The sequence below is a fragment of the Pyrgilauda ruficollis genome, unplaced genomic scaffold (assembly GCF_017590135.1).
Source record: "Pyrgilauda ruficollis isolate IOZ18807 unplaced genomic scaffold, ASM1759013v1 scaffold15, whole genome shotgun sequence".
In the NCBI taxonomy this organism is placed as follows: domain Eukaryota; kingdom Metazoa; phylum Chordata; class Aves; order Passeriformes; family Passeridae; genus Pyrgilauda; species Pyrgilauda ruficollis.
In genome coordinates this window covers 14,842,951-14,985,311 of record NW_024513654.1, presented here as the reverse complement: position 1 = coordinate 14,985,311, position 142,361 = coordinate 14,842,951, and the positions used below count along the sequence as shown (strand labels likewise).

Genomic DNA, 142,361 nt, shown 5'->3' with positions numbered 1-142,361 from the left:
TTGGTCCTGAAAAGTCAGTTTTTACTGCAGAAACTATTTATAGGTATATTGAGGCCCAACATTTGAATTGTATATTTGTGAGATTTGAAGTTGGGCTGACTGTTCTCTAGTTTGCTCTCCTCCTTCCCCCATGACGTTCAAGGGGAGATATTTGCCCTGTAGATAGATGAGATATAAAAACCCAGTTCCAGAGTCTTGAGTTTCCTTTGTGACTGAAGTGGATTTTAAAAATTATTTTGATAAGTCATTTAAGGAGTTTTTCAGAGGCCAAGGAGAGCTACACCTGCCTAAGAACTTCATGGATCTCTTTGCCTCTCTTGTTATTTTTTGCCACAGTGTTTTTCCTTCATCCTTGTTTCTGTGAGAGCATTCAGTGTTGTAGTAGGGAGACATAATATATCACAGGACATAATATATACATGTTTGTCCAAAAGTTATGAAAATCTTCATGTTATGAAATGGTCACCTGGGTTTTTTCCATGTCTATTGTTCTAGTTTTAGTATGTGGCATTTGTTGGGGTCACAAAAGACTGAGAGCCAAAGGAGCCTCAAATAGAAAAAAAATAAAAACAAACCTCAGATCCCCAAAAACTTGCTGAGAATGGTAAGTACCATTGCTACACCAAGGCTATACACTGGTTTGAAACCTGTCACCTTTAAATCATTTCCACTAGATACAATTTGCTGCATAAATATGCCCTTTTTCTTTATTTCAGTAATTCTTTAATCCCTTTCTGGGACACGTAGTTTCAACTGAATTTTAATTATTGCCAAATGATGGGGAATTTTGTTTGCATGTTTTGTCACAGAGGCTGGATACATGACATAAACCCCATTGTCTCAAGGACAATTGCTCTTTGTGTTATCACTCAACCTTCTGAAATCTTTTGATATGGATTTTCATTGTTAGTTTGACCTTCTTTTTTGATCTTGCAATAGATTCAGCTGTTAGAGAGCTTCCCTACAATGAACCGTGCGTTAAAAATGTACTTATTCTCATAGGCATTTGTTTGTAGCCTGGATTTTGCACCTAGTTTTCTTTATCTTTTTAAAAATTCATGTTTTTAACTAGTATAATGAAATATAACAGTAATAAAACCACAACCTGCTACAAAAGTGACATTGTTCATTGGAAATTCTCTTTGATTTTTTTTGAAGGCTGGAATTGATGCTGTAGTGCTTGGTTGTGATATCCTTTGCCAGTACTCGGTATTCTTTGCTGTTTAACTGAGACATTTTTTTATTATTATTCTTTTGAACACATTGGTAAAACTTGCTGTCTGTTCCTCTAAATTCATGTGCTGCCTTGTATAGTTTGCACTTAGACTTTATATAGTTTCTTTATAAAACCTTTCCTTTGAAATTCATCTGTGTTGACTCTTCTGATAAAATATGGAAAAATGTGCATGAACAGCTTTCCATCTGGCAACGTTTTTATGCAGTGAAGCCTAGTGAGTAAATTTAAAAACAGAAAATCAGTATTATTTCAGTGTCTTGCCTTATTTAAATGAAATTCCTAGGCAACTTAAATTTGAAATGCTGTGGCTGATGCTTGTATTAATTTTTAAAAAAAATATTCTCTGGTGGATTTTGTTAGTATAATGAATTCTTCTTTAACTACTATTGATCTTTTTGAGGCTTGAGCATTGATATATGTAGAAAGTATTTTACCATGCCCATGACTCTTGCTATGAAATAAATGGAAAAATGTCAAAGTAATACCTCAGCTCTCAGTGGGCATCACTGCATGGTATTTTACAGTGGAAGATCTCAGCAAAGTTGACCCTGTTGGTGCATTTATATTGTATATACAGTGCCATGGTATGCTATGGTACTGCATTGCAGTGTGTCTGTGATTCTGACATGCAGGTTTCCTTCGAAAAGTTGTACCAGGTGAATTCTCAAAGGTCAGTACTTCAGTTCTCCTACTTATTTAGAACAACTGAGATACAAGTGGAAAGGATAAATAACAGGATGGGGGGAACAGGGCACTGCAAAATCCAGGACCTTTCTGTAGGACAGAAGGACGTCTGAGGGAAACTGGCTAAATGTTACAGAAAGGAGGGAGAGTCTGAGAACAGAATCTGCAATATAAAGTTGTTTGGGCAAGGTATTTATTGCTTATTGTCACAAAGACAGCATGTGGAAGGAAGGAAGGAAAGGAGCAAGAGGTGATTGTTTTGGGAGGACCAAAGGGTTCAGGGAAGCATGCTATTCACTATTCAAGAGGGACGGGGTGGAGCGTCCGTGTCAGCTGGCCAGCATCCAGATATTGTTTGGATCAAAAAAAAAAAAGCAAACCTCCTCTCTACTTCCAGTCAGCAGATCCCTGGAAATGAAGTTGGGAAGATGAAATTCTGAGCCTGTTAAATAAAGGCAGACAAAAGAGGGAATTCCAAAGAGGAGGGGAGCTTGAAGATAGATTGAGAAATAGAAGATAGAGAAATTGAAGAGATTGACAAAGGGAGAGGGTTTTAGAAGTGGAATGGTATAAAAAGTAAAGAAAAGGAGAGAGGAGACAAGCTGTATAAATAGAGAATGCTTCTCAAGGTTTTTGGATTCATAAACAGGGCTTTTACATCTCTTATGTCCTTAGCCTGCTGACACAGATAAAATTTAATGAGCAGAGTTTATTTGACAGTCAACAGAGAATATGGTAAAATCTCAATAAGAAGGACCGTGAAAACTGAGAGATCTAATTTTTAAAAAAAAAAATCTGACTGTATTTGGGGAGATATAAAAAGATATTTCAAGAGATACTTTGTTTATGTTAATAAATTGTAAATGAAAAACTATCAAGAAGAAAATGACAAACTACTTTTGATTTTTTCTCATTTGAGTCACAAAACTTAAACTCAGTAATTTTATAGCCTTTTATTCTAGATCCTTTTTATTAGCTTGATTTGGTTTATCATTTAAGTAATGGTAATGTTGTTGAACATCTATCACCATGATATTAAGTGAAATTATATCTAGGTAAAATGTTTCATGATTATAGGAGAGGTTTGAAAGGAAAAACCACTCAGTGATGGATTGTTTCCCACACCAAATGTGGAGCAGTCTTCTGTTGTTATATGCTGAATAAAGCCAGAGTTTAGTGTGCTTATGTCAATTCTCTTTTCATTTTTCTTGTGAACTTGCTTTTGTCAACCTTCCTCCCACACCTTTGGCATCTCCAGTTCCACTGTCACAGAGATACTCAAGAAAAACCACGAATTTTCTTTGCACTGTTCCAAAGTACCTTGTATGAATCAGTGACAATACAGAATTGTTCCTGTTTATTCTCTCCTCTTTTCAAAAGCCAGCAGCCATCCTAATCATGTTGGTTTCTTTCCAAGGAAATGTGTGGAATTAGTGGGAATGAGGGTAGTAGTTGACTGCTGCTTATGTTGGTACCATGAAAGTGTATGCCCAGATTTTTTACTGTTCCTGGGGAACATACTAGGAAATGTTTGCCCCAGTATTCATTCATATTGGAAAAGAATGGAGGATACTCCAGTAGCACTTCTCTTGTGTGTTGTAAACATTCCTCTGATAAGCTTTTTAGGGGCCTGGATATGAGGTGTTTGGTATGCATCCATCTGCTGACAGCATTATAAATATTGCATTTCTGACCTTCAGATTTTCTCTTTTGATCTCTGGTTAAATGATATATTTGCCAGTTTGACACTGCTGACATTCTGTCTGTTTGGTCTAGCATTGTTATACCACGATTCCTTGTGATCCCATTGCCATGGGAATGATATATCTCAAATGATGAATATACTTTGAAGCAATGTGGGGAATAAACACACTGGATAAACTGCATTTGCAAGAAGAATTTTTATTGTAAAATTCCCACTTCAGTGTAAAGTAAAAATTATTTACCTAATAATGTCGATGTATTTAACACTGCTGTTTTATCCAACAGCATAAAGAAGGATAAGCTACTATTTGGGTGGATAGTACTTGTCTTAATTATGGTTTTAAGCAGATTTCCTTTTACTTTTGTTTTCCCTTGCACTGCATTAGGCAAACCTGCATTTGCAAGACAATAAACTGAACAGTAGTAGAAATGGAAGCTTCCTGTTTTCCCTCAGTGATGAATGCTTCACTTCTCTAGAAATATTCTTTTCTCTAGAACTGGTGAATATTAACTTCACTTCTAGAGAAGTGAACCACAAACCATAGGAAGTGAGAAAGAGAATAAATTAACTCAAAAATTTGCACTTTAGTATAGTGTTTTTCTTATGCTTCTTTTAGGTTTTTGAACACCTTGAAAGCAGTCCTACCTTAGAATTCCGTGCCTGTTTTCAAAAGCTGATTGGAGGTATGATGTGAATAAAGACTTGGTAATGTTACCCACATTCCTGGTAAATTGAAGTCTGTTTAGATTCAAGTATTTTATGAAAAATCAGTGGGAGTTTTTTTACACATAACCTTCACGTCCTCGTTCCTTTGTTATTAAAATGGAATGAGAACTTAAAAGAAAAAGTTGACAACAAATGCCAGGCTGATAAAAACCTCACCAGTGACCTTCAAAGCAATGAGATTTGACTATGCTATGGTTATCCACTGAGGCCAGAAGTTAGGAATCAGATGATGCAGTGATGACTTTCATCCTCTGGAATGTACATGTTCTGCATAACATCCCATGCCTCATTTGTCACCTCTTCTCCACTGTCCAGAGCATGATCTATTATTTCTGCTTGCAATTTTGCATCTCTCCATTGTTGGCAGACTACAGCAGACAATTGAATTCCCTGGCAATTTTGTCCTCTTGGTCAGCTGTGCCCCAGTTCATAATGCTTCAGATGCTGTGCTGTATATGTGATTGGCACATACAAGTGCAAAAGCTATGGGAACATACACTGGCCCTGGTACACCTGTATCAGTAGAATCAAATGGAATGACCCATAGCTTATAACAGATTAGAAGTTATTTAATGTCCTAGTAAAATTGCGTTCACCTGTGTTCATCTCCACTTTTTCTTGTTGACTTTGGTGGCTGACGTTTAGTTAGAATTTCAGGCACAGAAATAATTTTCTTGTTTAGGGTTAATATTCTGTCACAGTGTGTGCTGCAGGCACTCTGATCCAGTTTCCCTGTCACATCACTGACATGATGCCATCAGTGTTGCTCTACTGGCCAGTTCAGATTTTGGATTTCTACTGACAGTTTGCAGGGTGCTTACATCAGCTTCAGCCACATCTTTGTTTCTGATGTTAAAGTAAACTCAATAACATGTGAGGGACAGTAACCATCAAGTAATTTTCAGGTTGCACCTGGAAAGCCTCACAATCACTGACTCATTAAATAATTTATTTTTTTACTGAGGATCTTGCTCACCTCTTTCCCCCATAGATAACTTTATCTATCAAGACTTCATAAATAATTGCAGATCCAAAAGGAAGCTTGAATTGAGGTATTGATAGATTTAAGTGCCTCAAGAACTGAGGTTCTGCCCTGGATGGACTGAACTCAGGAACTTTATGATACTCTAAATAATTATTTTAATTTTCCTTTTTGTTCTCATAAGAGATGAATTGCACTTAGCTTTCTTAACCCTTGCTGTTTCTTACAGCATGCAAACCCCTGAGAGTTGACACTTTCTGTAAGAGCAGAACAGCAGGAGAGAAAGGCCAGAAAGAATGCAATATTTTTTTTGTGAGAGATTTCTTATATCAGTCTCCTTCAGATTTTTTATCTGTATCCCAGGAAACCTGAGAGCCCAAATACTTGCTTGTCAAACTAAATAAGCTGAAACTCCTCTCCTGCACAAGTGTGGTTAAGAATCTCTAAGAAGTTGAGGAACATCCTAGGAGGGACATGGTGGCCAACTTTGGCTGTGTCTCTGAAAGTCTGCTGATACAAATCAGCCTGAAAAGGAGACCGGACCTCTCTGTTAGACGGGAGCCAATGTATTAATTTGTAAGGATTGCCTTCTTGCCTCCTATTTTTTTCCCATGAGTTTCTGTCAATTTGTCTGTTTTTAGTTTACAAACTGCCTGTGGGAGTGTGGGGTTTCTCCCTTCTTGAAAAATTAGAAACATCTCAAACCAAGGTGATTCTGTTGTGGAAAAGCAGCTTTCTGTGTCTGTTCACCCTGTCTGAAAGACAGTGCTTTCATATTTATGATATTTAATTCTCTAAGAAAAATATCCTTACCTGTACTGCCTATAACTAGTAAGAAAATACTTTTACAATTAGTTCCCACTATAAACTCCAGTTTCAAAAACTCAAAACTATTTTGTGCAACTACATATAGAAGAATCCTAGATCATCTGCCTTACAAAAGAAGATTCTGTTCAAACACAATCTCAGAAAGAGCCAAGTTGAAATTTAGCATTTCATATAAAATTTCAGTTCTATTTGACAGCTTCGTCACAGTAGAATTTAGTAAAAATATTGAATAACCTTCCCTGTTTCAGAAGGTATCACCTCCTTTAAGACAGTTGTATGATTTTTGCCTAATAAAGGAACTTTTGTTTTTGAATTTAACATTATTTGGAAACTTGAAAAGCAAAATCAAGTAAACTTCTTGAATGGAGATGATACCACCCCCGCTGTTCACAGAGGAGATGAAAATAGTACTGGGAACTATTTGTCAAATGTTATATGGAGTTCCAGTATTGAAGCTTAATTTTTTAAAAGGGATTTTAGGAGGTTTTTGCCAAGCTCCATTGTTGATTTTATCCTTTGTATTGTTTGCATACTTTGAGTGTTCTAATAAATGTTCTAAACAATTTTTTTTTACATTAACTTCCACAGAATATTCTGCAGAAAAATGTTAATCTGGTTATTTTGTTTAGATATCTAAATTGCAAATTCATTGCAGATAAACCCATTCATTTTTATGAATGGAATAAGCAAAGATAAAAGCACTTTCAGAAGGATGCCTTTTAGTGAACTGTTTTATTAGAATGACCCCACAACCACTCAGTTAAAGTTCAGGGAGAAGGACTTGAATCAAATGAAGCTCTGTTTATTTCCAGAGAGGATCTTAATCCCTAATGTGCTTTGCTTAATGTTACAGGATCTGCTGGGGAAGTTAGTACTTGCTGTTCTTTGAAGTTACCAGCTGAATTCTGAAGACTTGCAAGAGAACAGAGCACTTTGCTGGACTGACACAGCACAAAGGAGGTGAAATTATATCACTGTTAATGAATGTTTTTCAGCACATTTTGAGAAGATGAATTGGTGTTAAAAGGAAGTGAAGAGAATGAATGGTAACAATGCATTTTACTCTTTGAATAACATTTCAGGTTGAAAATATGGACACACTTTCCCCTCCTCAAGCATATGAGGACATAGTAGAACAGGGAACGTGTACTGACACAAACTGCCCTGAGGAGTAAGATATTACAGGCAGTTACAGCAGGTGAGAGACCCTGTGTGTTTTCAGTCAGTAACAGAGTGAAAGAAAAAAAAAACAGAAAATACTTTCTGTATTTTAAGGCATTTTAAGTTAAATGAGTTATACTCTAGGGCAGCCAATCATATAAGGTCTAAGTAGTAAAGCTTTATTCTGAAGGATTAGCACAATGAAATTGCATATCCATTTTGAAATAGACTGCTTGATTTGAAGAACAAGTAGTGAACTTGGAGGTGAAAGTTATTCTCACCAAATCTACAGAGAGAGAGTAGGTGCTAGTGGGCCACATACAGATAGTGTACAGTTTTTTCCACTTCTTCAGGAAAACGTAGTAAGTACCATTTTAATTAGATTTTGTTTCATTGTTCTACATTTGGTTCTTACAGCATTAACAAATATGATTTCAAATAAGTCAGTTAGGAGATTTGCAGTGGCAAAATTTGCAGTGGTATTTATTTTCCAGGGTAAATTCCAGTAAGAACAAAACACTAGTCAGCACAATTGATTAATTGACTTAATCAATTATCTTCCTATATATTTTTTCTGAAATTTAGTAATGATGAGTAAAAACACATTTCAAACCAAAACAAAGAATGACAATTTGCAGTTGCAAAAATCTGCTATCACAGACTTAGTGAAATGAAACAGTTTTTATGGTTGTAATACTCTAGACCTATTTTAACTCTGTTGCTGTATATACAGTGCATATAGGAGGTGTAGCATTTAGTTAAGAGAAATACAGAGCACTATGTCATGTTGTAGCAGCCCATAAGGGGGAGTATTCAACTGCATTGAATCCTTAGAGTTCAGGAACAGAGAAAGAGGGAGATGTAATGCAAGGTGGTTGATCTCCTGTTAACAGTGAAAAATAATATCCTAAAAGAGTTTGGCAGTTCTTTAGACTTGAAATAGCAAATGTCTTACTGGTGCAGAACCAGTGTAATTAATTTTCGAAAATGGAGGGGTGGATTTTTTTGTTGTTTGGAGTAGTTTCGTTATTTATTTGACTGGATGGTTAATTTATTAAGAGTTAAATTTGTAATATTTATGCATACAAAATTACTGTTTCATTTTCTTTCCCGTATTCATACAGGTTCTACTTGTAATTTTACCACAGATAATTGATGTACTTCTTTTGTGTTGATGTTGCTTACAAAAGGACCTTTTATTTTTGCTGCTGTAACTGAGATAGGAATCTAGCCCACAGTACACTTTCATGCAGGAGACATTTGCAGCTGTCAGGGTTGGCAGCTCATTGGCTTGTTTTGAGATCTGTGGATAAAACCCAGTGCAGATTAATGACAAGATATAGGATTTTTTTTTTTTTTTTGATAACTGACACTTGGTATCAAGGGGGCTTAACATGACAGTTGACTATTAGCTTATCCCAGAAAATTTTGTGTAAGGCAATAGAGAAAAGCCATGCTTTGGAAAGAAAATACTATACTTTGCCTTTTATTTGGGAATCTCCATGTTCTTGTTAAATGCTATTTACACAGTCTAAGTAATTCATAGCTACCAAAGTTAGAATTCTTAATGTTTCGCTATTTGTAAGCAGTGAAAATACAACCAATATAGAATTTTCACTGTACTAGTGTGCAACAGCCTCTCACTGAACCTTTATAACCAAATATTGTGCTAACTCTAGAAAACATTTTCAATTTCATTTTCATTGTGACTAGCATATGAAGGGAGATAAGTGTTAAAGTTTCACCTTCTTTTTTGTCTGCCAGGGCTGATATTTCCCATGAGCATACACCACATTGTAAATAAAAGCTATGTTATGATATGCCAAGTTCTGACTTTGATACACTTTCTGGTGAATAGATGTTTGCTGATTATATAACTTCAGGACTTAATGCTTGCTCAGATTGAAATAAGCTCTTTAGTGAAGACTTTATTTGAAGATGATATACAGTCATTGATTGTAAGCCTAATGGATTTTGTCTCCACTTTCGGATTGATTAAACAGTGATTTCTGAGTTAGACATTTGGGAATAAGTGATATTGAACACAGACATTTCATGTATGCTTTTATGCTTTAATAAGCCAAGTTCAAGAATTGTGTCAACAGTAATTGGAAACAATACCTTTATCTCTATCAAACCATCTCTGAAAATCGACAAAAATACTGAAATTTGTCTTAATGAGCTGGAGATAATAGTTTCATTTTTGAAAGGATTACTTTTACTTGAAATAAGTTTGTGTTTAGAGGAAACAAGGAATGTGTTCTCAGTCTGGAACAGTAGTTATCGCTCCTTTCTTGGGTGAACTATTTGAGTATTTGATGTTGCTTCCCTTCCCCAGCAAAAACAGTGATCACAGGAAAAGGAGTTTTAGCTGAGCTGTTCTTAGCATAGAATTGTCCTCATGTAGCAATATCATCCTTTTCTTTTGAAGTAATTAATCTAAATTGTTCACTGAACAATTCTTCCTGATGCCTTGTGAGGCTACCTGGAACAGAGGCTAGACAGTGTTGAATGAATAAAGTAGGTTTTTATTAAAAAGGCCTTCAAAGGATACACCTTGGGCAGTACAAGAGCTTGGCCATGGCTTTACCCAAGATGGACCTAAGATAGATGACTGGTCACGAGTTTTCACACTTTGATAAGTTTTGCTCCATTGACATATTGGGGTTAATTGTCCAATTACACCTTCAGGTTATGAAGTCCCATCCTCCCAGACTGCTCTCTTCAATTCACTGATGAAGAAGATGAAGTTGTTTATATTTTTGGACCTGAAGCTGCAATGGTGTCCTTGGCTCTCTGGCTGGAAAGGGATTGTTTTGTCTAACTAAACTGGGAGGAGAACTTGCTAACGCTTTATAAGTTCAGAGTTATATGTTATAGTAGTACAGAATCTGGAAAATATGAAAGCTAAAACTCAAGGCATCATTGCTCCATTTCAGTTTACTGTTCAAATATTTCTGGATAAAATACTGCTAGATGTAACACTGGAATCTGGCTTTAAAAATGATTAATTTCCATTTTATGGACAGTATTATCCGCTTACAAGTTTCAATTAAATTTATGAGATTAGGTTAGAAGAATTTATATATAGAACAAATCATACAAAGAAAGAAATTAAACATCTATGGATAAAACCAAAGTTTATGTGAGGGGTCATAAGTGTCATATGTGCAGTGAGAATGGACTTGTCATGTCTTAAAAAGGCATGTATCATGTTCAGCTATTATGCAAAATATTATGATATAATGTGCTCTCCTGGATGGTACAGTAATAAGCAGTTGAATAGCAAGAAAATGTGCCTCTGGTTAGTGTACTCCCTCACTCCCTGAATCCCTCAGGAAAAGTCACTGTCCTGAATCTTTGTTGATATATGACTGCTGTCTTCAATGAAGTCGTACCAACTGAATGATAAATGTTTTCAACTTTGAGCATTTGACCTACCCAACACAGACAAAATGTTTTTAACATTTAGAAGTGAAAACTGTATGTGTGTGAATGCACCAGTATGCAAGTTAAAAGCATATTTCTTCTGCACCAGTTGTAAAGGGCACCACTCTTCCCTAAATCCTACTGAACACATGTTTACTTATTTAGGCTTCTGAAAACCTTAGGAGAGTCGCTTATTGAAACACAAGTTTTTCCTTGCCATCTATTCAGGTTTCAGTCATACTAGCTGAAGCAGAAATAATCCAGAAGATGGCCTTAAACCAGGAATGAAAATGAAATGATTTCTACTCAGTGTAGAAATCACAGCACTCATCTTGGTCTTCTTTTTCATGAAGTCTTCAAATAGATTTGTAAATTCATAGGTGTTAAGGTTGGAAATGACTAACAGTCATTACGGAGTGTGACCTTTTGCTTAACAGAAATTGATTTATGTAAGAAAACCTGCCTGTTTTATATCCTGTGACTGTGATGGAACTAAAGAATATACTTCATAAAAATATTCAGTTTTGATGAAGAGTTTCCGGTGTTTGAAAATTTGCCATCAATGCATCTGCACAGAAATAGATGAAGGTGAATGGATCACATTTGCCATGTGTTTCTGGTGAGAGCCTGAATATATCAAGATAGCTGCATATTGCATCATATCAGTCTAAATATATCTAAGTCTGAGTATAGCTCATTAGGGCTTGTCCTGATATGTCAAAATATGACTATTAAAAACCAAGATCATAGTTAAAGGAATGCCTGCAACTTATTTAAAGAAAAGCATATATTTAAAAAAACCCCAAACCATAGTCAACCTCCACCCCAAATATTGTTCAGTGCTGTTACCAAAATCTAACAAAAGCCAGAGATCCAACACATATGATGTTAAACTGATTGCTCTGGGATTCATTTTGCTTATGCTCATATAGGACTCAGTGTTTACAGAACCTTGATAAACCAGTAAATGTCACCAGCAGACTAAGGTGACTTTTTTTTTTCCTTTTTGCTTCTCAAAAATGATATTTTAAAGTAAAAATAGCCCTAAATTTAAAAATAAAATAGGAAATTAGGACAAAAAGTATTTTGAAATTGTTTTATGTTTCCTGACTTCACATCAAGTGAAGCACATTCTTCAACCTAAGCTGAATATGGGTTATTTTTGATAATAATATTGGTAATAATAATATTTGGTAATAACTTGATAATTGATACAAGGAGTTTTGTTTTTGGTTGAATGAAGACTTTTAATCATAGAGAAACATTTTAGTTTCATTTTATGGTCAATGTCCTGCCTTTTCCAATCAAACAAGCATTCCTTTCAACAATTGTTCAGCAAATGAACGAAACCCACTTTGTTTACCTGCTCACACTCCTACTCCATGTGCTTCTCTGCATTCAGTATAAAGCATTTGCCCACATGAATTCACTAAATTGCCCAAGAAGTATATTCAATTAGGGTCCTTGTATGATCACTTTACAGGATAAAGAGAAGATTAAATAGAAAAAAGGTGCAAAAGCTGGGCTTAGAGTTCTGCAGAGGGAAATTATTTCCTGTATGACCACAAAAACGAGCCAGGTGGCTTGTTCTGAATCAGGTCTGACTCCAGTCTGTTGAACAGTCAGTCCAAATACAGCTGATGCCTCCCCACACCTAGCACCCTTCTATGAGCAGGGAAGTTTCTTTTCTTGCACAGGAATTAATTGATTATAAACCCATTGAGTAATGTGGATCTATAATCCCAGCAATCCTGACCCTGCTACCCTGACATTGTCCATTGGCCTGAAATTGCTGGAACTGTAGTATTTTGGGACATGGGATCCTATTGAATTCAATGCTTAGCACTAGTGAACTCAGAGCTCTAAAGATTTATCTTGTTCATTAATGTTCAAAAATGATTCCTTTTAGCCAAAATCTAAGCACAGTTTTCAGACCCCCTTTCAGATCTGTGCTCAATCAATTTTCTCATTTCTAGGCTTAGTCTAAAAGAAGGCAAATGAGCTTTGTTTTCTTTGAACCTGATGGTTATCCTAGTCTAATTGTTAGTATGGATATCTTGTGTCACACAGCAGAAGAAGACTGAAAAGCAGTGAACTAAATGGAAGGTGGATAAGTTTGGAGCTTCTAGTCACTTATGAAAATAAAAAGACTGAAGAGCACCATGTACACCGCTTAAGCTTACACATGTGCCTATTTTGAAATGTGAGGGAGGGGAATAGTATTGACTACTTTTCAGGCATATTCAGCATGAATTAGGGTGCAAAATGATATATAACTGTTCAGGTGTGTCTGGTTTATTTGTAGAACTGAAGCAATCTCAACAAGGTTGAGTGTTTTTAATGTATCCATTTAAATAGATGTCAATTAAATGTGGCTTCTTGGGAAATACAGCAACAGGACAGACCTTCAGTCATTGCTGTAAGGATAAAATAGTCTCAAACTTGACAAGAAAAGAACCTGAGTGATCATTGTTTTGATTTATTGCTAAAATCTTTCTTCCTTGCTCTGGAGATAATTGAGGAGGCTCTACAGTCTTTCTTAAAAGTGAATAATAAATTGACTGGCTCTACTATATTTGAAATGCCTCTCAGCTTGATCTCTTAACCTCAGTTTGCTCAGGCTTTGCAAGGGCAATGTTTTTCAGATTTTCCTGGATGGTTTACAGAGTCAGATACAGCAGTCGACTTCTTTTGGCTCAGACATTTTAGAGAGAGGCTGAGTTGTAAGTTTTGATATCAAATGTACAATACTGAAAAGGTAGTAATAAATTGTAACTCCACCTGTTGTGTACTGTGATTTAGTAGTTTTATTTTACAATTTTCTTTTCCATTATTTTCCTAATGATTTTACCCAATGAATGTGCTATATTCCTGTACCAAGCTGTTTAACATAGCTTTGAGAATACATTATGAATGCAAATGCATAAACTACAACTGGTCTGAAGAAGTATTGCTGATTGTCTACTGCTTAGTCCTTTGAAAGAGTTTTCCTTAATCTCTGCCCCTCACCTTTACCCTTTTGTGTTGTGCTGCTGCTCGTTTGCCCTGGTATTTGTGCTGCAACCTCCTTGTGGGCAATGCAGCTGTGGAGGTGACATGAGGTGATCCTGTTGTGGTTTGCTGTGAAGCAGAGGGAGCATGTGTGATGGCTTCCTATCATACCACAAAGGCTGCTGGGTTTGTGCTTTGTTGTCTCATGATTTTGACCAGTGAGCAGTGATGAGAATATGTCTAAATGGTTGCTAAAAGTGAAGAAAATTACTTCCTCTAATATCTTCTTCATGAAATGTGAGTTTATTTTTATTCCCTCTCAGAAACATCCACTCTTACAGTCTTATTTAGGCAATTTCTTTAACCTCCCTTTGCCATTATTCATCAAAAAATATTTATGCTTGGTTCCTTCCTCCATGCTGTTTACAACCAGAATAGTAAGAACTCTTGAAAAGTTGATCTGAATCTATTTTTCCCCAGCCAACTAAGCTGAGCATAATTACCCACAATTGTGTGCCTTCTCTGTCCCTTGTCACCTGGTTGTCCCCCATCTGACCATCTCTCCTTGTTTTTAACACTTGTACAATGTATAGGAAAGGATCAAGAAGACATTTTAACTCCGTAACCGGTATACAAGTGAAATAAGGGGCCAGGAAGCCATTGAGTCTGTATAAAAGGAAAGATATAGCATACATATAATTACTTGTGACAAAGAACTTTCTGGATTTAATGAAGTATGAAAAGATGCATGGATTTTTCCCTCTGCAGATTGTGTAATATGGCACATTTTGTACTTTATTAGATGCCTACGCAAGATAATGGAATGGTCAGATTCTGTAGATACAAATCCATACTCTTAGCAAAATATAATTTTATCAGTGTTAACTTCATGGTTCAGTGTTGATGATACGTACATACACCCTTCCCTTTACAGTTCTTTAATAAACTTGTGTATACAGTTTCTTTATGATGTCCCATTTTGTTTGCATAACATTTTATTACTCAGAAGAGACATCTTGGATTACTTTCCCATATATTAAAAAGCATGACTACATCTTAAATCATTATTTTAGTAGTTCAATAGTATTGAGTATCTTCCTCTGCAGACTTCTTGACATGATTTTGATATACATTCACTCACAGCTGTCAAAACTGTAGTCTGTGTACCTTGTTATGGCTTCTTTGTACTTTGAAGGTCATTGAAGCTGTGCACATTATGTTGAGATATTCGGGTGTTCTGTGTGATGAGTCTGTAGAGCACAGACTGTTGGGTAAGGCCATAAGACAGAATAAGCACTATTTTCCTCAGTGCCTCATGTAAGTTACTTGGTGGTTTGGCCTAAATATATACAGGAGATTATCTCCAAATTCTCCTATTTTACTCATTTGCTTTGGACAGTGAAAGCTTGAGTGGTAGGTTGGTGTGACGTCTCTGGTGTTTGACTCAAGCTTGCAGAAGAGCAGCCCAGAGTATAAGGAAATGAGCTGGCTGGTTTTTGAAAACATGTATGTACTTGTCAAAATATTATTTCTTGGCTATATAATAATTCTGAAATCTACTGGTACCTGCTGTCCATAACCACAGCACAGTCTCAGGATTTAGGCCTTTCTCTCCTCTAACTTGTCCAGATTTTACATCTTTGTAAAATAACACAGTTATGCAGACAAATTTAGCCCCATTTTGTTTTTCCTGTTTGAATGGATGACATTTTGAATTCTAGTGAATTGCAAACCTCTCAACCTCAAATAATGATCTGCCAACAGCAAAAGAGAACTATGATTTGAATTGTGCCCTTAATAACATCACAAAGTGCAAAGTGACTAAAAATAGCATGTATTTTTAGTAAAATTTGAGTACATTGTAACAGAGTAGCATTTGCAAATAGGTTTACCTGTTTTATCTCCTTCCTGCTGTTGTGCTTCACAATACATAACAATAATTAGTTTAGCAGAGGAGCAGAAAAAGCAGAAGGATATAGGAAACCTTATGGGAAGAAAGACATTGAAGTTTTCTGGTGAAATTCTTTATTTCACCAGAAAATGGTGTGTTCTTTTCATTTGTCACTTAAATATTTATTACCAGCTTGATTAATAATTATGTGATAGTAAATTGAGTCTGACTTTTTACATAGAAGAAAATTAAGTTCTGTTTCTTAAAACTGAATCCACTGCAGCAGAAAACACAGGGAAGAGGAGTAAAGCTCGTAATGTAACTACCTCAGTTAGGTGCAATTGTACTGTGTCTTCGAAAAGTATAAAAAGTATCAAAGCTTGTGATAGAATTTTCTAATAAGCAGGTGTGCATCATAAAATAATGGCATGAGACTTGTACCTATCATTGAAAGAGTCAGGTGGGCTGCCTTTTCAAATATGTTCTACAGACAATGTTTTTTTAATAAAGATTGACCAACACGTTCACTGCTAAGTAAACATGCAGTGCTACACTGGGGCTATTGCAACTTTGAAATGACAGTAATATCGAGTTTTCTGCAAGATGAAACAATGGAAGCAAACCTTGAGGTAGCCTGGAAAAAGAATGGCTTATAGCTTGGAGAGATTTTTTTTTTATGCAATTGGAAATAAATTAACCTTCTTTGTAGTTCAAGGTAGAGCCATTAAATCCACACTGCAAAATAAAACCTGTGTGTTTTGTGATACTCCAGGCAGCTGCTAAATTATTAGGTCAAGTCAGTAAGAAATGGAAAGTATGCTTTTTGTCGAAACTGTGTCAAAAGCTGTTTTGTGTTAAAAAATTCCTGCTGCCTGATACTAACATTTTCTGCTATGAATTAATTACCCAGCTAGGTTATTTCTGCTGTAATTAGTTCTGCATTAGTGGAACACTGCACCTAAATAAATTAAAAAGGTGAGAATTCTGCTCCATTCCACTCTGCTTTTCAGCTTCCTTCAGTTCAAATTTCTAGGATAAAGAAAAAAGGCTTCTAATTGATTTTTCCTTCACCTGCAAAATTCACAGCACATCACTTGGATGAACATCTGTTTTGTTTTCTCTCTGTAGATAACACAAAGATTTGTCTAATCCTCACCAGCAATTCCTTCAGCTTCTCTGATGCTGGCTCTGACTTTTTCATGCAGCTTGTTTCAGTGGAGTGTGCAGAAGGAGCTCTGTCAGGACTCACTGTGCTGTTAGGTGTTACCTGTTGCTTTTCCTCAATAGCCAAAAACTGAGATAAAATTTATCCTGGTTTGACTTGCTTAAACTCTTAAAAAGGGGGCATTTTTTATAATATTATTCATAAGTTTTTCTTCCCTTTGCAACAACATTATCTATGGTGCTTATTCTTACATGCTTCTCTCTGTTTTGTATTAATTGGTCACATTATCTCCTCAGCTTGATGGTGTGGGAGCTTTCCTGTACTACTAAAAATTGAACATATAGTTGAAAGATTTCTGTGAATCATGGCAATAGCCTTTTCCCAGTTTTTATTATTTTGGCTTAGGTACATCTATCTTTATTAAATGCATCATGCTTTACTACCTGCAAATATAGAAGGCATAAATCTCACACATACTGCTGTTTGTATGTTCTGTAATATAAGTAGGTCTGGAAATGCTGCAGTGTCACTGCAAGGTGCATCAATTCTACCACCTAGTAACTGTTACAATAAGTAATTAAAAGAAGATAAATGAACAATTTAGATGGTTTTTTTTTGCAGTGTCCTACTAGAGGAGCAGAAGAGGACATAAACATTTTTTATAGATAATTATAGGAGTTGCTGTTATTATAACAGTGTTATAATTTTATTATAATTTAACAGTGTTTATTTCTAGTTTTATATAGTTATATAAGTTTCTGAAATGTCCACAGAAAAAATATTGAGTCATTGCTGAGGTAAGTAATATTTACAGCTGCCTAAATTTAGACTGTGCAACCCTGTTTTTGTAGCTCCTCATCTCTGGAAGGTTGCTTGGTATTTCTTAGTTAATGGAAATGTCTTTAATACTAGCAGTGAGATAAATGGGACCAGCTAAATAAATGCTGCTCAAAATCCAGGCAGATTTACCTTTGTAAACTATGCTTGGAAGAGACGTGTAACTGTCAAAGGATCTGCCTGGCCATGTATAGTGATGGGATTATGCAGATATGTCTCTGCTTGTTGCTAAAGGTTCACAAGGCTCTCATGAGACTTAAGTATAAAGAAAACCGTTGATGTACCAGCACAAAAATCAAAGAATAGTCCAATAACAATCACAACAAAGAGAAGCAGCTACCATAGGCAGAGTAACAAAAGAGAACAATTGTAAACCTTGTTACTGAACAGAGAGAGTGAAGGATGAGTGAAAATAATAGTTTCCAGGGAATATAGGCATATTGATGTGAGCAGGAAGCAGCTCCTGCCAGGATTTGTCACCAATTACTTTCCCCCTATGCTGTAAGGGAGAACCCTATTGCTCTATTTAATTATTCAGAGCTATAATATTGCTGCTGTCTAGTTTCTTCAGAAAGGGCTCAGAAAAAAAAACTCAACCTTTTTAGAATACCTGTGTATGCAGTAAATTAAACAAGTTGTTAGCTCTTGGTATGATTTGAGAGATGTTGCCAAATAAATTCTTTTTATTCAGATTTTCATTTTAAATTAGATAGCAAAAATAAAGAAAAAAAGAAAAAGAAGATAAACAGCTCTTTTTGACCATATATATCAGAAATATTGTACATTTGATGACAACAGCTGCAGAACTTTTTTGTCCTCTCTAAGTCAACTTTACTTTGTATGCCAAATAGCATCATACAGCCAAGCAAGCACATTCAAAGCATACCAACATTTAATAAGTTTTTTTAAATTCTTGGTCATATGGCTTCTTATGGAGATTATCACCTTTGATGAGAATAATTCAAGCACTTATAGCTCAGAACTGCCCCCCTAAAAATATTCTAGTGGTTCAAAGAAGAAAAATATCACAGAAACAATTAGGCTGGAAAATACCTCTAACACTGAGTCCCACCTTTGTCTGAACACCACCTTGTCAACCAGACATGACACCAAGTGCCACATCCAGTCTTTTCTTAAACACCTCCAGGGATGGTGACTCCACCAGCTGCCTGTGCACTGTGACTAATCACCCTTTCTGTGAAGAAATTCCTCCTAAGATCTAACTTGACTCTCCCCAGCTGCAGCTTGAGACTATGAAAAAGGATGTGGGAGAATTAATTTTTAAAACAGGAAAAACACCTGCTGTATGATTTTTAGGCGCTGAAAGATTGGTATAACGGGTATAAATGACAAAGGAAATGCTTATCAGCCAAGAAAGCCAGAACTCAAACAGAAGAATATTAATGGGAATATCTAGACAAAAATAAATGTGAGAAGCATTAAAAAATTTCCATGAATTGGTTCATTGGAAAATATTGAATTACTGAAGAAAAATTACTAAATGAAAAAGCTAGGGAAAATTAATCATTGTGAGACAATACTGCATGAAATGCTGTTAAGCCTATGTGAAATAAGAAAGCATTTCTCTGATTTTTATTGTTGGTATTTGAGAGATGTTTTCTGTGAAGGTTAGCAGATTGTAGCTATGTATTAAAAGAAAATTTCACAATTCCCCTCAGGAAAGCTACATGAATGGACAAGTACTATTTTATAAAATATTTACAATGCAGCTCACATGACATCAGGGCACTGAAAGACTGACAATCTAGAACGTGCAGTGAAAACCTGTGAATACTGAAAGTCAGAGGAGCTGTACTTTGCAGCACTTTTCCTCTCAAAGAACCTCCCTTTGAAGCTGATCAGCACTCTGCTCCTCAGAGGAGTTTGGGATGCTGTTGTTGGCACCCACATCACAAGTGATGAAAAATGTTTACTTAAATGGCCATCAGTATTTGTGTCGAATTCTTAATCTTTGCCTTTGATATGTTCAACAGTGATCCATAGCAAGAACATAAAAGTTTGCTCAGATTTCCCTCAAGGAATGTGAAATACTCTGAACTCCATGAGGCTGTAATGAGATGGAAAATTTCTGCAAGTTTCAGTGGTTTTAGGCCACGAATCATATGTGGTGCTGTGACTCAGGTAGAAGTATACTTTTCCCTTGTCATAAATAAGAGACATGCCTTTCCTCTGTTGTATTTGCTTTCTCTCTAATGAATGTTCTACTTTCTGTGGTACTGTCAAAAATATTATGATATAATATTGTGGGAGAGTAATTCACTCATCTGGGATATGGAAAACCTGTTAATTTTAGAAGGTACATTTAATAAAATTGCATCATTGGCAGACACTTTTTTATATTATACTGTGTTTATTAGAGAGAATCTCTTTGCATTAGGTTCAAAGCCAGAAATTGATTTCCAAAGGAGCTGAGTGCCTAGATTGCTTAGATATTTTGAAAATCCCACTAGGTCTCTGTTTGCAGCTTTTTGGCACCTAAATACCCTCGAAAATCTGGCTTAAGAGTTATAACAGTAACACAAAGGAATAAAAACTTGTTATTCAAGCCAGAAGGATTTTACTGGCACTGAGCATATTGATGTTACACAGGGGAAAATTTACATGTTTTAGAGCACTGAATTAATTATAAAATAAAACTTTGTTTAACATATGTAAAGAATCTGTTCTCCCATACATTATTCCTTGTAGGGATTGAGATAAAGTATTTTACCAAGCTTAGGAAAGCAATAAACAGGGAAATGACCAATGTTCAATGGTTGATTAGTAGTCTGGAAAAAAGACATGGTACAACCAAAACAGATTGCTCAGCCTTAATGCCAGATCCATTCCTATTTTTTTTTCCCGCTTCCTCGCTTCTATTCTTTTGGTTAAGCTTCTTAAAGTCAGCTTGTCCATTTTCCAGTTCCTATGAAAATATATAATTTCAAAATAACCTTGAAATTATTTATTTTGAAAATTTTAATGTTATAAATCCAAAAGAGGAATAGGTATTTTGGCTTCTGGGTTATCCTTAGGCAAGGGAAGAAATGAATCCAGTCTAATCTATATACTGCACTATGTGTATATTTTTTTCATGGCCTCAGGAAGACCCCAGAAAAGCTCTATATTAAAAGCTCTATATTAAATTTGGATGGTTGGTTTCTATTCTGATGAAAAGTATTTCTTTATATCTGCAATAATACAGTTGAAGCAGCAAGAGCTATAGGGCTCAGAAAATGTCTGCAATACTTTTACAATTTAATTTTAAACTCAGGGTCATAATTGCAGGAAATAGGTTTTGACTAATTTTCCTGAAACTCAGCTTGTATATCCATCTGTGATAAAAGAACTGAAAATATAATTGATGGACCTGACTTAGGAATTTTTCCACCTTGCTTCCTCATGAGAACATGAGCAATGGAATTGTAATACATAACGTTTCTGGTGTGTTCTGAAGGACTGGTAAAATCCAAATTCTCTCCTATGTTAAAAATAAAAATCCAGCTTGACATGGGAAGAGGGGTATTTACCACTGAAGTAGACTTGTGCTGAAGTTGATGCAGAGGCTGTAAGCCTAGGTCATTGTGCTCACCTTGCTCTAATAGAAATTCAGGGAGATACAGAACTGGATCCAACATGACACTGGCAAAAACTTTGGTGTAGTTCTGCAATGAGCTGTACCCCCTCCTCCAGGCAAGGAATGTAAATGGCTCCATAATCTCCTCTGTAGCTCTTTGGAGGTCACTGGGTGCTTAAATGCAAAAAGGTGGAACTGAGCCATTCAATCAGCTGAAGACCTGGTTGAAATTCTGAGAGTATTTGGCTGATCAATATTATTTGGATAGGCTTGTAGGCAGTGGCTGTTTTAAGGAATGAAATAATCTTTGCACCTCTCTGGAGTATTTCTGTTCAAGAAGTCCCAGCTGGTAGAGAGTGAGAGATGTTTCTGCTTTTGTATCACCTGCTTTTGATTTCAGAGGGGAAACAAGAAAATTACATCAAAGGGTGGTGGCATTAAATACAGCTGTTGCCTGTCAGAAAGCATGTTACCTCTATTTTACCCAAGTGAAAGCACTTCTGCCTTGCATCATGGATAGGTTCAAAACTCCAGCTGTAATCTCCCAGAGGAAGAGACAGAAAGGGTTGCATTCCCCAAAGCATTCCTGTAGTTATGAAATAAAGTTCAGTAACTTAGTCATTTTTATTCTGCAGAGGAAGATGGGGATGACCAGAAGGATGTTTTTGATGGAACTGGGAAGAAGAAAAGGTTTCAGAGTAGAAAGTGAGCTAAGGTAGGAAAATGTTTATGTGTTTTGAAATAACATGTAGTAATGCTGTTTGAAGCATTTAAATTCAATAAATGTAGTCATACAAGTGACTGTGATTGAAGCTTTTGCTATGTTTTTGGTGGATCTACTTGGCTCTTTCCATTATAAATATGCTTTAGGAGTTCAGTGGATGTTCCTGGTATGTGGTTTATTTCTATTGTCTTCTGGACAGAGAGCAGGGAAAGCACAAAACAGCACAATTTCTAATTTTTCACTTTTAAAATGTGCATTTCTAATTTATCTTAGATCTGTCAATTTTCATGGGTCTGCATATAAATTGTGTCTTTAGCTCATCTGAATCACTCATTGTTTATTTCCCCTTTGAAGTCAGGTTAAGATTAAGCTAAATTTAATGGCCAGTTTCAAAAATGAAAGAAAGTTAAATGTACAGGAATGGAAACTGTGATGGGTTGAGGGGGGCATTTGTCTACATCATCTCTGGTATTATAGTGTTTAATTTTTTTACCCTAACATGAGTGTCAAAGTTATGGCTTTTGCTTTAGTGCAATCTTGAAGAGCACTGGAGAAAAATCTTAGTAGTAAAATACCACAGATGTGGCATTTGAGAGTGGAAAAACACTTCAGATTCAGGTTTGTCTGGTTTCAGCAAACCAACTCGTTTTGGAGGAAGCCTTCCTCCCAACAGTGCTTTACATAAGTGCTGGTTATGTCATGATGCAGTTTTCCAAAAGCTGCATCATTATATAGGTTCTCTGAAAAGCTGGAGGAAAATCAAGTATTGATCCTCTCTCTGGATCTGTCTCTGGAGTGTACAACTGGGTCCTCCCTAGAAAAGTGTATTTCCACAGACTTCTCTTCAATCCCATCAACTTTGAAAGTCTGAGAAAGAAGAGAGGGTAAAATAATTTATAAAGCAAGATTGAAGCAGGTATTGAACAGAAGTAGGCAATTAGCATCTGATACAAAACGAATTGAGTTCTTGGGGGAAAAAAGAAATGAAGAGCGCTGTTCTGGCTCCTACGTTAATAATCTGTAGAGGACTGAGTAAATGCTTCATCTGGGCTGCTTTGACACACAGGTATTTATTGCCAGTATTTTAGGCTTTCTGTAAGTTTTATGAGGCAGGTGTTATGTTTAATTTCAGCTTAGCTGCTACTAGATAAAACAAAACTATTTAACTGTTGATTTTTGCTTTTGAAAATGACAGAGGAAATGCTGAATTTGTTATGTTCTGTGCCAAGAAAATAGCACAGCTGTACAGGTATGAGAGGAAACTGGAGCACAGCAGCTAAACTGCTGCTGTGAGCATAGTTATGGCAAAGTTCCCAGCTCTGCAGCTTGGTGCAAATACGTAACGTATGAATATTTTATATGAAGTGAAATAAACCACAGGAAGCAGAAGTTCTATGTCTCTAACAGTTTGGGTTTTTTTTTTAACTGAAGTATAAAGCTGTGACAGTTTAATTAAAGTAGGACCTAGCAGGGTTAAATAATAATAATAAACCTAACAGTATTTCATGGAGATTCATTTAATCTGTGTTTGTAATCTTTCAGAAAAAGATAAATTGGGATTTATTATTTTTCAATGGACTCTGCTCTACAAGTTCCACTATATGGAGGGAAAAAAATTGTGGTAGAGGATGACATGCATTTCTGAAGTACAGTCCTTTCAGTACCTTTCCTATAGTTCCAATATACAGTGTGTTTATTGCATTGGAGAGTAATTTGATAACAGTTTTGTATGAAGCAATTCCAGTGTTTGTCATTGTGATTTCATGACTTAATGAAATTGGTGGTCACTCATTTGAATACGGATCATAGAGATAGGCCAAGGAATTTTCTTGGTGTTCTGGAAGGTAATTTGCTTTGAAGTGTGCAGTCTGCCTTTAACAGCACACATCATATTTTGAAGTCCATGCCAACCAGTAATTGCCACCAGTGGTGTCCTCTCTACTGTGACAGGCTGATAGCTCCACTTCTCCAGCTGTTACAGAGGGCTTGCAGAGCAATCTGTCAGGTCCTCCTTTGTCAATTTACTGTATATGCAGAAGGCTGTCACCCTCATGGGCTACCAGAAAGTCATAGACTTTCAGATGGATGTGGCTGCCATTAAGACAATTTATGTTCCAACTCTAGCTTTCCTTTTGTGAAAATAGTGTCAAATAGTGGCCCTGCCTGCTTGTGCTTTTCCTGCAAGGAGTTTAGGAATCTGTTGCCTTATAGAAATTAATGTTGGAATATATTTTCTAGGTACTTAAGTTCTACAAGTTGATGGAAATGAAGAATTTTCTCCTTTCTCTCATGTCTTTTTCTGTGGGTGACAGCACCCTTGTGGGATGCATAGGGAGCAGGAGCACTCAGAATCATTCAAAATCTCCTACCAAATCTGTATGTTTCCAAACTTGCTGAGAAGCATCAGCAGGCCAGATAAAAACTTACAGATCATCCTAAGTATGCACATAATCTTTTCTTGAAACACAGCTTTGTCCCTGTCCATTATTTTCCTGTGACGGGTACAGAAGTGTCTCTTTTTAATCTTTAAAAGGATCACCTTTTAATCAGGTGATCCTCTCCAATGTTGTTCTTGTACAACAGTTGAAGTTTACTGTAACAATATTTGTGCTATTGTATTTTTAGGCAATGTACGCCATATAATATCTTGAATAACAATTCAAACTGTAAATTTTGTATTCACTGAACCATCAGTTTTGTTATACTGGCTTAGTATAACAGAAATGGTCTTTATATGGAGCATGTAATAAGATTTAATTCAGGAATATTTGGCAGTGCCATATGTAATGAACAGCTTCACACAAGTACAGAAAACTTAAGTATCCAGAAATATATTTCTAGCTGTAAAGTTTTAAATAATTATTGTTAACTGACTTTTTAATGTTGCAAATCTTTCACTCATTGATGAGGAGTATTGGAAAGAGGCTGTCAGGTGTTGTCAAGCAGCCTTTTAATTATGGTACTGCTTGTGTAAGCAAAATATTTTCAGAATTGCAAAGAATGTGTATTAGGTTACTGTCTATGGAAGGTAAATGATCCTTCAAGAAAGAAAATGCTGCACTTACAGGAGCTGTCAGATTACAGTCTTTCCTCAAGGCAGAGTCAGTGACTAGAATAAATATATGGTGATATGAAAACTTCCGTGCTTCCCACATCCTAAAGTACAGTATACACTACAATTGTCAGGAAGTGGATGGTAAGTAAATACAGAAATAACAGCTCTGTATCTGTGTACAGTTGGATTCAGTGAAAAAAAAAGAAAACTTTTAATGTACTTCTTGACAGTGATTCTGTCACTCATATTGTGGCTGAGAACAACTCTTACCTGGAGGTGCTGGACTGGCTGAAAGGACAGGCTGTGGGTGACAGCTCTAAGTTTGAACTACTGGACATCTCCTGGTTTACAGCCTGCATGGAGGCAGGAAGACCAGTTGATTCAGAAATGAAGTACCGTCTCATGGTAAGACAGGTAAGACATCCTGCAGTGTGAATACACTGATATCCAAAATGAATGGCTGGGATTTTATTTATTTTTTAACCTAATATATATATATATATATATAATTGTGTTGTGTTATTATTTAAAATTTTTTTTTCTATGAAATTTATATGAGTAATTCACACAGATTCAATAGAGTAGAAACATCTTCCATGCCTTCTTTATCAGTGTCTGGTAATGCTGAGTTACTGTGTCATCACAGAGTACAAACTGGTCAATACAGAATCGCAGAATGGTTTGGGCTAGAAGGGACCTTAGAGATCGTCCAGCTTCCACTCCCCTGCCATGGGCAGGGACACCTTGCACTACATCAGGTTGCTCAAAGTCCCATTCAATCTGGCCTTGAGCACTTTCAGGGATGGGGCAGCCACAGCTTCTCTGGACAACCTGTTCTAGTGCCTCAACACCCTCACTGAAAAGAATTTCTGTTGTATATCAGATTCAAATTTCCCTTCTGAGGGTGTAAAGCCATTACACCCTGTCTAGTGACTGTGCCCTTGTAACAAGTTCTTTCTTCAGCTCTCTAGTAGCCCCTTAAATTACTGGAAGGCTGCTCTTAGATCTTCCTGGAGCCTTAAGGGGCTGAAGAGCCCTGGCTCCTCTGCAATATCCATCAATGAGGCACTTGTTACTGTTCTGGTACTTGTGCTGTTTGCTCAAATACATCAATAACATGGTAAATATCCCAGGGAGAGCAATGCTGTTGATGGCATACTTGGCTTCCTCAAAACAATGCAAAAATATTAGAACTTTTGCTGTTGCAGGGTGATCAGGTAACAGCTGGGTCCTTGAAGGACCTGTGAAAAGAAGACTGATGTAGTCTGTGGACATGTGTTTACAGACTTGGCACCATCAAGTAAAATTGTGCTAAGAGAAAGAAAAGTTCTATTATATTTTTTTTATCTCTAAATGGAAGCTGTAAGTCAGAGGATGTTGAAAATGGCAGGCTGATGATTTGATGCATGGTGTTTGACCTTGAAGCAATGGATGATGATGTTTTCCTCTGATCTATATCTGACAAGTTACCTGCTAATTTCTCACATTGGAGCATGTGAGGAGCACTGGTACTCAGTACCTCGGCACAGACTGTGAGTGATGGGGGTTTGGTGGGGATGCCAGGGTGCTGTGCCCAGCACTGAGCCATGAAATAGGCCCAGCACTGCAGCTGGATGAAGCTGTCCCCTCGTTCTGCACCCGCCCGAGCCTTGCGGTGGTGGGTTTCATGTGCACCCGCAAAGAAATTTATTCATACGTCAAGAGAACTACAAGTCTGATCTAAAGCTCTCTTAAATAACGTGAGGGATTCCTGCTGATTCCTGAGGGTCTGGATTAGGCTCTCTCTCCACACTGGGACCAGAGGAGGATGTGCAGCATGTGCCCTCCTCTGAGGCACAGAATGCCTGAATATTTAACAGCAGCATTGCGCTGTTTGCTGCTTCATCATTTTGGTATTTAGATTATGAAGGATGATTCATGAATACCATCTTTTCCCAGGGAAAACTGTAGCTCCTGCTTATTTTTTTTCCAGTCATATTGCATTTTCGTTGCCAGAAAAAGATTTCCCAGCTTTTTGCATACTAGAATTACTGTTTAATAACAGTTTGGGTTGGGGGGGAGGGGGAAGTGAATACACCAGATGGAGCTGTCGCTCTCAGGCTCAGCATGATTCCATGACAGAATGTGTGTTTATATTTGAAATCCTTCCAAGGATATATTTTTGCAAAAAATTTATAACATTTTTCAGTGAATCTGCTGGAGGGAGAATAGACGAAAGAAATTAACACAAAAAGAAAAAATATAAAAGGAAGCCTTGTAACTACTGCTTTATTTTATCTTACAGGCCATAAAAATATAAATACAGGGAATGCAAAGAAGTTCTCTAAACAAGTAATGCATCAAAACATGAACAAAATCCTGTGAACCTTCCTGAGAGTTTCACATCAACATTAAAAGTAAAACAAATTACCTTTTATGTACATTCTTAATTTTGGCAATATGAGCAGACCTATAGATTCAGATAGATCAGAAAATGTGTTTTCATAAATTTTTTTCCTTTTCAAGGATAGAAACACCTTTTTTTTTCCTCCAAAATTCCTCCAAATTTGTTTGAAGTCAATAAGAAGGTTTTTTAAGTCAATGAAACTGCCTTAGTTTTATGTAAAACTCCTTTTGGAATATTGGTATAGCATAAACTTCTGAAAAAGGTATCAGCACTGTCAGGAGATCATAATTATACTCTGAGACTGGCTTTGCAAGTAAAAGCTTATATTTTTATTGAAACATAAAGATTTCATGCTAATAAATGTAGAGTACAATAAGCAAGCCAGTGACAACTATACTGGTATTTTTAAAGCTTATAAAACAAATCTTAATTATGTAGTTGCTCTGAAGTAATAAACATTTTGTAAAGCAAACAAGGAGAAAAGAAGAATTCTAGGAGTGTAGCAAATTTTAAGATAATTTTATTGTTGCAGTGTCACCATGCTAATTCTTTTTTCTGCCTTGAGAAATGAGGAAAGATTGAAGTAAAGGTTAATTTTCTTTTTAAGTACTAGACCGAACTCATACATAATGTAATTTAATTGGAATTTCACTGAAGACAAATTTGGTTCGTTATGTCAGCCTTGTAAAATGTGAAATGAAAGTGAATTAACAAACCTTGAATTCAAGCTAGATCATTAAGGTTTTGAAGTAAAAGGGATGGATTGCAGTGGGGGAATGTTTTGGGTGAAATCTTGTCCCCATGTAGTTTTGTGGTCAAATGCCCATTAATATCAATAGCAGTAAGATTTCATCCAAATAGTAGCCTATTTGGAAGGTTATTACTCATTCTCTCATTCAGGACATTTGTTTTACTGCATTAGTAAAAAGAAATGCCCTTCTTAATGCAAAACAGGGGGAATAAAGTCAGAGTTACAGACCATTAGCTAACATCCTAATTACAATTGTCATTAAAGTACATCTTTCTGTGGTAGTGACTGATCTAAGAGATGCTCTGATGTCAGTGATTTATAGAGGATAAAAGGTTGGTTGACCAGATTTAAGATGGACAGAATTATTATTGATTTGTTCAGTCACGGTTGACTTCTAGGGTTAGTAGCCATCATTTAGTTTAATAAGCTTTGGAAATATGGTAGCCAAGTATCTGCTTTGAAAGGGAAGCAAAATATTTCTGTGGCAAAGGTCAGCCCTTGTGCAGAGACACCTTTCCTAGCACAAGCAGATCGGTATCCTTGACCATAGCAGGACATGGACATGAATAGGTACACAAGGGCATCCCCGCACGGCAGAAAGTACTCATGCTTCCTGGGATATGGAGGAGAAAGAGACGGAGGGGAGGCTTTCAGAGGGATAAAAAGAAAGGAAGAGATCCATAAGGGTTGCTGCACACTCAGCAGCCTTAAGAACTGTGCTGTGACTGCATCTCTTCTGCCTTTTCCTCAGTCAGAACCCAGAAGTTGTTAGCTAATTAGGTTTTTTTTGTTTGGTTGGTTTTGTTTGTTTGTTTTTTCCTAGAAAAGAGATTTATTTATTTGAAGAAAGGATTTTTCTCCACATTAGAAAAAGAAAGTATCATCTTTTGATCCTTTGTCTTATCATGTGCCAGGAAACATATTTAACATTTTCTGGAGCATCTCACTCTGTTTCATTGTGAAAGAGAGGCTGTAAGTAATGGAAGAAATCCTTCATACTGACAGTCTGAGTTTCTCAGGAAATAAAAATGAAACGTATAAACTGTCAGCCTTCTCTTCATAAAATGCTGGATATCAGAGGACTTTATTATTTGGTCAGTGCTGCCTGGGCTTTACAGAGCTGCTGGCTGCTTGTCTGTGAGCACTTCATTCACTGCTGCTTCATTTTGTCCCTGTTATTTCCCTATGTCGTTACACTTCTTGGTGTGTAAAAAATAATTGACAAAGAGCAAAGTCATCCCCCACAATATTAATTCTGCAACCAAGTCTGTCTGCTTTACAAATTGATGCTAGTGGTATAGGCTGTTTCTCCTGCTTATGCCATGTGGAAAATGTCACTGTGAAAGAGTACAAGTGACATTCACTGCAGCTGATGTGAGGTAGGAACTCTGACTAGCTCTAGTGATTAGGTAGCCTACACATGTGGATATTTTTCAGTAGTTGCCCCTGTGCAGTGTACTGCAAATTCATTTTAATGTAGAGTTATCTAAAAAAAGAGGAATTTTTAATGCTTATATTTTTCCATATTTCTTTCTATCTTTAGTTGTTTGTTTCCATTACTAGAAATTATTTTTGGTCTAATGAGTTTCCAGGATTCCTTGTTCTACACTGTAATTGCTATTGATGGAAGTTTAGGTTTGTCCTGTAATCTGTACAATTTTTTCCCCATCCAGTTTTCCCACCAAATATCAGTTTGAGCAGTATCAATTCAGCTCATGTTCTGCTGCTGATAGGTCATTTCTACAGTTCACATGTAGGCATTATAACATTCCCTGCAAATCAGACTGTATTAATTATTGTTTGTCAGATGTTTTTCCTGTTAATTTCTATCCAATTTTTTTTCTGTTCTTATATATAATCAAGGCCAGTTAACTAAATGCATAACTTTTACTGATTAAGGAAAATGCTCAAATATCTCTACTAAGGCAGGAATAGGATGTTTATGTCTTGTCTATCACACTCTTAAATGCGTAGATTTTCTGCATTAGTTTTGCCCTCCTCCACAGTACCAGCTAAGTCTGCATGTAGGGCGCTTGTTCTTTGTGTGTCTGTGTCCTAGAGTAGGTAACAGCTTATTATATATTCTATTCACTAACATTCTGTTTGTTCACAGTCTTTGCAGCTGGCACTATCATTTCAAGCAATATATTAGCACTAATCAATCATAGTTTATATCATTTAAAATCAATTTTAAAATATAATTCAGGAATGTGTGCAAGAGAGGATGAGTAGTGTTGCTGTCCTGACTGAAACCCATTTTGGTTATTCCCAAGGCTGGTCTTATGCACAAAGTTGCTTTCTTCCTTTCAGAGTCTGCTATGAGAACCACCATATAATTCACTGCTCCTTCAGTAGTGCAAGCAAATACCTTTTGTGTGTATGTGAATACTGTTATTTAACTACTTTGTATCAAATACAAAGGCAACTTAGAATGAAATTATAATTGTGGGTGTGGTTATGAAGATACACACCTGCTTATAGGTTTGCTAGCCTTTGTGCGATTGGATACAGGGGAAAAAGGGGTCATCATTCCATTATTGGTGTGAAAATTCATTTATGTATTTTTATGGCATTTTAAATTGTAATTGTTGAACCCTTTCCCTGTGGCTTTTGGATAGTGCAATGGAATAGGTTTTTGCCAAAACTTTTCAAGCAAAAGGATCAAGACCAAAAAATACAGGGAACTGTTGAAGGTACTTCATGTTCCTGAAGTATTTCAGATTTGGCACATTAAAGTGAAAGAATTGAAGGACTGGATATATAAAGCAGCAGAAAAACCAGTGTGAGATTGCCTTTTCCTAGGTGCTTCCTAGTCAGGACATTCACATGTTGAGGACTTGTGCTCAGGACTCCCTTTTGCCAGTGGGGATGTGACTCTGCATCCTGCCTTTCAGGAGAATTCCCATCTTTCAGGGGTGGGTTTCTCACAGACCTGTATGACCTTGGTCTATTTTGCATGGAGCAAAATTAGGTGAAAAGTGAATGAGCATGGAGGCAGCCTGGAGTTTGGGAAATGCCCATTCAAGTCTTGGCATTTGGCTCCTTTTCCTTTCTTTGGTGAATGTGTAAAAATGATGTCTGGATTGGATCAGCATCTGTGGGAATTGGCTAAGGGAGCAACCACATCACCAGTTGGCTGTTGGGTGAATGAAGGATGGTGATTACTCTTCTGTAGCTGTTTATAAATGTTTCCTGCACTCTAAAATGACCAAAATTAAACGTTTAGCTGAATGAATTAAATCCAAAAGAAAAAGTTTTCTATCATTTTACCTGCAAAAGGGGAGAAAAAAATTTTGTATGAATTGGAAATCGAGTTTCCTCCACTACTAAATTTAGCTACAGACTGAAAAAGTCAATTGAACGTTTCCCTTTGGTCTAATATCCTTAATCTTGTATTGAATAATCTAGTGTTTTCTGTGAAAACTCTGTGTTTTAGAGTTTATCTGCTCTTAAAGTTTTGTAGTTTTTCAAAGTTACTGCAGTAGTGAGAGTAGTAGAGACACACATAATTTAGAAAGACCTGTTTTGTTTGTTTGTTTTTTTTTTTTTTAATGGCAGTGCCATTGAAAACTCCCTGTAAGAACTTACTGCAGAAAATCAAAAATCCCAGTAATCACCAGATAAACTGTACTGTCAGTTCAGCCCATGTGAAATCACCTGTTTTTCATACCAGGATGGCAGGAGCATTATTATTTTCTTGCCTGCTCTTCAAAGGTTTGTATTTTGGGCTCATGAAATGTACTTTTTTTTTTGTATTTTTAAGCTATTTGCTGTGTGTGTCACTAACTCTTCTTTTTTTTTACCCTTGTTAGGAGCAATCCCAGTCTCCTCCTCTGAATACACCTGAATTGGAAATGCCAGCATTTATTGCAACAAAAGTATCTCAGTATTCATGCCAGAGGAAGACAACTTTAAATAACTACAACAAGAAATTCACGGTAATATTTATTCTATTTATAAAATAAAAACTAGTATAATTAGAGTAATTACTGTAATACTTGCCTCAGTGTTGCTCTGTCACCCTCAGCAAATTCAAGAGTAAACAGGCAGCATAATAACAATTAAAAAAGTTATAAATCTGCCATACTTAAATTAAAATTGAGTGCAAGCTTAATTGCATCCTCTAAGTATTGCTGAAAGCTTAACACAGTGGATCTTTAAATACATTTATAGCTTGTAAATACATGAATTTTTAAAACTAATGATAGAATAACATTCCAAAAAAAGTCTTTCAGCCTTTCATCACAGTCTTATTTGACAAGCTGGAAGTATGATAAAGTTTGGTTTAGGTGAGTCCAAGGTTCTTCATGGTTCCTGTGCTGCCTTTTGGTTTGCCCAAGTTCAGTTCTTCAAAGTATGGTACTAAACTTCAGATTTTCACAACTGGGCAATTATGAAAACAGATTGCATGTTAATTACTTTAACATCACAAAACCCCCTTTGAATTGTCTCGTTAAACAGAAATCTTGGAGACTATCATATATCCTATTTAATGCCCATAAAATTTCACATTTCAGAGGGTATGAAGGGTCTGAGTCCTCTTGTCTAAATCCTCTGGAGTTCTTGTGCTTAATGGCTCCTTATGGCTCTAAATACTCAGCGACCACTGTTCAAAAGGAAACATTTCTCAGAGACTGTAACATAGTGCAGCATTAATGTATCTGGCATAGTTACATGCATATGTTTCAACTATAACATCAAACACTTCCTCATTTTTCTAAAGCTTTATTATGTATTTTGTTATTATTTATAATTTTTATGATTCTACTTTGTGTGTTCCTGTAAATACACAAAAAGATTTCAAGAAAATATTATTTGTATGATTCATATAAAAAGAATAGCAAAAGATACCAGTTATTTGTGAATATAAATCCTTTACAAGGTAAATACTAAAACCTCTGGGTATTCAAAACTAAAGATAAACCTACAAGGAACTCAAAAGCATCTTGCTCTGGGAATGCACAGTTAAAAATTAAACATCCTAAAATTTGGCTTGTAGTTATGTTTCGAAATAATCAGCAATTATATCAAATATGTGTTACTATTTATGGTAATCAAGGAGGTTAAACTGTTTGCTTATTTACAAAAAGTCCCTCTTTGAGCAACGTGATGGGAATTGAATTTTGACCCTGTTTTGAGCCTGAGGTTGGACTAGAGACCTCCTGAGGTCCCTTCCAACCCCAACATTACCAATATTCCCAAAACTGCTGCTTTTGAAATGGCTGCATTTCCCTACCTCCTCCTAGAAAAACAAGGCTGTGATTCTAACCATTTAACCTCTTGAAAGCAGCAGTTCTTTTTCACACTTTATAAATATCAAATACAAGCTGCTGTAGGGGAAAATGTCAGACCAAACATAGTATGACTGAAACATTATGTAAAATATCAAATTTCTTGGAGAAATAGGAAGTAAGTGTCTTAGTTCTACACTTCCTGAAAACAGTAGAATGTGGGACCTGGCTCTTTGAGTTTTCTGTATTACAACTTTTGGTCAGACATTCAAAGGTAAAAAATTAAAAGGAATGTAATGGATAATGGCAAAGTAAAATGGTTGCTCCCAGAAGGCACAAAGTTGTTCATTTAATTGTCATTAGCATTTAGACCACATTCTTTGAGTGGTTGCTGTTATACCTGTGTTTCACAGAGTCAGTCCTAAATTACTTCCAGGTTTATCAATGCAGCAGTCTTAATGTCAAAGTACAGCTTATATTTGGTACGTGAATATAGCTGAACACATTAGAAGTGGGGCAGTTTGATGATGGGAGTACTGAGATTCCCTTCTGTTACCCTATATATCAAACATTTCTGGGTAGACCCTGGCTTTTGTGGTGACAAAGGTGCCAGTTTTTAATCTTCAACATATTTTGAGAGCAAAAATTTCTCAGAGTTCATGCTGTGTTTTGTTTCCAGAGGTGGAACTGGGCAAGTTTATATTTCATGAGTCTGTCTAGAATCAGCATCTTGACAGTTGTAATGGAGCTCCTCAGGGCTGTTGCCCTTATTCCTCACAGCCAAAGCTGGCAATGACAGCTGAAGGGCTGGGTGTTTGTGGGCTGCCAGAACTGGCCCATGCCTTGGAGAACTGCCAGTTAGTCTGCCTAATGCCACAGGAGTCTGATTTTTAGATTTGCTGTTGTTTTGTTGGACTTGTATTAATCCTGTAATTCATGTTCTCAAATAAAAGCATTCCAACAGATTTCTCAGTGCAAACACTTAGCAAATGCACTGAAGCATTGGTGTAATTCACTTGTGCATGCTGTGGGCAGCCAACCATTAAATGACAGATTTTCCTTGGGTCAATACCATACATCCTGAAAATTGGGTCCAAACCATCTTGAGTTAGGTGTTGATGGTAGCATTTTGTTATAATAATCTTATTCTGTGGGTCAGGCTTGTTCCTTTTTCTTGCAGATATTCTGGTTTTTTTGATTAGCTTGTCTTCTGATTGTGCCCATAACAGGGGTACAAACCTATTATTTGCTAATGCATTCTTCAATGAATTCTTGGATTCTTCCTTTTACTGGACTTTACCCTGATATGTTGTATCCAGTTCCCCTTTCAAATAAGTAGGAATTGTGTTTGAGAAAGTTTAGTAATTACATTGGAACAGTCACTAATAGGCAGCAAGGTGGGTGCAGCAGCATTTATATGTCCTGGTTTCTTGGGAGAGGCACTTTAGGGGACTTGATTTCTGAAGAAACTGATAATTAGTGATCCTTTTTTAATCTTGAGTCCTGTTCTGCATGTATTTCATCATGAAAGAGTACTTATTGAAAAAAAGTAGCAGAGATATTTGATTACAGCTCATGAGGAAAAAGTGGTGGTTTAATATACTAGGTGCAATTTCTATATTCAAATGTCTCATGTTTCCTGTCTGTTGTAATAACCAGAAAATAACTTGCAGAAAGTTACAACAAACAGTTTTACACCTGGAAGAAGCTACAGAAGGGTTGACATAAATTGCAGATGTTAAGGTTTTGTTATTGCATTCAGGATGGGGCAAGTCCCAGTCAAATAATTTATGAGCTCTTGTGTAGTGAGACTTGTGGTGTGAAGAATACACTAAGAATGTCAGATGCCAAGGAGTAGACACTGGAACCATGATTCATTTGATGGGGTAGGGATGCAACTGCTTCAGACTGGGTCTCTGTGCAGTCTTTGGGTCCCAGTGTCCTCTGGCCTCGAGGCAGGCAGGCCGGGGACCCCTGCCATGGGCTTTGCTGACCTGGCTGCTCCAGGGATGGCCCTGAATGCATCACCCTACTTACAGGTGAGCTGTGGCTGCTCAGATGGGCAAAGCTGCAAAACAAAAGAGCAGATCCTTTGAGTAGAGTCTGTACCTTAGCAAGTTTCCTTTATGTTTGTCTTAAATATTAAAGTTATTATGGAATATAATATTCCAATATTGTTCTCTGGCTTATTTGTAGCTATCTTCCCTCTCCCACTGAAAATATACCCTTGGAGGCTGCATTATGTTTTCTTGTGCTAAAATAAAAGGAGTCATTCTGCTGTGCCCAGGAGGGGTTGTTGGATTTGAATACTAATATCAGACTGCAATAAAATTCAGGAAGACTTTCTTCTGTGAGGAAAAAACAATTTAATTCTTACAGAGGAAACTAATTAAGTCAGAGGCAAATGGTTCTGTGATTCTGAGGCTTATTGCTAATGCTACTAGATGTTACTCTGCTTTGCCTGTTACTCATGGTAATGAGAATGTGGATGTTTAGCATGGGAAAGATGCCTGGTTTCCTTTCCACTATGTTAGAGAAAAATAAAACAAATATTTCTTTCTTCTTTTGCATCTACCGAAGAATGTATCAGTTTGAGGAATGGCTCAAGCAGTTATTATTATTATTTCATTTTAAAACATACCTCAGAAGATCCTCAATTTTAGTTTTATTATGAGCTTGGGAGCTATGTAGTAGAAAACTACTAACTGAATGGATACTCTTAATAACATGTAGCGTCCCACTGACACAGCTTGCTTCAGTAAAAATTCTGCAGACTGCACCTCTGAATTATGATGTGAATGTGTGCAAAGTGTATACCTATTCAAAATTAATTGATTGTTTGGTCTAAAGAGTAAATATGTATTCAGATTTTTAATATAAATGGGAAAGTGCTTCATATAATACAGAGTACAAATACTTTGCTACTTTTCAGCAGTTTAAATTTGTGTGATACATCAATCTATGTTACTTTCTTTGACCATATTAATGTATGTAATATATATGTATTTTATATTTCTTATTACACAGTGCATCTATGTAGGTCATTGTTTTTATGTGATTAACACTAACTGCATTTCTGTGCTGTGTCAGCAGGCCTTTTTTCACATTTGTATTGTTTTCTTTTACATAATGTGGAATGATATGAAAACTTCTCATGAATTCCTCTCTGTTTCAAGAAATGAACTTGTAATTGTTTGTTAATATGAGGAGCAACTGGAACTAATATGTTTATTTCTTGTAATGGTGTTTATGTAGGGACCCTGAGATCATGCACATCAGCTCTTTTGTTTTTCTAGCTGATGTAAAATAACATGATAAAATCTTAGGATCTGGGAAAGTGTTGGTATTTCAGTCCAGATACAAAACCAAAAAAGTCAGGCTGAACAAAAAGAGGTAATTTCGTTTATTTGGAAGTCACTTTAGTCAATATTGCAGGTTGGCCTAAATTGCTTAATTCTTCTTGAAATAAGCACCTGGAAGTATTTATTTGTTCTCTCAGCCTATAAAAAGGTTATTCACATGCCAGATATCTCCTCCTACCAAAATACAAAATTGAGATTTACAGTGGTGGAAGAGAGAGGAAAATTATTTGAATGAAAGCTGCATTCTAATACTTTGATTGATTTTGAATGGTCATTAAACACTGATGATGCTGATGTGATGAGAAGTAGGACCTGTTCTTTGGATTTGCAACCTACTAAATAAACACGTACAAAAGAGTGATTGAGAGGGAAAGCAGCTTAACTCAAATTGCTGTTCTGAGTATAACAGGTTCTCAAACACATACCATGTCAGATTTTTGAGTTTTTTTAGTCACAGTGTGCTATTTAGCTCTGGCAGATTGAATTTACTTGTATAACTGCGTGTTAATATTGTTTTAATTTGTGCTGCAGTAGTGTTTGCAGACTCAAGTAAGATAGGGGCCTTTTTTATGAGAGATGCTGTACAATCACATTGTGAAAGCATTCAAGCCCTGGAGTGTTCACAGTCCTAATAGAGAGTAAATGGAAGAGAAACAACGGTAGTGAGGTGTGAAGCAGCTTTCCAAGGTCTGGCAGCAAAGCTGTGAGTGTAGGCATGGCTGTAAGACAAGTGCCCTCTCCATGAAGCTGTAAGAAATACTTTACAAAACAGATTAGATTTAAAAATGGGGTTGTCGTATAATATTTATGATTTCTGTTCTAGCAGAGTCTTAAATTGAGTTTATTAGAGACTGTTTTGCAAGTAGCAATGGACCAGCTCTGACATTGTTGTTGAGAATAGTTTAAAATAGCACACGGGACCATTAATTTGTTTTGCTTTTTTGCATGACATGTAATCTGATAATCAGGCTGAATGTTATTGGGTCAGCTGTTCAGCAGACAGAAAGTAGCGTGGTCTTACTGGTTATTATTTTTTTCTGAGAATCATTCTTATATATTAGTTGAGAATCTTGCACTTTTTGTTGGCTTCACGTGAGTGATTTTTAGCATTTATAGTATTTTAGTCTGCATTTTTTGCACATGTAAGATGATTACTGGTAACTTGATGATATTAATGATATTTTATCTTATTAGTTCTTAAATACTAGATATTAAATGAGAGTCAGAATTCCTCTCTACATCTGTCACCTTTCTTATTTTTAACACAATCCAGCAAAATCTTAGTGGGTCTTGGATCTGATCCATTGGAATCTGGAAGTGCATTTAAACCCCACATTTTTGCATTGTCCAAGTCTCACCAATAAACATTCCACAATTTCAGAGACAGAAGTAAAATTTTCAATAAGTGGAGAACTGAAATGTACCCCAGCTCTGTTGCGTATTTAATTAGAGCAGACCATGCAGAGTACTCTGAAGATAATGAAATTCTCATGTGCTGGAAATCTCTGGAAATATAGTTTCTTTTTAAGCTGGTACTTTTTAAACAGGTAATCTGAATATTAATCTGATTGATAAAGTGAAGGTGACGTGCTTCATGTAAGACATATAGTAGTTTAGAATAAATGGTCAATAACTTTCCTTTTTATGTCACCATAAGCTGACTTCACCAGAGATCTATTAGATGGTAAGTTTTTATTAAATAATATTAGATTTTTCTTCTCTCCTCTAGAATATTACTCAATATGAACTATACTGTTTAATAAACAGCAAGTCCAGTTGCTGTCTTTTTAAATAATGTTTTATTAAAAAGAATGTTAAAAGTAGCTTTATGTTAAAAGACATCTGTAATTAGTTGCAGCATTTGCAGGCAATGCAGTTTTTTTGCACAGAGAATAATGAATATTCAATATTCTTTAATTGTTTATTTTCAACAGCTTAATGAGCTTCACAAAGGCAGGAAAACACTGAAAAAATGTAAACTAGAATCATAAAAATGCTTTGATTATATTTTCTCACTGACTATCAACAGCCTCTCGGTAAAATGTTCCCTGTGATTGTATTTTTCAGTAGTGATGGTGACACAGCTTTTCTGAGAGCTGCCCTCCTGGCAGTGGGAGGGGACTGACACCTCTCTGCAGCAGGGCTGGTGCTGGGACATGCAGACACAATTATCACAAGGGCTGATTATTCTGTGTAGAACACTTCACATGTGCATGTGAGAAGCTGCCTTTTGGGAGTGAGAAAAAACATCCCAGGACTTTTTGAGCACTCTAATCAAGAAGATGGCTTTGCCAGTCTCGGCCATTATTAACACATGTTGCTGAGCAGCTGCTTTTGGGAACCACTTTTCTGGCTGTATTTATCAGTATAGACTATTTAAACAAGAATGTATCAATTATATCTTTTTAGCTCTGCCCCTGATTAATGCTTTTAGTATTAACAGGAAATTTTTTGGCAAACACTGCTTTCTTGAGTACTTGTGTGTACAAGTTATAAAGAAAGAAGAAGAAATCAAAAGTAATCTTAATTTCGTGAGTTAAACTGTTAATCTCACTTGAAGCAACAATTGGCATATTCTATTCCAAAGTAAGAAAGAATCTTTGAAGCTGAAAATGAATAAAAAATATAAGAACTAGGCAGGGAATCCAGAAAATCTCACAACAGAGGAAACATCTGAGTTCTGTTATTGCACTTGTAAAATGTATTTCCCTATTTGCTTTGCAGTATTGTCTGTGCTGTGTCTTTTCTTCCATATACAAACTGGGATGAATCCATGTTGCTCGTGACCTCAAACTGGTAGTTTCACCTATTTCTGCAATGAAACTCTAATGTGCCTGTCTTACCAAAAGTTGTGTAATTACTTACAATGTAATCTGTCAACTAAATAAACATCTTAAATGTGGAAAAAAAAGGACAGTTGAATAAATCCAACAATTAGCTACTGCAAGAGATTTAGAGACAGATGTTAGGAAGCTAAGGCTTGTACATTATTTTTCTAATAGATTGTTATTTGGGGGTTTTGTTTGGTTTTTGGGTTTTTTTTTTTTTTTTTTTGTCCCTCAAAGTAGCATTCTCTTTCCTCTCTTTGATTCCTTATACCCAAGGGCTAATTGAATGTAAATGATAATTTAAACCTCCAGATCAGGCATGTTGCAACATTCCGTAAGCTCTTTCATGGAATGTTATGAAAATGGAATTTCACAACCCTTACTAATGAGGGTAGCTGATAAATAAATATGCAGCTAAGGGAAGGATTCTTGGAGTGAGACAAGCAACAGGTGGCTGATTCTTAGAGAGACCAAGGAGTGAAGTTATATGGGTGCTATAGGACAAAACAAATTGTAGCAAGCCCTATTTTGATGCACTTTAACATATTAGTGCAGAAAAAAAAAAAAGGGGATCTCCTATTTTTGTTTTGTTAAAAGGAATGTTTTGCAAATCGTAGGGTAAGCAAACACAATGTTTTCTTGAAGATTTAAAGTGAAACCTTCATTTTGTTTCAATTAGACTGTAATGTTTATTATATAAACAACTCACCATGTCAGATGGTCTAGTTTTATAGAATTGACTCAACAATGAAATATAATACATAAATAATCTACATTCATTGTGAAAGGTATGTTTAATTTTAAGAAATTGTTCTATTTTAGTGATCTAAATGATGGTAGCTCAAGTAATACCTTGTTGTTTAAATGAAGCTGTATTCATTCAATGTAGGGTGATAGATGTTGTTTTCTATTCCATAGATATAATAAAGAGCTGACTTTACTGGATTTGTTGTCATGTCAGTGGGCTTGGGAGAGATCCACCTGGAGATATTATGCATGTAGAATTTAGGGGGTACAAGGCCTGCTGGTTTTTACTGGCCTTTATCTTCCAATATAAAACACACAAAGGAAAATGTAAAATTATTTTTCTTTAAACTATATATATGAACTGTATATTCATTACAAGTGAAATTAATTTTGAAGCTAAACATGAACAGTGAGTGGAGGAAAAGGACACAATCTTTTTCCTTCCTACTCTCCACGGCAGTCATTGCTCTGGTAAGCCATTTGTTGTCTCTTGATTTTACTCACATCTATTCCAGACACATTTCTGAGCAGGCACTTGGCCTACAGCTCTGGGAAGTGGTAATTGCAGGCAGATGCACACTGACAGCCATTTCTCTGGCTTCTAGGTAAATATTCAGAACAGCAGAACTTTCTTCTAGCAGTAGTCCACTCTTAAGCATTTCTGAAGAAATCACTTAATTTTGTATTCTTGAAATTTTTTGAGGTTTGTGAAAGATTTCACTCAGGACTTGTTTTTCCAGCTGCTAATCAAATGAAAACCTTCATAAGTTCTTAGGTTATTCACAAAATTATTTTGCAGCATTGGTTCTCTCTCAAAAGCTGATGCTCTACAGTGGCAAACAGCAACAAAATTCCTCTACACCACTGTATGGTGTGTTCCCTGCATTTAATTTCTAAAATTCTCTGCTATTAATATAAATAATTTGTAATATATTCTGGGAGAGAAACAGACCTCATATGGATGGTTTAGGAAAAAAAAACAACTATACAGACTTTCCTCAGGTGTTTTTGGGTGCAATGTTAAATAAACTAAACCATAGATGGCTAAAGAGCCATAAAGAAAATGTGTTTGTATTTGCAAGGTTATACATCTGAAAAATGAAGAAAAGGAAAATTTGTTCCCTAAATTACCAAGTGGAAGCATGGCTACACATTCAAAAAGACGAAGGTGGTTTCCAGTATTGCCAGAGATTCCTATTTGGTTGTATCTGAAAATGCAGATGTTACATGCTGATCTGCTGAATTACTTATTGTTGGGCATAATTCTAAAAATTAAGGCTCTATTTGACGCTGAATGATAAGATCCACATGGAATACAGAAGGCAAATCTCACAAAATGTTTTTAAGCTTGGCTCTAAAATACCATTTTCATGGTACCTGGTAAACTTCCAAGTTGCTAGAAAATTAGTCTGCCTTTTTTTTTTTTTTTTTTTTTTTTAGTAAACTCTGTCTTTTCACTGTAGTGTGAAGAAGTAATTCTTGAATTAGCATACAAAGTAACCTTTCTAAGGAGCATACTGAATATTTTAAGCTTTTTATTAAACTTTAAATTTTTTTTTTCTTTACCTTCCCCTGTCCCAGGATGCCTTTGAGGTAATGGCTGAAAATTATGAGTTCAAAGAAAATGAAATATTCTGCCTGGAATTTTTAAGGGCAGCTTCTTTGCTGAAATCTCTGCCATTTTCAGTAACCAGAATGAAAGATATACAAGGGTTGCCCTGCGTGGGAGATCAAGTCAGAGATATCATTGAGGTAATGTACTTCTGAATTATCTGCCAATTGATTCTTTTACAGATCAGCATTTACAGGTCACGGGGCACTGGTACATCTATGTGTGTGTACAAACCTTATGCATTTCCTGTAAAAGCAATGTGTTATTTATGCTCCTAACACAGAAACAAAAAATGAAATGATTTTTGGAAATCTTTTGTTGTAACACAAGACTCAGTCATGGAACGCCCACTCTTAGGAATGAGGGTAACAAGTGAATAAATACAAGGGAATAAATCAAGCAGTGTCAGCTTTGCATGTAATTTCTAAGGGCTCACTCTGATGGAATGCAACAGGTTCACTGTTAATAGTTTTGTTCATTGACTTTTGCCCTTGGCAACATCACTTTACTCACCTGAATGCTTTATTAGAAATATATTTTTTGTGGAAGTGGTAAATATTTTAGTACTTTAATGTTAAATCTTACCTTGCTATGTTATAGCAAGTTATATATAGTTATAGCAGAGCCTTTTAGCCAGGTGATGGATGAACTCCACATTCTTACTGGAACTTGGAGTATTCCCTGCATTTTCCTTTAGTTCTTAGCCTTTTCAGGACCCACATCTCCGAGTGCTGCCATTGCAGCAGGCAGCTGCTCAGGGGTCATTGCTGAGTGTTGTGCTGTGCTCTGGCTCCTCGTTTCCCCATTCCGCCAGTTAAAATGCAGCCTCTGAAGGGCTTTTAGTACCTTCTGTGTGGGGGCTGGGATTGCAATTTTGATCCCACAAAAAATAGGATGGTTTGTTGGGGTTATATTGGTGGTTTTCTTTGTTAGTTTTGTTTTGAATTTTTATCAGAAAGACTAAAAGTATTGTGCAGTCCAGAAAAAATTTATTTGTTCTTACAATGGTCTTACTTTGAGAGTAGAAAACATAACCAAATAATGGAATCTAATTTTCAGGACAAGTCATTGATAGCTTGTGATAAATAACTGCTTCTGGCTGTGATTTTATGAGTAAATAAGTACTGTGAAATATATTCCATGGTCCCAGTTTCTACTTCATCCTTGAGTAGATTTATGAGTAAGTAAAGACTGTGAAATTTATTCTGTGGTTCCAGTTTCTCCTTCATCCTTCAGTAATTTTCTTTCTTTAAAAGGGTTGCAGAATTTGATCCTAAGGGAATGAAACAATATGCTTGCTAGGGGTTCTCTTTATTGATTAATAAAGATTGATAAAACTTGATTTTAGATTATTTCACTAAATCTTATAATTGTGTAAGATCTTAAAATTGATTTAAATTTTTTTATAAGTAATATTTTTCTTTGTTTAGGAGATTATTGAAGAAGGAGAGAGTTCTAGAGTTAAAGAAGTGTTAAATGATGAGCGATACAAGGCATTTAAGGTAAATCCTTTGAGTTTTGTTGCTGCTGTTTAAAATTTCCTTCCCTTTAGTAGAACTTGGACAAAGCTATCAATTTTATTATAATATTAAGTACAAAGAAAGATAGGTCTTGAATGAAAAGAAAGGGAAATCGAGAAACAGTGACAAGGAATAATGTGAAGTATCTTTCTATTTTTAATTAATGTGATGTATAAATAGTTGCTCTTAAGTAGTGTAAGGCAACTTACTCTTTGCTGTAAGTTGAATGTGATATTGGTTTCATTTCTGCCTCAGCTGTTTATAGTTTTAAAATGACTTCATTGTATTCTGGAATTAAGAAAATACCAGGTGAAGAAGATGATTCAGATTTATTGTAATTCTCTTTTGTGTGAGGCAGGAGGACTGGCGCTGTTTCTTTCCTAAGCACATTGTAGAGTCTTAGTCACACAACTTCATAGTTGCAGGGAATCTAAACCACATAAATGCTGCAGTTCCCATTACTGAAATATTGATTTCTCCATTGGAAACATATAAGATGAAAAAACATTTAAAAAAATTATCTTCATTTTTGATCTCTGTAAATATCCTCTTTTCTTCAGAAAAATTAAAACAGAGTAAAACAAATGGGTTTTTTTAACTCTCCCTGGCATCACTCATTTTTGCTTCAGCTATCCAAAGGCTCTTCCATTTTCTCTGACCTACAGTGCAGGTATGGAAGGATGTTCAGAGACAGCTGTTGGTACCATCTCTAGCAATATTCAAAAAGAGGTGTAAATTCACATGTGTAGCAGGATTCAAGAAGTAGACTTGCTTATTAATGCATGATTGCATTACAGCATGATTGAGGAACATCTATTAAATCTTACACTTCAGGGTTTAAGAAAATCTCTTGGAGATTAGAGTAAAACCTATCAGGAGACAAATTACCTCAAATACGCTTTATGCCTTGTTTCACATGCAAAATTACAACAAACTTAGGTGGCCCTACTTCTTAGTTGAGCATACATCTCAATGTTTTGTCTAAATTAGTTGTAACCAGTTGTTTCCACCAATTTTTTAAATGAGGTTTTAAGAAGAATCTCATATTAGTGAATTCCTAGATTTTACTGTTTAGCATAGTCCTGGTACCTGCTGCTTCACTTATCATGGCTTGAAAGATCACTGCTGGCCCCAGGGCCATGGTTATCAAATGACAATTAAATTATAGTCAATGTTTAAGATGTAGGGACATGAAGTGACAGGGTCAGTTTGCTTTCTTACAGAAGTGGGTGCTGCAGAGAGTGAGTTTGTGTAATTTGTTTCACCATTTTTTTCAGCTGAAAAAAACCAGGTTCCTTGTGCTGCACTGCTGGCAGCATCTCAAGCATCTAAAAACCTACTAAATAACAACGGATCTTAGTACAGAAAGAAAAAAACACAATTTTGTCTTTTCCCCCTAAAAATTTGGGTGCATAGAATCCTTTTTCTTTAGTTCTATGTCTCAGTGTTAATTAAGTCTCCCAGAATCATTTAACACTCAGTAATAGACCCTTTTGAAAATATTTCAGCACTAGCAAAAACATTAAAAGATAGCAATCTAAGTATTTAAAAAATCATATCCTTTTATAAGCACCCATGATTCAGACAAAGAGTGGGTAATTTCATACATTATATACAAAATGTAGGACAATTCCTATTTAATATTATAAATTAATTTGTTTTTTCTCTTTTAAAATCTTAATTATTTCCAAGGAATTAATATCTTCACAAAAACGCAAAATAAAGCTAGCATGCTTGGAATTCAGAGGTTGTAGATTCAATGGAAAAGAACAGTTATTCATGTCTTACCCAGCTACTCATTGAATTCTATAAAAGTACAATGCAAGGTGGAGAGCTACAGTATTGACAAACTGAACATAAAGAATGTGCTTTTAGGCAAGCATGAAAGTTTTCCTTCTTTCATATCAGTGTTCATCTGAGATAGTGATCCAGTGAATAATGCTTACAGCTTCTGCTTTGCATCCTTTCATGTGTAATAAGTTAGTGAACAACATTACTTTGTAATGGATGGAGTATGACCACACAAAAGTTTCTGGTGGACTGGTAAATTTTGGAGGTGTTTTAGGTTTTTTTTTGGTTTTTTTTGCTTGGGGATGTGTGTGTGGGGTTTTGGTTTTTATTTTGGGTGGTTTTATTTTGTTTTGGGTTTTTTGCTTGTTTTTTTGTTTGTGTTTTTTTGGGGGGTTTGTTTGTTTGTTTTCTTTCCTTTTTTTTTTTAATTTTGAGAGCTGGTAATGCATATAGCACAAAGCCATAATGTCAGTCAGATTCTAAAGACAAACTTGTGACATCTCTTGTTCTATCCGGTCAGTGTCAGGCAAACGAGCTACCTAATGTTACTGTTTGATTTCTATTAAGAAATGGGGTAAAAATAAAGAATACTACCCTTATTTCGAACCTTAGTTAAAAATCTACATTTTAGAAAATTACATAAAGGTGCAAGAACTACTGCTGTATTTTTGTTTGGATTTCATATTAATGAGAACTGTCCATGTATAAAACCAGTTCTCCGTTCAATGTAGTTATGCAAAGAAGGGAAGCTGAATCTGTATATTTGTATCACACTATTTGTCTTCAGTGTAGGCTTGACTCTGCCCATTGCTTTCCTTGAGAAACCTTGTTGTTGCCTACTTATTATTAATTCACTGCTCCTTTAGAAAAAAACACTGAAATGTTTTTCTACTGACCTTAGCAATTTACTTCAGTCTTTGGAGTGGGAGTGAAGACATCTGAGAAATGGTACAGAATGGGTTTGCGAACTGTGGAAGAGGTAAAAGCTGACAAGACCCTGAAGCTGTCAAAAATGCAGAAAGCAGGTAAAGTGAGGTGTCATAAAAACTTCTATCTCAGTGCTCTAAGAACTTGATAGCAGAATCACAGGGGAAGGCAAAGCTCATCTGTTCTCTTGCTGCAGTCTTGTGAATACTGAATTATTAGGTGAAGATACGTGGACCAGCTGAGCTCCTAATTAAAAATGGTGTCATCTAAAACATAGTAATATGCATATTTTTAAATTGCTTGCACAGATACCAAATGAAATCTCTTATACACAAAGCTATTAATGGTTCATTATTGCACAGGTTGTGAAAAAATTACAAAATTGGGAAAGCCCACAATTACTTTTCAGAGGAGATCTGTCTCCCTCAAGGCAGCCCTAATTTACTGATAAATCTAGACTTGTAATAAAGTACTTACAAAATTTTTTCTACAATCCTAGCACATCTTAGCTTTAAAATATTAAACATGATCACATGAATAATGTTCCTTCCCCACAGATTTTGTGTGTATGCACTGTTTCCCTAAATAAATGAACTGATTTAAACTAAGAAATTAGTTTCGTTAAGGAAAACATATTTTATAATATGACATTAAAATAATGTAAATTTATTTTTGCACTAAATTTGTCACCTCAGACTCCCTTGGATTAGATTTCTCCTATTCGTGCTCCTTTGTCCCTCTTTCTTTTACATGTCATATTCGAATGTGAAGCAAGCTGCCATACTGGGTTCTTCAACACAGGCTCTGTGATCAGAAATAAGATAGCTGGGCTATTTCACATACTTCTGAGCTCCGTATTTGTGTAGAACACCATTATTTTGGGAAGACTTCCTTTTGAAACAGCACATCCAAAAATGCCATTGATGGGAGCTGGTAGGGAGTCAGAATAATTTATAAATATTCAGGTCTTAAGAAAGTGGAGCAATTATTGTGATTGCTGTGTTGACAAGTTACATGACAAATTATAATGACAAAAATAGACATAAACTCTAAGGACAAAGATGAGGGAAGAGGCTGTCTTTGGCCTGTGATCCCTTGTACCCACATCTGACCTGTGATTTGGGTCTTGAATAATGCTGTGTATATTTTAATGTTTCTGTGGAGTGATCAGCACTTTTCTCTTTTGATTTCCAGGGTTTCTCTACTATGAGGACCTTGTTAGCTGTGTGTCTAAGGCAGAAGCAGATGCAGTGAGCTTGATTGTCAAGAATACTGTGTGTACATTTCTACCAGATGCTTTAGTTACCATAACTGGGGGTTTCAGGAGGTGAGTGAAAAAAAATGAGGTCACTTGGCTGTTTTATGCAGGTGCATAAAAAGAAAGATGTTTATGTCTCGGAAAAAATCAAAGGGGAAGTATCAGAGTTTTTGTGGGAAAGTATCAGAGTTTGTTTTCAGCATTTTTTGTGGGTTTGTTTGTTGGTTTATTTGTTTTTTTCAAACAGGAGAGCAGTTCTATGATAGTCCCATGTTCCTGTTTTTGTTGTTGTAGATGGTTAGTTTTACTGCATCTGAATTCCCAAGGCTGATACTATTGTAAGGCCATGCTTGAAGGAAAGATACAACAGGCTTAAGGCAGTCTTGGTTTAGTTTTTTGAGGGGTGGGGGAATGATTTAACAAGATCTTAGTCATGTGAGTTTGAAATGTGCTGAGGCAGAGTTTGTACTGTTGGAAGTATACTTGGAGTAAACAGTTACTAAAATTACTACAAAGCATTGAATAAATTAAATATATGCTAATATCTGTATAGATTGGATGGTCTCAGAATTCCTTTCCTGGTTGATTTTTATTACAAATAATTTTTGTCTTGCTCTGCAAAACCAACCCCAAAGATGTTGTTCAGAAAAATACATTCTTTCAGCACTTACTTGAGAGCTTTCTTACAGCCACACAACACAGCCCTGAGACAGGGAATGGTCTTCAGGAGTTCTGCTTTCCTTGCTCTACTCTCAGTCCCCCATTATGGACTCCTTGTTCTACATGTTGTGCTCTTAAACCAAAAAAAAGTAGTCAGTGCTGGCTCTTGCTGCTGAATTAAATAGTTTGCAAGACTTTTACTATATTTTAATATAAAAGTATCTTTCAAAGATACTTATTCTCATAGAACTCAAAATATACAATTCTGTGACTCTCATGCATCTAAAATTGATATGAGAGCAAAAGACAGAAGAATATTAATAATTAATGTATCACCTGTGTGTTTTAATATTGTAAGCCTAGATAGGTCAGACTCAATCCAGTACTAAATTAAAACCTTATATAATTCATAATTTCTAGAGTACAGTGATTGTGTTGAATATTTTTATCATCTTTGTCCCTTTTCATGATATTTATAGTTATTCCTTGTATATCCCATATTTATTGTAGGAATGTTAGTAGCCTCCAGCTACATAATTTCAATAAAACTGTGTGGTCAATAAGAAGCATTAGGCTTAAGTAGGAACCCTGACCAGAGGTTTAGAAACAAGGTGAAATTTTATGTTCCAAACCTCAAGTGTCATCATTCTGTGAGTCTTTGTTTAAGAGACGTGGTGTCTCTCAAGAGAGTCTCTGTTTAAGAGACTCTCCCCCCTGATGCAAAACAGTCAGAGACCTTGTGTTATTAGTAACTTGGATGGATGTAACTGATTAACACATCTAGATGGGTCAGAGCCTCACAGGTAATTTACTGAAAAGTCCCAGTTTCTTCTAATGCAATGTATTTGTGAGCTTTGTTGGTGGCATAGTTTGCAAAGTTTGACTCTCACAAATCAAATATAAGCCTTTTGGCTTGCTTATTATTGTGGGGAGATATGATAGTCATTCTCTTTTTTTATTAAGAAGAAGCTTTTGTATCTCTAAATGGGTGTATCAAGATAGAAGAGAAATTATTTAAGTATCTATTGATGCCTGCTAGTGGGTAATTCTGTGTGCTAATTACATGCCTTTAACTGTACAAGAATACATTGAGCTTTAGGTTTCAATATGTCAGTCCTAATGATATTTTACCAGCCCATGGAAAACAAATGCTACAGTGTAGGATTTGCAGATAACTTGATGGATTGAGATGCCTCTTTCAGGCATCTCTATTTTAATTACTGAATTCCAATATGGTTAACTACATCTGTTCTTTTTTACATGTCTCCTGTAATGGAAATGCTCTTCAGCAAGACGTTTGTGTAAGCTCGCAGTTTTCAATTACCAAGTTATTTTTTGTTGCTTTCATCATTATATGATATATATATACTATTTTATTTTAATAAAATAGGCCAGTTGTATCATTTAAACAATTCCCTCATTCTACACCTTGTACACTGCTAACATTAGAGGAAAAATAGCTCACAATTGCTCTGAATGATATACTGATTCCCCAGGATCCAGATTTACCTTGCTTTGTATTCCTGTTTCATAACTTGGAAAAAAATTAACAGTTGATAGTTTTCCTCTAGATTTTTGATTTGAGAATTGAAATTCATGAGTCTCATAAATCTTACTATGCAGGAGAACTGGATGAATCAAAATGAGCTGAACTTCCATAGAGACCTGCAGCTATGGAGATTCAATAGAGATGAAAGTAGAGATGAACATTCTTTTCCCTAAATCTACTACATCCACACAGGGATGGATATATTTGCTGTTACTAGATATTTCCCTTTAAATTCCTGAAATGTCAAGAAATCAGATGATGTAGAAATTCTTTAAATCAAAATTAAGAAGCATAGTATAAAAGTAAACTAATAGGTTTTGTTCTGTTTTATTTTAAATTCCAGCAAACTTGTTAATGGACTTTTCTTTGGTTTGATTAATTTTTCACCTCTAGTCTTTTGTATGGCTTATTTTCCTAGTCTTGTAAAAAATAATAGAATTATGATGGCAACCCTTCATATCTTTCCAATTTGAAATAATTCAGGAGCAGAAATTAATAAATTAATGAAGTCTAGGTAAGTTTATCCCTCGCTTTCCTACAGGAACACTTCTCTAACTGCTGTAAAACATTCCTTGAGTTTCAGTGAGTATAGTTTCAATTGTGATGTTGGGAGAGTTTTTCTTTTTCTGTCAACCTTCTGTCAGCACTTATCTGGGTCATTTTGGAACAGAAATTGCAACACTGTAATGCATGGAAATACAGAAATAGAGCAATTGTAGTTATAAAATAAATCACACCCACATGGTGTGGAATGTATTTCATTTTCTATTCAGGTAAGGTGTCAGGGAGAGTGACTGCAGAGAAGGAAGAATCACAGATGCTGATAGTGCAATAAAAATCATGCCATGGACAACGTTATTAGAAAGCCTGAATTTGCCATGCAAAGTCCGTTTGAATTGGCATAGTAATATTTTCAGTGCTCAGCCTTTCTTATTTTGAGATTTAAGCTAATGAGACAAATTCTGAGGTGGGGAATAGCACCTCATAAATTACACAAGCCCCAAGGGTGAAGTATCCCTTCTTACATAAACAGAGGCCCTGGGATGGGGAGAAGAAACCCCATATTCTGGTAAGCAACATCCCTGATAAATAATGCACTTGTCCCAGCTATATCCAAGGCAGGAGTGTAGTTTAGGCTAATGTGTATTATCACTTTTAAATGAGTTAAATCCTGGGTTTTAGCTAACTTGATTTAGCTGCTGATGCTTGGTTTTGCCCCAAGATGTGATCTAAGTGGAAGGTTTTGTAAGAGCTTGGAGGAAGCACTATATCCTATACATAGTTTATGGTTTCAGTCTCTTTACTGGTTTCATATCTCAGTACATATACCCACAGCCTCCAAATTTGGCTGGAAAAGTTCAGAAAAGGATCTGGAATAAGAATTACATACAGTAATAAGAATATCTTATATATATATATGTAACAGAACTGCATTTTCAGAATGGTTTTCTGTGTGCTCTGTCCATATGACTCACAAATTATTTACAAATTAGGGTTCAGTTTTATTATGCTGCATATAACAACAGTTGTGGTTAGCTTTGTAGCAGTAGAGTTGTTTCTCCATGATGTGAGGACATGGTTGCCATATCACCCATAGGAACTTATTGTTTAAAAATTATTTAGAGATCCTCTTAGTATTATTATTTCACTTGTCACTTGCTCAAATATTTACTTAGACACACTCTTGTTGGCTTCTCCTACCTTAGCCTTTAGAGAAAGTGAAGTAGACTAAGGAGAGGCTTTGTTTTGGGTCATTTTTCATATTGCAGTTCTGAAGAAGCTGTTCAAGTGTCTTGGGCATTGCATCATGAAGAATAACTAGTGTATTTTGTCTTTTTTATCTTTATGAGAGGTTAATTTTTCCATGCTGTATCAGTCTTTAAGGAAGTTTTATTCCCAGTCTGTCTTATTGTTAATTCTGTTCTAACATGAACCTGAGTATAGATCACTATCTCCTTGCTTGAATTTTTTATTATCTTTTAGAAATGAGGATTTGATACTCTGTAACATTTGTAGATAAGAGTTATTAATATAAAAGCAATGAAGAGAGCAAAGGACAGGGTGACTGTGTTTGTCAGGCACCACTGCCATACTTGTGTATATTACAATGGAAAAAATTCCCTCCTGTGTGCAGTGACATTTCCTACAAGGCAAAGGAATGCATAAAGTAATGACACAGGACAGGATTCTGCTCTTTCCTGTTCTGTACCAAGAAAATAATTTAAAGATATCTCTTCTTTCAATCTTGGAGATAAGATGAAATAGCTGAGACAAAGAAACACTTTGAGAGATTATTTTACATGTTCATGCAGTGATAAATAACCAAGGTTGTTGTGGCACCTTCGTTTCAGAAATAAGACTTTTGTATGGCATGTGGAATCACATTTATCTAACTGTGCTGCCACATGCTCATAAAGGGGAGACTGTGAGATTGAATGTCTGAAGAATATTGCGCTTTCCAAGCTTTGGAATATAAGCAAGACTTTGTGCTTTATTTAATTGAGCTTGTTGTGTGGATTCTGACTGAACTTCTTGATAAATCACAGAACATCTGATCACAAGTTCTGATCCTGATAAAAAGCTCTATTTGACCTTTTGATATTGGATATTCCTAATAAGAGTATTCTTTTAGAGGCTGCAGATCTTCTGCAATGAGGTTAGAGCTCCTGACATAAAACAAAATTTTGTTTAGGTTCTCAGAGTAAATGTATTTGAAGTGCTCTTTTACAAATTATTTTCTTTCTCCTCAGATCTAGGATTAAAATAGTGCTGGACTTACTTGCTAAACTAATAGGATTAATTTTGTAAAAGATTCTTGCAGTAAGATTTTAGGCAAACTCCTAAGCGGAGATTGCTTATTCTACTTTGATTTTTTCCACTCTGAAACACAAACTGTGGTAAGAGAAGATGTAAACTGTATCCAGGTACTCAAGTGCAAATACTGTAATTTCTGCTCACTTTTTTTTCTACTGCCGTTAAAAGAAGTAGATTTTTTTATTGCTGGTATTTAATTTTTTCCAGGGAGAAATGTGCTATAAAGGAGCTGTGAGGCAAGCTGCTCACTGAAAGTTCAAGCTGATATGGTAGTTTGCACACACTCAAATTTAAGCAGATCCTGGAATAATCTAGCAATTATTCCAGCAACAGACTGTAGAAACTCCTTGGCTATCATTCATGAGTGCAGCCTTTCCTCTGATAAACTGTAGCCAACTTTGAAGGAGAGTTTTAACCTGGAGATGTTCTAATCTGATCTGGCTGGTTTTAAAGCTTTGAAAAACAACTTTACCTTCCCAAACTCCCTAAGATTAGAAATGTTTGAACTTGGGGTGTTGCAAGTAAAAATATTCTTAGGCAGGAGTTAGAAGCACTGCAGCTGTGAAAGAACAGGGATCATCACAAGTTTCTGCTTTTGATTTTCTGTAATCCATTAAAAATTAATTTGGGAAAGGAGAAAATCAAATTAATGGCTAGCCAAGTCAATTTAAAAGATAATCTATTGGAGTAATTCAGAGACTTCCTTTTGTCATTAGAGCTTTGATTATTTTCTCAGTCATTTCATCTATTATTAGCCACAATGAATCATGAAGTAGAAACTGATGAATAAGGTATTTGGGAGTCATAGACAAAAAGAATTTTGTAAGAACCAATGAAACTTAATAAAACTGAGCACTCAGCAGAGCGTATACTTTGAAAGTCTTTCAAAAGCTTGTTGATTCAAAGTTTTTTACGTGCCCTACACTTACATGCCCTTTCCTGCTTTCACAGACTTCTAGCTCATTAGAAGGATGCTGTTTTGCTATGTGCCTCTCTTATCTCTAAAACTAGTTCAAGTGGTGGGTAAAGCATAGAGCTGGAAATGGAGGTGGCTGATTTCTGCAAAGCCAGAAGTTTTACAGTCTGTATTTAGAAAACTCCCTGCCTTAGTCTTACAGTTTCTGTGATCACCCTACACCTCTGGAATGCATTTGTAAGAGCCTTTACAGTGTTTAGTGTTTTCTGTTTCCTATCAAGTCTGATGGTGACTGCTAGTCAGTAAGCCAGAGCAATACAAATAATGTTATAAAGCAAGATGTGAAATCTCAGACTGTATTATTTTGGGACTGTTAAACAAAGTCTCTTGTATTGGTGTTTTCTTTTCTTTTTAAGCTTAATTGGAAAAACTGAGACTGAAAACCAAAACTGGGGGTTTCTATTTCCTTGTCAGGCAGTCAGTCTGAAATTTGAGTTATGATACATTATCAGATTTGTTACCATTTTAATCTAGACAAAATTTTCATTTGAAAAAAAACTTTCACTGATAAAAGCTTTAAAAATTTACTGCATTGATGGATGTTTTGTGCTATTAACAATTATTTGTCATTACAGTGTATAGGGAATATTGGAGTAGAATTTTCCAACTGCAAAGGCAAACTTGTGGGGACAAAGGAGCATATTGCAGGTACACTACTAGAAGTAAGACAGGGCATTGTCTTAAAAATAAATTATTTCTTTCCACATCTTTATGTCATGTTCATTTGATATCCAAATGAATTGAATGTTAAATGAAAAACAAAGTGAGCAATTACTAGAATAGAAGACAGTTTATATCTAAAGGAAGAACAGAATGACAGCTAATAATGGTATTTAAGCAATTTTTCTTTTGTTGCTTTTTTCTCCTGATTTGCCCTGTAAGGTCACTTTCAATCATTTTTGCTATGTAAGGGTCAGCCATTTGGCACTTCTAGGTTTCTAAACTATATGGAAATGTTTTTAGAATGCTTGCCACTGCATAAAACCAAAATGTTAATGGCTTCACTAAGTCAAATTAAATTTTAATGGCCATGGTTTAATTTTTCTTTCAACACATTCACATCCTTTAAGCAGCATTAAATGTAATTCAGTTGTCTTCTAATATCACAGCTGACCTGAACAGCCTTTTCAATTAGACTTTTAGATGAAGCAGATCTGATACATTCTAAATAAATAAAAATCTCTTTTTATTGGTTAAATGCTGATATTCACAGCTCATTTAATCCATTTATAGAGATGCAATGTCAAAAGAAGAACCTTTTTTTTTTGTGCAATGCTAGTGATAATGTGCAGAGATGAGAAAAAAATTCACATCTTTGTTTTGTCAGTGAATGGAAATTAAGGAATAGGAACTCAAAAAGATCTATTTAAAACTTTAAGAAAGATGCATGACTGAGAAGTGATGAAAATTTTTTGACAAGGAGTCACATATTAAAAGCATTTTATGAAATGGTGTGAAGAATAGTCAGTTAACAATGCACATTCCCCTCAGAAATTTATTCTGACTTCTTACAAATAATCATATACCTAAACAGTAGATGTCCAATGTTTTATAAATTGGTTCAGTCTGTACTAATATAACGTTTTAATTTAATCCTTTCATGGATTTAGTGTTTACAACATAGTATGCCTTTTACATACACAAAAAGTGATAGAAATTTTTAGAAATCTGTCATAGTTCATTCAAAAGCATCTTTGGTGTTTCCATAATTCTGTTTGATGTTTGTTCTCGTTTTTGGATGACAGTGTCTCAAAACCTTCACTATGTAACAGACATGACTCACTGTGATAAAACCTGCCCTGTGTGTGAGGGCAGGCATGGGGAAAGGGGCTTCTGGGTTTACTGCTCAGCATGAGACCCAAGAAAAGCCATCTGGGGCATCTGATGTGCAGAAAGCTGGGCTGAGCGATTTGCACTGGCTGTGTTTCCTTTCCAGTGGCTTTGCTTATTGAAATGCAAGAGAATGGTGCTGTCATTAGCGAGAGTAAATATCAGCACTGAGTGCAGTTTTGCCATTTTAGTAGCTTGTGTGAGTGTCAGATGATAACTAACAGCTAACTTGCTTTCTCCTGATGTGAAGTCCCAGCTCTGAAACAAACACCAATCTCTCATGATGGCTGGCTCATTAGACCCACCTAAGTGGAAAGGAGCAGTGACAGCTGTCAGTACGAATTACAGCACCACCAGCTCCAAACTGCAGTGGCTTCTGCAGTGCCACTCCTAAAGATAATATACCATTAGAATTCCAAAAATGTAAAACTGATTTTGCATTATTTACACAATTTTCTGGACAAGTTTTGCCAAAGTGAATGTTTTGAAAAGTTATAAAAGGAGTATGATATAATTATATATAGTCCTACTATATCAATGAAATGTACTTAATAATGCATATTCTACTGACCATTCCCACTTTAAAAGGTTAGCAATAAAAATTGTTGTGGTTTTTATTATGCTAGGTTAACTGATAACTATTCATTCATCATTTTAGAACAATTAGCATATGCAGTGGTGGTTACTATTTGCATTATGGAAATTAAACATGTAATTGCTAAATTCTGTTATGACTTACCTTAAAAACACTGCTCTGGTGTTTTGGAAGGGGAAATGCTTTCTCAAACACAATTCTTCCAATATACAAGTACATAATTTTCAGTGAGCATAAAACATGTATTAAATGAATTCAGAAAAGGTCTTTTGCACAGGACACCGACACTGTTGCTGAGACAGTCTGAATAAGATACCACATCATTAAAAAAAAAGTCACATCAAGTCTGACTGCCCCTGGTATTATGACACATAATCTGAGGCTGAGGCAGGGAGGCAGGTTGCATGTACAGAGCATGTACTAAAATTGATTTATCAGTATAATTTAATAAGCTGGAAAACCTGCTTCCTGCATTAGGGTTGAACTGTTGCTCTTTGAATGTTCTGGTAGTTTGGGGATAGATTAATGTGATAAGGCATGGGGGAATAAAAGCTCTTATGATTAAAAGGGAAGCTGTACAAATAATTGGTACCTAACATTAACATGTCCAGAGATGTATTCATCGACTGAAAGAGCTTCATTTTCAAACTCTGTAGAAAGAAGGACAAGCAGTTCTTTATCATAAAAACTTGTGCAAGATCAGTGATGGTAACGGTAGGACTTTCTGTAGCAGAGTCATGTTATATGAGCTGCAATGAATTTGAGGTGTATAAGATGGGGCTCATGCAGTTTGCCAGACTTGTTCTTTCTTGTGCTACTGATATAGATATATTACATAGGGAATATGATAAAGGGAGAATATGACTAAGTAATTTCCACTAAGTTTTGAATTTTATTGTATGCTTCATAATGCATAAGACAGTCTAAATTCTGTGAGGATTTGATTAATTCTTTTTGGAATTTTATCTTAGTGGCTTTTCAGTGATGTTTGGTTTGTTGTTTGTTTGGTTTGGATTTTCTTTTTAGTTCTAGGGGATAGGAGAATTATTATATTGCTATTTGGGAAGAGGTATCGCAGGCCAAAATATCGCATACCAATAGTGTTATGGAGCAGCTGTCTGCCCAGAAATGAAATTAGTGAATGAAGTGAATAATACATTTATGTTTAGGGTTACTTGTAACATATCTACCAAAATATTTATGACTATTGTTTTGTTTTCTGTGAAAATTCTCAATTCTTAATGAAGACCTATGCAGAAATGTAATTATTTCCTGGTAGGGACTATAATTCAATTTTTTTATTTTCTTTAGCAAAATGAATTTTCCAGTTAGAATTTCTCTCATGATTAGCCTCACTTATAGAAATTTCATATTGATGTGGTGTCGTTTCATCTAAAGACAAGGGAATATGCTCTGGAAGAGATAGTCAGAGGTACAAAAACCTCTGTGAAGCATCACAATGCCTTTGTAAGATCACTGAAATATTTTGATTGAGCTTTTAGACAACAAATTGAATCGACAACTTGTATTAAAACATTTCTGTCTCATTTATTTTCAACTGTCCACCTAAATCCTTTAGCTTTTTCTCATTTTCTTGGCCAGCTCTACTAAATCCTCACTGTGAATAATAGATTTAGTGATTAGGCAGAGAATAAACAATCAACTATAATAATGACTCAGAATTTGTAGCAAAACCAAATGTTTCTACTCATTAGTGAGGGGTTTTTTTAAAATGTTTGTTTTTTGCCTTTTACGTGGATATTATGGGGAGGCATCATATTTTGAAGTACTTCTCTGAAGAGTCACAATAATTGGAGAGTCTCTTATAGACATTTGACATGAATTCAGCTAATACCATGCATAGTTTTCTGAAATGCTCAGCCAGTGAATTTAAATGCATCCATTTTAATATTTAGGCCAAGAAGCATGTTCAAGTATAATATTTAAAATATACTACTTGAAAAGTATTTTCCATATATGGATGAGCACTAAGTATTTTACAAGTTGTCTCACAAATAAATAGCTCGAAAATAAAATATATTCATGATACTACATAAAACAGGTCAGTAAAAAGTCTTCTAAAAGTTATAGAGCATTAGGTACAAGGAGTACTCTTAAGATAGTGGAATATATTAAGATGAAGATGAAGAAGCAAAATTAAAAAAAGATAGGAGATTTCCTGTCTTTTTTCCTGTGGAAAAAGACGGGTAAAGTAGTAAGATAAGAGAAACATAAAGCACAAGAGGTCAAAGGTATACATGGCTTTGATGAGATGGAGATGACTAGTTTGATAGATAGTTCTTTTCCTTACATGTTACCTATAAAATAGTTTCATTGGGGTTCACGTCTAAGAAGAGGATGCCTTACAAAATTGAGGCCACTCAAGGTGGGAATGGAATGAAGAGACCGAGCAATTGTCTTTGTAACACTAAGAGACATGCAGAAGAAAGTGACATTCTTTCTGAAGGAAAATCATCAGAACTCTGCATAAAGGGTAGTTGAAACAGAACTCTGGCAGCGGTCTTAGACTAAGTTCCCAGCAGAAGAGTCAACTGTAAGGTAGCATTAGTAGGCTGAGGATAGGGCTGGGCTATGATTAAGAGGCCTAATTAATGTGCTAATACAGACAGAATAATGCTAATAATGCTTAACCAGCTTTCTGTTAGGCGTGTCTAGGTGCACCAAGAAACAAGTGTCTATTTCTTGTTTTGTTGGACACAATGGTGCTTAAGCATCTCTTACCTATGAATTGCAGTGCCTGTGCTTAAGTGATTCAGGACAGAAATAGAAATGATTTAATACAGTTTGTCTTGTGTGCAGTCTTTCTTGGGTGGGTGTTTTCTCTGAGAAGTTTCTGATGCCTCAATGTGTTTGAGTTTATTTCTTACTATTAATATGCTCTACACATAAGTGTTTCAGGGCATCTGTGTCAGAGATGAAGTTGTTCTGAGAATTTTGCATTGTCTTAGTGAGCAGTTACTGTGACAAACAATAGTGCTCTGTGGTTCACCATGTGCAAAAGAGTTCTTCAGGTTCAGATGCCACATGGTTCAGAGACTGCAGAAGCAAATACCTGATGTTTAGAGCCAAGAGATCAAAAATCAGTTTTAATTATTCTACACATTGTACTTTGTAATTTTTTCCGTGGTTTTATACCCAGGAACCTGGATTGAAAACAGAACATTTATAGCAGAGTTTACTTATTGCTGATAGACTCTTTAGCAGGAGTCAAAGTTTATTGTAGACGGGTTAGTTGCTGTAAAGACGGTTGACAGCACAAGTTAAGAATGATGTTTTCCTGTCAGATATTCATGAGGAAAGCTGCAAACATTGGTGACCTTGCAACTAGGGAATACGTTTTGCAGATCCCTGTGAGCAAGAGTAGCCACAACATTTTAATTAAGTGTGATGTGATCTTGCTAGTGGTGTGGTGACATGATAACAAGGAGGTAGCTGCTGGTTAAATTTTTTTGTTGTTACAATATGAGTCAGACAGGATATTTTCTACATGTCAAATAACAGGAAAAGACTAAAAAGGTTTGCAATAAATCATGTATGAAAGGCATGAATTAAAAGATATAGTCAGAAATAGTCCTTTTAGCTGCTTTCAGTTTGGAAGTGGTGGAATATATTATGGACTGTTGCTGTACAGTGGGAGAGGTGGATGGAAATGTTTCAGGCAATCTTTTTGAAAAATGGAAAATCAACATTAAATAGCAGCAAAACCTAATATGGTAGACTTGGTTATAATCATCTGCTATGATAGCTGTTCTTTATACCACTAGGGCCTATCTTGGTGAGCAAAAACCCAAACCCATTAAAGCCTTGTGGATTGCCTCTTCTCAAATACATACTTATAAACTCATGCTAGTTCATAAAGTAATAACCTTACATGATTTATCTTGTGCTACTGATCAAGGATGGCAGAATATTTTCCTTTTATCTTGGCATATCTTACAGCTAGACACAGGTCTAGTAGATAAACACAACAAACACACCTGATTAATTGGTCCTGTTGCAGTGGTTCATGTGTCCAGTTGCACCTAATTTCTTTACCTTAGTGATAGCATCGTCATTGGATATCATATCCAACGGGGATGTTATATATTTGATGTAATATCCTTATTTCATTTATGAAATGTCTTGATGTTGTTATAGAATGCATTTGTATCACTATGATAAATGATACTACACCCACACTTAGCCAATGTAGATTTGACCCTCACCATTCTTATAAATGAAACGTGAGCAGCCCCTCCGTCCACTCTCACTGAAAGGTTGGTGGGAGCTTGGATGTAGATTTCAGTTGAATCGTGATAAAATAGGGGGTCACCTTCAACTGATTGTTTGAGAAATGGAACTGGCATGAAATGGTGACCCAGGGACTGCATCTTCACATTTCATCTGAATATTAAAATATGTATCTATATTGAAGAGGCCCTTGAAATGTCTCATTACCTGAGGTCACAAAACAGTGCAGGTTGAAAAAGTCAGGATTGTTTTCAGAAAGAAGACAGGACAAGAATACAAGAAATATTACATGACTGGTTCTTTGAAAGACTCTGAAAATATATGGCTTGAGCTTTATGATATCTGGATCAGGAAGAAGTGCACAGAGAGAACTCTAAAAAGCTACATTCTCAAACAGAGTATTTCCTTGCCATGGTTTGGGAATTAAGGAAGTTGGTTAGTAATAATCAGAGAAGTTTTCAATCTAGAATTAAATCCACTAAATCAACTTCATGAGCTGCTTAGGCTGATGGAGAATCACATCTTGGAGCAGAGCAAGGAAATTTTGTAAAGGAGAGTAACAAGATTTCACAATGGAGGGATTTACTCAAGTTAGAAGTTAAATTTAATGACAGGCTTGTCCACACTTTAAAAGGCTTTTCTGGTATGCCTATACTTGTAGAATATATTGGCAGCCTTTCTCTGTGGAGATGCAGTGTTCCTTTGATAGTATAGTTTAAATGATTTTCTCAAATGGAATAACCTGTTTTGGCCCAAAGGGTGTAACTATTTCAGCTTCAGGGAACTGCTGGCAAACAGTGTACATTCACACCACACAGCTATCTTGGCAATCCACTCATATAAACCAAGTAGACAAGTTTTGAATTTCAGTTTCTTTCTCTGTAAAAGGCTAGTGTTCTAAGTGTATCCCATAGATTAGGGGTAAAGTTCTCTTCCCTTAGGCAAAATTAGTAGATGACACAATCCAAATTAGGTATTGAAAGGGAACAATCTCATTTTCTCTGCATTATGCTTCTGTAAAATTCCCTACCTACCTTACTTGCAGTAGGGGTAACTACTACTGCAATTGCAGTTATTGAAAATATGTATGTCAGCTCAATGCTGGAAAAATTCCACAGTTCACTCTAAAAATGTGAGCAGGCAGTTTTCTTAAATCTAACCAAATTGTACATGTCCTTGAAGTTTAAACTGTGCATATTTTTTTCAGAAGTACTTGAATAAAACTTGGTAGAAAGGCTAGACTCAAACTCACCATGTTGCAGCTGTCTCTGGCAACTACACAAATGTTTAAATTGTATTATAACTTCTTTGATGGAATAGATTGATAAAATACTTTAAATTAATCACAACTAAAGTAGCATTACACATATTGCCCGAAAATGCCAGAATTCAAAATTTGGCTTCTCATGTCTTTGTCACTACCCCAGATGCTTGAACAATTACCTACACTCCTTGGCCATTACACCATTGGCTCAAACAGAAGTGTTAATCCTATTTCATATTAGAATTTCTGAGAGATATCTTATTGCCCCCACTGTGGATGCAAGCAATCTATTTCTCAGTTCAAGGAATTTTAATAGAAAAACTGTCATGTTTATATAACTTCCAGTACAGCTGAGCAGGAAGCAAATAAAAACCTTTATTTTTATGGTAGGTTGATTCTACGGATTGTCCCATCACTGCCAAGTAAGTGAAACCCAGGCAGAACATTTAATATCATTCAGGCATTCTGAAAAAGCATGTTTCCTTTTTCACATGGACATTAATATTGTCTTTTAAATTGTTTAAAGAGAACGTTTTGATTTTCAGAAATGCTGAAGTAGACACGCATGAAAAAGAACTTTTTGATGAAAGTTTCTGTGACAAAGGATGTGTTAAAGGAATAAGCCTTTTGAAACACTCAAGAGAATTAGTTAGAGAGAATTAAAGTGGAAGGATTTGAATTCACATTTTCAATCTACTGCCAGAAAGCTTCAGGACAAACTGTTGCTATAAAGGTGATTGTTAATTTTGTTAAATTATCAGTATAAAATAATAACTTTTACCTTCTTTAAAATAAAATACTGTATCTTAAATATAAGCTTATATATACTTATGAGATTCTAAGTAAAATAGAAACATAATTCTGAACCAAGCAATTTTCTCTTGGACAAAAAAAATCTAAACTAGTAAATGGAAAATATATTTTTTTACAGGCTGCAAAAAAAAAAAAAAAAGGTGTGAAAAGTAGTTTAATAAAAGCATTTTTTAAATATACAACTTTCATAATTAATAATGTAGACTTTTGTTTACTTATTTCAGTAAATAATTTGAATGCAGCTGACCTTTCTATTTTTTCTGCTGTATTATTATTGATGTTGAAGAGATCACTAGGTTACTGTTTTAGCAATATGTGTCTCACTTAGCTGAGGTTTTGGTTTGCACCAGCTGAGATAGAAGCAAAAAACTGGAAAGCTTTCTGACTTTTAAATCTCGAATGTCAATGCATTGCAAGCATTCCATCCTACCTTTAGGCATTTGGAGTACATATATAATCTATAGCCAGCTCTGGCCAAATTTCTTCTCTGGCAGAACACCAGCAGAATATGGAAAATGCACCTGAATTAGTCTTGAAAAAATGAATAGCTATACATAATGGATAATCCAGATCTGGAAGGATTCAGTGCTCTCCAATTTGTGTGAGTCTGTCCTGGAAAGTGCCAGTCACCAATTACCTCCAAAGACAGAAGTGCTAAAACCTTTACCTTCTCTTTCATCCTCTCATATTAATTTATTTTTGGATCGAGGTAGAGGTAATTTTCTTTATCTTCCTTTCTTAGTGGTTGTTTTTGTTTTGTTTATTTGGTTGGGGGTTTTTGGTTGGGATTTTTTCCCCCCCTAAGGTAAATCATGCTTTCTGATAATTCACCAGAACACTGAGAACACTGATCTCTTATTTGTATTCTTCAAAACTGAAGGTAGTTGGATTTCCTTGTCTCCCAGTTTGCATAATTCTAAAGCTGTCTTTAAGGATTTTATTTAGGCCAAAAGAAAGTAGGTACTTCAGGATGTCTGAGCAGGTCTAGTCTGAGATACCTCCTCTTATAAATAATAAAAACATATCTTCTCTCCAGTCAGGTCTGATTACTCAGTACTTATTACATATTGGAATATGATCTTTTTTCCTGCAGGTTTCAGAATAATTAAAATGTGTAAAATTTCTAGTAACTAGCATGGATGCTGTACCACTGTCTTACAGGCTGTTTCTTAAGAGTGAGAAAGCTTGTTTTCATAGAATGTGCTGACAGAAGAGTTCATGTGTGCAAAACCATGTGGATGTTTTAAGACTAAATTCATCTGCATACCTCACATTTCAGCTGAATAGATGAGATCCCAAATCCACATGAATACTTCTTGGGCTGTATGTCTCTTTCAAACAGTGTTGAAGCAGTTTTGTTTTGTCATTGATTGGCACTGGGCAAAATCTGTTTATGCAGGAAGTTTCTATGATGTCATTTGAAATGCTTGATTGAAATTAAGTGTAATTTAAAGAATTTGTCAAGACAGCAAAAGCAGAACTTCAGCAATGTATTTCATGACTTTAAATAAAACTGTGACAGATTGGTATGGACATTTCATAAGCTTTAAAGCTTGAAATTACATGGCCAGCTTCCAGGTACAGTTGTGCTATTTATATGAAATTGAGACAGCACTTGCAGTGATTCAAAGCTTAAGCAGAGTTTTGTTTTGCTTGGTGGAATAGTGAATTTACTCCAAGTAGAGGATTCAGAGAGGCTAAAGCTGTTAGCAACAAAAAAGTCATCTTGTGTGCAAGCCAAAAGTGATAAATATCCAGCATCAGGGTATAATTGGTGACAGCCGCGTTCAGGCTTCAATGTCATGGAAGGAAGACAAATATGTTCTTCTCATAGAGGAGGAACTTCTTACTTGTGTGAGTGACTGTGCACTGGAACAGATTGCCCAGAGAGGCTGTGGAATCTCCCTCACAGGAGATATTCAAGAGCAGTGTGGATGCAATTCAGTGCAAAGTGCTCTGGGGTGACCCTGCTCAAGCAGGGAGGCTGGAGCAGATGACCCAGGGGGTTCCCTTCCAGTCTGACTCATTCTGTGAAAGCCAGAGCACAGCACCATCCAGGCTGTGCAACTGATACAATCACTGGAGACAGACATACTTGCTAAATAACCAGTAGCTGACTAAATTCTTACATTGGCATTCTCCTGTTTTGTTGTCTTAGTAGAAATCAGACTGCTGGAAGACAGCTTTAGGAAGTATTTTAATAGTGTACAATAGATTTGGTTGAAAAACAATTTTGCAACTGTTTTTCACAGAAATTACTTTTCTGTTTTTAACAAATCTGAAGTTAAGGTTGGAAAGAAGTAGTTTCAGCATGTGAATAGCAGGTGGTCCTCCTCAAGGCAATACTTGCAAAAATAGGTGAATCACTTTGTTTTTAATATTTTTGTTTGTGATAAATTTTTTTTTCAGTTCTTCAAATTTTGAGTTCCATTCAGATTTTCATGTTGTTCCATGACTATGGTTTTCATAGATGCTAGTGTATAAGAGAATCCTTACACAGTCTTGTTTTAAACCAAATATGCTTTGAAATATGCTTTGAAATAACCATTTGGCTGAAGGTACATAGAAGGCAATATATAAACACACCATTCACTGTTCATTGTTTTCACAGGGCAGGGAAATATTTTCAGGGTTTTGCATAAAATATGTTTAACACATTAAATAATTAAATAATTTAAATGCAAATATTCTAAGAGACATATCTTAGATCAGTCAATAGCTCTAAGTTTAACTACACTGGTCATTTAAGTTCCTCAGCTGAATTACTGTTTTCTGATCTTTTCCTTTCATTGCATTAAATTAAATACCTGTTAAAACAAAACTTATTATCATGACATGAAGAGTAGTTACCCGAGTGTCTTGTGCTCTGAGAAATGTCTAAGTTTCTTGTGGGTCATAAAAGATACAGTCAAGCACAGCATGACACACTTTGGTCTTTGAAAGTGCATTTAATGAGATGAGGTGAGGGCCATTCATTACCATCTTTTTTTGAGGCAATGTAGTCACTGAGGGTGAAATTATGTTTCAAGTAAATTTAAGTGCTGTTGCACAGGTTTTTCACTGGTTTTCTTCACTTCAGTGATTTTTACCTTCAGAACAAAACTTGCAGAAATAACCAGTGATGTGATCCCTTCTGCTGCAGTAGGTAATGCTCCTTTCTCCTGACTTGATACAAGAAGATCTTTTAAGTGATTACTTCTCTGCATTGTTAGGTCTTTCCCTAAAAGGATTCTTGAACAGAAGCTACTGATGTACAATACCAGCAATATCCTCCTGAATAAATGAGAAACCAAAAATGCTTGTTTTGTGTATCCTATATTAAAGCTGTATTCCCCTATGCTGTCTAGTAAGGTTTCTCATCCTAAAGGGAAAGGATTTTTCCCAATGCTGCTTCATTGCAGAGTTGGATTAACTTCAAAAATAAAACAAATATGTTTCACAGCCATGGAAAATGGGTTCTGCCTCCAGTGAATTAGAATTACTGTTACACTGGGCAGGAAAAATAGCATTTTAATGAAGTGTCCACCCTCAAGCACTTTTTCCAGGGAAGATACCTGTGAGTCTTTGCCAAATACTTACATAGTTCAGCTGGATTTATGTTAAATTACTTGGCTAGGTGAAGAAGCTACTGTATGCTACCTTTGGCAATACAAACCTTTGTAGAGGTCTGATTTATAGCTGCCCAGGGGAACAGTTCTCAGTTTTCACTATGTTTTTTCTTTCAGAGACAGTATAACCTAAATAATTCTATTCTTAAATTAGTGGGAAAAGTAATTCTGCAGACAAAGCTATGACAGCAATTTTTTTTTACCCACAAATTCCCTCAAAATGAATCAGGGTAGTTCTCATAACTGTATGGTATCTTTTCAGTTAAATATATCATTATATCAGTTTTAATTTTCATTGTCTTTGCTAGTGGCAGAATTTATTTCAGTTGATTTAATTAGATTATTGCTATTTTAGACATTATTCAGCATCCTATTAAACCATCTTACAGATATTAACAATACCCCAGCAGAGCACTGTAATGTGCAGTCAGGGAACAATTAACCCTCAAGTGGCAGGAATTCCAGAATTTCCTTTGATATAGAATAAAAACTCAGTCAGTTTGGATTTAGAATTCTGGAAATATTCAACCCAAAGTTTTTATCAGCTGGTGCAAACCAAGTGCAGTAGAGTGCCTGAAAGGCTGGGCCTTGAACACAGAGTGCAGCTATAAAATATTAGCACAAGTATCTTCCCACACTGTCACTTTTCATCTCCAGGTGATTTTTTGTACCTTACCACCTATGTGGCATTAGAAAGAAGAGAATTAATTTTGACACTGACTGGCAACCACTAGTGTCAAACTGCCTTCAAACGCAATTAGGATCTAATTCAAATAACAACCAGGAGAGCAGAAATTATCTGAAGAAGCCCAACCCATATCTGTCTTCTACAGACACCTGATCAGATCTTGGTTCACTGTTTTCCTTACTACTTCAGGAATGTTACTTTATTTTTGAAAAGCAGGTTCTGACTATTGGCATTCACTGAAATCAGGGTATAGATACTTGCAGTGTTAAGACGGGGAGGAATCTAGGTTATTATTTTTCGTAACTATGCTCAAAATTGTCATCTAGTGCTTGTCATTAGTTTTTGCATAAAGTAACCTGGTAATCTGTATAGCTTTTGCTTCCTATTTACTACCCTGTCCTTGTCCTGCACTGGAAGTCTTGCTGGAGTTTTAATTCTGGAGTCAGAGTGATCTATGACTCTTAAAACTCCAAACTTAGGGACACGTAGTATGGCTTCATGTGATAAATAGTATAGTTGAGCCTTCTGTCTAATTTGATGAACTATAAAATGGCATCTTGCTTTAGACATCCTCATTGATTTTACATCTTTGTCATGTTTAAGGTGGAGATGAAGCACCGAGAGAGCAAATGAAGCTGATGCTGGAGTTTGGCATGTTTGAGTGCCCCTGGTTTATTCTGACTGAATGTTCCCCTTCCCCTCTCCCTTGGCTGACAAAGTGGGCACTGCACAATGTGAGTCAGGCTTGCCAACACTTACATTTTGTATTCTGCTGTCTCTGTTTTCTGTGTGCCTGTTTTTGGATTGTTAACTTTGGTTGAGCTGCTGCTATTTATTTTCTTGCTACCTAGTCTAGATGTATATGAACCACCATGACATTGACACTGTTGAATCTAAATGTTGTTTTGGAAATGTGGAGCTGACCTGAATATTAAGGAAAGCTCCTGAGATAAAGCTGGAAGTGATTTGAAGAACAGCTTACATGTGATGTACAGAGCTTAGCTGGTCATTTATGCTAGCAATGGGCTGGAGCAGTATTATGCTGCTACTTAGGTTGTTAGTAATCTCTACAGTCAGGATTTGTCAGAACTTCCATTTGTCAGAGTATGTAACTGAGAGTTTCTGAAGAAATAACTTCAAATAAATATTACAGCATTTTCTTGCAATTTGGAAGACACTTTCTGCCATAAACAAAAACATAGCTTTCTAACTTTTAACTATTACCCAGTTCCTGTTGCAAATGAAACAACCATATTGCAAACGTAATTTCTTCCATTTAACAAACTCCTTCAGCATGAAATCAGTGTTTCAGAAATCCTTGCACAGATCTGACTCTGCAAATTTCTTGTCAGTGTACTAATTGTATAAGCAGCAAAGGTTAATGTCCTTCTGAGTCAATAAAGCCATTTACTCTGGGTCCAGATTTCAGATGTGAAAAAAGATCAGGGGAGAAAATGTTCTGGCATAATAAACTTGTGATTAAATTATGAATTCAGTAAATTCTCTCTAGGCAAAATATTCAGGCAATTGTACTTATTGATCTACTTTGTAGACCAGTGTTTTTCTATTTTATTAAAACTCTAGTAATTTATATCTGAAGATGGGACACTATGCAACGAGGTTTTGAAAATCTGTGGTATCAGAGCCAAGAATTATTCTGTAACTATTTTGCAGCTGGTAGAATTCTTCTGTCAAACATCCAGGATTTTACTTTCTATGTAACAGTTGTAGCACTGTCACACTCCAGTACTTCAAGCTTAAAGAATGTTTTTTCTCTTTATAAGGGGTTTATACAAAGGAAATATGTAGTTCTTCATAGTTTGACTGACAGTAACTCTGAATTATTTTAATATCTGGCTGTAAGAAATTGTCTGTCCCCTGTTTGACATCTCAGCAAAGACTGCTTAATAAGCAAATCCACAGGCATGCAGACTACCTGGGATTTGGAATATAAATGTATGTTCCTTTTCCTGAAAGGCACATGTTGGTTGCAGATAGGTTGTAGAAGCAAATTAATCAGGACTGCAGTTATTAGACAGAATTCCTGTGCCACCTGTATTTGGTCAAATTCAACTGATGTCAAACAATAATTCTACGCTGCTGTTACAGTGGGAGTTACCTGAGACACAGCACAGAGGATATGTCCCGAAAGCAAAAAAATATGGCATTGGTATCAGAACAGACGGAAAGAAATGTTTGCACTGTGTGTACATATGTGTACATGTTCCATTAGAGCTCTAATTACATGTTTTACTGGGCATGCACACTAAGCCTACTAGGGTTCCCCCTCAGGAACATGCATTTTATGGTACTTATAAATTATTTGTTTGCTGTTTCTAAAATAAGTGATTCTGCTACTTATTCAAGTGTTCTCTTCACTGCTCAAACAAAAGATTGTCGCTTTATATCACAGTATTTTCATTTCTTCAGGTATGTGTAACTTTCTGCAGCATTTAGTTCCTTTTCCATTGCCACACAATCATCACTTCAGCAATTACTTTTGTTCTTCTTAGATGTTTATGCATATTACTCATCTATATTCAAGAAAATCTTCAAATGTCCTCACATATTTTCAAATCACTTGGGGATGTCTGTCTAGAAGCTGTCCTTTCTCCATTTCCCAAAAGAAGAATGCTGAGAAGATGACACTTAATTTAACATATAATGAATTCCCATATTTCTTTCAACAAATAAAGGGCTTGTCATTTTTTAATATCAACTTCCAGCATCTTCTCTAGGATCCAGCTTGCTATACAAATGAATTTCAGCTGCATTGCTTTTAGTCTGAGCTCTCTGGAAGGAAGGGAGAGTTAAATCCTCTGATATTCTGTGCAGACTCTCCACATGCTGTCTAAGGCCCACTCCATGGGGTACTGGTCTGAGATTACTTTTTCTGATTTTCCTAGCTTTCTCTGTCAAAATACAACTATACAATCAAATGCTCAGGAAAGAGATAAATAAAAAAACTTTCCAGTTTTATGGTGAATATTGACTATATTCCTGATAGCAATTCCTGATGGACTGTTTTTTTTCACTGTGTTTCCTGATAGCAATCACTCTCCATAACATATTTCAGAGTTATGGGGTTTTTCTTTTTCATTGTATAGGCTGCAAATGTCATGACTAAAATATTGATTAGCATCTGAGTATTATCATACATATGCTATTTTAGAAAATACAATCCAGTTTCATCAAACAGATTAGCTTGGAACATTAGCCAACACCCAGTATTTGAGAGTTTGTGTCTTCCTCCACATTTATTGTTTTTCCACAATTTTGGCAGGAATAAAATGTTCAGTCACATAGAATAAAGCTTGAAATGCCTATGCCAAATCTATTTACTGCTGATGTTCACCATTATTTGCACCTACTTTATTGTGCTATATTTTTTGCTGTTGAGTGTTTGATTTGAAAATTTATCATGTAATTAATTATATGCAGTTAATTTGCCAAATTCCAGGAATCCTACAAAATTTATTCTTCTTTAGCATTTATTGTAGTTGATCAGACATTGCAGACAAAGAAGCACCTGTTGCTTATCAGTCCACCAGGTTCATAAATAAATATGCTTGACTTTGTGCAAACGATTAATGTTTCTGATTATCTGTGGCAGTGTTCTCATGTGTAAAGTTCAGAATGCTTGTGGAAACACTGAAAGTTTTAACACTAGTTCAACACTTTTAATTCTATCATGCCAACAAGAATTTTCTCTGATTAAGCAATAGATAGCATTTGCTTAGTAAATGTAGTCATGGCTATGCTGTGTCGCTACAACACAAAAAAAACCCTGAAACCAATCAAAAAATCCAGAATTATTTGGAAATTTTCCATCTGTGTTTTTTGAGTTGTCCAGCTTGTCTCTAGTCCAGCTTCTGAGACTGCAGAGCCAGTGGGACATAGTCATCTCTGATGGCCTTTCAGAGCAGCTAGTGAAAATCTTTTTCTTCCTCTGAATATTAAAGTGACATTTTTCATGAAGAGAGTGTTGAAGTTCCCTTCCTAAAATGGTTTTGAGAATCAACTGAATTACACAATATGGCAGCTGTGAAGAAATGGTATTTTACACTGCTCTGGAACGCATGGTACTAAAATTGGATTCCAGGTCCAAAATTCCTAGTTGCCTTTCTATTTTTATTCCAAAATCAGGCAAATTGTTTGTTATTTAGCTGACAAGGACAGACCTGTGGTAAATCGCTTAACTGGAGAATTATTTTCACACAGAAGTGAAGTAAGAGATTGAGAAGGATTTGCAAAAACTATTATAATCTCACTCTGAATGAAGTGTGAATCTCTGAAACCAGGAAAATATGGTCTATTAAATGAAACACCTCAGGAACCCATTACTCAGTAGCCTAAGTAACCCAAAGACAAATCTAGTATAGTGTTTAAGGTTTTAAAGTCAGAAGTAATTTTTCTCATCCAATAGTGAAGTTTTGTGAGTAGTAGGGAAATGTCAGTCCACCTTTCCTCAGCTAAAATAATTTTATCAGCATCGTCATTGATGTGGCTTTGCCATCATGTACTATTCCTGTATCTCAAAATATTCTGCACACATACAACTATTAAATGTCTAATAATGCAGGTGCTGCCATTGTAGATTAAGACAATATGATTATGTTTTTCCATACATTCATATCTTTAAGTTTTAGTCATAATGATAGTTATATTTGATGACTTGGAATCTAATAACAGCAAGAAAGATAATTCCAACAACATTAAAAGTAGCTCATTGACTGCTAAGAAACATTTACCAGCTTTATACAAGTTTAGTCAGCCAAGAATTGAACACAGTTAATTAACAGTGCATTGTCTTTTATTGTCTTCAGGCTTGAATAAATTATTAGAACAAAAGGTAAGCTGCAATTTCCATTCTTTAAGGTGCTGGTTTTCTTATAGCTCCTGCCCAGCGAAGATTTAGGTTTAAATTTGAAGAAAAGAAAAATATGTAAGTGGATTCTGAATAGGAAATCCAAAACTTGAATGTTTTCCTGTTCAAAGCTTCAGAGAGCTGAACTCACAAAAAAAAAAGGCCACTGAGAGCATTTCAATAAATAGTCTCTGTCTTGGGAGATAGAAGGCCAGTGAAGCACCTTGGATTTCCTGTGTTTTTATGGCTAGATTGATGCAGGATTTTGTAGATGTTGTTGACCTAAAATATGTAGATGTTGAGGAAGCATGGGGAGTCAGCTCCCAATTCCATCAGCTTCCAATTTGTTCCTTTGATTTCTTTAAAAAATAATTGTAAGCAAATATTCTTATGCCACTCTGCATCTCTAAGATAGGAATAGTAAATTCCTTCCCTTTGAAAAAATATTTTGAGACATGTTAGTAAAAAGTGCTCTGTAAGAGCTTTGCATTATTATTGTAATTTTAGAGATAATGAATGGTATCCTACAAAATAACTCAGTGTTACATGGAATACTAAATATTTTCTAACTTCTTGACTTTGAATTGCTGTTCAGTTTCTAAGCCTAGACTGATGCTTTGTTTGAAACCTCTTTGAAATAATTTCTACCTGTTTAAGCAATTTTGACTTTGCTGCAGACACAGCACAATAGTTGCATTATAGTAAGTATGACTGCTTGTCAAATGCAAACCCCAGACTTTCATCTCCTTACAACTTTGTGCTAATGCTGTTCAACTATCCATCAGTTAGATGACTTCCTGTCACACAAATAGCAGTAGACAAGTCTGCCTATCAGTTCTGTTTCTACAAATTTCCAAGTTTAAGAAACCAGGTTCAGTTTTAGGCATTATTTTAAGAGAATAAATAATTTAATAAAATCTAAAAAAAAAGATTTTTTGGGTGACAAAGTTTTATTTTCATTGCTTGAATAGCAGTTCACAAGTTCTCTGAATTCTTGACACAGTGTTGAGTGAAGCCCTCCTGAGCTGTAACATCATGTACCCTTTTGAACATCAGCAAGAGCAGACTTTTCCCATAAACACATGAGAAACATTCGGAGATGTGCTGCACATAAGAGTCACTACTCCAGATTTTGGGTGTTGACTCCACCAAAATAATTATTAGAATTATTAGAATAATTAGAATATTAGAATAATTCTCATCGCAAAAATCTCTCTCTGCTCATTTCTCCTTAGGCTGGGGTGATTGCACTCAGTAAATGTGTGTGCAGTTCCTGTTGTACTACCGAGTCCAAAATTAAAACCTTGTATTGGTTCTGCAATACTCAGATGAATTGCACTGTGAGATAAATTTTCATGTATTCTCAAGCATTTTATAATTCTGAAGGGAAATATTCCATAACATGCTTTTGCTTGTTTTTAAATGATAGCTAAGTCTTAATCATATTTCAGTTTAACACCTTTGGAAAGTAGATGAAAGACAAGCTGAATGCTTAAGACTTAAACAGAGAAAAACAAGAGGTTAAGACATAATTTTTCATTAAGAACATTTGCAATTAAATTTTGTGCACACGGATTTAATTATGAAATCCTTAGTGCGTGTAATGAACAAGATACAGTCACATTAAGGATGAACTGTACTAAAAAAAAAAATCAAATCTCCATCTCTGTAAAAAACATTGTTATATTTAAAAGAAACACAAAATAGTCAAAGGATTTATATCTGCTGTTAAAAGAAACAATAAAATGTTCATAATCACAGTTTTGTACATTAAAATGTGCATCAAAAGAAAAGAAGAATATTTAAATCTGTGGTAGTTTGATTGGCAAGTTTATATGCTGTTACTGCACTGGATTCATAATAGGTAACATTGTATTTTGATTATGCTTTTTTTTTTTTTTTTAATCCAAAGATGACTAAAATATTCCTTTCTGGGACTTAAGGGGAAGAAAGAATGAGATTTAACATCTGCAAATTGGTATGCAGTATCTAGTTGAAAAACAGAGGACATAGATCAAAAAGTTGTAATTATTATTTTATAAAGAACACTAATAGACCCGATAATAAAAATAAAAGATTCCATTTTGGTTATATTTGAAGCAACATTACTATCACTTTATTCTGCAAACTTTTTTTATAATGCAGCAAAAATACTCTCTGAAAACATAGCAAATTCAACAGGAACTTAACTCTTTTAATGTCCTTGTTATTTATTCCTTTCAGGGGTAAGAATATTGGACATGACATAGATTTTTTGATCACCAATCCAGGACCAAGAGAAGATGATGAACTTCTGCATAAAGTTGTTGACTTATGGAAAAAGCAGGTATGAACTAAAGACCACTTGGCCAAAAGAGGCATGTTCTAACTCCGCTGAATTAGGCCTATATATCTCTTAAAGAACATCATACTTCTTGTTACAGCTGACTGCAGTATTTTGGAGCAGGATTTTGCTCTATTTGATTACTAACCATGATGATTGTGTCATTTCTTAGAGGAGTTGCTCATCTAAGGGATGGATTTTTGGTTGTTTTGTTGGGTTTTTTTTTCTTTTTTTTTTTTTTTCTTTCTGTTCAGTTCTTCAGTTTCCAGCTGCTTTAAAGTTGGAAGTGTCTCAGTTATAACAGGTGCACGTAGCTAAAATATTCCTGGGTCAGAAAAATATAGGATGTTGGGAAAAATAAACTTTTGTTTTTCTTCTACTTTTCTAGCCAGCTGAGATATTTTTCAACATTTAATACCAACACTATTCAAAGAAATAGACTACATTTCAAAAAGTAAAAGGCCAGCACCCTGAGATGAATCAAGTGCTTCACTGCTAAGTCAAGTCAGCTTTCAGTGCTGACAGGCTGCAGAGGATGCTTTTGAATTGATTCTTGAGCTGTGTACTTCAATTAATGTATAATGGGTTAACATGTGAAAGACGAAAAACATCCAACTACACAGAATCTTATGTGACTGTATGAAGTTATCTGTTTCAAGGTCAAAATCTTTCAGCTGACTTGGATGGAAGGGCCTCACACTTGTTTTTTTTCTTGGTAAAATGCAACATTAGCTGAATTCCTATTCTTCCAGTTGATTTTTGGTCTTTAAAGTGTTAAAAAACTATTATTAATTTTTTAGATTTTTTCATTCCTCTGTGGAAGCTGTATGTGTTGGAGTAGATTGATAGCAGCTACTATTTAGACTATTCAAAAGCAATGAAGCCATGGCAATTAATGAGTTCTCAGGAAATACTCTATTTTTATCCATCATTTTATTATTAATGTATAGTCTTTTAATGATTATTATATTCCCTTTACTATGAGAAAAGTTGCCTCTTTTCTTAGAATGGGTCTTTTTACCTTCTTACACACACTTGAATCTCTAGGAAACCAGGTATGGGTCCTCCCAAAATCATCTTTGTTATAATAGAACAGAAGGGAAAAATGACAACAGACCAATGCTAGTGACTACCCCAAGTGCAGCCTTTCATTCTTTCTTTTCCACTTACATTACTGAGAAAAATGGCTGTGATCTGGGAGGTCTGACGAGTACTAAAAGTTTTTCAGTTCACTTTGAGCTGCTTTCATTAAAAGGAATTCAAAGAAAAGGAATTGAAAGTGAATTGTTCTTACTGATTTCTTTTTAAGGCGACTATTTGGCAGAAAGGAGAGCTGGCAGAGTATGGCAGGTCAAGGTGGCCAAGGGTTTGATAAAAAGATTAGGATTCCTCTTGAAATCCCAGCATGTAGAACGTGTCAGAAGCACAATGATCACAGAAACCAAACCCGAAGAAGCTGGGTATAGTTTAAAGCTGTGGACAATTATTTCCTGTGTTCTGTTTGTCCTCCAGACTTTTCATGGTTTATACTACTAGTTACACTACCTCTCTACTGTGGCATTTGTAATATACAGGCTTTTACTGGCACTACTGAAAAACAAGCTGCCAGCAAAATCAAAATGCAAAAAAGAAAGAGAGGATTTATACACCTCTTGCCTTTTTATTATCTTTGATTTCTAAGGGAGAGGGAAAGACAGGAAAAAAACCCAAATAAAGCACTTTTTTACTTTTTGCAGTAGTCTGCATCACAGCTTGCCACTTTTGTGTTGCTCCTCCTAAGCCCAAATTAATTGATGTACATCACAGAGGCCATGATGTTGACTTCATTTTGGCAGCTCTGAGTGAAGGATTCCACAATGTTTAACTTCTAAATTATAGACCACAGCTTTAAATAGTTTAAAGGGCCTTTTTCTTATCTCAAAAGTTTTGTGTTACAAGATCCTTCCATTGAAAGCTGTTGAAAATGAAGTGGCTAAATCAGCACCATCATGGTCTTTGATGCCGCATCACCAGGGATAAACGGGCTGAGGAACAGAGAACACGAAGTCTTCAAAGTAGAGCGGCAAAATGGAAAAGCTGTGATGCAGTACCCAGGTTACGGTCTTAATGGTTCCAAAAAGCCTCATAAAGAAAGTAAGAAATTACTTCTGTGGGTTAGAGCTTGAAAGTCTGTGGGCAAACAGGCTGAGCCATCTGTGCTGATGTAGCTTCGTTCACACACTGTGAAAAAAATGCTTTCATTTTTTGCTGAAAACCTGTATAGCTATATTTAGCACTGTTCCTGTTATATGCACCTACTTTCAACAATAGAAGAGATGCTGTTACTACAGGCACTCCTGCACTCTTCAGTTTTTCCCTTTATATTCATGTAAATATAATGTTGTTTTTCTTTAGGCTTTAGGAAGACGAGTGATGGAGATGCCTGCCTGTGCTTACCTATTTTAATATATTACTGGTCTGGTTTAAAATCTAGTATTCTCCCTTGATGAGGTGATCAGGAAGGGGAAGGTTTGATGTCCCATTAAAGAGGATGGTGAGGAGCTAGTAATATTTCTTCTTTTGCTGGAAACAGATTTTTGGAAACAGGGTTCACAGGAAAGCCACACATGCATTATTAAGTGATAGCTGGATTTTGCCAGCAACAAAACCTGTTTCTAAGACTAGACACAGAAATTATTAAGAAGCCAGAGGAAAGAACCTTTTGTTTCAGATGAAAGAGTGCATAAGGATACTGAGCTCCTTTGGGAACACATACTGTCTCACCTTTCTTCACAATTCATTATGAAATTTTTTGGTTTTTTTCTGACTTAGATGAGGAAATTCCTACCTAAAATAGATTATTGCAAGGTGATTAGAGCCTTGAACATGAGAGATCTTGGCTTAAATTTCTTTAGAGAGAGTACGGGGCTGATTCTGATTATCCTGCTTGTGAGGTTAAAGTAAGCAGAAGTGTTCAATTTTCTGCTGTGTTCTAAGTGAAGATCTGGTATTTCTTAAGACATGTGATCTTTCTGGGGTGTATTGCATAGCTGTGTGTGGGTGAGTAGGTACATGTAACTCCCTGTCTGTCTGTCTGTCTCTTTATCTTGCTCAGTAGTGCAAATGCCCATGGCATAGAGAGGTAAACACCTTCATTGATGGATTCCAGTGCTGAGCTGTTCTTTGCTGTCAAAGTCAGGCTGCTCCAACCATGCCCAGAAACAGATCCTTCCGGCACACAGGGAACTTCAAGATGAAAAAGGGACCAAGGCAGCTGCATGATTACGCAGTAGCTGCTGAGTTTTGCATTGCTGATCAAACCTTTGATGCCATTTTCTAGTGACTTCTTATCCTAAAAGGCCTGACTTCTCCCAGGCATCAGTTCCTTTAGCTCTTCTACTTTATAGAATTCCATCTGTCTCATCTACATTGAGATTTTTCCAAATTAACATTCTACATCCTATTTTGGATTAGATATAGGAATTTCGCTGAAAAAAAAAAATCCATTTTCACTTTATTAAACTATCTCAGAAGGAAATTGAGAGCAACAGCATATACATTTCAGAAGAACATATTGGATTACATTTTCAGATGATATAAAATGATCCTACTTAGCTTTAGCAGAATTAATCCAGCTAGCAACAATTATGAATGACAGCATGTAGCACTAAATATAGAATAGTATTCCATTTAATTAAAAATGACTGAGAATGTTAGTGACCATATTTGATTGATTTTTCAGTGATTGATTTAATATTTTTCTAAAAAGTCTTACTTTTTCTAAATTTGAACATGGATTTACTCCAATATCAATCCTATTGATGTGCCAGAACTCAGCATATTTAAGTAAAAGTGTGCGGTCATTCTAAAAATGGAAAATTGTTGAGAGTCTTCACATAACTGTTCTAAAAAATACATTTAGTTTTGATGGTGTTGTAAATTTGAGAATTTAAAATGCCCACACTTTAAAACTTGATTGTGTAAACAAGACCTACAGCACTTTATGGTGTACAGATCAATCTGAAATGCAGATTCCCTGGCTCAGAGTAATGAGAAGGACGCAGCTCTGCAGCTAGCAGTGGCCACAACTTCACACAATCTTCATAGCTGACTGCCCCTTCAGGCAATGCTTTTTCCAAATGTACCCAAGCGCCATTTCAACTTTACTCTATGGGGTGATGGTCATGTCCACTGTCTAATTATACTAGGTTAATTGGAAACACTATCCCAATGTGCATGACCTAGGCTTTGGCTCCTATTAATGGTGATACCCTGACTTCTGTTATATACTGCGTAGTGTCCCAAATCTCCAAGAGCAAAGAGAAAAATGAAGCAAAAAAATGAGAAAACACTGCTGAGTAGCTAACAGATTTTTATAGAAAATGGGAAGAATATTGGTGCTTAATCAAAGCATGAATTCATCAATTAATGGTCAATGATTAATGATATTAAAATTATTTTTATTAGCATTATAAGCAACAAAATTAACTTGAAAGGAGGATAGTCTCATTTAAAAAAACAGGAAAATAAGCAGCTATGCATTAACACTCAACAGCTGTTTTGAGTCTATATTTGGAAAGAGCAAGCATCAGTGCCTTGTGACATTGGGGTAAAATTAAGAAAAAATTGCTGTTTTAAAGATAGATGTTACAGAGCACCTGCTAAATTTAAGCATTTTCAAATCAGCAGACTTGGAAACTAGTCATCCAAGGGAAAGAAGCTACATAAGGAATTTTCTTATATCAGTTTATAATAAATCTTCATAATCAGGAAAAATTCCAAATAAGTGAAAGAATGCCAATTTAAATAAAATAGTTATCATTAAAAAGGCTGGCTCATTGACCCATGAAAAGCCTATAACTGATTTCCAGTAGAATAATGGGATTGTTAATTTGGAGCTATCATCAACAAAGAAGCTGGAGGCTAAAAATGTAATAATATATATCAGTGTCTCTTCATGGAAATCATATCTTGTTAAGTGTTTTTGATATGCCCTTTTTTTTGGGGGGGGGGCAGAATTATAGCTCTGAGTGTTAAAAGTAATTTTATTACTGTAAAGTATTCTCTAAGACATTTAAGATACTGTCATACAAAATCACCACACCTGTGCTAAATAAAAGAAATAATAAAAATATCTTTTTAAATACCGAGATATTCTTCCAAAAATCAGGTCATTGTTACCTGGGACATTAAGAGTCTTATCTGGAGACCTTTCATCCTGGTTTTGGCCCAGATCAGAGGGAAGGGGTGTGGCCAGACCCTAATGTTATTCAATACCACTTTCCATCATCTCCAGAGATGGAAGAAAGGGACTTTCTCTCTTCCTAGAAGAAGGATTTTCCTTCCAGTGGGAGAAAGTGTGGTGGTTGAAATGGTCTGGTATTTTACATGTAAATCGTTTCTTTGTCTTATACCTTTTGTTGTTAATAGTGCTGCTGTTACTGTTTGTTCTTACCTCATCGCTGTTTCCAGGAAATTTTTCTTATCTCAGCCCATGATCTTTGCCTTTTTGTGTTTTCAGCTGGGGCAGAGGAGGGGGAAGCAAGAGGAGTGGTTTTAATCGGGCTACTAAATGGGAAAATACCATTCCTAAACTACAACACCATTGTAGTTAACAACTGACAGCCATCAAATAAAACCACTTATAGGCACTCTCAGTTCAACACCACAATTTTAAAAAGCCCGTAGTCCAGAGGAAGGAGGATGTGTAAACATTTGAGTGATTTCAAAGCAGAAAAAAGTGATTCAAGGACCTAAAGAAATGGGCATTCCCTCTGAGCAAAAGACATGGCCAGGGATCTTCCATCTCTCTGGAGACTCCAGATCTTGTCACAAGGAAATCTCATGCAACAGATGCAGTCCAAATGGAATCTTCCACTTTGGAATCCATGAGCAAGACTGTGCACTGGACTAATCATCTTTTTCTAGATGTCTGTCACATGGGAACGTGTCAATCCTTACCCAGAAATTTCTGTTGACATTTCCTAGAAAAAGGCTTGGGAGAAAATGAGGAAGGGGAAGAATTGCAAATTCTATTTCTTTAGTACAGGGCAGGACCTCACTACTGTCAGATATCTACCAGTGCAGATTTCCCTCAAATATTTTTTCAAAGGCTGAAGCTGTTTCATGTCTCTCCTTAGCCCAGATTTGCTCTGGCACTGGCATTTGTTCTTTGTTTACTGAAATTACATTTCACATGAATTTTTAAGACAGCTGTCTAGAAACTCTGGAATGACAGTAAAACCAGTTCAGCAATTCAATGTGAACAATGTCTTCTCTTCAGGGCTTACTCCTTTATTGTGATATCATTGAATCAACATTTGTAAAGGAACAGCTGCCAAGCAGAAAAGTTGATGCCATGGATCATTTTCAGAAGTGTTTTGCAATTTTAAAATTATATCAGCCGGGAGTAGACAACAGCACTTGCAACACATCAGAAAAATCGGAAATGGCAGAAGTCAAAGACTGGAAGGCAATCCGTGTGGATCTGGTCATAACCCCCTTTGAGCAATATTCCTATGCTCTGTTAGGCTGGACAGGCTCCAGGGTAAGTAACCACAGCAGTGTATGTTTTCTCAGCATTGCAAACACATTTTTGTTGTTGCAGGACTATTCAGAGTTCATGGATTAAAAAAAAATATTCCTGATGTCCACACATCACATTTCATGCTGTCATCCACCCCGATCGTGGGTTGGAGCTGATGAATTCATCACTAACTTTTCTGGATGTCTCTCTAGGAGAGTTAAGTTCTATTTTCCTTGAAGCTTAGTGTTTAGGTTTATAAACTAGAGAACTAGGTTTTTGGTCAGTTGTGTTGTCTTTTTACATCATGATACTGTTAACAAGCAATTTAAATGGTTACAGAGTAGAAAGATGATTTGGAAAGTGTCACATAATTTTACAGTAAATTAAACATTTGAGGAAGAGATATTCTGAATTGGAACTTAATTTGTTTTGTAGGAAATTGAAAACTATTTAACATCTTTCTTTTTGGACTAGATCAGATGTTTTGTTTCAGTTGCATTTTAATTGACTCTTAAATTGTAAAAAACTGGAAAAAAATTAAAATTAGACATTAGTTTTGAACTAGAATAAAATACATTTTGATTTATGTTTTAATAAGAAAACTTGAAATGATGTCTACTTTCACAATAGACACTAGTTAGCTGGCATAATATAAAATAGTACACTCTTTTAAAAACAAAAAATTCTACCTAATGCAAACTCAAAAGATTAATCTCTCTCCAGACAGAATTATTTTTTAATCTGTTCTACATGCTTGCCTTCTGATGTTTATTTTTAAGGGAGTGTTTATATGGTACAATGGAGAGCTTCTGAGCCTGCTCTGAATTATCTTTTTGATGTGCTGGAAGCAGTACTGGTACCTTGCCACTCTGTTCTACTCAGGTTAATTGAAAGCAGGATGGTTTAGACCTGGAAAAATGTTGAAATTGATGTGTTCTCGTGCTGAGCTTGAGTTACTTCAGTCACTTTTTTGAGATAAAAAAATGTATTTGTTTGGGCTTTGGATTAAGTTCTGCAGACTTTGGGGTCCTTTCTTATCCTGGAAGTGTTTGGTGACTTAAAAGCCCTTCTCTCAACTCTGTAGATAGGAGTCTACACTAAAAACACACAGTGTGAGGCCCTTTGGATAAGTAAGCAATGACTTCATGACTTTTTCTCTGCCTCACTGAGCTCCTACTCCCTGTTGGGCTAATTCACCTGCAGACTGTGGGAGCCCATCACAGGTTTACTTTCTTATACAGAGCCCAACTACTGTCACAGTAACTGACTGATGGATGGATGCAAATGTTTGGCTTCCTTATCCAAACTTTTCCCTTCAGATGATTGATTTTATCAGACTATATTCCTTTAACAGAGGTAATTTTTAGACCCTAGTTTATTATTTGGTTTGGTGTTAGAAGGTGCAAAGAATAAGAATTTTGGTTTGTGCATGTGTTTCATATTTTCTCTATCTTTGACAGCAATTTGGACGTGATTTGCGGAGGTATGCTGCACATGAAAGGAAGATGATACTGGATAACCATGCACTATATGACAGGAGAAAGGTACTGTTTATTCTCAGAAATAAAGCTAATGTGTTATTATTTTCGAGTGTGCATTTCCAGTTACTTTTTTATATTCAAGTATATAGAATATCTTAGCTTGATTATCCATTTGGTGGTAAAATAGTTCCACCTTCACATCATTTAGTTTCACTGGAACAGCCTCATTAAATCTGAACAAGTAAGTCTGGAAATCCTTTTTTTTTTTTTTTTTTTGGCAATTGTGAAGTAATTCCTGAAATGTAACAAGAAACATGAATTAGATGTTTGTGTTTGATAGGAACTGTGCAGCCTTCACAGAAGTGAGAACAAACCATCTGCGAGTATTTGAAAAATGTACTTCACTGCCCCACTGTCTCAGAAGGAGAGATCATTTCTGTGTCCCCCACACACTTTCAACTCCTGTTGGTCTGACATTGCATAGGAAGAGGGGACATTGAGTGTTACAGGCTCAGTTGGAAGGCTTGAGGAAGTTTATGCAGGGTATGACACTAAGTAGGGATTATGGATCATCCTGCTTTTAAAGCCCTGCATTCAGAAGTCTGGGTGGAGTTCACTTTAGTCAGGCTTGGTAGCCTGGGGAGTAATTGGTATAATTTCTGGTATATAGGCTCTTGGCTGCAGTTATACTGAACTCTGCATTTATCTGGCTTAATGTCTTTATTTGCATTAGGCCATTTAAATAATAAGCAAAAATCTATACTGAAGATGCTTATTGATGTCAATATAGGGAACGGCAAAGTACCACGTGAAGATTTTACATTAATCTTTCCTATATATTCTTTATAGATTGGAGACTGCTTTCAGCCCCCCTGCTTACATGCAATATTGTCTCATTGCTTCTTTCTGAGATGCAGGAGTGATCTAAGCCATCACTCCATTTCAGCTGTCTCCATATGTGCTCATCAGGTCCAGATGTTGCTATAGCATCCTCAGTTCACATGGAAACCTGGGGAAATTATCAGGCTAATTATCCATTTAGTCAGATATCCTGTCGCCAGCAATTGTCAATACTAGATGCTTCAGAAGAAAACATAAAATCAGTAGTAGATAAATATGCTATCATGTGTCTAAAGAGGATGTTTCTTCACAAACTCAGGGATGATGTCAGTGTATTCCTGCCTGTTTTTATATTTTGAAAGTATTTAAAATATAAACTCTTCTTCTCAACATAACATGGTTGGTGTTATTATCTGCACATTAATATGTGCTCCATTCAATAGCTTTTTGGGTGTAACAGAAAATGGCACTAGGGAAAACCAAACAATTCTAGGAATCCCAGTGTTATTTTTTGTATGCAGCAAAATTTGCCTGCTTGGTGTATGGGTATGTATCATTATATCTGCTGCTTTTACTCAGAGCCCTGAAGCTTTCAGGGATGCAAAATGGACACTGTTCTTTCATGAACAACATCAGTCAGTATTACTTTTTCTTGATTATATTTCGGCTTTATAACTGATATACCATTAAAATCTTTGGGGACGGGGATGGGGGCAGGGGGATTGAGTTTCCATGTGTTTTTGACTTAGCCATAGATTAGCCATGATGATTCACAGATAAATGATTCATTTATCTTCACAGTATCCTCTGGGAAGAAAGATGTTCTTGTCATCCCAAATTTTCAAGTAAAGAGCAGAGGCAGAGAAAGGTTTAAGGTCTTAAACATCCATTGATTTCAAGGGCCCTGCATTTGCAGTGTCCGGCCTTAAGTTTTTCCTGTTGAGTATCTGCCTTGGAAATTTGAAAAATCTGAAGAAATGTGTATACCCATGTTGTGGTTCCCCAAACTATCAACTGTAACTGTAATTTAGTCTCCAGACCGTCTACATGTCTGAGTCTCAATTTACATTTCCTCAGTTCCTCAACTGTACTGCCCAAAACTGAAGAAATGGACCTAAAGCAAGGTCTGAGAAGAAAAACTCAGAAAATTTTCCTTATTCCTTATCATAAGGCAGGAGTTCTTCACAAAGGCAAAAAAAACCCAAAAACCAGCAAACCAAAAACCATACTGAATGAAACCCAAAACACCCAGACCAAATCTTCAGGGAAAATTTCTACTGCCTTGACCACAAGGTCCTTAATCTACGATTTCCATATATCAATTGAGGCACATGGTTGGGTCAGCTGTCCCTTTCAGGAAGGGACTTGGCTTTCAAATCTGTCATCATCCTCCTTGCTCCCCAATATCTAGGTCTGCCATTTCTCATTTAGTTGCAAACACAGCTAGTTTGCTTCCAAATTCTGTTTTTTTTTTGCTGTAAACCACAGATGCACTGCAGATTTCAAACACAAGGAGTTGTGTTAATATGTTGACTCAGCAGAATACTGTTCTTGTTTCTGCTGCAGTCTCAGAAAGAGCTAAATTGCATTAGCTGACTTTTTCCACACAGAAGGAAACTTCCAAGGCAGATATGCAATATGAAAAATTTCAGACCAGGCAGCACTGAATTTATAATCTGCTTAACACAGGCTCTTTTTTCAAATAATGTTATTCTAACAAGAAGCAGAGAGATTACTCTCTGGCAAGTATATGAATATTTATAATCCAATGTGTTAAATTCAAATATATTTTGAAATTACTTTTAACTTTACAATTTTGTACTAAGATATTCCCACAAATGAGTTTGAACAAAAACCTTCCATACTGCCACCCAGTGTGTAATATGATCAGAAATGTGCAGAATGTAGCAATGGTGTCTGTCTGTGAAATTTGATGGCCTATAGTGGAAGAGGAGAAGTTTGCAGTAAATTGTGTGGCTGCCAAGGTTGATTAATTTTTAGGGTCATCAGAGTAGTATGCTTAAAATAAGTGATAAAAATAATATGTAATTTTGCACAAGGGAACATATGCCCAAATTTTAAAATGTTTAGGGTTGGTTTGTTGGTTATTTTTTACATTAAACCATGAAGAGCAGAAACTTTATTCTAATCCTTGGGCTTTTCATTTAAAATGGTTTGACTCATAAGGAACAATAAAAACATGGGTATTTTATTTATACTGTCTCATAAAATTAGATTGGAACATGAACATTTGTGTTTCATAAGTATATTTCTCTTTGTGAGAGGAAATCTTCCTTTCTTAAAGCTAAAAACATCAGGAAGCAGATATCCCTTGTGCAAGCTGCTCAAGATCCCTCAACACAACCTTAATTAAGGTTAATTAGGCACCCCATGTGAAAGTTGAAACATATATTTTCCATATTTCTCTCCTGGTCTGCTGAAGAGAGGTCATCTTATATCACTGGCTCTGTCCAGGCAGACAAACCTTCATGCACAACTCTAACAGTCACTGGGGTATTGACAGGTAGAATTTGGGAGCTGGACCAAATCCTTTTTGCTTCATTCTTTTTCTTTTATTAGTCTGTGTGTACAGAAAAAAATATAGGAAGATCAGGAAGAGTCAAACTATTCCTTGATCCTGTGGAAGACCAAGTCCTTTCCTTAAAACACACTTGCCTGTCATAATTTAAAATTTTTCAAGTTATTATAAGAAGTTAATAAACCATGCTATAGCAAATATTATTTGCTCTTATTTAATTTCTATTTGGTGGAATGTAACTGTACTTGTAAGAAATGTCATTCATTACAAAAGAAAACAATTTCCTGATTTGCTCTACATTTCAATATATAATTCAGTATACTTTATTCTTCTATATTAATATTTATCAGCTGTTTGGCGCAGATGCTTGAACTGTGGCCCACTGCTTGAAATGTGATGCATGTCACAGAATCCCAGATTCCAGCTTTCAAAGGGCTGCAGCAGGAGAGAGTCCTGCTTACTTTAATGTATTTCCAAAGGGATTCTGCCAGGAATTGGGAGCATTAACACAGCAGTTAGGAATCAATTACATAGCTTTGCAGATGGGAACAAAAGGAAGAGAAATTTTCTCCTGGGACTTGTTACAAAGTTACACTGTGAAATTATTCCTTAGCCTTGATTTATTTTTTTTTCTTTCTAGTGTGAATCTTTTTCGTATATTTGTTGGTTTTGGAAGACAGTGTGCAATTATGAAACTAATGATTTTTTCAGTTCTGTAATAAGAAGGGCATTTCTGTAGATCTTCCTTTCACAGGAAAATTGTGACAAAAAATTGAAAATTTGCTACCAATTATCTGTCAGCCTCTTTTACATGAAAAGATGAGTGTCTGTAGAACTGTGTACTAAAGGTATGGAAATTAGCACTTGTATGTTCCAACCTGAGGTATGTAGTTCCTGTGATTTACACCAGCTGGAGGTCAAACCTAACTGATCCCCACTCTTACAGAGTAGAGTTCACTGATGAGTCATGAGGAAGAAAGAGAAGTTGTACATTCCCCATGTCTTATGGTATTACTGCTGCTACAAATGGCATGATATTTTTATGAATGGGCAAATAAAATTCTCACTGTAACACTTCCCCTATTCATGAATGAACAATACGCTCTCTATGAAAAATAGAAATGGTTTTGCAAAAAAAACCCCAACCAAACCATTTCTCTATGTGAAGCATAAGTCAGGTCAGCTGAACAGTAGGCTCTTCCTTGGAAAAATTAAAGTCCTCAGTCTGTAAACCAGGACATCAACAGTTGTTTTGACACTCCTCTGTGTTGACTAGGAAGCAATTATCCCTTAACCCACAACAAAAAGTTTTTGGGTACAGTGTGCATTGTCTCTGGACTAGTGGTGTGTATACTAGGGCATTGTTGGCAAGTTTTGACATCTTGACAGCTTTTTACCTGGGAAATAGACATCTAGTGGATCTAACTAAAGGTCATTTAGCCTTCCTTGGTCTCACTTCTCATCAGTAAAACCTAGTTCCCATGATGGAAATGTGCAGTAATGGTAAGTAGTTAACCACTAAAGAAAAAGGTATTTCACTTTAATGAAGAATTTTGATCACCCAGTGTTTTGTCTTTAAAACTAGAAGAGAGAACAAAGGTTTAATGGAGAATTTTGATTATTCAAAATTTGCTTGGTTTCTTTGAGGGAAAGTAAAAATGTTGGCACTTTCTACTAAAGGAATTTCTTTCTGCATCTTGGCTTTGGAAACAATCCATGGATCATACTGTTCCAAACCTCCAAAGCTCAGACAGCTCTTGGGGCTGCAAGCTCTGAGGCATTTGCTTGGCTGGCTGCTCCAGGCCCATGGAGCCAATGAGCTCTGGGGACTCTGGCTCTGAAGTACTTAAAATGACTTACTTGAACTCAGGCTCTCAGTAGCCTGTCAGGCAGGATTTTGAGAAGATGTGCAAGCTGGCAGGAGCTCAAATAGGTTTAGTTTTTTGTTTTTTTTTTTTTTCCAAAGTGCCTGGTAAACTAGATTCTATTGGATTGTACTTTTTTTTTCAGGGCAATATTTTGATAATTGCATAATTTTTATGGAACACCCAGGATAAGTGAATAGAAAAATTCCAACAAAGTAAAATTCATTAGTGCTTTGCTGATTAGATCTGTTCAAAAGGCAATGTGATATTATTTTTGTGTGACTATGCCTGTGTTAGGTAAAAATACTCTTCCCTAGAACTGTCTCTTCTCTGGGAATCCTGGGAAGTTGCATTCTAGTGATTCTCAGCCAGCCAAATCCATATAGCATCTTTTTCAGTGCAGGTTGCTGTGAGGACATCCCAAACTTAACTACAGGAAATGCTTCTGAAAGATCTGCTGTTCTGTGCAAAACCCAGCCCTGCCACTTACATTGTGGATGAATATGACCTTTTCAAATGCAGGATTTATCTACCTTTTTCACTATTGCTTCCTAGTTAAATTTCCTTATCTTAATTAATTTAAAATTAGCACAATTTCCAAATACTTCAGAATCCGTAAGAAAATAAACATATTTTTGTTTGTTTTTACATTTTGGTAACTATTTGGAAACTATTCCTTGGAATTAAAGTAAAGAATGAGGTTTAAAACTCCCTCTCTGTATGTCACACAGGTTCAGCTGCAGTGGGGTTCCCTATTGCTCTTTCCTTTCATTCAGAATATATTTCTTTTTCTTGATGCTGTTTGCTGTTCAGCAGCTACTCAGAACCAGCTCTGCATAAAACATGAACTAACTTCAACTGTTCCATGCTAGAAATTCTGAGTGATATATTTCCTCAAATTGCTATCCTTTGGGCATGGAAGGGAGCATGGGAGAGTTGAGCTGAATGAGCAGTGGGATGGGGCTGGATGCCTTAGACTGCTGCAGGTACTTTTCTCTAATCCTGTTTCGTGTCAGGAGATTTCTAAGGATGGCATGTGGAAGAGCTTCGTGGCTGGATTGTGGCCATGTAGAAAGTGTCTCTCTCCTGCATTTGATACACCATTCACCAGTGGTGGAAATTCTCAAACCAAGTGTGAGATCGGAGGATAGAATTTTTCTTTGGAGGATTGAATTTGTCTTGTAAATTCTGATTTATAGCTTGTATAAACCCATATATTTTCACAATATTCCAGAAAATCCATTTCAAGTCCAGTTATTACTTTGTGCTGTTCATGGCAGCAAAAAGAAGTGATGTAAATAATTAGCATTGCTTATTTTTGGGAAAGAATAGATGGAGTTTTTGGGATATAATAGGTTAATTGAATTATTTGCATATGAATGTTCTTGCACTGACATTGTAGGTTGATTTTTTTTGTAAGAGAAGGATCATGAGCTCAGTGTTATTTTGAAGAGTCATTGAGGCAGAAAGCAGTTATTAATTTTATGTTCTATGTAAATTTAAGATGGGAAATAGGTCCCTTAATGTTTTCTATTAGAGAAATACTGGAAAAAATATGACACTATTCAGATGACTGATTGATGATTGATGACAATTTTGCATTTTAAAAACCTTGTATGAATTTGAATGGCATGAAATGTTATTTGGTTGTTGAATAACAAGAGAGGTGGTTTATATAACTGTTCTGCATAACAAACTCACAAGATGCTCTGAAAACTTCATAATGGGACCCAGCTTTTCAAGCCATTAAGTGCTGTACAGTTACACTGAGTATAGTAAGATTCTGTGATCCCAGATTTTTTAAGAGAAAGTTTACTTTTTCTTGGACAGCCATAATAAGCATGAAAGGGGAAATTTATCCTGGGATTTCTTTCACACTGTGAAGCTCACATGCCCTCAGTTGTCACCATCAGTATTGCAGTGTCCTTTACCATTTGCCTGCAGAGTGAATTCCTATCTACAAAAATCCTCACTGACTCTTCAGGCAGGGCTTGTCCTGCCTCCCTTAGCACATATCTCTACAGCCAAATGAAGGTGTGATTACAGCCCCAGTAAGTGGCTATTTTATGGCAGCAGTGCTCTGGTGAGCTGGCTTCAGGGGGTCTGAGTTCTGCTACTGCCCATGTTCTGCCCAAGTAGCTGCTTCACAGACAAGCTCTGTGTTTGCAGCAGGCAGCCCTTCCAGCCATGCCTGGCAACATCCTTGAGCCTCTGGCCTCTCTCATAATATTCCAATTTTTCTCTGGCTGAGTCTGCATTTGTGTTGTGCCTTTTTTGAAACACGGCTTACCTGACAGTGACCATGCTGGTGCAAAAAGTCATTTTCGTATGTTCCTGTGGTGCCTTGGCTCAGAGGACAGAAACTGCTCTGAGGAAGCCAGACTGATTGCAGGTGGTTGGGCGGTTACCTGCACTGCCAGAACTTTGTAAATATGTCTCCTAATAAAAAGCCAGCTTTGTTTTTCAAGCAGGTATTTTTCCTTTCACTGCCCAACACATTACTTCTCAAAAACTTTTGCCATTAGGAAGAGCTGTCTATGATTTTCTAACCTCATTTTATTACATGAAGTTGTGTCATAGTCACAGAATTTAATTGTGTATTCAGAAGTTACAGTCTGTAAGTCAGTTTTTTTGGTGTCATCTGAGAAAATCTACTCCACACTACCTTTCATTGAAAAAGATGCTTGCAGAAGTTTACTTGCACAGTTAAAGAGACATATTTTATGATTCTGTAAAAACTGGAAGTTATAGTCTTATTTTGGCAGATGCTGCTCTAAAATTATAATGTTATAATGGTGATATAATCAGCCTTGAGAACATCTTGATGAATTAAACATGCTGCAGCTGCACAGTTTGCTTTAGACATCTGCAACAATGACTGGATTAAAGCTACAGTAAACATAAAGATCCAAAATTTATAATATTGATTTCCACTGTGCTCTCTACAACTACCTGAAAGGAAGTTGTAGCCATGTGGGGCTTGGCCTCTTCTCCCAGGCAACAGTGACAGGGCAAGAGGACACAGTCTCAAGCTGCATCAGAGCATCATTGAACATCAGGAAGAATTTCTTCACAGAAAGGCTGATTGGACAGTGGAATGAGCTGCACAGGGAAGTCACCGTCCCTGGAGGTGTTTAAGGAAAGACTGGATGTGGCACTCAGTGCCATGGTCTGGTTGACAAGCTGGTGTTGGGTCACAGATTAGACTTGATGGTCTCAGGGGTCTTTTCCAACCTAATCGATTCCGTGATTCTAAGATTACTACTACAATTAAACACTGAGTGATTGTAAAGAGATGCACATACTTTCACTTATGTTTCAATTCTTCTCACTCAGGAAAGTGGAAATTGCATATGTGATTTGGGTGATTTTTTTCTTTTTGCACCTGGTCTATTTTTTAAAATTAAGAATGAAAATAATCTACTTTTCTTACCTCCTGGTAACTTAAAAAATGATTATGCATTTTCTTATGTGTTTAAGTGTTCTTCTCCTTAGTGTTCTCTTAGCATTTTAAATGTTTCTCATTCAGCATATGATTGGTCATTTTTACAAAGTTTGCATGTAATTCATGTATATATTTAGCTAAAACTAATCTCTTTGCAATACCAAGCTGTACATCTAACACAAAGATAAAAGTACCTAATTGTCATTTCCTATGCTCAGTGTGTTTTTTTAAGCAGTTCAGTTAAACCTGTATTGCTAATGAAAAGACATCTCTCCAAATGCATAAGTAGGTGCAAATCCTGAATATTTTGACTATACGTTTTTACTCATTTTAATTTCTATGGCAGTAGAGAATCAGTAATTTTCAGTTGTGTTAATTATTCAATCAGTATGCTGGGGTAGGTTATCAAATGGGGGGTAGGTTACTAAGTCTCATATTTTCTGTCAAAAGAAAAAGTAATTAATTTGAGAAGAAGCTAGGTGGAGAGGAAGCTGGAAAAGGAAGCAGCTGAGGACCAGAGAGGAAAATGGCATAGAAGTGGGAGTCAGAAGGGGATGGTGGATGTACAAATTTGATGAATACATGCAGAGTGGCTGGAAAAAGCAATGGGGAATGGAAAGGGTAGATTTAATTAGCAGTTCCATTGTGGAAAGGAATCTAGGCTGGTTGAAGAGACAACTGTAAAGGACCACAAAAATAGAATGACAGGGAAGAGATGTAAGTGGAAGTTTGATGGACTGAAAAAGAAATTAAATTCATCAGGCTAATGCTCTAAGCTGGCAACAAGAGGTAGGTAAACGTTCTGCTGCCCCAAATAACAGAGTAAACCATGCATGTCTCACTTAACTCTGGATATGGTGTGAGAGGAGCCTAGAGCTACATTAGAAATCTGAGAGCAGACATCAACAACTTAGCATAGGGGAGTAGCCGACACAGGGAGCTAGAACAGATACAGATTTTAAAAGCTCAGTTTCCTAAGACTGATTGATCCCACATCGGTCTGCAACTCAGGATTGTGTCAGTGCTGTCAGCAAATATTTGTTAGCCCTGTAGCACAGTACATTTCCTGCCTAGTGAACAAAGCCTAAGCATCTTACAGGATTTGAAGTAAGCAGCATTTCTTTGAAGAAATGAAGTCTCTATGCATAAACATAGGAAAATTGAATTAAGGTCAAAATTCAATCCATCACATTCTGGGATTTCTTAAATTGCACGTCTTTGATTTTGCAATCCCAATAAAGTTCTTCTGTAGTGGTTTGTTTATAGTAATCCCATATGAATTACTCACAACTGAGTTTTGTTTAAGCCAGGATTCTGCTTTTTTCCTCATTTCATTCACCCTTACGAAGCTTTATAAGGTAAAACACAAAAAAACCAACAGTGTTTGACAAAGCTGCTGTAAATAGCACAGACTTAAAGTGAAATATGTGTATAGCTAAAGTGAAAAAAGAAATAATCCCTGAGAATATTTTTAACAACATTGTGGTAGTACAGAGATTGTCAGAGAACTGCAGGGACAATAAGTTTTTGATCTGTTTTTGTTTACAGCAGTGTGCTACTTAACATGTTAAAATTTTTGCCTGTGTTGCCAGACAGGAAGTTCCAAGTTTCCTTTCACTTAGTGTACCCCCAAACTAAAAACATTTTAGTCTGGATGCAATCTATTGTGGAATGTTTTTAATTTTTAAAATTGTAATGGGAGATGGGAATGCATAACAATGTAGTGTTTTGCAACAAAGTAACCACAGATCTGTCATTTTAAACAGACAATAGCTCCATTTTATGTACAATATGGTCCTGTTTACAAACTAAATTTTAGCAAGTTCTGTTAAGTCAACAGATAATGTTTTTTGATATTTTATTTTCCAAACTGTCAGTACTTCAGCACTGGTCTTTTTCTTTCTCCTTCATGAAAACTACTTGGAGTAAGTAGATTGAGTGTAGAAAACATGAAGATATTTTGTTACACTATGTTATGATATAGCTGGGTAAGTGCCTAGAATATTCTAATGTTAGCCTTATTATTCTATTTTACTTGATTAATTTATTTCTTACTGTTCAGAATTTAATATCAATAAACCTCTAAGAAGAGCAAGAGATGAGTTTAAGAGAAACATTCCAGTCTGGTATTTCTGATTAAAAGCACAGGACAAGTCCAGTGGTAAAATGAAATGAGAATTTATGATTATGGCTTCTATTACATTCAAAAATTATTCATGCCCAGAATTATTAGAATAAATTCCACTGCATTATTTTGCATCAGTACCATTACACATGATTCTGCCTGAGGGTATCAAGTCAATGGGTAGTGCTTGCAATACTGCTTTTTCAATCATGCTTTGTTATACTGTCATTTCAAAAAGTAATTCTTTTTCCCTCTGATTTATTTATCATCTTGTTTGTAGCTGGCTTAGGAACAGATTAGATTTTATTTTAAGGCAGGCATGCAGATCTGAATATTACTGCAGAAAATACCAGTTAAACCTTAAAATTACATATGGAGATAATATATTGTCAGAGAAACTTCAGGTTATTGCTACTGAAAAGTGTTATGATACTGTCAAATGAAAAATGCATTGTGTCTGCAAATGTTGTGGGGTATTATTATTGAATTTGTTGACATACTTCATATTTCTAGCACAATTAGTACTTCATCATTTATGGTCTATAATTATAAATTTGTTTGTGCTGTTGATAGTCTCATTCATAGTCATAGCTTAAATAGTTCATAAAATGTCTAATTGCAAGTAAAGCAAAAATCACCAATAGCCAGTCTTAAAAACAAACCTCTTCAAAAAAAAAACAAATTAAAAACATTGGGAAAAGCACAGAAGCAAAAACACTTGAAAGTTGCTAGTCATGTTGTTTAGGAAAGTACTAGAGGACAGATTGTCAGATGTTATAATTATCCACAAAGTATAAACAATGCATGTTGACCATAATGAAGCTAAATTCTGATGGGTAATTACTACACAGTTCCTTGGGGCTTGATTCTGTAATGTTTTTTTTCATCAAGCAATGTTTCATGTTGAGAGTGTTGTCTGACAGAGTACTGGTGGAATGAGCTGCTGCCCCTCTCAGGGTAGATAGCAGTATGAATATCAGGACCATGAAGAAGTTTCATTTTTCCATGGTACTTTCTGGCAGTGTTCATACTATGCAAGACAATCATTGAGTACAATTATTTGAAAGCTCTTACATAATGACAGGTTTGAATACATTTTTATATGGAAATTGCTTTACTTAGCCTATTTTTCTTCCTGTTTCCTCCCCACCTTCTCCATAAAATCATTTTGCTTGCTGTGAAGGTTACTGAACGCAATGACTCTTGTTAGCACTTTGTCTATCTGATGATCAGCTGGAGATTTTAGAGAAGTAGCCACTATTTTACAGATCAGTGTTATGTTGTACTCCCGTACTTTTATTGTCTGTTGAAGGCACTCAACCTCCTGTCAGTCAGTGCACTGCAGGAATTTATGGATCTTCCATAAAGCTTTTTCTACAGTTGCTTTATAAAATTCTGTGTCTGTGAGTGGTGTAAAATTGCAAAGCTATTTGTTATGCTGAGGCTCAGAGCAGATTTATGCTTTTCACCGAAGACGTACACCATTCATTCTTGTAAAGTTAGCAGTAGCATAGAGAAGGAAGAGAAAATTGCTGCCTTCCTGCTTAGTGCTTGCAGAGCCTGCTTTCACCTTGCCCATGGTAGGTCAGCAGAGAGGAATGGAGAGGGTTGTGATGCTGAAGGTAAGGCTGCCTGGCACAGCATGACAGATCTGAATGACAGCCGGAAATCCTGGTGCATGGGCTGCAATTGGTCATGGATAGATCAAAGAGATGCACCTTCATCTGTTAAAAAGAAATGGAATCATAGTCCCTGTGGCTCAACATTGATATCACTTAATTCTGATGTCAATAATTTTTAAGTGTTGGTGGTGGCTCTGGGCTCCTGTTAGTAATTTTAGTAAAAATCTCTCACTGTTACCATATGTATTCCTTTTTGACATATAGGATGTAAAACACAGCCCACTCTCTCGCTTAAGGTGATGCTCTGTGACTCAAGTTCCACATGGTAAGGGTAGAAAATAGCATGGAGCTAGGTATTTAGGGAAGATTTTAAAGAAATATGCTTGGGAGAGGATAGCTTTCATTACTTGTATTATTGTAAGTTATATAATGAACCAAGTAATGATGCTTGTTTTTAGGTTAGTAAACTCAAATAGAGACAAAAACACATGACAATTATGTCAGCAAAATGCTTATTTTCCTTGAAATCAGTTCCTAACTATTGTTATGAAGAGTTATTATGCATTTTCTGATAGGTGTCCTCAGACCTTGTGGCTTATACTTCTTAGATCTCCTATCTGCACCAGTTAACCAACAAATTCAATCTGCAAAAAATCACTCCAGAAAGTGATTGCTTTTTGATAATGAGGAAGGTGAGAATATATTTTTTGCAAGTAAACAGCTTTTGAACAGGGAGTAATTGAAACACTTGAAGTTTGCAACATACTTTTTCTCCCTTCCTTGCAGCTGCTCCTTTTGCTGTGTCACTTTCCAGGCACTTGCCTGCACCTTCCTCTCAGAAACACACTGACCCACTCATCCATTCAGATGAAGAAAAACCAGGTTAAGCTTTTTATTCAACCTGCTGCAAGGCCCTAACTAAGTCTTAACTAAGGCCCTAATAAGTTTATCTAAAGTATTGCACTATTCTATGTGCCCTTGTTTGCTTTTTCACTGGCTGGTGGTAGGAGTCAATTTGTGTGGTTCTGTAAATTTTGGCTTGATTAATATGTTCTGAATCATTATATTAGATATTTTAGTCTGAGTTTGCATCTACTTGAATTCAGAAATGTCTGGACTCAAATTCCACTGAAATTTTCTCTTCACTACTTTCTTCAGTTTTACCTCCCTGTCTTATTATTTGTGTTGGACTCATTCTCCATATGGAAGTTGCTGAGCTTCAGAAGCTCATCAGCATGTTCAGTATGGTGAGAACTGTTAACACAGGTGAGGTCCATGAGGAGGTCATTCAAGTCAGTCATTTAATAACTCATCCTTTTTTTTTTTTCCCACTTATTTTTAGAAAATGTTAGTAGCATCTACATATTTATGATTCCAGGATAAGCCTAATTAAATTTGATGGGGATCAAGGATAAATGCAACTCAAAGTGTTTATTCTGGGACTTCCGATAACTTAATTGTCAATAAATAGAGTGTCCAATTAGTTGTGCCATGGAGTGAATTTGGATAATTTTTCATCAATCAGTCTCTATAATCTGATTACCTCTCTTCTGATTGACCTTTCTGGGAGAAGATGTAAGTGTGAAGTTAAAACAAACATATGCTTTGCCTGTCTGTTGTGTCTTCTCTTGGGTTTTCCTGACTCAGTTGCTTTGACAGTGGTCCTTGTACTTGTCACATCCAGGGATTCTTAGACATCTGCATTCAACACATTCAATGGTTGGCTTTGAACTCAAGATTTTGTTTTAAAATTATGATTCCCTTGATAAGGGATGACTTTTTTATGACCTCTGTGTTTTCAAGTTTACTTTTTATTGTGAGCTAATGGAGGTATTCAGGCTCGTGAGGCAGCTCAGGCTTCCCAGTGGAAAACAGCATTGAACTTGTATGATTTCCTAAGGCTTGTTTGCTAAAGTTCACCAAAAATCCATGCAGCTCACTGTAGTCAAATGGAAAAGCCTTTGGGATGTCTTTAATTTTGCACTGAGACCTTCCTTGTCTTCTCACTGGATTTGTGTACTTTCAGTCACATGCACCTTTAACTCTCAAAAATAGCAGGCAAATGCAATTATATAGGTAGAAAGCACTAGGTGGGTGCCTACACATTTTAAGCTTTGCAAAATTTTACTAGTTGATGGACAACATATTTTTTGGTCTGGTCTCTGTTCTTTCTTTCTTTCTTTCTTTCTTTTCTTACTTTTCAGGCAGGCCTCATTTCTGTTTTTAAAGAATAATGTAGAGCAAACCCCAAAATTTTCTTGCAATTCTGATCATACAATAAATGAAAATGTGACTACTTCAAGCTTCCAAATGTCTTTTTATTTTTTTTCTCCTCAGTATTTTGTGGATTAAAAGAAGTTGCTTGGGGCTATTGTCATGTATTGCATTTAATATTCATATATCAAGAAAAATTTTTATGTACTACAGCTTCTTGTTAAAAAATATTTTAACAATGGTTCCTATACCATTCACAGAAGTCCTCCCAAAAAGTGTTGGTTGTTTGCACCTCTTCTGACTTGTTGGTTTTATTTCAGTATATGGTTTTTTCAACATTTTCACAGATGAGAATAAATTTAATGCTCTTCCCCTTTATTGTCAGAACCTTGCACTGAACTCGATGAAATAGGACCACTGAGTACAGAAGATAGCTGCAGTCAATCTAAGAATTGCAAGAAATGTTGAAACAAAAATACTTGAGTGCATTGTTTTGTGGATATGTGATTGTACAGACTTCCTTGATGCAATGCTCAGACTGTCTCACAAGCTGAATATTTTTGGCTTCATATGCAGGAGTTTAGGTCAAAATAATCCAAAAGTCACAAAATAATGAAATGTATACCCATACTGTCAGGTATACATTATAAAAGGCTGATTTAGTAAACACAGCTTCTTGCTAAAGTTTCTGCAGTGCTGGTGTGACCTGTGTGCCCTGGTGGTGCATCAACCCCTGAGCTGGAGAGCTGGCCCAGGGACAGAGAGCAGGTGGGGTAACACTCGGGTCAGGTAAACACACAGAACATTCCCACTGGCAATCATGTGGCAGATATGCTGCATTACCTGTTTCTGCCTTCACAATCCTTTCTGTAAGACCCTTTTGTTAATTATTTTTTCAAGAATGCAAATGCTGTTTGAGCAAATGGGATCAGAGAAAAAGGGAGTGTGACCAATGTAATAGCTTTGTACTTTTAGTCTAATATGTCATTGAGGTATATTCTATCAATTGTGGGTCTGACATTACAGTGCACTGCTTCACTGAATGCTGTGGCCTTTCATATCTAAAGAAGCTGTTGCAAGGAGTGTAAGCAGCATCATCTTTTCATTTGTCCCAATCATCTTTAATTCAAACTCTTCAATTGACTTGACTTAATGATGACTTGTGAAGATGTCACTAAAGTGGCAAATACATGTGTAAGAAATTTAAGGTGCATTGTGGTATTTTTGACCATATCTGATTAAGCAAGTCCTGTTGCTATCATCATTCATCTACAACTGACTCTACCCATAAATCTTATTTTTAGAATGGACTCTGTCCAAGCACCATAAACAATTAAGTTCCAAGTTTGCAAATGACAGTCTGTCCCCTTCTTTTCTGTTGTTCATTTATCATAGTCTTGCTTACGGCCACGGTGATAATTTCAGACATAAACTGATGGGGGTTTAGACTGCTTGGTATTTATCATTCAGTGTACTGGTAGAGCCACAAAGTTAGATATGATCATATTGTCATTATATCTCCACTTAAATAATTTTAAAAAGAAAAGGAAATATTAAGGTCATTTTACTGATGTGAATATGTGTTGCATGTTGAACAATATGAAAATCAGTGATAGAAGACAAAATTAAATTTAAGATCCCTAAACGTCTTGTGTAAGATTTTGCCATTTTAAAGCATGCAACATAATCCTGGACACAAAGTAAAGATTAGATTAAATGTGTATGTTAATGACATTCCAGGTGCTTGTCTAGAAGCGAAGTTTTATCAAAGAGTGTTTTGTAAATTACTAACAAGGTACTGTTGGCAATAATCTCTGTGCCCTTCCTCCCCACCCCAGTTTATTTCATGAAATAGTACATGAAATAACAGTCAGACAGACCTTAGTGTTCATGGTCCTTCAGGGTCTTTTGCAAAAGGATGTGCCTTGTACACAATTTTATTTATAATTTTCAAAAGGATAATAAAGTCTGCTAGAGTATGACTGCATTCTTTCTGAATTACAGCTGTGAAGCATATAAAAGTCAGGGCTCTGAAAAGAGTAGGAAAAATGGGATATGGAAGGAAATTACTTGATCTTTAAGGGCACAATTAGGCTGTGAACGAATTTTCCAATAGTTTATAAAGCAGAGTTGTGCCAGTAATCAATTAGGAAACTTCATACTTAATTCTTGTTCTTCAGCTAATACCAAGGATTATAAGGATTTAAAGAAAGAAATTAATCAAATTTCCACCACATGTCTCATCTTCAGAACAGTGGATTTCACATGTACGTACAAACGTGGAGCACTTCACTCTGCAGCAGATTCTGCTGGTTCAGAACCATCAAATCCCATTTCATTAATATGTGGTACTAACTTCTGGTTTTGGGTACTTCAAACTAATTTTCTAAGTTCATCTTCAAATGGGTTAAATAGTAATGAAATGCTACAGTGACAGGCTTAGACTTATTAATAGTATTACTTCAGTGTAATAGAGTATTTATTTTGATATTGGGCAACACACTGTTGTTGCCAAGCAATTTGGTAATAAACAGTTGGGTATCAGTCTGCTTAGAATACAATTAAATATGTGCCTTTCAAGAAGGCTGTGCTGTTGACTCTTGCTGATTTAGATAACTAAAACTAGAATTCTGCTTTATTAAGTAACGGTTTTCTTTTTGCTGGATTCGTCGTATAAAAATGTGATAGGAAACCAAGTGACAGTAGAAGTATAATGTACATGAACTTTGGCAATGATAGTTAGGATATCATAAAGCTGTGCTAGCTCTGTGCCTTCACTCTCTGCTTCTCTTTCATCAAAAGTATTATTGATTATTAATACCAAAATGAAAAATAAGAGGTAGCAACTCAAAGAAGAAAACATTTGAATGGCAATTGCTCTACATTAGGTGTAGTTAAGAGCCATGTTTACAACCACAAATGCAATGTATACATCCATTGAAATGACAGAATTGATTAAATGGGATAAGAGAAGAGTGTACCAGAAGCTCCAGAGCATTGTTTTTTTTGTAAATTTGATTGATGTTGGTGGGGCATGTTTTGGATCTCCAGAATATTAGTAAGAAGATGAAATAAAATCACAACTAGGCAAGCAGTTCATTACTTCTCTTGAGGAAAAAAGAAAAAAGCAAGAAAGAATGGTAGTGAATGCAATAATCGAATTTGCAGAACTGTATAAGCATAGATTGACATAGAAGGAAAATCATAGGTTATGATTAACATTAATAACACTTACATTGCTAAAGCAGTTGGCAGATATCAGCCAGAGATTCATTTAGAAACATTGCTCGTAGCTACTGAGAATGGTATTCAGCATCAAATACTTTGTATTAGAAATTTTCCCTGTCAAGCAAATGAAATGAGTTTAGCTTGCAGGAAAACATAAAGTGACAGAACAAAAGAAATGGAATGCAATTTGGGGTCCCAGAGATATGAAGAGCTTCTATTAAACAGTGTCTGTAACATCTGTCTACAAGTGTAAGGTTTTTTTCCTTGTTTTACTTTTATTCTTTTTTTCCCCGTAATGCAGGTGTATGGATTGCCCTCTTTTTCTTAGCAATACTAAAAGAAAAGAAAAAAAAAAGAAATAAATCCCTAAAATACTGTAATCCCAGGAGACACTTGAGGAACAAAATATCCCCAGTATTGTTGTTCAATGCGCAGTTGTTGATGTCTTCTTTCCTTTTCTTTTACCCTGTTCAATTGCTATTTTCTACCATTTTCCCCTTGTCCTATGTGAAAAAGTTCAGTATTTCTGCTGTTCGGTGTTATTTGTAGGTTCCTTTCATTCCAGAATTTGACATTTAAACTTCCTAGCAAAAAAAGGGATATTCTTACCCTATGCTTTATAAGCAATCTTTGCTGTTACAGAGACAACTTTAATTACTCAGCTCTCGGTTGTGAATGTCTGGTGCCAGAAGTTTTTCCACCATACCCTGGGTCTACTCTGATCAAATCATGGACTCCTGTTCCTGACCCATTCCCATGGGTGTGCTGGGCAGCACAGCTCTCCTGGAGGCATTGCTTGGCAGCTGACAGAGCAGAGGTGCTGCTGGCACTCAAGTTCCTAAACATTGTGGTAGTCAGAGTTTCTCCTTACTCAAAGGAATTTATCTGTGGGTTCTCCAGACAGCATCTCCTCTTTCACAGTAGAGAGTAAATCTAGAAACTCAACCCTGAAGTTTTCACAACGCTTGAGTTTGATTATTCAGAGTTGATCACTGATTTAGACTTCAAATGATTCAGGAATTGCTGAAATATTGAAATATCTTTCTTGCTTACAAACTCACCTTATTCACCTACCTTAGAAGCTTTTAAAATTATTGTTGTACTTTAGTGATGAAAGGAATGCATAAGGCTATGTACTTTATTACATCAGCCATCATACAGCACGTAGGCTTGTGAGTGTTCCTGTGTAAAAATAATCTCCTGTATTATCAGAAGTGCAGGTATAAAAAACAAAACTGCATTTTGCTGTAAAACATTCAGAAGGAGTGTGTGTAAAGAATAAAAAAGCTTGGTTCTTAATTGATGCTCTTAATGCCTGGCTATGGACAATTTGTGTCACCATCAAATCAGTTTGAATGCACTTATAGAGGACATTAATTTAAAAACGTTGATGATTTCATGAAGGAAGTCCTGCTACTGACCCTTATGGAAGGGAAACATAAGTTGGATTTGAGGGTCTTGAAAAACTAAATCAAAACGAAGTTGTGAGCTAGTCATTAAAAGTGAAAACATCAAGGAACATTAAAATTCTTTTTTAACTTGCTTTTGCATTTCAGGGTAGGCACACTGATGAAGACAGTGTATTCTATAGAGGATACAATGGGTGGAACTGTCAAATATTAACTCCTTTTCAACAGCCAAAAACATCAATTGAAATTTCTTTCTAACACCGTTATTGACTTTCCTTTTAATTTTTTTTCACAGAGGATCTTTCTCAAAGCTGGAAGTGAGGAAGAAATCTTTGCACATCTTGGCTTGGATTATGTCGAACCATGGGAAAGGAATGCTTAAAATTGTTCGCCAGTGTACATTCATCAGTTGACTGCAATGGTCTTTCTGCCCACCTTGCAGTCTGGTATAGTTATATATACATATATTAGTATTTCTGTGATAACAAAAAAACTAAATAAGTATTAGAAGACACTTGCACTTGCTAATGTCCTAGAAGAGTTTAAGTTTTTCAAAATCTTTTCCAGTCCTTTCTAGTTTTGAAGCTTCTACGTGGGAGTGATAAGACAGAGCTTGTTTTGGGGGAAAAACTTGGAACTGGTGAGGTTTTTGCTTATGATAGGAATTTACCATTAGTATGAACAATACTTGTTTTTTAAAGTAGTCAGCTACAACAATATGTAAATAATTCAAAACATTTGAGCTGAGTCAAAACATTACTGAAATGTATGCTGGTCTTTAACTGAATTTCTTATGTATTTTGCTGAATCCATGTATAAAATGGCTCTGTATATAAGGCTTAATGACCTAGGCAGTAACTACTTTGCAGTCTCAGCAACTTGAGGCTTCAGCTGTAATATTTTCACAGGTAGGGCACCATTCTACAAAAACTACAAACAAGTTGATAATTCAGTGAGAGTTAAAAAACATTTCACAGGAAGGGATTTTGAAAGGGAAAGTGGAATCACTCAGTAGCAGTCTTTAATTGAGTAGAAAAATACTATAAATTTATGGTTCTGATTTGGACTAAAGAGGAGTTAGGTTATGAGGTGTAATGGTCCTCAATGAGGAATTGGAATCATAACATGCCTGAAAACAATGGTTTTAAGTGTCAGGCTGGTGACTGCTCCAAGACAGAAGATTTTAATTATCTGTGCTCAATTTAGATAGATGGAACTTTATTAACTAATAAGTGTGAATGCATTGGAATGGGATTTTACTTGCGCTCTTGGGCTGTTGGCTGCTCTAGAGTGCTATTCCCTGTCTTTAGTCAGAAATTCATATAGGATGTGAGAAGCTTTCTGATAAAAGCCCTACGAGATATTTTTGTTCCAGAAAATATCTAGGTAGCTCTTGTGACCATAATGACAATGAAGGAGCTCTAATACATTTATCCTTTAAGAAACAGGGGCATTCAGTGCTTTAGGAAATGAAGCTATTTACTGATCATTCATCATTTGAGAATAAAGGTGATTAAGAGTACCAGGATTGGTCAAATAATTTTCTTCCTTAAAAATCTGGAATTTTTTTCCTCTGTTGAGGCTGACTACTACACCTATTGACATGATGAGGAAAGAATGGCAATGACAGGGCTGTGCACAGCAGTTATTACTGACAGTAAAGGCTTCCCATATTCAAACAGTATTTGTTACTAATAAAAAGGTTTGCTTATTTTTTTACTCATTACTTTCAACTGGGGAATAAACTTCTAGAGGACTGCGTTGTAAACTATTCCAAAACCTCAGTCAGGGTTGTAGAAAAATGTGTTGATGCCAGGAATTTGCTTCATGCCTGTGTCAATAAAACCACCCCATTTAAGTGCAGTTTTGCTAACTGAGCTGAAAATTCAATGCTAGTTCCTAAACTGCTCTAACTATGAAGCACTTGCATTGCTTCCTGCTTTATTGTGCTGATGTTTTAAGTAGCTTCTCTATGTTTTGCATCAGGATGCTGACACTTAAGTAGCAGTGACATTTTTCAGTCCTAATGGAAGAAAACAAAAGATATGCTACATTGTTTGAATATTCTTTCTACTTGGCCAACATTTATAACAAGTTATACATTCCATTTGTGCTGTTTCTGCAAACTTCAAGACACACACAAAATATAAAAAAATCTGAATTCCACATAAATAAATAATTCACATCTTGGGTGCCTATGCATCAGTTATAATTATGCCACCTATGAGGGAAAAGATACCAACACAAGTTCTGTCAGCTCCTCCAAGACTAGAGGAAATCAGCATATCACTTTATTCTTTATTTCCCTCAATTTTTCTGAACTTTATTTAGAATACATCTTACAGTTTGCTCACTGAATCAACTATTAAAAAAATAATATGGACCTGATTAATGAGGGGTTGTGTTTAAAAGAACAGCCTAGATGACCAGGATGGTTTGACCATGAAGAAGATGGCTTCTCTTGTGCCCACCCTCACTGGAGCAGCTGCTACCCCAGTCGCTATTGCAGGTACCGTGTGCAGGACCACCCCTGATAGCACCTGCCAAAGCAGTCAGCTGAGACTGTAATTAGAAAAGGTAAAAGTCATAGAGGAGAGCTGGGATGGAACAGGTTAAAGGAAATGGAGCCTTCATCAGCTGAGCAGGTCTGGATCCATGTGCCAGTGAAAAGTCCCTCCAGTGTGATGGAACTGCCGGAGTCAGTGGCACTGAAGCTTCTGAGCTCATGAAGGACAGGTGGGGCCTCAGGGCATGGAAAGGGCAAACACTTGTAACAGGAACAGACCAATGTTTGTAACAGGAGGAAGGGAAGAGAGAATTTCAGATCAGTGCACTTAATATCTCCTAAATTGCTCAAATGATTAACAGACTGTATTTTTAATGCACCTAGAGGAAAATAAAGTGATAAGTTATTGGTAATTTGTTCATCAGAAACAAATAATGTCAAACTAATTCAGTTGTAAAGTCCCTGGAGGTTGTTTTTCTAAAATGTCTGTCCCTCCTCCCCTGCTTCTGCACCAAGGCAATTTGGCATGTAGTGAGTAGAGAAGGATCACTGGTTTAATTAAGCATCTACATACTAACTCTCTAAGAATTACTAAGTAATTCTATCTCTGGGAAAAAAAGAGGAAAAGTAAAAGGAAAGCCGCTGTTATTTTTTTTCATGGTTTGAAGTAATATATGATTTGTTAAATAATCTCTAAAGGCAAAGGCAATGAGATGTATTTAATTTGATGAGTAATAATGTAGTTAATGTCTAAAGGACTGATGTGCTGATGGAAAAGCTAATTCTATCTACACAGCTCTACAAAATTCCAAATCTGGGCAACCTAAACACTGATACAACTGAAGCCACATGGACTTTCTGCAAATAACTGGAAACCTGAGAACTGCTGCTACTTTGCATAAATAACTCCAGAATGTTAAAAAAGCCCAAACCCAAAGATTTGCAAATGTTATAACCCCCATTTCATTAAATGTCTTTTCTACAGTTTATGGGCAGAATTGTTTGGCTTTCTCAGGTGAGACCATCTTATTCCTTGGTATGAAATATATTCTTTCACTTTTTGATAAGCTATTACTTTCTATTTTACAGTTTTCTTTTGCAACTGCAGTTAAAATAACCAGGTCCTGGGTCTAACAGGTTAATTAAACTCACATAAACAAATGAAGACAGAGAGCTCTGGAATCCTTTCTTAACAGGAAGACCAAGCAGTCTTTTAGCCCTGCTGTGCAGATACACAAAGTGTCTTTAATTAGGATGCATCAAATGTCACTTGTTTTAGCTGAAGAGGCTCCTTAAGTGTACTATAGGACATCCTTCACAGCACCAGCTATTACGTAGAATACTGTGAAAATGTATTTGTGTCACCCTGAGCTAAGAACCAACCAGAGGTACCACCTTGCACAATGTCAGATAATAACTGGAAAAGGCTTTTCCCCATGAATGCCGTTCAAATCCCTTCAGAATAATTAGAAAGCTGTTTAATGTCTCCTTCAATAAATGCGTATTATAGGCAACCCATAAAATCTAACGCTATTTTTCAGTGGGTGCCTCCAAACAAATACTATTCCCAAATACTACTGGTGATACAGAAACTCCACAGGTGGGGGAGTGGGGGTGTGGTGCTGGACTACACATCCCAAAAGCCCAGGTGTCTCATGGAAATCACTTGGCTGATGAGAATCAATCCTATTTGCACATGGTTACTGACCATGGGGAGAGAAGGAGAGAGAACATGTGTTGGGTAAGTACAAAATCTCCCCATTTTCTGTGTTTTAGTACATAAACACACTTACTGAAAACCAAGCTACTTGTTTTATGGTTGCAGGTATTTCATTCCAGTTCCTTCGTGAATGTGCAGCAAAAAAATAATACTAAATGGTATATTTCCTTTTGTGTTTCATTCTTGCCAAAATCAACATGCTCATTAAAGGGATTTTTGGAAATGGCAAGGTCCCCCAGACCCTTTCCTGCCATTATGAGGTTTTAAGGGAACAATATTTATATGAAACTAACTCAGATGCATTTTTTATTAAATAAATAAAGCCTTTCTAGCAGGAATAGCGTAATTTCATGTGCTTACTGCTATATATACACATACTATGTCCAAATTTTTCTGTTTTCTATCAGCTTCAGTGTCTTCTCCTCTTAAGGAAGCTATGCATTAAGATATAATAGAAAACAGCAAGAAAGGTCTCCATTTAAAAAAAAAATTTGATGATTTCTCTGCTGGGGAAGTGCAGATTATATTCCAGAAACTTGTGGTTGCAACATTTAGGAGAAAAAAAGCAAATAATAAAAAAATCATATCCCAGCACTTTGAAAATAAAATAATGGTCTTTGTATTTTTCTAACCGCTAAAAGAGAGATGATTTGGAATTTTCTTCACAGCTGGGTAGATCTAACTTCAAAAATGGAGCTTGAGGAGGTTATGTAATTGTGTGACTGGGTAGGAGTGTTTCTGCAGTTGGAAGCTGTTGCTGATGATACAAGTCTGAAAGTGTTCCATTTTTAGTAGCCTAAGGATGGGTTGAAAGATCACTTGGGCCTGTGGCTTCCATAAGTGTACTCTATAAATCCCACACTTCAACATGTAATGGTGGAGAAATTTTGCCTTTGCACTCCTCTGACACACATAAGGTCAAAATATATTGAGAGGATAGCTGGGATCTGCTGCTTCTGGTGATCCTGAAATCCTTTGGTTCTGCTGTGAACAGTATTATCATATATGAACGGGGCTTCTGTGTTTTAAACTAAACTAGGATATCAGAGACTTAATTCTCTGCCTTTTGTCCTTTTACAGTATGCTTTTAGATATGTTAAAGACTGCTAGAAAGTATACTTTGTGTTGGCGTTTTGTGAGTGGGAAGTGGTTGTTTTGGAAACCCTGACAGACTGGTTGCAGGGCTGGAGCTGTTGTAGGGCTCTTGACAAATGATTGATGATTTAATTTGAATCCTTCACGATACCAACACTAAAAAAGAAGCCAAATGCCATAAATATCAGTGTCCTTTCAGACTGGGTATCACAATCACAGAAGGAATATGGGTGTTTTTCTCCCATTAATCTCACCCCTTAGCCCCAGTTAGATTTGATTTCATGAGGGGACAAGGACACACATCTGACGGAGTCCATTGCCAAACACAGAACAAGGGAGGTTTCCTTTGACCACATATGACCAGGAAATTGGACATTGAACAGCTTTAAGCAAATTTCTATCAGATGCACATAAAGGGGCCTAATGAACTATGTATTTTTAAAATGTGCTGCAAGCCCCACTGGTACATCTGTGTATACAGGGAAGGATTTTCAAAACCACCCAACTGAGAAAGAAACTGTAGATGGGTGGGCCACTCCACATTGAGATTTAGTGACAGATGGTTGCTAAGACAATCTACACTAGATGACAAATGAATATACATTAAAACTTTCAAAAGACCAAAAAAAAAAAGAAAGCCTCCAAGAAGCATTTGAACTGAAGTTTAATGATCATAAAAAATTACCATCAAATCAAGAATTGCAAGCTTTTAAAAAGAAGGGCTGAGCAGAGAATAAACATTCTTCTAATGTAAGGGAGGTATGAACAGATATGAAGATTATCATAGCTGTCAGTGATGAACTTAATATTGCAGTTATTCCAGTCCCTAAGAAGTCAAAAGAAGAACCTCAGTGAGTTGTACTAAATCCCTCTAGAAGAAAATACTTCTCATGCAAAATAAGGTGGGCACTTAAAAATCCCTGAAAAACAAACTTTTATGCACACGGTAGAACTAATTAACCACAGACAAATGGAAAATAATAACAAAAATGAATAATGATGAACTCTAATGAGTTACAAATTTTAAGATAAGGTCATAATATTTGTAAAACAATAGGGGAGGCTCACCTGAGAGCTGAAGTATATTACATTAAATTAATAGAATTCAAGAAAAACAAATTACTTGTAGTGTGAGAAACATCTATCTCAATGGTCTAGTTGTGAAAAACCATTATTACGGGTAATGATTTCTTGCTGTTGGGAAAGGGGAATAGTATCTTCAAAAGTATCCAGCTTGCAGAATCTGTAATCTCAGCAATTGCTTCTAAAAGAAGCAAAGAGGATTGACAGCTACTCTTATTGCAACAGGACAACTGTTCATTTTCCCTTTTTAGCTCTTCAAAAAGATCACAGAAACAGCCATATGATGTTGAGTGCTAGTTGAATTTTACTGCAAATAATTCATCTAAAAGCAGACAGAGACAACAATCTCAAATTATGCTGATATATCAATCATAGTATACCACAGGGTTCTCTAAGGGAACAGAATTTTAAGCCTAAAATTCTTAGCTTTTTATATGTGTCATTCATTTTCTTGCTGTTGTATGGATTTCTGGTTGTAAAACAGACAGGTCACGTTTTAGCTTTTGATCCTCATACAAAACTAATTAAGAAAGCATTATTACAAATTGCAGCGCCTCATCCAACCAGAGGTCTTTTCACTGCTATGTCCTTTCTTTGATTTTTTTTTTCATAATTTGGACAGCATTTTCTTAACCCCTAAGTGTTCAATTAAACATTTGAGGCATTTCTGTGCAAAACCAAGCAAACTGTGTAAGAAGAAATATTAAGACACCCAACAGCAGCACAGTATTCAGCAATGATTGATTTGCATTTATGAGGAGATGTTTGCTCTCACCCAGCACAAACCAGACTTTGGGCTTCTGAATCAGGAGACCCATTTCAGCCACCCTAATTTTAAGCTGGTGAGGACTCCTGCCCTTAAAGAAGGCTGGGCTTGTTTGTGCCAGTGACAGAACTGCTTTGTGCCTGCAATGTCTGTGTGCGATGAAACTCGTGGAAGAAAGAAGTAATCTGACTTCTTTAGGATGTTTAGTTGAATCAAGATAAACCTGTAGTCATAGACAGAAAGTAAACAAATAGAAAATTCATTTATGTGAAAATATACCTTGGATATTGTAAAGGGAGAATACTGTTGGGACCTGCACGTGTTATCTGTTCTATTCCTTTGAGGAAGTTACTTAGCAGGGTCTTCCAGATACTTGTTTGTAGCATTCTAGAAAATAATGGGAAAAATAATATAAGTTGAGAATAAAATCCAAAATAATTTAGATTTTGTTTATAAATTTAGCAGGACCATCATCATGCCCAAGAACAGTGAAGTTACTAACATTATCTGGCAACATGTTCAACTTACAGTTATTTCACTTTATTAATGCCTATAAGGACTTCATAAAGTAAGTGTATCTGGTTTTGTTGATAAAAATGTATGACTTAATATTAGCTCACAGCTTAGAAAATTTGGAATTCTTGCAAAAGTAAAATTATTTAACTTTGAAGTTTAATATTTAACAACCAAAACCAGAATAAGTATGCACATATCAGACAAGGGTAATAAAAAATTGTTACCTTTCTGGCCCCTTTCTTTTCATTCTTGGGGTTTTCTTTCTAAATCTTATCTTTGAATAAGAAAAATCTTATCTTTTTGTGCAACTGAGAAATTTGGTTTTTTTTGATTGTAATATCAAACAAATTGATTAATACAGAGAAGCTATGGTTATTAAAATATCTTATAAAAAAAACCCCCCTCAGTTTATGGAATGCATTAGCATTCACAACTGATAATGCAAATGTGAATTATATCACAGTACACTCAATATACCATCTGTTCCAGAAAGAAAAACATCTGTTGGTAAATGTAAACTGTGGAGCTTATGTGGTATGCAATATGTTCAGATACTGTATGGAATAAATAAATTGGACTTTGACAATCTATTATGTTAGAAACATTCAACTACTTTCTTATCTTGAAAAGAGGAAAAGCTCAGCTGCAAGTATGTTTTGAGATGGTGGAGTAAATTATTGTGCCATGTCCCATCCAGATGGCTTTTGCTGAAGCCAGTCACTGACAGGCTGCTGTAATCATCATCAACAGTTATGAGATGCTTTAAACCAGCATGAGCATAGATGAATAAACTTCGCTACAGTAAAGGTTTCTGTGCTTGAATTTTCATGATGGTGATGACACTGCAATTTGTGACATTGTGGGAATTGGCTGTATTTTCTGGCTTGTAGGATGAAAATCATGCACATGAAAAATGTATATTCACATGTATGAATGATAAAGAAGACTTCTGCATCTTTAAAAATATAGTTATAATCTTGTGTTGGTGCTATTTTTAATTTTTAATGTGCTGCACTGGTATAAAAATGGAAAATAGGCACTAGCTTTTAAGTTCTAAGGGCCATGATAGCCCTTATAAGATCTAATCTAAACTTATAAAATCAAGCCCTTGTAAAATCTAATGGGTTTTTTTTCCTGATTTAGAGCATCCTGTTTTCACATTCATTTGTTCAATACATTTTAAGCAATTAGACAAAGCAATTTTATTTTTTTTTACCCACAGCTGAGTGTGACAGCTGAAGCAGAGGTAAAACTCTGGGAATGGCATTGGGAAATGCATCCATATGTAATTTACTGTACTGCAGAAATTTCCTTGACAACTCTCCTTTCATTCCTTGTCAGCTCATGGAAAGCTCAAAGAGGTTTTCACATATTTAAAAAAGTGTTAAGTATGCAGAAATGCATGCTTGGCCATATATTTAAAAAGTCAGAAAACTTGCTCAAAATGTCAGGATTTCCAATTTGGTTTAAACCTTTTCTTTTCGTTCACATTGTGAGAAGGAAATTAGTATAATCTGTTGTTAAACAAGTCAAAGTAACATTTGTGCTAGTGATAGCTTGCAGGTTCTATTTGTTTAAGCATCTTAAAATGCAATGTATATTTGCAAGGGAATATAAGCCCTCCTGTGGTGGAGGATGCACTGATGTTTCTCCATTGTGGAGTAATCCAAAGTAAAGGGAACCCTTGCTCAAGAAGATTTGGGCTTCTGTAATTCTTCTCTTCAAGAACATTCATTGTTGGTCTCTGCACTGCTTTAGGTTTTTACTCTGTGCTGTCCTTGCTTGCCGTTGTTTCTTTTCTTCAGTTTTCCAGCATGTTCTCGTCCATCTTCAGGCTGCAGATAACAATGGAAGAATGCTGCAGACAAAACAGGTTTTAACTCTTTGGATCAAACTCTTCTGTCTACTGTTCTTGTGGTACTGCAAACACCTGTGGTACCCTTCACTGCATGTATCCATTATTAGAGAGCTTTTTATCCTTAAGAATAGTAGCCGACACAAGCCTCACACATCTTTTTCTTCATGGTAACACATTTAGTCACCTGCAACAGAACTGAATGACCCAATGCAAAGTGAAAAATCTTTGCAAAAAGAAGCACTTAAAAAGGGTAGACGTAGCAGCTCTTGGTGCAACATTGCAAAAAAAAAAAAAAATCCACGTATTGATGGAATCCATATATTTAAAGCACTAAAAGGGATCAATGCAGGGTCTGAATGGCTCTGGCTTGTCCAGCTGTACTACATATGCAATACCTTATTTTAACCCATTACCTGTGACACGAGTGAGCCATATATTTTGTCTTAGTAGAACTAGCTTTAAGTTTTTCTTCTGTCAATCTCTCTTAGGACTTGTGGCCTATTCTGTACCCTGTTTTCAAAAATTGGGGTACAGGTATTTTTTCAGGTCTCTGTACAACCAGAGATGAACTCAACTGTTAAACATGAATAGTTTAAAATATTCCAGAGAACACACAGGCAACAATACTTTTTTATGAGTTCCAAGTGTTGAATATGAATAGTTTAAAATATTCCAGAGAACACACAGGCAACAATGCTTTTTTATGAGTTCCAATTTGTAAAAAAGAGTAGATTTCAAAATATGGACAGGTTCACAGCTATCTTGCTGCAAGAAATAAAAGCACAGCCCAAGGTATCAATATCAAGATAATAAAAGAGCAGTCTATCTTAGCAGAAATAAAGATCAGTTAACCGAATGGACCTAAGCTTTAAATATTAATAACCAGACTGGCAGCTCTCTTCTCCTTTTCATATTTGGACCGAATGTTAGATACAGGATTGCTTATGTATTAAAGAGAAAAATAACAGCTTAACAACCTTTGCCAGCAAAAATAACCTGCTTTCATCTTTTTGGTTGAGTTTACATGGAAAATATTACAACACATCTGCTAGTGGAGATCGGACAAATGATCTAAGAACAATAAAAGTGCCTGAGGGATAGAAGGTGTTAAAGAAAGATAAGTGGAGTATCAGCATCCATGCAGGGACATGCAAATACTGCCAAAGGCTTTGTCCTCTAAGTGCCAGCATAAAGATTAGAAGCAGTACTGGGCCAAGAATGGAATGCTCTGAGAGACATCAGAGCTAAGCTTTACGCTTTGTAAAAAATTAAAAATCCCAGAACAGCCTAAGATCAGAAACTGACCACTGGTCTCCAAATTACAGCCAGACAAGACTAATATGGGCAGTGTAGGAAAAAAAACAGTACTTTAAATCTCCGCATTAGAGTCCCATGGTGCAGTGACAATTGAAACAGCACAAAGAAATGCATAAAGAATTGGAAATATTTTGAAATGTATGTGTTTGCTGAGTCACATAATTCTGAAATAACGTTAGGTATATATAAAGGAAATACAGCCTTTGGTTACAAAAGACAACTAATTGAAAGCTTATAAAATATAGGAGACTTTTTATTGAGTGATTGTCCTAACAGCAAATAAAAGCAAAATGGCACTGAGCACATTTGACAAAAATGTAAAAGGTATAAAAATGTTATCAGCAAAAAAGTTTATAAATTAGTAAGGCAACACTTCATCCTGAGGAAACAAAAATAAACGTGTAGCTATATGACCAGGATTTTTTTAATACTACTTAATGTAAGTTGCACTCTGCAAACCTGGGACCTTCTTAGGTTTTTACACTTGGCAGGAAACATAGAAGTGTGTGTTGAGTCGTAGGTGTTGGTGATGCTGTGGAGATGCCAAATACAACTCAGTCACTGGGAATCTGTAGAATATGTCAGAAATTTTGTTTGACAATCCTTAAAATGAAGGAGGAAAGTATAAGAAAACAGACAAAGGAGTCAAATTCAAGGAGCAGCGGGGATGTGAGTAGTGAGGCAATAATAGAATTCATAAAAAATTGCTCCTTCTGGGGAGAGAGTGGAGGTGCTGGTAATTGATAGGCCAGGATGAAGGGCTGTCTTTATATGTTTGACAAGAGTGGGAAATGGACATAGAAGAGCTGGAGAAATAAAGGTTTTTAAAATAATGCTTTAATAAATAAGGCCTGAAGAGGGGAAGTTGCTATAAAGCTAAATACAAATGAAAGTGTGAAGTAAGGCTTATATAGACTCAAAAGCAATGGCTGTCATTCTCCAGATCTCAAATCACCAAGCAGTCAACCTGTCTATTTTGCAAAGCTTCAACAGGCAGGGTAGTGTGGGAGTTCTCTTCCAGTGTAGGATGAGATTTAGGTATGGTGCAGATTGCAGTGTCAACTCTGATGTGATCACAAAAGTCCTTCTATTTTCTCAATCTGTTTCAAGATAAAAATGTCACATTGCAAAGCTGAAGTAGATCTAAGGCTCCTAAGAACCCTCCATTGCAAAGACAAATGCAGCAGTTAAAATGGGATCAAAGGAATTGATAAGCTTTATGCAATTTACCTCTCGTTATGGAGGAGGATTTTCTGTAGCTTTCTTATTAGTTACATTCTGCACTTGAAAATGCTGCTTTATTTATTGTATGCATAAAACTTGATTCTCTAAGGTCTGCAAAGAGTTTTTTTACTAAAAAGAAGTGGCAGCAGTTTCTGTTTCTTGGTATCATACCAACAGCAAACAGTGAAGTCACGAGTGCTGGCTACCTCCCTTGATTTTTATTTAAGATTTTTTTTTTTCCCAGAAGATCATAGTACTAATAAGGTGTTGGATATTTTAAATGTGAAAGATGACAGGTTGATTACTTTTTGTTTGTACAACTTTTAAAGCTAAAAGTAATACAATATATAATTTTCAGCTGGTAAAGAAACAGAAGAGCAGTTACCTCAGAACATCAGTTCCTGTTTACCAAGATATGTGGAGGAAACTGCTATTGTGGTGAGAGTATTACAAACATATACAAACTATGTGTTTATTTTAACCAGTAGTTAAATTTAAATTATTATGAGCTATTTGGCATTCTAGTTGTCACAGGAAATACCACGCCTTCTGACTTTAAGGATGAAGTAGATGGTATTTCTAAAATAGAGAGATGTTTCACTATGGTAAATTATTGTCTTCAGTTGGAGTCCACAAGCACCTTCCAGCTGTTTTTGTTTCTTTTCTTCCATACTTAATATACTTGAAAAATTATTTCTGTGCCTGCTTGGCTCCCTCAGACTAATATGCATTAATAGGTGGGATTTATTAACCATCTTTCTGGAGTGCATCTCCTGCAAGCTGAAATACAGTGAGTAGGAATAATCAGGAAGTTTGCTCCAAAAAGTAATTCCAGAGCTGGACTGCAACAATGGTGTAATGTACCCATGGACTCAAAAGGTATCAGAAGATTTCTACATGTCAACTCTCTCTGTTTCCTTCTACTTAATGATCATTATTATTAAAAACCTTTATAAAAGAATATTGTTTTTCAAGAACACCTGGTACATCTGTAATTTCAGCATTGCTGTGAGACGAGAAATACTGTGAGAAGCATGTTGAGGGTACAGCATAGAGATATCTGCTAGACTTTGGTCTCTAGGTGGGTTGTATAAGAGGAAATGGAAAGGTTACCAGCTGGAAAGATCCTCCTTCATTATAACCTATGAAGCTTCTGGGCTGTTAATGAACAACCACTACATTGTACTGCCAATGAAACAAATAAATAGTAGGACTTGTTATTTATTGATCTTTTCATATACTGTGCTTAGGTATACTGAAGATCATTAGAATGAATATCATCAGTATAATCCTAAAAATAACAAAAAGAAAGGATCAGCATCTGTTAGTTTTTGCTTGGGTTGTTTTGTTGTTTGTTTTTTCTTCTCTACAGTACAAAACAGAGCAAAAAGCAAATCACTGCCAAGTGTATAAATATATGAGGACAAATCTTTGTAAATATTTAAATAACTAGTAAAATAACCTTCCTAGATTTGTACAGTAAGTAGTAAAAACTGGCAAGTATGATTTCAAATGTTCTGCTTCCTCTGTTGTATAACCAATGCAAAGATGTAATGGGCTTTATTTTAAAAGAGGATTCACCCAAGTGCATTGTGTTTGGGTTCATTGTTTTGTAAGACGTTAAAGATTTGAAAGGAAAAGTATAATTTTTGCAGATGTAGCATGGGGATTTAAGTAAGCATAGAAAAACTTATGTACATTTTTTGACTTGGTAGCTAATAATTCTTCCTGAAAATCAACACATTTCATATCCAGTGCCACTTTTCTCTTTGACCAGCACCTTTGATCAAATACTCAGCACCTGCTATGAGGAACTTTCCAAGGGTGTGTTGCATCTTTTACAAGGTCACATATCACCAGGCTGCCCCAGAAACAAGTCAGTGGCTGAATCACTGCCTAACTGACTACCTTTTTTTATTTCCTGCTCCAGCAGTGTGTCCATCAGTGTTGCAGTGCGGTGGGAATCTAAAAATTGTGCAAAGACTTGTCTCCACTGTGATGCTGCTAGACTGTGTCAAGCAGTCAGGAGCTGTCCTAGGCATTTTGTACATCAGGAAATACCAATTTTACAGCTATTTTACATCAGTTCTTAGACATACTTATTCCCTAGAAAGAATTCCCTATCCTGTTTTGAGTGGACTACACACAAACACAAAAAGACAAGCATACAGAAGCACAGGTTTGCTTCCAAATGAAGCCAGGGAGAAAGCAGTTATATTTTAAACTACCACCAAACCTCTTATAAAATGCTTTCTGATGTAAACAAATAATAAAACTAAGGCCTTCAGGGAGCATGAATGCAATATATAATGTAGGTTGTGCTGTACAGTATTGAGAGAAAAATATATGAGCAGGGTTATAGGAAGATGGGTTGATGTTATCCTCTGCCCTTAGTTATTAGAGTCCTTAATGAATTGTAATTAATTCTCTTTTTCAGTACTTTGCTCCATGCTGATAAATGTCCATATATGAGCTTGGAACATGCCTAAAGCATTAGTAGTTACATATTAGGATATCATTTTCCTTCCTCTCTAAGCAGTGCTGGCTTCTCAGAGATGATTGTTCAGTCATCATTCCTTCAATGAGCTATGACAATGTACCTTAGAGCCACCCCAAATCTTCCACTCCATATTCACGTTCTTTTACAATGAACTCTGGTGGAGTAAGACCCTGGAGAGTAATGTTTTTACAGTCTCATTACCATCTAGTGTATTAGACCATGGCAAAAACATAGCTTAATGAAAAATATATCCTGTTACAGTGAATGATCACTTGGCAGCAGTGGTTATTTTAAAACTTTATCTAAGGCCTTTAAACTAAGCTTTCACCATCTGTTCTACCTTCTAATTATACATGCAAAAAGAACATAATTCACAAGTGTATCATAAAAGTGGGTAATGTAATTGATTAAATGATACTGCTGCGTGTATCTGTGTTTGGTTATTCAGTTCCTCTGTTTTGCTTTCAGCTCATAAATCACTTTGAATACATTGTACAGTGACTTTTTCTTGGCAGACAGACAAGGATGTACTCTCACATTTGAGGGGAGGCAATGAACTGGTGATAATGGATAGAAAGAGAATACCAGAAAGGTACAAATACTGTCAAACATCAAGTATTCATGCTCCAGTTCTTTGAAGGAGTTGGACCAAGGTGCTTGCTCTCTTACATTACTTCAGAAAATGGGGACCTTTTTGGCAACTGTCTTGTATTAAGTAAAGAGCCAGGAAAAAATTGCTTGCTTAAATGGCTCCTGACATTCTGTGTATACCTTTTTGCATGATGCTCCTAGATGTGTGCATTGTTATGAATGGAAACCTTGGAGCTTTGTTTTGCTTAGTCATCCAGATGCTTATATTACTTTCAAAAATGTAACAATGCATTCCATTTCTATTACATGCTAAATTTAAGTTATGTGCTTAGGGTCTTAGGGAGTAAAAAAATGCCTGTATGTTAAAGCAGCTAGGAAAAAGGAAAGAGCTACAAAAAAAGAAAGAAAAATTAGTTGTAATTTGTTGCAGATAGGAAATTTGAGTTCACAGATTTCAAATAATAGTAAAAACCTAAATAATAGTGTAGTCTTTACAATACTTAATTTACTTAAGACTTTAGAATTCTTAAAACTAGCAGATTTTAAAGAATCCATAGAAAACTCTGGTTGAAAACTGACAACTCAGCAGAAGGTCTATTTTAATGAAAGTTTCCTTAGGCAAGTCAAAGTAGAAATTTCAAGTTCCTTCTACAAAACTAGCAAAACTGTAGATTCCCTTCAGAGTCAACTGTCTGAAGAGGTACTTAGTACCATCTGCACTTCCATTTCGTTTTCAGTCTTTCTGCACTAACTTTTCTACAGTAATCTACTTTATGTACATTTTGCTACACATGGTGTCCCCTAAGTACATACATAAACCGCATTGCACAAGAATGCATTTGCTTTGATGAAAGAAAATACTAATTATGAAATCTGTTTTGAAAGAGGCTTAAAATTAAGCAGAAGAAAATTTCATTCTTACATTGCTTTTAACATTTTAGCCATTTAGCAGTGTCTCCATTTATGCTGCAGATTCTGTGATTCCTGCTATATTTTGGATGACTTCCTCTCAAAAAGCTCTTCTCTGTTGTTATCTTTGTCCCCTGCCCCTGACTTAAGCAAATAAGGAGAGATTTTTGTGACATTAAGAGATATTTAATCCAGTTTGTTACATCAGTAGTTTGGCCTCAATCTTCTTCCAAGGCTATAGTACACTCCCCAGCCATGTCCTGTCATGTCTTCTGCTCTTTCTCTGATGTCTTCTTCCCTCATTCTGACAGGTAATTTAGAAAGCCTGCCACATATCTTCCTTTCATCTGATTCAACTGGATGTGAATGGATTGAAAGATGGAATGTGGTGAAACAAAGCAATCTGCAGTGTGTTTGAGTATTTTAATAAATATTTAAAAATATTTGTATTGACTTCACAAGGGTTTCCTGAGTATTAGCAGTGTAATCCAGCACTACCATGATTTTGCTAGGAAATAATATGTGGTTATTTGCTCAAGAGATTTTTTTTTTACTATCAATAAATAATGTTTTCCCCTTGTACTACTATGTAAAATAGACATTTCTGCTTAACATATGTTTGCTAGGAGGTAAAATAAATTTTTGATGGAGTGTTAAAAGCAAACATGAAAACATAGAGGAGCTTAAACTCCCACTAAATTTCTAGATGGATAATAGCACAGTTACTTATAATCTTTGATGATGTATTGCTCAGAAGAACAGACGAAACAGGCAGGTATCAAACTTGGCATCTCTATAAATCGATCAACCCCATAAACTATGGATGATACTTCATCTCAGAATGTATGGACATATGCAAAATCTCATTTCTTTCACAGAGCGAGCTACAACACATGCAAGGCGATCAGGGGCCCAAGCACAGACTGTAAATGGTAGGATTAAAACTGTGGGACCAAAGCCAAAACCACCCTCATCACTGGGACTTCTTATCCTTACTTAGAGACTGTTAACTGTTCCCTGAATTATTTATTCTGAAATCTGAATAGCTATTCCTTAGTTTATCCTGTTGCTTATGAATGTAACTTTTGCAACCAGCCAGTCCTCTGGTATACCAGCACATTTTCACATTTTCACTTTGCTTCACATGAGAAACTACTGTCTGAAACCAGAAAAAGAACTAAATTTACCAAGTTCAGAGCAGGTTGCTATACTGGGGTTTTGTTAAACTGAGTAAAATTGTTAAACCACTTATACTTGTTGTTAAAATGTTCATCTTCTTCTAGAAGTCAATAACAAATGAGAAGTTTTCTAGGAAAAAAAAAGAAAGAAAAAACTGAATTATTCGAGATGCAAATAGCTCCAGTCTACATAAGTATTAGCAAGATTTAATTTTATCTTCTTTTTCCAACTTTACAAACCACCATTCTTGTTTCACATGCTCTGTATTCTGCTGATCTACTGTGTTTCTCTCAATTTTTTAAAGATTTATTTTATATTTGATTTTCATTTCTTCATATTGTCTTTTTTGTTAATTTGGTTTTTGAACTTTAGTGGAATGTAATTATTTATACTAGAATCCAAGTTTTACTTTCAAAATCACATTGTCCTCTTAAGTTTAAAACTGGGAAAAGTACAAAAAAAACCCTATTATATTTTATCTTTAAAAATTCTGAAGAATCAAGAAGGAAAGCTCTGAGGGTTCACTATTTTTAAAAAGAGATTAATTCTTCTCCAAAGCAATGATTTAATATGGCAGATCTTTTGAGTTTTTCTTTAATCAGGGATCAGGCATTTTTCCTTTCCAGCAACCACAGAGATACTGACTCAGCTTGACAATGTTTATAGTAGATGTTATTTAAGCTGTAATATGGTTTTGAGATATGAAGTGAGTTGTAGAAAGAATGTAAGAGGCTCTCAGATCAGCAATGAGAAATTTTCCACAAGATAACTCTAAGTCATCTGAAAAGTGAAGCTCTTTTGACTAGCTACCCAATTCACTCCTTCACATGCTAAAATTTAACTAGATTTTGCAGACTGATGGATTATAAAGCCAAAAGGGACTATTTGATTCATTCCCACTGACCTCCAGAATGGGCTGGAGACCTTTGCTGTATAAATCACTATTCCAAGGATTTTCAGTCAGCTGTCCACTGTTGCTGTTAAAATCTGGTGATGACTTGTACTCAAGGTGCCATTGGCCCAGTTTTTCACAACTACCCTGTTCAGATGTCTTCTTTATCTGAAGCCTTACACCAGCTACAACCAGTCCCTAGACTTGTTCTGCTCCCAGGGTTCTGCTCAGACCTGTGCTGTGTCCCTGTCTCTGTGGGCTGTGCTGGCCTGATGGCAGTGGCAGGCACTGGCCAGGCTGGCCCGGCGCTTGGCACCATGAGGAAACAGCTCCTGTGCTCCAGGGGCTGCCTCCCAGTCTGCTGCCACACGTGCCTGTGTGCCATGACAGGAGCAGACTATGCAGAAGGTATTTTTCATCTTCCCCAGCTCCTCCCCACCCTTAGAAACAAGGATTTAGTGTTGTCCTTCCTGCCCTGCAGTGCCAGGGCAAAGCTGGTGCCTTTCCAACATTCAGCAGCGTGGGTGGTGTTGACACGGCCATGGCTGAATCCCTGTCTGGGCCTGGCCTGGCCACGGCTCTTCTTTGGAGACCATCTGCTGTCTGTATGCAGCAGCAAACTGTGCCCATGTGCAGGAGCCAGGGAAACTGGGCTCCCATTAAATACCCCTGTGGGGACATTGTGGTCTGCGTGGAGCCCAGGAAGGTTGTTGGCCATTGTAACTGTATTTTGGGATTTCTGAGTGAGCTTTAATTAGTCAGCAACTTACACAGCTATGTCTCTAAGTAGGGAATGTAAGTCTACTTTGTCAGTTTAATTTAACTGAGTACCTAAGGCATACAATGGTAGAAGGTGATTCCATAGAATAGACTGGCTGCTGGTGGACACACTTGCCACAGGTGCCAAAAGGAAGTGTGGACTAGCTATTAATACAAATACCCAAAAGCTCAACTCCTCCATCTCCCAACCCATCTCCAATAAAGCCCTCTGGTACCTTCACAACTGGGGAATGTTTTGAGTCATTAATCCATAACACTCCAGTCTTTCACATACATGGCTAGCAGTGCAGACATTTGGAAATCAAATAACATGCACTTCAAGTAGCAGAAGAAGCACACTGAGAACTCCCTTTCTGGTTTGCCCAAATTAAAATTGAGACTGTGTTCTCTATGCCTTGATTCTGTCTTTGGAAGTAATCCTGTTTATGATTAATTCTAAAGGGACTTAATATTTAGGCAGAAACAATCTGTAAAATCTGAATGAGCTGATCTCCAAAAATGAGAAAATGAAAAACATTGTCAGGTAAAATGAAAAGAGAGTACTTCTGGTTTTGGCTGGTTGTTTCTGTTTTGTTTAACATAGGAAGTGAGTAATAGCAGAGAGTTTAGCACACTTTGCAAGCTTTGAGAAGTTTTAACATTAAGGCTTAAAATGGCCGTGTTTAAAAGACCTGTGTCTATACTTGAACGTGATTAGCATTTATGCTCTGCAGCTGATGATGAAAAGACTCAGCTGTAGCTTAAAGTTCTGTGAGGGTCATGATGACCATTTTCTCAGGTTGATAATATATGAATAACCTTAGACTAATACTAATTAACTTTGTACAGTTTCTGCTGTAAATTATTTTCTGAGCCACTTAGGATTGCTCTCAGCCAATTGCATGCATGGCAAAAGGTTAATTGTTTGTGAAAGACAAAGAAAAGGGCACCTCTGTTACTCCCAGTAGAAATTAAGGAAATAATGAAGTCTTTCCATGGGAATTCATTTACTTCACATGTGATGTACCAGCTGCAAAAGTTGTAAAATATTCAAATATATACTTTCAAGAGCAGTGTTTGACTGTTCAGAGAGTACATTTATATAATATAATGGCATGAATTTCTGCTTTGTTCAGAAGCCTGACAAGAAAAAGTGATAATTCAAATCTGTAATTTTTGAGAGGAATTGTACCATGGATACATACAAAATGCATGTATTTCCTATGCTGATCGAGGCATGCTGGTTCAAATTACCCTACAGAGAGCAGGAAAATGTACTTATATACCTGGCAGCCTCTATCAGACAGATAGAGTTTGCATAATTATTGTGCCATGAAATATTTATGTGACATATAATTTGCAGAAGAGCTGTGAATTGCCAGTTGCACCCAACAAATGGCAAAAGGAACTGTATGTGATGCCACACAATGATGTAGAACTTACTTAGATCTGATTTTTAATGCAAACTTTATGAAGACTTTTTCATTTATTTTAAGGCATTTGTAATACATTTTGTGACTTCAATACATTGTGACTTCTTTTATGAAAAAAAAATTATTTACAGAGGTGTTGGCCGAAGAACTCTGAAAATAAAATAAAAATAATTTGAAAAATTGTGTAAAAAGGCTTTTGAAATTAAAGATGCAATTGGGACCTTATCAAGAAATTTTTTCTTCATTTTTCACCCAGGTTACTTTCCTTCCGCTCAAGGAATTGTTGTTTCCTTCTCCCTCCTGTTACTGTTTGGGGGAATATTTCCTTCTCTATTTGGGCATCTAGAGTTAATTGTGTAAACAGAGCTAAGATCAATCCACTTGGATGAGTTTTCTGTGTAAAGAGTTCACATGTGAAGAACAAGACAGGTTTTTGCAATTCAGAATTTTAGATGTTTGTGGAATTTTGTAACTTCTGTATACTTGTAGATACTATTTGTAAAAAGAAATAATGTCTGAAACATGTGAAACATAATAAAGAGCAGAAAAAATAGTTTGGAATATGTATGGGGTAGGGAAAAAATTAGAAAATTAGCATGAGGGAAACCTGATGATCAAGGTAAGGTAGAGGAAAAAAAGCTAGGCTTTGGTGGTAAAAATTATGCTGATGGTTTCATTTTGCATAGCTGAAATGATTGGGCAGGTCAAAACCTGGGCTTTGGGTAGATTTTAAGGTGCATTGTACATTTGTCTTGTATAACTTAACACTGCTTTGATTTCTTGGCCATCAGTGTCTAATGATGTCCTGGGTGAAATGTCACCTTTAATGAATTCAGTGGGTGTTTCCTCATTCTGATAAAGACAGGTCAGACTTCACTCTTGCAAGTGTTTATTTCTTCACTAGTGCTGGTTAACCATGAGAAGGAAGCAGTTTATAATGGAAAACCCATCTTGCTTTCTCCATAATTTCTATTTCCAGCTGTTGCTGGTTCTCTAAATTGGGAGTCATGACATTTCCTTGTAGGACAGGCCAGAAGTTCCTCCCCTTACCAGGAGTGGTAGAATCAGCAACATCATGGCCAGCAGAACTTCACTCCTTGAAAGCTTCTTAGCAAGTAAGTAACATTTGAGTAGATGTTGTTATCACTGCTGTGCAGATAAAGGAAATTCAGCATAAAGCAGCATACTATATTAAAAAACAAAACCCACACAGAACTTTTAAACAGTTCTTCCGTGGCTGGAAAGGAAAAATGAATCATTGTTAAAAGAGAGGCAGCAGAGAGAAGCTGCAAACCCAGTTATTTTTACTGAAAATTTGACAAGGAATCATGTCATACCAATTTGAACTGACAAAGGTATTATTTTCTGAGCAAAGTTTCGTTTGAAAAACTGATTTAAAGTAATTCTGGAGAATCAAATGGAGAAAACTTTTAGGGTTTCCTGATTTCCTGGCTGTAACCTATATAAGAACCTGTCTGAAAGAAGGTTCACACTTTTAGGTGTACTGTCATTTTTTTCTTCTCTTTGAAGCTCAGTAAATGAAAGTTTTAGTTCTAGGGGCTCTGAAGCATATTTCTGATGATATGGGAGAGTATAATCATTGCAAGAGAGCTGACTATCACCACTGCATGTTTAGAAAGAACAAAAAAACTAAGAAATATTCTCTTCTCGCAGAAATTACACTTATCAACTTCTTGAGGAGGGTGCTTGGAGTCCTTTGCAGTTGGGGTCTGTGGAGCTGTACTGTTAAGAGGACAGTGTTTAGAGGATTGGTTTTGCTCCCTTGTAAATAGAAAGCAAATTAAATTGTGTTACAGTGAATAGTTATGATTGCAGAACATTTTTTTTTGTAGTTCAAGTTGCACGCAGGAGACAAATTACAAAATAGATCGTGATTTCTTTTAACAGTTGAGACTGGCTACAGATTTTCCCCACAGCCTTCTGTTGAAGCTTCAGGTTACACAAACCCAATGAATTTGGCAAGCTTACAGTACTTGACCTTTTTTTGGCAAATGATTTCAGGCATGCAGTTGTTTTCCTGCCTTCTGCAGACAGGTCTGGCTCACATAGCACTGCTTGAAATTTGGTGTGTGAAAAATACTAAGCTTTAGAGTAGAATAGAAACTATGTGATGAGTATTTTGATTTTTGGCATGTAAGTAGAAATATTTTGGCATGTCTATAATTGAATTAAAGGAAGAAAGTTCACATAAACTCTCAGAGAGAAAAAGATGTATAGAAATCTGCAAATCTGGGTGTGCAGCAATTCCTACAGTGAAGATAACTTCAGCAGAATTTAGAATAATAAAAAAGGTAAATAATCACAGTATTCAACTGCTATGAGTCTAAAATATTAAACAAATACATTAGTAACAACACCTGTTTCATTATGCTTTTTAAAATTTTTCTTCTTGACAAATTGATGACATGAAGGCTTTCAGCACTTTGTTTCGTATTTAGGTCATGAACTTCTAGATCAGAAACATGAATCTAAAATAGATGTTTTTTTCAAAATTTTAAAAATGTCTTGGATTGAGTGGTTAGGATGCTTGGAGAAGGTGATTTTTCTGCACCTATTTAGATATTATTTTGTTCTCTTTTTACAATTATTATTAAGCCATTGTTTCTTTTTCAAAGAAAAAATTAGGTTTAGAGAAGTCTGTGTAGATGTCAGTCTTGAAGATTGTCCTTTTCTGTATTTTCACCGGTTAATTTCCATTGCAAGGTTTCTTTTTAAGGAGAATTCTAATACTAATGAGCAATACATCGTAATTCTTCTATTAAAAAGAATAATAACTATTTCTTATCAAGACAATGTAAAAGTATTAATCAAATGCTACCATTTAAAAGATTCATAACCCTTATTTATAAGTGCAGATTGAATAAAACATCAATAAAATTGTCACGAAAAAGAACAACAGGGCATAATAACATTCTTCATTGCATTTGATTAATCTGCTTTCAACAAAATTTGTATTTTAGACTCAGTTTATGTTTAGACTCGGAATATTTTAAGCTTGGTGTATTCTTTTTTACATATGCCAGGTAATTAAGAACACTGCTCAATATTTATTAGCACTTTTTAACACAAAGGATGATATTTTAAAAGCACTCCTGCATTGAGATACACTTAAGGTTGGCTTTCACAACTTGAAAGAAACAGGGACTCTATTTTCATCTATTCCTCAGTTTAAGACTCTAGAAATATTTGGAAAATCATGCTGGTTTGGGGGCTGATAAGTCACTATACCAAACATCATTTGAAATTTCTGTTTGTTGTAGAATATGCTTCACTTTATTCTTAGCAGAATTCATTCTTTTATCTGTATTTTGCTCATCAAAGAGAAGGGAGGAGGTTTAGGTTTTCAATTTAACCAACCAGTTTGCAATTACATGGTTACAATAATGAGCACAGCTGGCCCAGAGCAGCGCTTTGTGTTCGTACGAAGAGCGTGAATCATTTAGTGGGTCGAAGGCTTACAAACAGCAGTAATTTTCAAGGTGGTTTATACTGGCGCAGCAATGACATTTGTGCTCATGCTTGAGCATGTCTGCACAGCACGAGAGGTCACAGCTGTCAAGCCGTGGTGGCTGTGTCTGCTGGGGCCAGGATGAGGAGAGGGGACAGAGCATTGCCTGTGTGTTGAGCTAAATGTTCCATACACCACTGAAGGCATGGGACCAGCCAGAAGGGCTGACCTCTGCAAGGCTCTGGGCAAGGGGTGGCCTAGGAATGAGGGAACAGTGACAAACTGCAGCTGCTTGGCTAAAGTAACTCTGCTGCAAGCTTCCAGACATCTCAGGGCTGTGATCATCTCAGGTGGGTAAGGAGAAGAACTTCCCAATTATATAACTCTGAATTTAGTTCTCTGTAGAAACCCTTCATGAGCTCACTCAGCCACTCCTATGCATTTGCCTACAATGTTCTTCTAGTTTCAAGCAATCAAAAAAATATTTCAGGAATTGTTTCTGTAGGTGTTTACACAGAAATACAGCAAAGGTTTCAATGAAGATTTATGGTCTAATGGATCAATTTATTTAGTCACTTTTCTCTAATCCACTATAAATGTGATATTAGAATTAAAATTATGATTGTATTAGAATTAATTTGAGCATTAGAACACTGTATTTGGAAGCATTATAGTTCATTTGTCAGATTAAAGGAAACGAGATAGGCAAGTTTGCACGAAACACTCATTTAAATAATGGAGTTTGTCAACTTCTGGAAATGTTGAAATATTTTCTAGTAAATTTTTTAGTCCAACTCTCTTTCCTGTTTGGAGATTAAGCTGGATTTTACAGAGGCTGCAGGAATTAGTTAATATGTGCACTGGTGTGACTTGCATGTCCTGTTATTAATAAAAGTCCTGTTTTATGGGGGAAGAGAAATCCATTGTTGAAAAGGGAATGTTTGATATGGCATACACACACATTCTTTTCACGAGCAGCTAGGAGAAACTTGTTGCATCTTGGAAGTTGTATGACGTGATTTATGCATGCTTGTTACTAAAATGCTTGGGCAATAATAAATATCATGTATTTGTCTGTAGCTTTGAATACTCAAATAATGCTTTTATTCATAAACAGAAATTTTATTCTAAAAGTAAAAGCACACAAAAATTATATCAGCAGGTTCTCTCAATATTTGGAAATATTATATGTGAAAAGTAGTTATAAGAAATCTTTGCAGTTAGATGTGTGGCTGTGAATTGATTTGTGGTACAGTGAAGACTATTAATTTTCTCAACACATGACATATTCTATATTCTTGGTAAATATTTCGTATTAAAAATCTGTAAATACTTCTACCATCAGCTGAAGTAGATAGGAACATTTCTAAACATGTTTCATTAGAGAAATTTTGTTTTTTGAAATTTGCAGATATAAAATCTATGTTGTTCATAGCTACTAAAAGTTAAGCCTTCTCCCTAGAAATGGCAACTATAATGGCAGAAATCCCTTGTTTGTGGATGGATGTGTCTGTTAGTATTTTTAGTATTCTTCCTGTAATACCAGGGACAGCAGAGTGTTACTGACTTTATTAGTTTCAAAGCAGTGCAGTTTGCCAGTGAACATGCTGAGAAAATCACAGCTTTGATAATGAAAGCTGGAAAGACAAATGTTGCAATTTTATGTAACACATTTATGGTTTGTATGTGGCTAGAGAGTTTCACACATTACAGTTTTTGTAAGTGCTTCACATGTGCCTCTAACACATTTTTGTTAGTGTTCCATATTCTAAGCTTAACATAAGCAGGATAATCCTAAACAGGCGTGGTTGTGTCTCTACATACAAGAACATAGCTACACAGAATATTTCATATTCTGCCTATCATTGGATAATCTGTGTATAGTATATATACAGATCATTCTGTATATATCATTCTGTACCACAGAATATTAAATTATCTGCAAATTATGATTCTTGACTTTTTTCTGTATAATCCCATGGCTCATCTAAAAAAGTTAGAACAGTAAGATTGGCAATGTAAGTGTTATAATACTTCACAGTCCCTCTTCAACATAATGTCTAATAGGTTAAAACATACTTGAATTCAGAATCATATTTGAGCACCCTAACTGCTGGGGGACCTCTTGCTTTCATGAGGTTTCATTTCTAATGGCAGAAATCAGTTGTCATCTAGTTTTAGGCTATGCTCAAAATAAAGCTGAATGTTAGATTTTTATTTTTTACTTGTAAAGAACAAATGGTATGAGTGAGCTTTGATCTGCAGAATGGAATTCTTGCATGTCTCTGTTTCATGATGTCTGCAATTCACCATGCATTTCTCTCAGCTACACATTTTCTTTTTTAATGTATCTGTGTTTACAGACTGCTATGAAGAAAGCAAGCAAGAGCAGTTCTGACATATGTATTAGGGTTTCTGCTACTTTGATGTGGTAGAGAACTGCTTGTTTGCTGCAAGACTGGGTTATCAATTGGTTGGCCACAACCAGAGGGGCCACTCAACTATGGTTTCTAGAACACAGCCACAGGAGAGAGTTCATAGCACCAAACAGACCTGGAAAATTCTAAAGGCAGGGATAAGAGACTATTTGTATCCAGGAAAGATGCTGAGATAAAAATGACATGTTAGCCAAAACCCATTTTTTTTCTGGCTGAGCAAAGGCAGGGGAAAAAGTATTAGAAGCAGTTTCCAAACAGTTTGCTCCTCAGGCCAGTCTGTCTTTGCTACTTGATCACCAGTTACCACCACTACCACCATCTCTGGCTTGTTCTTGTAACTGAGATAAGCAGCTGATAGTGAAAGTCTGCAATGTATATAAATATACTTGACTTCTTAAAACTACATTTAAACATATGTTTATAATTTAATAAATTTTATATCTGATTTTTAATATATTTAGATGTAAGATGCATTTATGTGTTTTTCTTCCTGTACTCAGTGACCCCTGTTATCCGTATTATTCTCTCAGAGCAGTTACTACAGTGAAAGCTACTATGGATAAATAAGTTTTTGCTTACACAGGGCTTGAATTTAGTTGTGTGTGTTAAATAGCCATTCCTTCCTGCCTCTGAAACAAGAGCAAAATGAGAACTGGGTTTTCTTGTGATGTTTTTGCTTCCCCCCCCCAGCCCTGTAATTAGTAATATATTCACTGACAGTGTCAAATACTATTTATAAACAAACCTGATCTTTCCAAGAATTTTTCCTGCTATATCTTTTATAATTTTTTGCATAAAAGCAGGCCACTGAATAAATATTTGGTTCACCCAAGCTAGGATTAGAGTCTACTGGTGGCATAGTTTAACAATATTCAGGAGCCTGAGCAACAGGGAGATTTTATTTTCAAGATCTATGAAGCAATCATCTTTGTGCACTTTATCTGAATAATTTTATGCTGGAGAGCATATTTTCCCTGTATTAAGGTAGAAACTGCTTACCTCAGTGGTGAGCAAAGTCTGTGCCTCAAATACAGATGAGTAAGTAAACTGACTTCTGAGGAATGCTTCTCTGTGTTCATAGCAAAGCTGAGCTCTTGGAGGAATACAGCCAGTTGAAGCTTGTGAAGGGTAGTGTTCTCAAACCATTTTTCCTTATTCATTTACAGTGCAGATGGTACAAGCATTTATTCTAAACAGAATGTATTGTTAGAATAGTCTAGACACACTAGATGATCAAGGGACCACCAATGGAAACAATTTGGTGTTGAAAACTTTTTATCTGATTACAGGGATAATGACTTGAAAATCAACCTGGCAATTTTGTATGATTAGAAAAGTGATGTTCATGTTGATTTCTCATAATGTTTCCAAATAGAAACAGATTTCTGCCACATATCACAGACCATTTTTCTCATAGATAACTCTCTATCTTTTCAATCAACAGTTTCAGCTATTCCACACACGGAGCTGTTCTGTTGTTTTGACAGGCAAAGACACATCAAAATCTTGTATTAGTCACTTTCCACACTACTGAGTCTATATGAAGGCCTTGGAAAAATGAAACCAGAAAATAATATTAAATTTTTAAGGTTTTGGTTTACATCAAATCTGACATTTATGTAAAAATATACTCCTTAGAGATGATCTTCCTGTTGAACTAAACTTGTTTATTTATTTGAATCTTTAATTTCCAAATTGTGCAAGGTAGTTTAAGGTTATAGGGCTGCTCCTGGTCCTAGACACTTTAACTGAAAGGAAATAGGTTGAGACAGTCTGATCTATTTTTATATCTTTACTTTCTTACAAAGCACTGTTATGACATCTCATGACTCACAAAGTTTAATGTGGTATATTATAAATAAAAACTTTCCTCATTTTTTTTTACTTTTTTACACCCTTCTCAGTACATTTGATGAAAACATACTATAGAGTAGATGAGGCTTGGGGGGCATCTAGTCTTCTTCTGTGAGTAAATTTTAGTCAAGGATTTGTCTCTGGAAAATTTTCTCTATCTTGGTCTGAAGGTGCCAAGTGAATACAGGATTCTGTCTTTTCCCCTTTCCATAAGCTATGTATTCAGATAAGTTTTACTGAGCTTGTCTGTGTTTTCTGTTGCAAGTAAGAATGAAAGTACAAGTGTGAATCAGCATTTGATGAAAAAACTGACTTGAGTTACAGAGATATGGTGGCTTTAACATTTCTTTTCTTCCATTTAAGTTTTTGCTTGGACTTCAGTCTATGTCCATCTGAAAATTCACCTGCAGAAATTACTGAAGTTTTTTCACATAAAATGTTTTAACAGTAGAGGCAGGACACCAGCAGAATTCTTCAAAAGTTTGTTTGTGGTCTTCTAGTGTTCAGAAATTGCTTTATTAAAAGATTTTGTTGGCTTTTTTGGTTTACTGGTTATTCATGGTATTAAAGAAAAAAGGTGATCTATTAAAAATTTCAGAAGATTATAGAAAGACACAAGACTGAAAAGCAAAATTGTGAAATCCAACCAAGATAAATGTAAAATCATGCAAGGAAGTAAAAATTCCTAATATCACATTCAAAATAATGGGCTCTGAACAGGCCATTACTACACAGGAGAACTGGGGATTGCAGAAGGTCCATGAATATGTCGGATCAATGGAGAAGCAGGAACAAAACAAAGAACATAAAAGTGCTACACTCTACATCCATTTTTTACCTTGGTAATGATGTGACTGTTCTGCTCTGATTTCAAAAGTAATCTAGTAGACCTGGAAAAGGTCCTGAGAGAGACAGGCAGGATGACCAAAATGATGGAATAGCTTCCGCACGAGGAAATGTAGAGAATTTAGAAAAGAGTACACATAGAAATTTGGAACCAGGAAATCCTCCACTTACTTTGCTTTACACTTTGCTTGTTCTCCTTAGTATAAAGCAAATGTATTTCCTGTGCCATTGATCAGTATTACAACAAGAAGTTATCAGAGCTTCCTCAGGAATACTATTTCTCTCACAGTTGGACTTCATTAGGTGTTCATAACCTTCAAGTGTTTGAGGAAGGATATAGTTCATTCTTGTTCTTATTTAGTTAAGACTGTGTGTAAAACTTTATGGTTTTACTTCCATTCCCTGTTCCTGCTTATACTTTTCCTTATTGTTTTACTTTGTTCTGTAAAAATGAAAGGAAAAAATACTTATAAGAAACAGTCTGCAACAGGTAGAGTTGGCAACCACTCCTAAGCTTAAGAAGATGTAACATTGTGGAAGTGAAGGATATTGAATCAGTATTAAGAACCCCCATAAATTAGAAAGAAAATTGGGTTCAACCAAATAGCACTTATCAAATAAAGATGGAAGAGAATTCAGGGGAATACAAACAATAAATTCACTCATTCAAGTTATTTTTAACTCTGATTTTTTATCCTGGTACTCAATCCCTCTGCTTCTGCTTTCCTTGTGCCCATAAATTTGTTGGTCACCAGTATGTAACATTGCCCATTTTGGCCACTGCCTGAACTTGTCTTTGAAATTAATCAATAACTCATGTCCTCTTTGTTTCAGCTGTGTTCACATCCAAAGCTTGTTACTCTCCTCAATCTTTCTCTCCTGATAGAAGGAAGCTGTTCAATTTTGTGTGTGTGTAAATCTATGATGTTCCAGGCTCTGTCTAAACACTGTTTGTTTTCTGCTCAGGGTCATTTTGTCTACAATCTTCCTATGCCATGGAAGCCAGGAGGACTCATTGAGTAATTTAGTGCAATATAGCACAAAACCATTTCATTTTATCCACTTATTCTTATTTTAAACCTCATAATTTGAACTAATTGATTTCTGTGTTTTGAGAACGAAATTGTTCCATGCCCGTGCTTGAAAAAAGCATTAATTGCAGGAATAATGTTGGATCTGAATTACACATGTCACCAAGAATGAGCCTGCCATTTAAACATTTGTCTGTTAGCTCTGGTAATTCAAAACGCATTTGATTTCCTAAATGCTGACAAAGGATTGTAGACAATGTACAGTAATTTATCACTAAAATTAAGTCGTAAAGCACTGGGCTGGTTTTTAGAGAGTACTGACAGTCTTTGAGAAATTGTGATTGCAGCATGATTAGTCATTCACATATTGCAATACAGCTCCTTTGTCTAATCATAGTTCACCAAAGGCAACAAAGATGGTGAAGGGTCTGGAGCAGTTGAAGGAGTTGGGAGTGTTTAACCTGGCAAAAAGGAGGCTCAGGGAAGATCTTATTGTCCTCCACAACTACCTGAAAGAAGGTTGTAGTGAGCTGGGAATCAGTCTCTCTCCAATTAACCAGAGACAGGACAAGAGGAAATGACCTCAAGTAGTGCCAGGGGAAATTTAGATTGGATGTTAGAAAAGATTTCTTCACCAAAAGGATTGTCAAACATTTGAATAGTATGCCCAGGGAAGTGGTTGAGGAGGGGATTATATTTAAAATATGTGTAGAAGTGGAACTTAGAGCAATGGTTTATTGCTGGATGTTGGACTTGGCTGTGCTGGGTTAACAGCTGGGTTCATGATTAAGAGAACTTTTCCAACCTAATGATTCTGTGCTTCTATGAAGAAGCTGAGTGTGATCTCTTGATCCAGAATGGAGACATCATCTCTCTGTAATAAACCTTTGCTTGTGGCAAATATGGTAAGTTGAGTTTGCTAAGAAATTGTTTAAAATTCTTTAACCATTGCAAACTGGAGCAAATAATCTTCAAGACCCAGCTTGTCCTTTAAGTGCATACTTAGCTTGCATTACCTGCTTGTGTAGCCACTTAGAAAACACTGTTAGAATTCTTTCAGTGTGAAGGTGAAAGAGAACATTTCTCTGCTTCATGTTTGCTAATCCTTATGCAAGGATAGATGGAAACCAACTTGTAGACTACTCGTATGCATTTCAACAATTTCTTAGAATCTTGTACATATTTGTTATTTATTCCAGTCTTTCAGTTTTGTATATTTAGTTCCTAACAGTATTTTTCTTCTTTTCATGGTCTCTTATCCTTGCTTGGAAGCAAGTTCCCTTTTGCATAAGAATGGGAATGTCTATACAGTAATGACTGTCAGGCTGTTAGGCTGGGTTTTTATTATTCATCCTTTATTTTGTTCCAGACACTACTTTTAAAAGCTCTTTGAATGATGACTAAGAAAATGGAACAACTTGTCAGTACCTTTAAGTTAGACATGTGGAACTCTGCCTCTCTGTTGAAAAAAAACCCAAAACCAAACAAAATCCAAACAGATGGGTGTGTGTGTACAAAATGAAAATGGCTAAAAAGCATTCATAGGTTTAAATTCACAAGATTATTTTAATAGGAAAAACTGTCAATCTTTTTTTCCTTGAATTTTTTCACGTCTTGGAAATAATTACACAGCTTTAGGCTGCCTATGTTGAATTGAGACTGAAGTGAAAACCATGTATTCTTTTTCCGTCTTTTGAAAAATGATAATTTTACTATTGTTAGAATCAATCTTCTTTCAAAGATATAATGACATGTTTTCATCTTATCTATCCTTAAAACATTAAATCTTTTATATGAATTGGTTGACAATTTTTGAAGGATAACCTTTTCAACATCATAAAATAAATGGAAGTGGTGAAGGATTTAGATTCAAAATGCTTTACCAGTGCACTAATAATTTGATGAACACTGCTATCATTTTTCTAAAATGGCATTAGATTAAATCTTATTCATCCTGCAAATTCTTTTGAAGAGTCTCACCTTTAGAAGCTGATGACACAAACCAGTTTGAAAATGTGATTGTGGTATTTGAAATGCCCTATCACTAGAGTAAATTTATTTATGATTTATGAAGAATATTTTGTGTGTTTCTTTACAAGTTTTGTTACCTCAGTATTAATATTTTAAAGCTAAACTTACAAGGACATTACATAGTTGCTGCTCCATAGTAAGATCTTGTTTCTGGTAACTTAGCACATTTTTCTCCAGGCATTCATGTCAGCAGCACACAACCATGATGTGAAAGGAAATTGCTTCCAACGCCTCTAAAATTGCTTGCTTGGCTTGAATTAATCTTAATCGAATTTCTGTCTGAGATGTTTAAAAGCTTACAGAATCTCATCCTTTGAGCACAGCTTTGCTAATTTGATTCTACATTCCAAAGTGACAAGAAATTTTGAGACCTGCAGGGCTGCAGTTGCTGATAATGTTTCTTTGCAGGTGGTGTGGACCACACTGTTCATTAATGTGACATACCTTTATAATGAATGTCCTCAAATAATAGTAGGGAAAACAATGAACTTGCATCCCTTTTTAACTGTGTTGTCCCCCTGTCTAAAGTACCAAATGTACATTCAGCTTTGAGAAAGAAAAGCTAAGAAAATCAAGTGTATTATATTTCAGATACTTGAATTGGAAAGAAAGCCAAATTATTAACCTTAAAAATGTGATTATTTTTTAAAATCCAAACCCTAGAATATTACCACAGTAGAGAAGAAACAGAAGGGGCAAATATGTAGCCAAAATTTCCTGAAGATCACTTGATGACATAATTAGAGTCAGTCTACAGTAGAGTAATTCTAGAGTTTTTAGTCCTGCTGGCCACAATGTGACTGCTACCTTTAAACTTATTTGTAAATAGGAAGGATGAGTCAGATGATCACATTGTCTGAAATACAGTGGTGATTTCAATTTTAAGGATTGCTCTGCATGCCAGAATGTGGTGGATGGCTCCAAAACCAGAGTGCAAAATAAATATTTTCCTAGAATCCCTGCTTCAGTGCAGGTTGCCTTTTGCTCAGTGTGGTGGGGGTTCCAGGCTGGTCTAGTCTCTTTGAAGGAAATCAAATACCAGTTCAGAGCTGCTATCTTGTGATGCCTGCAGTAGCACTTTGGTCTGAGTGACTGACTCTGCTCAGGAGCAGGAGCTGAAAGACCCTTCTTGGCAAAATTCTGAGCTGTGAACCAGCTGAGACCGCGTGGTTCTTCGTGTGCTTGTGCTCCTCAGGCACCAGCCACTGCTGCCTCCATGCAGGCAGGGACCGCAGGCCAGAGAGCATCACCGGGGGGACTGGCAGGACACTTCCACTCCAGCTGCAATGGCATAAGCCATCCTTGTTCTTTCACTAGCTGTGTTTCATTGCACTTTTCTCTGCATGGTCTCAGCCTTCTACTTTTGTTATTCACTCTGCAGCTCTTCTAGCGTGGCCTGGGGGGTGAAAGGAGTAAATGATGTTACTTCTTTCTCCTCTGTGCAGATAATTAGGAGCTGTGATGAAATGTGAGAACTGCTTCCAAGTTATTTTGAAATACATAAATAAACATTTGCAACATTAAAAATTTAAATCTTATTGGCTATAATTGTAAATAGAGAGGAAATGCTTCTTTAACCCTGTTACTAATCTCTTTAAAGTTGAAATCTCTGTAAGCAGAAATAAAATGTAAGATATTAAAACCCATTTGGATTGTATGCTGCTGAAGGGTTCAGCCCAATTATTAGAATTCTATTGTTTTATATACAAGTTTATAAATTAAGAGGCACATATAAATACAAATTTACATCCATGGTACTTAAGAACATGAGGAAAAAACAGTCTGAATAGTTATGAATTAAGTGAGATCTTTTTTTTTTAATTTGCCAGAATTGTAGAAAATTGTCAGCACCTTACTGAACTTTTTCAAAGATTTGCAGGGATGCTGTGCAGGGTTGATAACACATTTTCCAAACAAATACTCTGTTAACCCAGCAGCACTGGCTCACTTGTCTTTGAGAATTGCCTTTATTGCTTGCTCTGATGCAGTGGCTGGTTGGGCCATGATGAATAGCCTTGCTACCTGTGCTTGTGAATGGGGGCTCTGAAGCTCCTTATGTCCCACTAAAGCTGACAGACTCAATTTTTATTATTTTTTCAAAGAGGCCTGGATTTTGTAACATTTTGTATTTAGCTCTGAGCGTTCTGTTTAGCTGTGTCTCAACCTTTTCATAAATCTGGAACTTCTTTCAACTCTCCAAAATTCAAAAAAGAGCTGCTGCCAGTTTGTTTTATACAATGGCTTCATCCATGTCATGCATCTCCACCAGTGTTCTTTATTTTCCCCTTTTTTTCTTTTCCATCTTCTATCGACATTTACTATATATATCTTCCAGAAGTAAACTGAAACTGCTACTTGTTCATCTGATGACTAATACATCTAACGGTCCAAGAGTACTGCCAAGAGCTGTGCAGTAAATTTCTACTGACCACTGACCTGCTGAATTTGGCTTACAAGCTTATGGTATTAAGTGTTGCCTTGCATTTACTGTAGAATTTTATTCAGGCCAGCTGTCCGCCACATTTTCCACATTTCCCAGGGCTATAGTCAGTTCATTTATTTTCCCAGTCTGTGTGCTAGTGGCAAAAGGAGCAGGCTAATAATCTCTTTTCACTTTACAGTTCTTTTCTCCTCTTATGTAGTAGTGGTACTTTCAATACCTGTATCAAAAATAGTAGGGAAGAAAACATAAAAAGCATCTGATCAGTGCTAGCTGGAATTTTTCAGGTATGATAAATGGTGCTATCACCCACTGATCTAAAGCCTTCACTGACACAAATATCAAATGGAAGATGTCCTCACCTCCTCTCAGAAACTGCACTGCTGGGAAGCTTCCAGAAATCCTATTGTCCCTCTTGGGAGCCAGTACAGCTGCAGCGTGCTCCCTGTGTTAGTCATGGGACAGACTGCATTTTAAAGACAATCATCTAGATAGAGATTCCACAAATTACCCACTTCAGAGTAAGGTATTTGTTTTAAGAGTGGGTGAAGTTGCAGAAATACTGAAAATACATTTTTCAGTCAGGGTACTGTTTTCAGGCTGTCACCCCTTCAGCCCCTAGAGGGTATTTTCACACTTGATGATAGTAGTAGTGACGTCTAAGTCTGCTCTAACTTAGAATTATGCAAAAACTTGGGTTGTGACATATACTGAAGGTCACCTAGACCCACCCCAGAGCAAAGCAGGGCTAAATTACAAGTCAGATTGTGTTGCACAGCCACTTATCTGGTTGAGTTTAAAATATCTCCAAGAACTAGGAATTCTACAACTTTTCTTGGAAACTTCACAGTGCTTAAAGACAGATAGATAGATAGAGTGTCCTTATACTGTACCTCTCTGAGGTGAGCTGCTTTCACTCCTACCTGCACCTCTCCTTAACATATTAGAGGGCAAGAACTGTATTTTCCTTTAGTCTTTTCTTCTTCATACTGTAAAATCTCAGTTCTCCAAAGCTCTCCTCCTAGCCCTTTTGGTTCCTTCTGTGCATTCACTCATATCAAGAGAAGTCAGAAAAATGAAACAGAATCAGTCTGTATTTGCTTCATCTAGTATGAGAGTTATGCAACTCTGCTGTATTGGGTTTTTTTCTGATTCTGAGTGTATGTGAGGTAGAAAGCTCTAAAATGACTCATGACCTACCTGGGATAAACTCTAGTCTTCTGGCTGCTGACTGAAGTTTTCTGACAGATGAGCTATGAGTCTAGGTTTTAATGTCAAGTTTTAATGCCAGGTTACCCATTTGGTAGATTTTTTTTTTTTTTTTTAATTTTGCAACAGGGATTTGTCATTAAAATTGAGCAAATAGGATGTCATTCTTACCTTTGGGTATCTGAGCTGAAGAGTCTCAGAACTGCAAAGGACGAACCTCTCATCTTCTACCCTGCTGGCTGTGCAGTAGCCAAAGTACTCTGTGTTTCTGCCTTTGGGAGAGAAAGAGGCATAATGTTTTGAAAAGAAAAAGACAGTAACTGTAGGACTTTCTCATAGTTCTCTTCAAACTGTAAGCAAGTAGTTCTACTATTGCTGACTCAGTCTTATTTTTCACAGTTCTCCATTTCTGTCCTGAGGAAGATTCTGAATGATTCCCTGTCTGTAATCCAAAATGGTTATGATAGCTGTGCATCATTGGTCTTCGGGTCTAAAAATTATGTAGGACTTAGGTACCATTGTATTAGACACAGTGTGTTCCCTTGAGGTTTCCTTCTCACTGATTGTCTGAATGTTTTTCCACATTTTCATACATTTTGGTTGGTATTAACTGTGTGACTGATGGGATACCTCACCTGTATCAGATCTTAATTTCAGATAAGTGATGTGCATGAGCTCTCTTCTTCATTGTGTTTACTTTAGTGTCTCATAGTAGTTTCACTATGCAACAGTTTCTGCTTCAAAGGATTCACAATTTACAGGATTATTCTTAGATGCAAGCTTCCACTTTAAACCTTGCATTCCACTAAAGTACTTGGCCAATTTAATTTCATTTTTGAACCTTTGTGTTTGTACTTGTTTAAATATGATTTTTTTTCACTCTCTCACTATCCAGTAGCAGCTAAATGTATATAGTACAGAGTGTGTAGAAGGAGAACAATGTGCTAAAAGTGAATATTTCTACAATTTTTAAGGCGTGAGTTTAGAGGCAAAAGCTGGTTTGCTGCCTTATTCCTCCCTAGATGCATGTATATGTGGGTACACACAGACACACAATGTCTTGCTCTTACACACAGAGTGTCTTTGCCAAGACTGTCCTTGAGTGAGGGGAGATGAATTGACACAAGCATTATCATAGACATCATATGCTAGTATTACTCAGAAAATTCATTAAATGTTAAAAGTTCTGTTTTACTTTAAAGTCTACAGCAATTTGATACTAAGGTTTCATTATTTGGCATACTTCATGTTGTCTCTTTTAGTTAAAGTACCAACTTACCTGTTTAAAACGCTTTTCAGTCTTTACATATTTTTTTTTGTGTACCCAGCAAGTGCCCTATATTCATTGCTATTTTGTAAGAATGATGGGTACTTGAAAATCGGATCCTGCTTTATGTTAACTCAGATGACCTTGCTCTGTCTCCCTCACTTACCCTCAGATCCTTGTGTATATGCTCTATCTTGTTAGCCAGAAAGTTTTCTGTTGGACCATTGTTTTAATTCATATTTATGTAATTTCTTGCAGTCTATTTTCTTGAAATTTAAAATTCCATGATCATGAGAAGTCATAGATTGTGAATACTAAGGGGAAAAAATTATGTTTAATTGATATTCTTACTTCTGTAATGTCAATCTTAATGGATCTCAGCTTAATAATCTCTAAAATGTATGTTAATCACTCACTAGAAGAATGCATGAAGATAATCAGTTCAATGTGGATTTTGTTTCTTTTGGAGTAAGACAAATTGTGATACACATAACAAAAGTTTTTATTTGGCATTCCAATTCACTTGCCGTAAGCAGAAGCAAAACTGCTTTAAGAGCACTTGTTAAAAATACCTTAGGGAGAATTAACTACAAATATGAGGGGAAAACCTACTGTGCATACTGAGAGTTCAGAAAAAAATATGTAACTTGAATAGTACATTATTTCTGACAGCACCAAAAATCCTTTGTGAATGACAGGGATTATTGAGGTTGGGTTCTGAGGGACGCTTGGATTGCCTTACTGTAGCTTTTTATAAGTCACATACTAAATGCTTCTTTACCAGAGACAAAGATAGGCATCCCAGGAGTAACTCATCCCACCTACTTTTCAGGTGAAATGCATTTAGAGGTGCCTGTCCTACTCTGAGTGTAAAGGGAGTCAGTGGTCCACCTCAGCTGGGTGCCTTCTTCTGTACAGCTCACTGCAAACGTGTCTGAGAGCTGCACACCCACCTGTGTAGAACCTTAAAGCTGAGGAAATGCAACTGACACTCTAATGTTTATGGAAAAACTGCTAGTGGAATTTAGGTGAAATCTTTTACTTTTGAGGGCTCGTTTTCCTTTCATTCCTGGTTGCAAATTTGCTCTTTTCAGGTTATGACCAAAAGTGCTGTTGCCATAGTAGCAAATTTCTACCTATGAAGAAAACAAAGGGCATTGTAACATATACAAACTAAGCGTAAACATTTTGGTGGAAAGAGGCTTAAAAAAGTAAAGGCCTTATTGAAAATACATTTATAGATGAAATTATATTGTGTCATTTATTTTCTGCCAAATGCAATTATAAAAGGGAGCGTGTTTTCTATAGGGGTGGAGTAAGGACCACACAGAAAAGCCTTGATTTCTTGGACAGGAGATGGTGTACAACACACAGCCCCATTTCTAATTCCTGAAGAAGGTTTAGCAGAGGTTAGAAGTGGAATAAATGTTAAAATTCAACTTGCTATGCCATGCCATGGCTAATTGGTGTTATTATGGCTCTTCACCTCTACTGTGCTTTCATTTTCATACCATCTGTCTCTTGCACTAGGTGACAGATACAGAGCCTTAAGTGGCTGAGCTTTTGACAAGTATTATGGAAAGGATATGCTGAAATGGAAGATCTATTCTTGATCTAGAAGAAGAAATCTATTTTAAAACACCTGAGATTTATGGGAAAAGTGAGTTTTTGAAAAAGGACAATTCAAGTGAAGGTGAAAGGTTGGAAACAGAGGATAGAATGTGCTCTGGAAAGAGAGGAGCCAGGTTGCCATACTAAACCCTTGGAAGCTGAGAACACTTGAAATTCAAGATACAGTTAGGCAGTCACTAGACCTGTTCCTGCATACCAGTGTTTGACTACTATGAACTATTTTATGCTTATTTGCTATTTTCCATGCATTGCTTTGATCCTCAGTCTTGTAAAATTGCACTAACCAAGAACAACCCTAAAATAAATCCTTAGAATAACTTAAACATTCTCTCCTCAAGATTCATAAGCCACTCAAAATATTTTCTTGTTTTGCACTGGTTACTGTTATCTGTTAGCTCACATGGTGATGTTGATTTGTAACATTTAACCTCAGAGCTGACTTCATCATTCATATTTTATAATCTTCTCAGGATGTGATTACCTTGTTATTCCATCATTGGTTTTACTCAAAGTGAAACTTAAAGAAAAACCAGAAAGGAAAATGTAGATCAGAAGAAACCTATCATCAGTAAGAGGATGTTTAATGTTAATTCTACTTCTCAGTCATGTTAATTTTTAATTGTAAAGAAACATATTGATTCTAATTTCCCAGCCTGTAGTAGTGAGTCATTAATGTGCAGGAACTTGGAGAATGTGTGGATGAAGGTCACAGCTAAATAGTGTTTCACAGTCTGCTGCTGCTGTTCTATCACCTTAAGGTATTTCTTTCATAAAATGGTAATAAATTCTATTACTTTTTTGGACACAATAAACTTTCTATCTTGTAAAATTTATTCTGCTTCTCAGCAGGAATCTTTGCAAGTTCTCTCCAGCTGAAGCACAGATTTAGGTGCATTTGTGCAATTCTATAAATTGCCTTCTTACCATCTTGTGGCTTAATTTATTTTTCCTACACTACTAAATTACCATTCATTTAGAAACCCACGAAATTATGTAATTAAATGTGTGTAAATGCAACAACATCAAAAAATCATTGTGTTAGGAGGTTGTTTTTTTCCCGAAACCTTTATGAAAAGTAGGCAAATGGAAACACCAGCCTTTCCTGCAGTAATTTTCAGAGAACTGTGTGGGTAACTGTTCTACTTATGTTTTGAAACCTATCATTTTCTCCACCAGTGCCAATCAGAAATCAAAATGACTAAATTACACTTAAATTCAGCTCACAGAGCACAAATATGAGGACTAAATAGCAGATAAATGGTCAAAAACCTAAGATGAAAGAGGATAATGTACCATGTACCTTTCAGAAGGAACTGTAGTAATTTTTTTAACAGCTAATAACTTTTTTCTTGCAAACTGCAAGAAATAAAAACACCAGCAAACAAACAAACAAACCCCAAACATTTAAAAAATCTTAGCAGAATATTATTATGCTAAGCTAAAAATATTTGCTCTGAAATGACTTTAAATTAGTTATATGAGTTACCAAAATCACAATAGGAACATACTAAATGAAAGCAGTGTCATTAGGATACAAATGATGTATTTCTCATCGGGTGGATGTAGGAAATATATCCTGAAGCTATTCTGTATCTTTTAAAATAACAGACTGTTTATCCTATTTACTCTAGCATAAAATCATGTATTATTTCTGAAATCCTGAACTCTATATAGCTCTAACAACCTTGATGTTTGTAAGGTGGAGAATATTATACATCTCTCTTGTGATTTTCCACTATACTTTCTGCAAAACTTGACATTATTGGTTTCCAGTTCCGAGCCAATACCTGCAGATGGGGCTGAATCTTGGTGAGGTTATTTCCCTTCACAGGCTTCTTAATTCACTAGACAATTCACTAGACGTTCAGGAGTAAAAAAACACATTTAAAGGTGTAGTTAGTAAAATTAAATCCAAGTGCCTAACTCTTAATAATTTTTGAATTGATAATACAATGTTTTTTGAGAATGAGCCTGTGCTCATAAAGATGTATATCAGTTTCTCTGACAATAACTTCATGTATTGGAAAGTCCTACATTTTCAGAGAAGTAAGTAAATAATCTTAAAAATACCTAATTTCAATCTACCCAGGAAGTAATCTATAAATGGGAAAATTATTCAAGGGGAGGGGATAAAGGAAGCTAGTGCACATTTAAATAATAAAAAGATTTTTTTAAAAACACTGCATTTACCTGATGTATTGTGCAAATTGTTCCATCTAGTGCAGACAGTTCTAAACGTCTAGAGGTCTGCTTGGGATCCCAGAAGATCAGAACAATACTCCAGCACCACAACAAATTTCTAATTTTTCTTTCTTTTTAATGAAAGAAACTCCTTTCCTCACTTACAGTGTTCAGATAATGCTGTTAATGATGCTTCACTGAATTTTGCTGACAGAAACAATAGCCATCCAAAGGGATGTGAACTGCATGAGCTTTCACTACTTATTTATTGATTTTTTCATTCATTTTTTAAGATACCTATTTGTCTAATCTAGAAAAACAGTTGAAACTTGACAGAGCAGTTGGTATGTTTTCTTTTCCTGTTGTTCTAATCATGGTTACATTAGATATTCCTGAGCTTATTGAGTGTTTTCTTTCCTGTTCCACAATGTCAAAGTGTTTTTTGTGGTGTGTGATTTCTTTTTTTAATAGTGCTTTCCTTCTTTAGCAGATACTCCTGTCTTCTCTTTTATTTGACCTGGACACAGACTGCTTGGGTGAAAACCAGTTTTAATGGTGGTGCAGGAGTCTTGTGTGGCTAAAAGCAATATGTAATTCATCAAATGTCCCAATTAATCTGTTTCTAGATTTTATATTCCTGTGTTTTACTCTTTCATTCAATATTACTTTTAACATCATGCTCGGATAAAAGCAATTAAA

The 142,361-nt window shown here is 35.9% G+C and overlaps 1 protein-coding gene across 2 annotated transcripts; it reads left to right on the top strand.

The window, feature by feature from the left end:
• The first annotated feature begins 21,709 nt into the window (after positions 1-21,709).
• Positions 21,710-101,375, top strand: DNTT (DNA nucleotidylexotransferase). 2 transcript variants are annotated; one of them, XM_041461456.1, is made up of 11 exons: positions 21,710-21,928; positions 25,223-25,397; positions 31,942-32,067; positions 41,879-42,049; positions 43,340-43,411; positions 46,122-46,245; positions 47,342-47,474; positions 73,544-73,646; positions 79,906-80,169; positions 81,609-81,692; positions 101,212-101,298. In XM_041461456.1, exons 1-11 carry the CDS (start codon positions 21,726-21,728, stop codon positions 101,296-101,298), a joined length of 1,542 nt encoding a protein of 513 aa, XP_041317390.1. In that variant the 5' UTR covers positions 21,710-21,725. The 2 variants fall into 2 exon arrangements, with proteins under 2 accessions (XP_041317390.1, XP_041317391.1); XM_041461457.1 differs by having other exon boundaries at positions 21,716-21,928; positions 73,544-73,622; positions 101,212-101,375.
• Positions 101,376-142,361: the final 40,986 nt, after the last annotated feature.

What these genes read in the sequence shown, in the direction of transcription:
- DNTT (XM_041461456.1), top strand. Translation starts at nt 21,726, where the DNA reads ATGGATAGGTTCAAAACTCCAGCTGTAATCTCCCAGAGGAAGAGACAG. An exon ending in AAATGAAGTACCGTCTCATG is followed by an intron (nt 25,398 to 31,941) that starts GTAAGACAGGTA and finishes TACCCTTGTTAG; the next exon opens with GAGCAATCCCAGTCTCCTCC. An exon ending in ACTACAACAAGAAATTCACG is followed by an intron (nt 32,068 to 41,878) that starts GTAATATTTATT and finishes CCCCTGTCCCAG; the next exon opens with GATGCCTTTGAGGTAATGGC.